We start from the raw sequence: 123,980 nt of genomic DNA, 5'->3' as shown, positions 1-123,980 counted from the left end.
TTTATGTATATAATTTATACACATTAGCAAAAAATGAGAAAATATGACAAATATTTAATAGTAGCTATTTCTCCAGCAGCAGGATTACAGATAATTTTTATTTTCATACATTTCTGTCTGACTTTTCCAAATGTGCTATTATGAGCACAAATTTTATAATTAAATACAAGTCAATAAGCATTTTAATGTGCCTATAACAGCCCATCAGCAAGTGAAGAGATGAGATAAAAATGTGTCTGCACTTGGTACACATATTGATTTTCTTTTACTTCCATTTCCAGATGATATTGACGAAGATATTGAAAAAATTTGATTGATATGCCTCAGCTCAGACTTGCTATGCAAGAGCAAAGTCTTATTGTTTTAAAGGAATTATTTGCTGATCAGCTATAGGGTGACTTGACCTCACATTCCTACCATGATAGTCCCACAGTGTAGGGATGGGGTGGTATGACTCCCAAGACTTGGAGTATGTTATTTTCTCAGGGCAATGAAGATTTGGACAAATTATAGCAAAGACAGAATTATTATCTCATCAAAGACATCCCTCAGCAGTGTCTGTGGGCTGTGCAGTGTTCTCAGTTCGATAAAGGATTAGGACACAATGCTTCTTTGGAGAACTGTGACTTGATACTGCATCAATATCTTTCTGAGAAATGTTTTTCATTTTCTTGCCTCTTTAACTTCTTAAGCCTTAGGAGAATTAGTTGAAAAGCCAAGTCTTTGGGGTAGATACTAACATTAAGTCTTCTACTCTGTCATTTGCAATCATAAATTCCAGAACACAGCTCCTAATTCCATTGTGTATTGTTTTCTAAGGGAATGATAGACAGATTCTTTATTTTTTAAATCCCTAAGCCTACCACACTTGCTGAGTTCCTCACTAGTCACTAAGAAAGTCCTGTCAATCAACGCATGGGTTTATGTCCATTGCTCAGCCCTTCTCCAATCAGACTCATTCCCCCAGCATCCCTGACACACCACTCTAAAATGCGGCTGCTGATGGTTCACCTTCCTCACTTTTGTCTACAAATGTCAATCCTGCTGATTCCACAAATCCTACATCAAGCAATATCATTTTATGAGCCTTTCCACAATCACCCCTTCAGGGGATTCTTCAATTTCCGTCACACAGAAAGTCTTCAGAGTATCACCCTCAGAGCCAGGCAAGAGGGACTCCTGGCTAGGGTTTCATGCTTTAGAGAGTCCAGCTCTGACTCCTTTTGGCCATAGGACTAATGTGATATGCCCACCTGGAGCCTGTGCCCTCCCTTCTAGGCCATGCCCTGGGACTCAGAATCCCTTACCCTAGATGGCCACACAATCATTTTCAGGTCCATCCTCTCTGGGCAGACATCACAAATGTGTGCACCCCAAGGCCCGAGGCCAAGAAGGCAGCTTTCTGGATGTAGGGGCTGAGGTGTTCACACACATTTGCATGGCCCCTCAATTCAAAGAACAAGGGGGGAAAGTAAGAAGAAAAGAAGTAGCTGGTGATCAGGACCAGCTCTCGCAACTCAGCCATGTTGGGTCTTTCTGATTACACCACTTAGCTCAAGTGCAATGCTCAAGACACTTAGCACATTCTCCAGCTGAATTTACCAGTGTTCATGGACTACCTGGGTTAGAAATATATTTCACTATAAAGTAACATACAAATGAGCAGAAAGGGAGTTAATAACATTAATAATAGAGTTAGTTTACATTATGAACTGAGTTTTGAGAAACAATTTCTTTCAACACTAATAACAACCTTGTGAGGGTTCATTGTCTCCCTTTAAAAATTAGGAAACCAAGGCTTTGCCATGGTCTCATAGGAGGGTCAGAATATCATTTTTGTGACCCCAGAGCATACTCCTCTCCACTCCACCTACCCATGTGTCCAACTCAGACGCCTTCTGGGATGTCCATGTCAACTATTATTTAAAGAGTAACCAACAGATGGATAGTTTTCTGTTTGTGAATCAATGGTAGGTGACTGAAAAATTGGTTCTGAGAGGTTGCTTTGCAAGGATTGATGGTCACAGGCTGAGAAGCAGATTTGAAAGACCTACCTGCTAGCAGCATGAAGAGCTGCTCTTCCTTATCTTGGCATTAACTAGTTAATTATTGGAGGTGGGTGCAGGGATGGATTATGTGTATTCTTAATTGTTGGAGAGTGGGTACTGGGAGTTACAAAGACCTTTGTGATTTTCGACCTTGCAGAGCTGAGCAATTTCCAGTTGCTTTACTTGCTGATAACACTGCTTCCCTTATCTACCATGGAACACATCTTAATGAAGAATTTGCATTCACAGCATCCGGTTAATGAATATGAAACTAAACAGTGTATATCCCTCTGATGGATGAGATTTCGGAGGCACAGGCATTATACACATATTTGATGATAAAGTACTAGAAGTGCAGGGAATTGAGGTCAAGCTTCCTCCTAAGGGTGCTGAATCCCAGAGAGAGCAGGTGACTTAGTAATGAGAAGGGGAGCTGTCTGTTCAACCAGGATGCTCCTCCTATGGCACAAAATTCAGTTTTAAAAATATATTAAATTCAAATCAAATGTGTTAAGTGTGAGTTCTATCCCTACAGGTGTGAGGCAGAGGTGGAGTACTTTGTATACAATAGAGAAATAAATATAAATATTAGGTCTTCCATGACATAGGATTCACTGACCCTCTCATGGGCATTCCTCTGAAGCATTTTGAGATTTATTGCTATAGAAGAGCCTCCCAAACATAATCTCACTTAGAAAAGGTAATCATACTAATATGATTTTGTTCACAGGAGAGAATCTAAGTGCACACCACTGCTTAAAGTTATTTCTTTGTTCCTAGGTTTAAGGGGAACTAGTAAATAAGAACATTCCACTTTGTCTGCATCAACAAAGATGAAAGAAGATGACTTAGGAGGTAGGAATTGGAGTGGGAAACATTTTTCTATGTTCCCAATATTCTGAAACACATATGACTTCATTCAATCATAAGGGAAACAGAGTATGTAATTTACCAGAAAAAAGTAATGAGGCTGGTGGTGCTAGGTTTTCATACTCCAGCTATTAATGAATTAAAGAGAGTAACACTCCTGAAAAGATACCGTTTTCTCAAGAAAGCTGGAAAAGAATGTGTGGCATTTAAAACATACCAAACTCTGTGGCCATAATGCTCTTAAAATTCATCTGTCTAAAGAAATTAGAAGTGAATCATATTAAATAAGGTTTAGATATATCCACTTTATCTTCCTGAAAATATAATTTCATTACAATCGAATTTATCAAATTTTATCTGATTTGACTTGCTATTTAAAATACTTTATAATTTACTTGCATATTTGGAATTACAATGTTCTTAATATACTTCTTGATTTTAACAAAACCTAGGACAAATGTTAATCAAATCAAACTGTTCAAAGTTACTTTATAACACATTCCTATGAACACACCATACACACAGCAATATCTAGCAAGGGTGTCCATTTTTCTTTATTTTTAAAATCAGATCATTTAAAGAAGTTATTTACTACAAATGACTCTACACACACACGCACACACACACGCAAACCTTTTTAAAGAAACGCTAGAACCCAACCCCCTTTAGGCCAGAGGAAAACATTACAGCTGTACACGCACTTGTGCCTGTTGCCGTGGAGTAATACGGTAGCAGCAGGATATTACGGTACTAGCTGGGCTACTGCCTGTGTTACGTCAGCGAGAGCTGCAAAGTTCCTTGCTATTCTTTTCTGGTGTCGGGGAGCTGAATATTAAAAGGGTGATTGTGGAGTTATCGGTTATCTGTATTTTTTTTTTTTCTTTTCCTATTTTGACTCTTTTAAAAAATGCAGGTAAAGTGACAGCGGGCCAGGAGCTTAAAGACATCGCTGGTGGAGGGGTGAGTCAGCGGGTGCAAAAGGACAAGGATTTGGTTCCTCGGAGAGACGGTCCCCTCTCCGCCTCCAGAGAAGAGCAGGCAGGCAGCTCCCGGGACCCAAGCCGGGTCCGCCTCCCACGCTCGCTAGCTGGTGGCTCAGCAGCGGCGCTTCAGGTGAGTGCGCCGGGGCAGGCGTCCCGCAGGGCCGAGTGGGTGAGGGCAGACATCCCCCGCCGTCTGGTGAGACCGAACCCCCACTTTTCCCAGCGCCTCCCGTTTTTTCCGCCAGGTTTTATACCGGCCCCTCTACCCCACCCCCGATTCCCTTACATCTTCTGCGAAGTTGCCTTCTACTTAACAAGTGTCTTTTTAACCCTGTGTTTATCACCCTCGAGGTAGGAGGGAAAGGGTTTCTGCAGTGGCACGATTTTAATACCACCTGTGAGGTCTTAAACTTGGGATTTTAACAACAGTCTTTGCCCGAGGTCTCCTCTCAGGGCCCAACCCAAGAAGGCAAGGTGGGCACTTCCTCACGCCCCGCGGTCCTGCCGAGTCCCTGCGGTCGGTTCGCAGTTGTGGAAACCCAGGTTTCTTACGCAGGTGGTGGCCCCCAGCCCAGAAAATCGAAGGAGGCCCCTGCCCGCTGGCATGCCGGCTTCATGTTTACGCCTGCAAAATCCGCAGTGACTGTCACTTGCAAAGCTGCCTCTGCAGAGGGACGTCCTCCCCACTCCGTGCCCCCGCAGTCCCGCTACGGCTGGCAGCTGGAGCCCCTCGGGTGGCCAACAGTGAGGCTTGGAGAGGCGTCGTGGACAGACCTGGGTCGCTTTCAGCCCTCGGGTCCCTCCCGGCTTCGCTCGGGACCTGGCTCTCAAGTCAGCTTGGCTGGTGGACAGACCGGCGCGCTCTGCGCACCCGAGTGCGAATTCCACCGGCGTGAGCGTGAGCGTGCGCGTGGTCCTGGCCCTGCGGTCCCTGGGTCGCAGCGGTTCCCTCTCCCAGGCCGCCCCCTCCAGGTGACTGCGAAGCAACCTGTTCTAATGGAAACCGAGTACATCCTCCAGAATTCCCCGGCTAGGATCGGTGCGACACACTCGCCAGCCGCGATCGCCCTTCCCGGGCTTCGAGGATTTTAATTTCTCGGTACCGGCGCTTGAAATCCAGCCTTTGAGCGCTGGAGCCTGGGGTTAGGGGGATTTGTTTTTTTTGTTTGTTTGTTTTTCGCTTCGAATCCTGAACTCGGGCAGAGGTGACTCAGTAGAGCGCGCGAGGCAGGTTCCCAGTGGTGGGGACGCGAGATGCGCTCCACAGTCGCCTCCGCCGCAGCCGGGCGAAGCAGCTTCTGGACCGCAGAACCAGCCCGGCTCCTAGCTGGCGTCCCGCAGCCCGTCGAGCTCAGCACAGCCTCTCTCCTTGGGACGCGTAGCTCACAGCCCGCCTTTCTCTTTGCGCTCTTTCAGGTGGACGCGGTCAAACGATGCCCGGCAGCCGCCTGTGTCTCAACACATATTTCACACCCACGTCCCCTGGCCTGTGCTCCTAGAAGCTGGAGACAGCAGGAACCTTCGGTGGGGCAGCTCAAAATGTAGGTAACTGCGGGCCAGGAGCAGCGCCCAGATGCCATCGGTCCCTGCCTTTGAGCATCGACGGCTGATCCTTTGGTTTGTGGGGGAGACTGGCGCTGGAATTTTGAATTCCGAATCATGTGCAGAATGCTGAATCTTCCCCGAGCCAGGACGAATCACACAACGCGGAAAAGCAGACTCTCGTAATTTTGGAATTGCATGTTGCAAGGAGTCTCCTGGATCTTCACGCCCACCCTCGGGTAGGGAGGGAGTTGGGGTCCGGGCTAGGCCAGCCCAGCAGGTGGAGAGGGTCCCGGGCAGCCCCGCCCGCCCCTGGCCATGTCGCCTTTAATGCCCTGCCCCTTCGTGTGGCCTTCTGAGGGTTCCCAGGGCTGGCCAGGGTTGTTTCCCACCCGCGCGCGCGCTCTCACTCCCAGCCAAACCCAGCTGGCAGGGCTCCCTCCAGCCGAGACCTTTTGATTCCCGGCTCCCGCGCTCCCGCCTCCGCGCCAGCCCGCGGGGTGGCCCTGGAGAGCCGGACCTCGCCCGGCCCCGGCTGGGACCATGGTGTTTCTCTCCGGAAATGCTTCCGACAGCTCCAACTGCACCCAACCGCCGGCACCGGTGAACATTTCCAAGGCCATTCTGCTCGGGGTGATCTTGGGGGGCCTCATTCTTTTCGGGGTGCTGGGGAACATCCTAGTGATCCTCTCCGTAGCCTGTCACCGACACCTGCACTCAGTCACACACTACTACATCGTCAATCTGGCGGTGGCCGACCTCCTGCTCACCTCCACGGTGCTGCCCTTCTCCGCCATCTTCGAGGTCCTAGGCTACTGGGCCTTTGGCAGGGTCTTCTGCAACATCTGGGCGGCAGTGGATGTCCTGTGCTGCACCGCGTCCATCATGGGCCTCTGCATCATCTCCATCGACCGCTACATCGGCGTGAGCTACCCGCTGCGCTACCCAACCATCGTCACCCAGAGGAGGGGTCTCATGGCTCTGCTCTGCGTCTGGGCACTCTCCCTGGTCATCTCCATCGGACCCCTGTTCGGTTGGAGGCAGCCGGCCCCCGAGGACGAGACCATCTGCCAGATCAACGAGGAGCCGGGCTACGTGCTCTTCTCAGCGCTGGGCTCCTTCTACCTGCCGCTGGCCATCATCTTGGTCATGTACTGCCGCGTCTACGTGGTGGCCAAGAGGGAGAGCCGGGGCCTCAAGTCTGGCCTCAAGACCGACAAGTCGGACTCGGAGCAAGTGACGCTCCGCATCCATCGGAAAAACGCCCCGGCAGGAGGCAGCGGGGTGGCCAGCACCAAGACCAAGACGCACTTCTCGGTGAGGCTCCTCAAGTTCTCCCGGGAGAAGAAAGCGGCCAAAACGCTGGGCATCGTGGTGGGCTGCTTCGTCCTCTGCTGGCTGCCTTTTTTCTTAGTGATGCCCATTGGTAAGTCTTGACCACCCCTCACTTTAGCATTTGGGGATCTTCACCCTTCTTGGCTTCTGTTACCCCAGACTCCCAGTCCTGGATGGGAGAGGATGGATTAGCATTTCAAACAGCACAGCTCTAGGGCAATTAGAAAAGGCTCCCGTGTAGAAAAGTGAATTTTCATTCTCTTTCTACTCCAGTCTCATTTATATTAGGTCCTAGAACACTTTTTCAACTGTAAAGTGGCTTCCAACTGATGCAGATTAATTGTTCTCTGTAATAAGAATGTCAACTTTTCTTAATGCCTATAAGCACGTGTTTAATTTAAATGCATCTGCTCTCTCTAGTCTCAGAGTCTCCACCAAGTGTTTAGGCTGACTGTGGAATGTCATTTTCACTCTGCTACAGAACGCAAATTCTCTTGGCCTGAGAATAAGTACCACGCTTATTCTGGACAAATGTGCGATTTTATTATTGCATTAGGTTATTCATAAGGGTTTGTTTTAATGGTCTGTTTATGTTCTATATCTGTGCTAATTTTATTTTCTGGATTCAGTATGGAAGGAATTACGGTGAGCCACTAAGAAAAAAAAAATGATTCTATGTCCAAACCAATTTTAGCCTTAAATAATTAATCATAATGTTTCCAATAAGTAAATACTTATTTTTTTACTTTAATAGTAAGTATTAAAACAAACACTTCTCTTACCCAAAATCATCCAGAAAGTTGCAGATGACGCTGTTTGAAAATAATACAGTACACGTAATGTTACAAATCCAATTTTTGCAGATGCTAAATTAGCTGTTGTCAAAATTAATTAGCTCCTTATAAGTATCAGCAAGCTGATCCACTTGGAATAGTCATCTATCTCCTTCAGTGAGATCCCAGAATGGTTGTATGCTATTTTTAGTTTGGAAGCTCAAATATAGACCCAAACATCGATTATCCACCAACTCTAAAAAACAAAACATCATGGTTAACATTAGTAAAAGTCCATTTCAAGTGCTTTACAGCCTAATTTAAATGGCATGTACTTAAAGTACTTTAATTTGCAACTCTGTGCAATAATAGCAACTATTATTTTTTTGTGCCATTTATGTTCCAGACATTTTCCCAAGTTTTTATTTCATTAGTCCTCTCGACAACTCGGTGAGTTATACACAATTATCCGGCAATCACAAGTCATGGGAAGGGATTCTTCAGGTCCTAATACCATAGCCACAAGCCATGGATAGCTATTTAAATGTTAATTGAAATTAAATTAAATTAATATTCGGTTCCTCAATTTCTCAGTCCCACTGACCACATCTTAAGTGCCCAATAGTCACACGTGGCTAGTAACTACTGTTTTAGACAGCAGAGATATAGGTCATTTCTATCATTGCAGAAATGTCTGTCCTGTAGGGCTGCCAGAGAGGCCCTCTTTAGTCCAACACCTGGCCTTCCATTGTGCCTGCCCATCATTATTACTTACTCTGCTCCTGGAAGTACATCACAGCTTTGAAATTATAGAAATTACACTCTTTACCTGAGTCCCTTTGCACATTTATTCATGCATCTGCTTGCTCAACAAGTATTTATGGACCATCTGTTCTAGGCACTTTGGATGAACAGGGCAGAAAAGTCCTTGCCAATGAGATGTTTGCATTTGGAAAGGATAGGCTTAAGCAAATGAATGAATCCCAAAAAGTCAAGATTAACATGCACTATCAAAAAATCAACAGGATGAGAGGCTAGAAAATGACAAAGACAATGAGGGTCTGCTTTAGTGGGTAGTGGGGAAAATTCTGTCTAAAGAAGTGATATTTGAGCAGAGTCCTGACTGGACTGAAGAGCAAAGCTTGCAAGATCTGGGAAGAAGAGCTTCCTGGGCAGAGGGAGCAGTGAGTACAGAGATGGGAAAGAGCCTGACCTGTTCAATGAAGATCATGGAGGCCAGTATGACTCAGCTACAGACAGGGAGGGAGCAGTCAAGTTCAAGAAGAAATTGGACAGATAGACAACACCAAAGTCATGTGGGGTCTTTTAGACCAAAGTAAAATTTCCGTATTATTCTAACTGTGGTGGGAAGTCATTCAAGGGTGTTTAGCAGGTGAGTGGCCAGTTTCATTTATATTTTTGAAGGATCATTCTGGTTGTTGGGGGGAAAATTGGCTGTTTGGGGGCAAGAGCAGAAGCAGAGACTAGTTAAAAGGCTATTAGAAGTCAAGGGGATAGAGGTCATGACATCTTGAACTCAGGTGGGACAGGTAGAGGTGGTAAGAAGTGATCACATTTACCACTTATTTTAAAGGTAAAGCTGATGAGTTTGGACAAAGGTGTGAGAAAAAGGGAGGTTTAGGGCCTGAACAGCTGAGTAAATAATAATGCTTTTTACTAAGACTAGCAAAACCAGAGAGTTACATGGTTGCAAGGGGCTGCAGGGAGTGAGAAGTAGGAGCCTTTCTTTTGTGTACACTGTGTTGAGAAACATTCATTAGACATCGAAGTAGAGATGGCAAGTAGGGAGTTAGATACTGTACATAGATTTGGAGCTTAGAGAGGAGGCGGGATACAGATATAAACTTGGGATATGTCAACATCTTTAAAGCTATAGGAATAAAGAGGTTGACAAAAGAGAAGGTAAAGAGAGAAAAGAGACAAGAACAGAGCCTCCACACCTGTAGTTCCAGCTACTCGGGAGGCTGAGGCAGGAGAATTGCTTGAACCCAGGAGGCGGAGGTTGCAGTGAGCTGAGATCATGCCACTGCATTCCAGCCTGGGCTCAGAGCGAGACTCCATCTCAAAAAAAAAAAAAAAAGAACAAAACCTCCAGGGAATTCTGATACTTGGGGGTCAGGTCAGAAAAAAAGAGGAGAAACAGCCAGCAAACAAGATTGCAAAGGACTAGCCAGGGAGAGGAAAAATCAGGAGAATGTGATATCCTGGAAGCCTAATGAAAATGTTTCAAGAAGGCAGGAATAATCAACTGTGTCACATGCAGCTGAGAGGTCAGGTTAGAGGAGGACTGGGAGCCAACATTGGATTTGGCAGTAAGGAGGTTCTTAGTGATAGGAGGAAGACACGTGAGGCTCACAGCTCCGGGGGAGTGATGGAACCAAAAGCCTGATTGTGTACTTTCTAGAAAGAACAAAGGATGAAAAAAGTGGGAACAGGGAAAATAGACAACTCTTGTGAAAGGTTTTGCTATACAGTGGAGCTAGGAGATGTGGTGTAGCTGGAGGGTTCTAGAGAAGGCTTTCAATGGTGGGAGGTGGGTATATGACATGATATTTACATTCTGATGGGAACGATGGGATAGAGAGAGGCACTGATGGGATAAGCAAGAGATGAGACAGGATTCAGTGCCCAAGGAGAGCACTGGAAAATGACAAGGAAAGTAAAGTGTGTGAGTCCTGAGGTAAGCAGAGATGGAGGGAGAGACATATTGATCCCTTTAGGATATGTTTATGTCCTCAGTGAAATATGAAGCAAGATAATCAGCTAAGAGTGAGTCAGGAATGGGGAACGATGGCAGTTTGAGCAGCAGAGAAGGTGTGAAAGATTCATCTTTGAGAGTGGAAGAGTAAACATTTTATGGAAGTTTAGTAGAGTCACTGGATAGTCCTGAAGGCCTATTTGAGATTTACGGTCATAACATTAAAGTAGAGCAGTCAGGAGGGTTGTGTGAGAGCTAAGCAGCTGAGGGATACAGGAGGCATTGCTGAGGACCAACTGTGAGTCCCAGAGAGTGTGTTTGTGAAGAGACACAGACTCAGTCAGGTTAGAGAGCATCCACAGCCAGGTGGTAGAAGGAGCCCGGGTGACGATGGGTGGCCTGAGAGTTTGGAGCTTGTGGTGGTGGCTGAGCTATGCATAGAGATGAGAAACAATGGCCTGGGTCCTGCAGTCGTCTAGGGGAGGTGGACGCTCTGTCTAATCATAGCTCACTCTTGGATTTGCTCTCCCAGGGAGTCAGCAGTGTGGAGGAGAAGATGTTGTGGTGGAGGGAAGTGGTGGTAGACAGGAGCCCTCGGAATCAGTGGACTTTAAATCCCAGAAAGGTGCTGGGCGCGGTGGCTCATGCCTGTAATCCCAGCACTTTGGGAGACTGAGCAGGCGGATCACTTGAGGTTAGGAGCTCAAGACGAGCCTGGCCAACATGGTGAAACCCCATCTCTACTTAAAACACAAAAATCAGCTGGGCATGGTGGTGCACACCTGTAATCCTAGCTACCTGGTAGACTGAGGCTGGAGAATTGCTTGCACCCAGGAGACAGAGGTTGCAGTGAGCTGAGTCACACCACTGTACTCCAGCCTGGGCAACAGAGTGAGATTCTGTCTTAAAAAAAAAAAGGGAAAAGATTATATGACAGGAGGGAAGTAGGGAACATACAGTTCACAAGGTCTGAGTAGCTGCTCAGTAGTGCAAAGCATTCCTGAACCTGCCAATCTGTGGTCCCCAGTTTCCTCCTGACACCAGTTGAGTAAGAGATGATTTCCTCCAAGAATGTACTGGCTATGTAATAAGCACCAGGCTCTGGGCTACACAGAATAAAAAAGATGAATAAAGCACAGTGCCCTCAAGGGCCTCACAGTCTAGTTAAGGAGACAAATTGTCAACAATTATTGCAAGACTGTGAGACTGGTGCTCAGAGTGGTATTATTACATGGTGCTCAGGATGGTGCTCAGAATGACATTATTACCCAGTGCTAAGGTACATAGCTGTTAACTGTGTCTGGAGGTCACTGAGAAGCTTCTATATGCATAGCCATTGACAGAGCAGAGACTTAAAGAAGATGGCACTACTTCCGCTGGGTCATCAACTAGATGTTATATGACTTTTTATTAACTGTCTTAAGTGTGTTTTTCATGCAAAATGTGAACAGAAGAATAAATATGCTATCATATTATTATATGCAAAGGATATTCATTCTTAAATATGACATGTGCTGTTTTGGAAAAAACAGCTGTCGATCTGCACTAGACTGCAGGAGAGGAAAGAGATTAAAAACTAAAACCAGGGCAGGGATGAGTGTGCTATCCACAGCTAAGAAGTGAAACACCCATGTTTAATAGGGATTGACCCAGAAAAATCAGGTGAGTAGGCTATTTGACTGCAAAGGTCCTTCCTGTATATTATGAGAAGTCTCACGTTCCCTTTTTCCCAAGCTTCTCCCCACTAAGGCTGGGTTGCTTGCTGCATTCAATAGAATGACTGTTGGGAGGAATCTGACTTGCCTGCTTCCAAGTCTAAATCTTGCTAGTCTTGTTCTGTTTCTGCATCCTAAATGTTTGGTTGAAATTCAGAATGCCTTCAAGGGAGGGGGCTGCATTGTGAGGTTGTTAACAGTCATTTATACTTTGGAGCAAATGCTTTCAAAAAGCAAATTTTGGTCATGGAGATGAGTAGAGAGACTATGACGTTGTTAGCCTTCAAACTACGAAAGAAAAGGAAGGATAAGGACTCTGCTTCTCAGGAAGCTCCAGCATCTAAAACCTGTGAATCATCTTTGTTGATTTCATCCCATCGTCTAGAGCCCACTAGTTCCAGAGGCAGTGTGCTGCTGAGTGGAGAAACTGTTGGCCTGAGATTTAAACCTAGGCTTTCTTTTTCATATGACAGGGGATGTTGTATAGGTCAGCTGCCCAGCATAGTGCCTAACACAGAGTAAATGTCAATAAAGGTCCATCTTACCAGAATTCAAAGGATTCACAGACTATTACTGATGTCTGTCAACATGCGGATGTTGCATGTTGAGGGTTGATGTCCTTGGCATTCTGAGAAATAGAAAGCATTGGAAAGAAGATGAAAAGGTAACATTCACTGAAAATATAGTTAGGTGTCTGAATTCTGGACATGTTATCTGATTTAAACACAAAACTCAGTGTTATTATAGGACCTAAGCCATTGATTGCTATTGCCACTGCATCAAAGGAGGCAGTGTTGGGCTGAGATGTGGCTTACATAGACGTAGCATTTTTGAGGATTATGTTTATAAAAGAACAGAAGGCAGCACATTGATAGAGCAGGAGAATGTTTTAAGATTGGATGTTTGAGGAGGGCATAGCTGGCAGGGGATTGGTCAGGTGGAGGCAGCGAGGCAGAGAATGATTCATTCATTCATTCAGCAGAATTTCGTTGAACATCTACTGTTTGCCAGGAAGCTATAGAATCACTGGAGATAAAGACAAATACATCCCTGCCCTAAAGGAGCAGAACATCTGAACAATTAGATACCTAGTAAAAGTATATGAAAAATGACAAGGAAAAAGGACAAGTACATACAATGCTATATGATAACCCCAAACCCTCTGTGGATGCCCAAGATAACCAGAGGCTGAGGGTTGCTTCACTGCAGGTACAAAGGGGAGCAGTCCCCTGGTTCTCATGGAAAAAGTTCACCTCTTAGAGATAATGGTGTGAGGAGAAACTAATGCCATTAGGATTTATTTTATTTTGTTTATTTATTTAACAACAGGATCTCATTCTTTCACCCAGGCTGGAGTTCAGTGGTAATCATAGTTCACTGCAACCTCTGACTCAAGTGGTTCTCCCACCTCAGCTTTCTGAGTAGCTGGGGCTACAGGCATGCACCACCATGCCTGGCTAATTTTTATATTTCATTTTTATAGAGATGGGGTCTTGCTATGTTGTCCAGGCTGGTCTTGAGCTCCTGGGCTCAAGCAATCCTTTTTCTTTAGCCTCCCAAAGCATTGAGATTATAGGCATGAGCCATCACACCTGGCTAGAATTTATTTTAAGATAAGAAGTCAGTGTTTCAGGTACTCTTACTACACCACAAACCATACCAAAAGGTAGTGGCTTAAAGCAACAGCCATCTATGTCTCATGATTCTATGGGCAGAAGTACGTCAGCACCCAGCTTGCCTGGCAGTTGAAGCTGGTTGTGAGTCTTGGTGGCCTCTCTTCCCTCCATGGTCTAAACTGCCTTCTCATAGCATGGCAGTTCTCCCCCAAGAAAGCCAAGGCAGAAACTGTGAGGCCTTTGAAGAACTGGGCTCACACCTGGTCCAGCATCACTGCTGTTTCATTCTGCAGTCACAGCAAGTCAGAAGACCAGCCTCGGTTCAAGGAGAAGTGAGACAGACTCATCTCTTGATGGGAGAGCAGCAGGTGCATACAGGGAGGGGCGGATCATCGTAGTCCTCTTGCAGATCACCGACCTCACAAGTGTGCCAAATTACATTTCTCTCTCATCCGTCAGTTATATTGAGAACCCTGTATGCCAGGCTTCGTGCAATGCACAGAGTAAAACCAACTGGGGTCTCTGCCTCCCTGCAGCCTTCTAATCTCCAGGAGACAGACATTAATCGGATAGCCACATTAAGTTATCGAAAACCGTGTACAGAGCAATGAAGGGAACATAAACGGTGCCTTAAAAATATGTCCTGTGGCTAAGGGTGGTCCTGGACTGGGAGGGTAGAAAGGTCTTTCTGGGAAGGAGGGCTTGACTATTAAGTCCAGATCTATTGAAGGAGTAGGTGTTTAGTGGCAAAAATGGGGAGGGAGGGAAGAGAACATGCAAAGACTCTAGTGGGGCCGGCTTAATGCCCATAATGACTTTCTAGAAGGCCACTGTGGCCAGAAACAAGAGGCCAAGAGATAACTGGTGTCCAGTGAAGCTGGAAAGAGAAGAACCAGACTAAATAAGGCTTTATAGCCATTATACAAGTTTGTGTTTTTATCCAAAGACGGGCAGGAATGACATGATTGAGTTTATACAGCATTTCAAGATATCGAAGGCTTAGTGAAAACAAGATTGTGGATAGACCAGTTGGGAGACCTTTATGCAGGACAGGGGGAGCTGTATCCTGACAAGTGCAATCCTTCTACCATGCCATTTAAGAAACTTATTTCTGTGAGCTGCCACATCATTCTGGAATGCCTCTTTTGTCACTGCCTTCAGAGCTTAGATTTATGAGAAAACCTTTCTCGTGATCAGAAACAGTATAACCAGACTAGGCTTTGAATTAATTTTGGCTCTTTCCACAAGACAAATCTGTCAATGAAGATTTACCATCATTTTCAAAAGAACGTGCTGCAGGCTCAGAAGATGTCAACAATGAGCTCTAACAATGCTGTGAACAATAGCTGACTCTCAAGTCAGGCTATAGACAGGTGAGTTATTACTTGGGTGGAGTAATAATCCTTAGTCACTTAGTAACAAAGTCATTGCTGTGTTCTGTCACCTCACGGTTTCATGGTGGATGTGAGGACAGTTTTCTAACGCATTTTCTTTGTCTAACAAGTTTACTGTATTTTAGCCCTGCTATTTGGTTTGCCAGTTTGACACTTGCCTAGTGGCTTCTCATTTTTACGTTATATATTTCTTTGCTATTTAAACATTTCTTTTCTTCTTCTACTTTTTCTTTTTTTTTTTTCTTTAAGTTCTGGGATACATATGCAGAATGTGCAGGTTTGTTACATAGGTACGCATCTGCCATTGTGGTTTGCTGTACCTATCAACCCATTATCTAGGTTTTAAGCCTGGCATGCATTAGGTATTTGTCCTAATGCTCTCCCTCCCCTTGCCCCCCAACCCCCAACAGGCTCCGATGTGTGATGTTCCCCTCCTTGTGTCCATGTGTTCTCATTTGAACATTTCTTTTTATATTTTTATCTGTCACTTATATTTCTCCTCTTGTGAAATTTCCTATCTGTGTTTTTTTGGTCACTTTTTCTACAGCTGTTTTTCTGTCTTTTTTTATCAGTAAGCTCATTTTATACATTGAAGATAAATAATTACTTGTTTATCATAAATCCTGGGTTACCAGTCTTCTCACACTATATGCAAATGTGCCAAGAAAATGTAGCTTATTTTCCAAAAACAGATGTGATCTTTTCTACAAACTTCCATGGAAATACACATACGCATGTACTGACATGCACACACACACACGCATACATGCACACACACTTTTAGATACATTTAATAAACTTATTCAAATCCAATAGTTTATGCATCACCTTTGTATATTCAGTCTCTTTTGGATGGCTTGGTGTCTTAGTCCATTCAGGCTGCTATAATAAAATGCCATAGACCGGGTGGCTTATAAACAACAGGAATTTATTTTTCACAATCCTCAAGACTGGAAGTCTGAGCTGAAGGTACCAACAGATTTAGTGTCTGAAGAGGGCCTACCTTCTTTTTCATGGATCGTACCTTCTGGCTGTGTGCTCACTTGGTGGAAGGAGTGAGGCAGCTCCCTAGGGCCTCTTTCTGCATCACCTCCCAAAGGCCCCATCTCCTAATATCATCACACTGGGGGCCAGGATTCCAATACAGGAATTTCGGGGGTGAGGCACAGACCACAGCACAGGGCCTTTCAGATCTGCCCTCTAAGGTACTGGCCGGGCCTAGGTGCTTACGAACCTCATAGTAGTCAGAGAGGGTTTGACTATGACTTCATTGGTTCCTGGCTCTGTTGACATTGGCTCTGTTGCTGTTGGCCAGGGAGTTACTTTGTCCCTGCAGCCCTGTGAACAACTTTGACAACCTCCTGCACCAAATTCTCAACAATGTTTCCATCCCAGTCTCAGGGCACAGAAAGCCCTGTGGGTTCCTTCCACACCACATTCTCTGCCCCAACACACTGGCTGCCACATTAACAGGTATGGTGGCTCTCATATAAAGGACTGACGACACCCAGAATGGAGAATGGGAGAAAGCACCTCTGTTCCCACCTTTAACTTCAGGCTTTTTTTTTGGTTACACACAGGGTCTTGCTGTGTCACCCAGGCTGGGGTGCAGTGGCACAGTCATGGCTCACTGCAGCCTAGAACCTCTGGGTTCAAGTGATCCTCTCTTCTCAGCCTCCTGAGTAGGTGGAACTACAGACATGCACCACCACGCCCAGCCAATCTTCAGGCATTCCTACCATTGTTGTTGAGAGAGAGAAATCAGAACAAATGCCAACTGCCTCTTTCCACTACCACCTTCTCTGCCTTTCTCACAGTCCCTTGGGGAAGACAGCGAAGTCTTTCCTTTTCCTTGTTCTGGCTAAAGGGGATACTCCTCCTGCTTTCCAGAGTGGCATCCACCTTGTATGGAATAGCAAAGCCATACAATGGACAGCAGAGAGACAGATTTGCTAAGAGAAGAATAAAGATGAGGAGTATTTTAAAATATCATAATCCTTATACATATTTAAAACTATCTTTTCCGCTTGGTTATTTGCATTTTGTTGTTTTATGGTTTTTTACAAATATTTGGACACTTAAAATATTTATATAGTCAAATATTTTCATCTGTTTTTTCATGGAATGTGCCTTCTCAGGGATGCTCAGAGAGAGCTTCCACAGCGTAAGTCTATTTCCTCCTCATTCTTTTAGAGCATCATTTGTAATCTACCTGGAATTCGTGTTTGTATTTTGGTAGATGATGCCTTACTGTATTTATTTTGAAATGGTTAGCCAGATAGTCTCAAAAGACTTATCAAATAATCCATCATTTCCTTTCTTATTTGGAAAACCACATTTGTTATATTAAAAAGAATTTTGGATCTATTTTGGAACACACTCGCTTCTTTTCCATTTATCTGTCTCTCTGCTCTAGTATTGCTGTCACATTACTTTAATGGCTGTGGTTGCATAATACATTTTAATATTCTCCAGTTTAAGGCCTGGATGAATATTCTTTTTCAAAATTATTTTGTCTATTCTTGTACATTCATTCTGCCAAGAAAACTCTGGATTCATTTTGTCACTCCATTTACTTCCCAAACTACTTTTGAACTATTGTTTACACTTTACTTTTAAGCACACCTGCTAACATCTCCTGGAAAACTGATTATAACAACGAAGTTGGGAAATGCTGCTTTGATATTTTGACAGATATGACACTGACCATTGGTTTTAGATTGATATACTCGATCATATCCAAAAAATATCTTTCTAGAGTTCACAAAACTATACTGATCTAGATTTAAAATGCATTTTAATTTGTTTGCATTTTTAATATAATTCAATCAAAAATGAATTTTTAATTTTGTTAAACATTTGCTTTATTGATATCAATCAATATAATCTTTTTTCATTGCCATTGATTTGATAAAAATTTATTTCATATTATTAACCTATCCATGTATTCTTGGATTAAATTCTACTCAATCAGGTGACATTACCCTTATTCATGTTGCTATATCACAGGAAATATTTCACTTCTCATTTGCATATATATTTCTGTGTGAAATGAGTCTATTGTTTTACTTTAATGCACTGTCTTTGTTGCATTTGGTAGCAGGTTTATGTTAATTTCATAAAGCAAATTGTGACACTTTTCATTTTTTTTCTATGAACTGTAACAGCTTAAATAGCATAAGAATTATGTGTTCCTTGAAGGTTTGAAAAACTTGCCCATAAAACATTCGGGCCCAGCTCCTTTTATGGATGCAATTCTTTGAGACTGGTTTCTATTTCTTCCAAGGACAGTGGTCTGTTCTGATTGTCAGATTTGATAATTTTTATTTTCATATTTTCCATTTGCCTTCTCATTGAGGTTCAAGTTTTCAGCATACACTTCTACATGAAATTCTGTAACTTTTTATTTCTTTGCTGTCTTTCTTCTTTCTTTCCGCCTTCACTTTCTGAGAGCCTGTATATTTTATTAGTTTTTTTCAAAGAATCCAAGTCCTGAATTTATTAGTTATTTTAATCTCCTTTCTAGTGCATTAATGTAATCTCTAGAGATTTCTCTCTTTTATTTTCTGGTTATATTTTGCTTTTCAATATTAGCTTACCCAGAATGTTTAGTTCATGTATTTTAATTCTTTCTTGTCTAAGATTAAAAACAATACAAGCTGTACATTTGCTTCTAAGCAAAGTTCACTTTCTTCCCTTATGTTTGAGTAGGGAGTGCCCTCATCCAATCAGTCTGTCTTTCTTCGTTTAATATTTCCCTCGTCCTGTGCAGACAGGAAGGGGTTCATTGTGTTGTTGTTGTTGTTTGTTCATTTGAAAATAATTGGCAATTTTATCTCCCACTTTCTCAAATTTAATTTCCAATTCAATGCATTGTGGTCAGAGAGTGTGAGCTCAGTAATTTTTAGCTATGGGACTTATTGAGATTTTCTTAATGGCTTAATATGTAATAAATAATTAACACACTTAATAGATTTAATCTTTAGTGCATATATTAACTAAACATTAATAGTGGTGTTTTCCAGATCCTGTTTATCCATTCATCTTTATTTATCTTACCACTATTATATACTTTACTTGCCAAATAACGAGAGAGGTATGATAAAGTTTCCCTTTGCTACAGGGTTTCTTCCCATTATTTCTTAAATTTTTAACAAGTTTTGCTTTATATATGTTTATGCTTTTGCTTCGTGCATAGAAGATCAAGTCAATAATATCTTCATTTAAAGATAGACTTTTTATTCTATTTAATTATTTTTCCTGGATATGCACATTTAAAAAAATAATATTTCAATCTCTAATCTACTTTTGTTCACATTTGTTCATCATTTTATTTATCAGCTTGTGTATTTCACATCAAATGGATTTCTCATAATCCATGTCTCTAATCTGGGTATTTGTCCTTACTAAGTATTTAACTAATTTTCATTTATCGTGACAGATTATTTGGTGTGATTTTTGCCAACTTACCATATACTTTCTGGTTCTATGCTTCCTTCATTTTCACTATTTTCAGTCTTTCATAAAACAGGTAATTTTTTTCTTTGCTTTTTAATTCTGTGGTGGTTTGGAAAGCTTGTCTCCTGTGTTTAATTTTACTAGACATAACTTTCGAGCTTTTCAAAATCATGTTTAAACCTTCAGTTCTCTCTTACTGTTACTCCACCACCCACCTTTGCCCATGGAAGGTGAGAAGTTTAGCATACTCTTCTTTTCTCTTCTCCTTAAAACCTCTATCTTTTAGTTAATAAAATAGTGCTTTTTAAATCTAGATTATTTTCATTAAATTTTGTACTGCCTCTCCTGTCTTTTGTAACTTTCCATAGTTTAGTTTATCAATTGTCCTCCTGTTATATATTATGACTTACTCACTCCTGTGCTCTGGATTTTTCTTAACCTCCCAGATGGAGCAGAGGTCAGCAAACCATGGCCTGCTTTTGGGAGTAAAGTTCTTCCAGCTGGGTTGGCCATGCCCTGTAATTGACATATTGTCTGTGGTGCTTCCATGCAACAGTGGTGGACTTGGGTAGATGCTACAGAGACTGTGTGGCCCACAAAGTTTAAAATATTTATTATTATATTAGAGAAGACTGTAGCACCAAACAAAATTTTACCAATAAAGATATAAGCAAGGGCCATGTGCAGTGACTTACGCCTGTAATCCCAGCAATTCGGGAGGCCGAGGTGGGTGGATCACTTGAGGCCAGGAGTTTGAGACAAGCCTAGACAATAAGGCGAAACTCCGTCTCTATTAAAAGTACAAAAACTAGGCATGGTGGCACACACCTGTAATTCTAGCTATTCAGCAGCCTGAGGCACAAGAATCACTTGAACTCAGGAGGCGGATGTTGCAGTGAGCCAAGATTTCCACACCGCACTGCAGCCTGGGCAACAGAGCAACACTTTGTCTCTGACAACAACAGCAACAACAAAAGATACAAGCAAAACACATTTTCTCAGCCCTTCTAGGCCTGAGCCTTAATACATGAAAGACAACTTATGTGAAGACAACTTAGAATTCAAGTGAGTTGTTTTTTTTTTTTTCATTTCAAAATACTCTTGTTGCTTCTTTGTTTCTTGGCATTTAATACTTCATAAAAGACACGAGGTCCCCTTGATTATTGTTTTTTTGTCAAGTATTCTCTTTGTTTATGTAATTATTTTTCAACTAAGATGCTTATAAAAAATTTTTTTCTTTATTAAATTAAAAAATATATATCCTGGGGACTTCTGTTTGGGGTAACTTTTCATTGCTATTGCCTGAAACCCGGTGCACCTTTTGCTCTGAAGCCAAAGGCAGCCTCCTTTAATGATGATGTCCTCTGCTCTGCTCTTTCTCTTGGAATTTCAATTCCTATACCTACCCTCTTTTTCTTTTGCATTTCTCTCTCTTTAGTCGCTTTTTTACTATTTTTTTTATTTCCATTTGAATTTCTCAAGTTCATGTTCCACTTGACTTACTTGGTTTTTGTAATACACAATCTCCATACTCCCTCCATCCCACTCCATTTGGTGGGCACACTGTCCGTCTTCGTCACCTCCTACACTTGTTTTGTGAGCGTAATAGCTGCTTAAGTCTTGTTTGAATACAATTCAGAGATCGTCTTCCGCATCACCATTTTAAAGATGTACACTTGCTCTGATTCCTCAGATCAATCTCCTCTATTGAATAGCTGCAGCTTTTCATAGGAACAGTACTTTTTCTCTTTTTGTTCAGCCCCATAGAGGGTGATCTGGTATTAAAATTTGAAATGGGCTTTGTTTGAAACTGGGTAGGTTCCTCTTCAAATCTTTCAGATCCAGATTAAGGGGAGAAGGAAATGGATTGTCTTTGTTGTGGTTTGAATCCGCGAGAGTACAGATCTCTTTGTCCATCAGGAGATAGAAGTAATGCGTTTTAATTTTGCACAGCAAAGCCTCTTTCTCTTGTCTGCTTGATGCAGGGGGTGTGGTGCCCTCTCCTCTGGGTGGCATGACTGACTGCCTGGGCAGCTGTTGTAGAGAACCTCCCTCGTCTGCTGACCTTGCCTGGGAAAGCCCAGGGTCCTTCCCATCCTGCCTGGATGTGAGCATTGAGATTTGCCTTTGACAAGCTGGCCCTGATCCTGTGTGTGTGTGTCGCAGTTTCTATTATCTCAAGCCCTCGGGGCTACTCCTGAGAAGCAACTGGAGCCCATCTTTCCCATCTTTCATTGATGTGAACCGAGGACTCATCAGTTCTTTATTCGGGCTGGTTCTAACCAAACTGTAGTTTCAAGAAACTTCTCAGAGATTCTGGCTTATGAATATTGGCTTTCCCTAAGGTTTTTATCAGCGAGGTAAAACTTCACCTGTAAGTGTATTCTTTTAGACAGAGAATTTAGAAAGAGGACCTGAGAGTTCAGCTCCGTCTAGAATTCACTGCCTGCGTTCAGGCTCCTTTTCATGGGGATATAAGAGTGGGAAGCAGAAGTGAGTCACCTGCAGTGTGGTTCTCTCCTTTAGTCCTTCAGAAGTTTGTGGTTCAAGACAAAGTAGACCCATTCTCCTACAGCCTTTGATTCTCAACAGTTAGAGGAAGACAACTGTGGGGTCAGACAGTAGCAGTGTCCCTACACAGTTCAGTAAGCTAAGCTTTCCCTTGTGGCTGTGATCACAAGAGGATTATGTGAAACATGTGTAGAGTTTAATGACTCTTTTCCTAGGAAAAAGGAAGTGAAACCATTCACACACCTGAGGATGTGTGTGATGTCAAGCAGTAGCCTTGTCAACTCAGGCTGCCATAATGGAATACCTGGGCAGGTATAGACTGGGCAGTTTAGGCAGCTGACATTGATTTATCAGAGCTCTGGAGGCTGGAAGTCTGAGATCAGGGTGCCAGCATTGTCAGGCTCTTGGTGAGGGTTCTCCTCCTGGGTCACAGATGGTTGCCTTCTCCCTGCATCCTCACCTGATGAAAAGAGAGAGAGAGAGAGCTCTCTGATCCTTTACTCCTTGTATAAGGGCAGTAATCTCATTATGGGGGTTCACCCTCATGACATCATCTAGTCCTAATCACCTCCCAAAGGCCCCACCTCCTAACACCATCACCCTGGTGGTTAGAGTTTCAACATGTGGATTTGGGGAGGACACAAACTTTCAGTCCATATTAGTGGTACTTGCGTGGCACTTAATACGTCTAACTTACATCCCAGAAGTAGCCAGGAAGATGGAGGTTGCTATGCTCATGTAGAGATAAGGAAACTGAGACCACAAGGGATTAGTGACATCTTGCAGCAGCTGCCTGGCTGCCTTCCCTGGAACAGAGGAAAGGGGCCTGGCTACAGTTAAAAGCCCTGGGATCACACCTGGTCCTGCCCTTCCCTCTGCACTCTGGTGTCCTCATCTGTAGGAGAGGGGCTTGGGTCAAGCCAGTGGCTTTCAGACTTCTCAGCTTCAGAACTCTTTGTGCAAAATAAATCCCACTCAGAAACCCAAGACATAAAATGGATAAAGGCAGCGCTGCACTGGTGAAGCAGCCAGGGAACCCTGTGTCCTGAACACTCAGCCCTCCCTTCCTGCTGGCAGCGGCTGCTGAGGGGGGATCCGGAGCACAGGTTGCTCTCTGTGCTAACAGTGTCTGATCCCAGACTCATTAAATGGTATCAGAAGAAGTTCGGGAAGAAGTGTGGTTTGCATTTTCAAAGGAGAAGGAGGCAAGGTTGACAAAGGGCGCATGAGCTGTCATTATACTGGAATGCTGGCAGAGCAGCCGTCTTTGCCCAAAAAGGGTTTGAAAAGGGAACATTGCACACTCACTTTTTTAGTGTGCTATCCACATTTAGCTTATTGCCAGGGCATTCGTTGCCAGTGAGAAACCTGCTGTCTACTAGTGGACCACGTAGTTTTAGTTCCTCTTAATGCAAAAGGTTTTTGACATTTACCTGGAATTTTCATGTTTGTTTCATGACTTTGCTGTCATTTGGAAATTACTAAAGAACAATCTCAGAAATGGGTTTTTAAAAAGAAACTTTAGGGAGGGTAAAATCCCAAGATAATAAACTATTCCTAAAGAGGTCACATCAGTAGTTCTCAATCAGGGGTGATTTTGACCTCCAGAAGGCACTTGGCAAGGTCTGGAGATGTTTTTCTTTTTGTGTTTTTGTTTTTGTTAGTATTTTTGTTTTGTTTTGTTTCTTTTCTTGAGACGATGTCTCACTCTGTTGCCGAGGCTACAGTGCAATGGTGTGATCTCGGCTCACTGCAACCTCTGCCTCCTGGGTTCAAGCGATTCTCCTGCCTTGGCCTCCCGAGTGGGTGGGATTACAGGCACCTGCCACCATGCCTAGCTAATTTTTTGTATGTTTTTAGTAGAGATCAGGTTTCTCCATGTTGGCCAGTCTGGTCTCGATCTCCTGACCTCAAGTGATCCACCCACCTGGGCCTCCCAAAGTGCTAGGATTACAGGCATGAGCCACTGCGCCTGGCCCAAGACCTCTTTTTGCCACGGTGTCACAATTGGGGTGGGAAATGCTGCTGGCATTGTGTGGGTTAGACCAGGGATGCTGCTGAATGTTCCACAACCACAGGACAGCCCCTACAACAGAGAATTAACCAGCCCAAAATGGCAATAGTGCCAAGATTAACAAACTCTGGTTTATGCTACAGAAATCCCTGAAATTTACCAAAATACATTAGAAACAGCACATTTAAAGCGGACATCAATTATTATTGTTCAGATTTTGTTTACTCTGTTGCCAATATCTTAGCTAGTGATTCAAAACAAAACAAAACAAAACACATGAACCAAACCCTGAGGTCTCCAGATGCCTTGAGTTCTCCAGAGGCAATAGTTGTCTACTTACTATTTTTTTTATTGTAATTAAATTCACATAACATAAAATTCACAGTTTTAACCATTTTAAATTGTAAAATTCAGTAGCGTTTAATAATACATTAACAATGTTATCCAACCATCACCACTACCTAGTTCCAAAGCACTTCATGACCTCAGAATGAAATCTGGGTCCCATTAGCAATCACTCTACATTCCCCACTCCCCAAGTTCCTGGCAGCCATCAAACTGTATGGATGTGCTGATTACTGACACTGCATATGAACAGGATCATATGTGTGACCTTTTGTGTATACCTCTTCATTTTGTGTAATGTTATCAAGCTTCATCCATGTTATGACATGTTTCAGTACTTCATTCCTTTTGTATGACTGAATACTATTTATTTGTATGAATATACTGTGTTTTATTTACCCATTCCTCCATTGAGGGACATTTAAGTTACTTCCGCCTTGTGACCACTGTGAATAGCATTCCAATGAACATTTGTGTACAAGTTTTTGTTTGAGTACCAGTTTTCAGTTCTTTCACATATACCCCTAGGAGTTGAATTCCTCGGTCACATGGAACTTCTACATTTAGCTAATTAAGGAACTGCCGAATTGTTTTTCACAGCAAATTCCCCAGTTTACATAACCATCAGCAATGTTTGAGGGTTCTAGTATCTCTACATCCTCACTATTACTTGTCATTTTTTGAAATGATGCCCATCCAAGTGGGTGTGAAATTGTATCTCTAGTGATGTTGCTTTGCATTTCCCTAATGACTAATAATGCTGAGCGTCTTTTCATGTGCATGTTTGGTCATTCATATAACTTCTCTGGAGTTATATCTATTCACATCCTTTGCCCATTTTTTAATTGGGTTATTTGTCTCTTTGCTGTTGAGTTATTTATCTATTCTGGATGCCAGACCCTGGTCAGATATTTGATTTGCAATTATTTTCATCCGTGGGTTGCCCTTTCACATTCTTGATAGTATCCTTTGGTGCACAGCTGTCTTTAATTTTTATGACATCCAATTTATCTACTTTTTCTTTTGTTGCCTGTGCTCTTGGTGTCATGTCTAAGGAATCGTTGTCTAATTCAAGCTTGTCCAACCCATGGCCAGGACTGCTTTGAATGCAGCCCAACAAAAATTCATAAACTTTCTTAAAACATTATGATTCTTCCCAATTTTTTAGCTCATCAGGTATTGTTAGTTTTAGTGTATTTTATATGTGTCCCAAGACAACTCTTCTTCTTCCACTGTGGTCCAGGGAAGCCAAAAGATTGGCCACCCCTGACAAAGTTGCAAAAATTTATCCTTAGGTTTTCTCCTAAGAGTTATAGTTTCTCCTAAGAGTTATAGTTACACTTAGGTCCTTGATCCATTTTGAGTTAATTTTTATACATGATAGGAGTTAAGCTTCCAATTTCATTCTTTTGCATGTAGAAATCCAGTTGTCCAAGCATCATCTATTGAAGAAACTATTCTTTCTCCTACAGAGTGGTCTTGGCACCCTTGTCAAAATTCAATTGACCATAGATGTATGGGTTCAGTTTTGGAGTCTAAATTATATTCCATCAAATGGAATTGTATTCCACATTTTATATGTCTTTTATCCTTATGACAGTACCACATTGTTTTGATTACTTTAGCTTTGTAGTAAGTTCTGTAATTACTACCCACTACTTTTTACATTTCTAAAAGTTTAATAGAAATTTTCAAAAAGACTACCTCTTTTTAAAGAAAATGATGTAGAATAACACGGGTACACAATGTCTGTATTCCTAAATTCAGAGGCTCTGAAAATCAAAAGTTCTCCATTAATAATTTGGGGCCAAAGTCTGACCTTATCAGAACTAATTTGTCAGTGAACTCAATCTTAACTCAGGTGAGTCCATTTGTAGATTTTATATTTTACACGTTGTGTTGCAGAAATATTTATGTGTTTGATTGTAGGGTACTGAACCATATCCCACTGGTAGTAGTATACAATATACAACATATGATCCAGATGACCTTTATAAAATCTGAAAAATCCTGATTTCCAAAACACATCTAATACCAAAGGTTTTGGAAAAGAAATGGTGGACCTGTATCACAACACTGGTTATCTCATGATGCTCAAAACTCCCATGATTTTTAAATCTTTGATTAGAAAAACACAAAAGGAAACAAATAATCATAATTTGCTTTATGCACCTAACATTTATGGCACAACACATGTTCACCAATTTATTAAGCACTTTACCACTCTGTCTCTGCAGCCATTGTGGTCCGTTTGTGAATTCCTTCAGATGTTTAAACCATGTAAAATATTACACTTTAATCAGTTCCTTTGTTTTAAACTTTGCCCTTCTGGATCATCTTTTGAGATGAAACTGCCCAGCTTTTCCATGAGGCAGTTGCACTGTGATTCTGGTACATCCAATCCTATATTCTTAGCCCATTACTCATTATTCACTTAATTCCACAGTTCTTGTATATGATGATGAGGAGGTATTTTTATCCTCATTTTATCTGACAAAAAAAAAGTTGTCTAGATAGTTTTAACTGCCTCATAGAGCCATGTTGATCATATGGCAAACAAGGTATTCGCCATGGCCATCAATTCCAAGAGAAAATAAACAATCCTGTGGTCTTTACTCCAACCCTGATTAGCTCATGTGGTTTACTGGACAAAGGGAAAAAGTGGACAAATGAGAGGAATTGAAGCTGGAAAGGGCCAGGAGAAATAGAGGGAAGAGCAGAAAACTAGGGGCAAAGGGAGTAAATTATTAACAAGGTGAGTCTAATGTTCACTGAGTTCTCAGATGTTGTCACATCCAGTTCTTATCCTGCACTTGCTGATTAATCAAGACATATTCACAAAGCACTGAGCATCTGCTGCAGGCTCAGTTCTGAGCTAAGTCTTCTGGAGGTCAGGAACAAGAAGAGCCACTTTCTTCAAGTCTAATCTGGGGAAAAGGATAACACACATGAAACAATAGTCATCAGGACAAGATAACACTCATTATAAATGGTCTAGGAATCCAGAGGGGAGATATGCCAGGCAGGTCTTAATTAGGGAATTTTCCATAGAGGGAAGGAGTCTTCAACTGGGTCTTGAAAGGTAGCATTTGAAAAGACAATAGAGGATTTGAAAAGCCAGTAGAAGCTCCAAGACAGGAGTGAACACAGCACATTCATGAGCTCGTGAGATGATCCTCAAGTGGTGTGTGTGTGTGTGTGTGTGTGTGTGTGTGTGTGTTAGAGAGAGAGAGAGAGGGAGAGAGGGAGTCATGGAAAACAACATTGATCAGAGTTGGTGGGACAATATTATTCTGGGTGTCTTTTTGAAAACCAGACAAAGGTTTTTGCCAAGAAATCAGAAGAAGTGGGGGAGCCACTGGGGGTCTGAGGCAGGGAAGCAACATTGCAGAGCAGTATTAGAATAAGATCCCATCTGCATGGATGGCAATGTGTGTTGAAGTGACAGAATCAGGCTGGCTGTTTAGGTTTGAATGAGGACCTGCCCAGGGGTGTGGCAGTAAGATACAGAAGGTCGGGGAGAGAATAGGGATATTTCAAGGCAGGTCAATGGGAATCAGAGACTGCATCTGAGGAATCAGAGTGGAATTAATAAAAGAGGCTTTTGAGCTTTGTGTGCAGTAGGGAGTAGTTGTCCACAGACAGAGATGCTGGGATAGGAGTTGGTTCCAGAAAACCTTTAGTATTGACCGTATTTTGCCTGAAATGATGGTGTTTAACTTAAACTATCTGGAACTATGCTGTCCAATATGGTAGCCTCTAGCCACATGTAATAAATTAAATTGAAATTGAAATTAGATAAAATTAAAAATTCAGTTTTGCAGTCAGGCTAACTGCATTTCAAGTGCTCCATAGCTTCATATGGCTAATGGCCACTGCATTCGACAGCCCAGGCATAGAACATTTCCATCCCCTCAGAATGTTCTGTTGGACAGGGTTGACCTAGAGATCAGTAGAAATATTGGCATTTGGTGAAGGAGAGCTCTTGAGATGAGAGTCATAGGAATAGAAAATAGCAAAGCTAAGGGAATGGGTCATCTCCTAAGGAGGGCTGCATTTTAGAATATGTTGGCATGCGTAGGCAGAAGAAAAACAAGCAGAAATTGCACGATGTTTTGGAAAAGTGGGAGACTCACCACAGCATAAAATCCTGGCAACAAAAAGAAGAGAGAATTTGAGTGAGAAGAAAGTGGCACCAATGTCAAATGCAGCAGAGAAGTCAAGGAGAAGGAAAATGAGAAAAAAAAAGAAGTAGTATTTAGTAATATGAGGTCATTTGTGACCTATCAAAGCTGATGCAGAGTCGGGAAGAGATGTCACTAAATAGGAATGCCACCAGCTTTCTCTTGTGCTGGGGTAGGAGTTTGGGATCTAGGAACAGTTTCAGCAGAATGTTAGGGATGGGAGGCTTGCCATGGAGACGTGGAAGTGAAAATGGAGGTGAGGAGACGTGGAAGTGAAAATGGAGGTGAGGAACAGAGTCAGGAGCTGAGAGGACAAAGCAAAGGGATGAAAGATTGTGCTGTCACCATCAAGGGCTCCACCAAGAGTCCAACACTGTTTTTGTTTTTTTCCAAGAAAAGAAAGATGAGTACAGAAGGGAGAATCTGCGGGTGGTGATTGAGAGGATTCGAATGAAAAGAGTATCTGGGAGAGCCTGATGCCTTCACAGTTGGAATGGAGTAAGAAAGGAGGCGCAAGAGTGGGGTAGGCTTTGGTGGCTCAGGCAGTGGGAGGTAAAGAGAGCTGTAGGTGACCTTGGGACTGTCGTCCTCTGAAACTGGAACAGTTGCTTGAAGCCAACGTGTCAGCCTGATCCGCCTGCTACTCCTCACTTCCCTTCCACTGGATTCTTTTTGTGATTGCTTTCCATCTGGATTTCAGTTTGTGCTTTATGTGCTTTATTTCATTGAATCCCTGGGAACATTTGGGGGCAATTGGGTATTTTGATTCTCATTTCCAACTTGAGGAAACTGTGGTAGAGGGTGGTTAAGTAACTGGCCCAGGATCATGCAGCAAGTAAGTGACGGAGTGGAAATTGAACCTGTTCTTTCTGATGCCCTTAACATCCTCTGTATTCTTCACCCAGTGCACTCACGCAACCCGCCTATTCCTGCTATCGTGACTGGCTTGCTACAACTCTGATCATGCCCACATAAGGCTGTGTTTGCTCTCTATAGCCATAATTCTCCTGTCGTTACTGAGAGGTGGAAAAATGGTTGAGGGGAAATAACACAAATAACACCTCCTGGTGTCAACCCAGCCTCCATAGGGGACAAAAATGCTTAGCAACTCTTTCAAAGTATCCAAGACAAAACTTGACCTTTAAGCGGTTTCTCCATTTAGAGTTAAATTTGTCTTTAGCAAATATGGTTTGAATAAATCAAGACTTCCTGTTTTAGCTATTTAACGGGGAAGGTAATATTTCCAATCTGATTTTAAATATTTCTTTTGCCAAATTCCACAGGGCAAGAAAAAAAAAAGAACGCTAAAGTTCAGGATAAAAAAGAAACTTCCCAAGAAGTGCATTGGTACAAACCACTGCTGTGGTCATCGTAAATGTCTTTTACTTTTACTTTCCAAACCAAAGCCTAGGGTTTCCATGGTAACCGCTTTGACCACAGCTGGTTTGCATCATGTTGTTTGTATAGAAGCCAGTGGAGCAAGGCTCAACTGTGTCACAAAGTTCAGGTGTCAATATGGATCTCCCGGGACAAATACCAGAAAGAAAAATATTGCATGCAACACCCTCTCCAACCCAACCGCTACCTTCCCAAACCCTAGCACTCTGCTACTGTGCTGACCAAATGCCCAGGGATTTCCAGTCTCCCACCCTCTCAAAGTCAAACCTCCAGCTGCAACCAACTGTGACTTCTGTATATGCCTAACTGTGTCCACTGGAAGGGAATTAAAGCAGCAGGCTTTTAATTTACAAATGTTGTATCCATTCGAATGTTCTTGGGCAACAGTGTTTCATAAGGGTTACAACATAGATCCCACAACCCCAGCCAAGTAAAAACTTGAGAAATTGCAGATTGCCTTCCTGTGATTCACCCAGGATTCCAGATGGAAATTATTTCCCAAGGACAGTGCAAAGCTCCGTACAAAGGTGTCTCCTACAGAGAACATGTGGTGTGAGGCTGGGCCAAGGGTCAAGGCTTCCATTCCTGTTTGCTCCTTGACCTTGGCAGAGTTAGCCTGCCTCCGAGAGCTTCTCTCTAGCCATGGGGGAATCACACAAACAGTTTGCGCCTTTCTTCCCCCGACACCCTTCCCACCACCCCACCCCAAGACCTGCTCCTATTTTCTAGGCTTGATGAGGGCACTAAGGAAGAAATATGCCTCCTTCCGCCAAATTACTTCCATTTCTTAAAATAAATCCCAGCTTTTCTCTTCTGGGAAGCCACCCCAGAGTGGACTAAGATCTCAAAATATCTTTTATTTACTTTATTCAAGAAACATTGAGAGTCTACTGGGCGCCAGACAGGAACAGACCCTGACTTCAAGATGGAGACTAGCATGGAATCGAGCCCAATGAAGGACCAAAATCATTGTACAGGGACAGTCAGAGGAGGCTGGTTTTCCAATTTGAAGTTCAGGAAGTCCAAAAAATTATTCAGGCCGGGCGTGGTGGCTCACGCATGTAATCGCAGCACTTTAGGAGGCTGAGGCAGGTGGATCACAAGGTCAGGAGATCAAGATCATCCTGGCTAACATGGTGAAACCCCGTCTCTACTAAAAATACAAAAAAAAAAAATGAGCTGGGCGTGGTGGCAGAAGCCCGTAGTCCCCGCTACTCAGGAGGCTGAGGCAGGAGAATCACTTGAACCCAGGAGGCGGAGGTTGCAGTGAGCCAAGATCGTGCCACTGAACTCCAGCCTGGGCACAGAACAAGGCTCCATCTCAAAAAAAAAAAATTATTCATAGAGAAGTGAAGCACCACTTAACTAGCATCCTCATTATCTTCTATAATTACTATAATTAGCATGCATAGTCCATCATTATATCATATACTTTAAATACACAAGTTTGCATGCAAGTCTGTCTTGAGATCTATTGAAATAACAAAAATATCGAATGTAAAGACCTGGTTTTCATTATACTGAGTTTAATATCTCACTTGTCCAGGATAGAGCTAGTCACATGGTGAGGGTCAGGTGGCCTTAACTCTGGTTCCAGAGCTGAGGGGACACATTAGAGGACACACAGGTGGTTTACCTGAGGGGGTGGCCCTATGCAGACATTAAGAAGGGAGGCCTTTCCTCTGTGTCCAGGTGAGGAATGGATCCACATCTAAGCCCAAAGCTATAGAATAGGGACTTGCGCACAGTACTTTTCTCTTCTACCACTTCTTTGATAGTAATGGCATCTACATTTTTACCATTTCAAATTTTTGAATGACGCTGGTTCTCCTTTGCTTTGTGCCCGTGAGAAGCTTCCTTCTCTCCAGGCCTCAGTTCTTCATCAGCTGAATGATGGAAGTGGCTTAGGTGATCATCTTTTAAGCTCTAAATTGGATTCCATAGGCCTAACCTGAATCAGTCCTTATCAGCTTGGAATCCTCAGGGCCTAAGCACAGTAGTAAGTCCTGAATAAATATTTGTTCAATTAAATTGAAGAGACTCCAAGTCCAGTCCTACATTATTGGAGAGTGTAGAGATTCCAGTTATTGTCCTCTATTTCATATGAACAGCCAGGTGAAGGGTCTGGATTTTCTACCCATCGCTAAGCCTCGGAAGGTGGCATCAGTGACTTGGATCTGTAAGCTGCTCCAACTTGGCTTCTTCAGATATAGATTCATACAAAGCCTGGACCTGTGCCTTGCTTTGTTAAATATCTGAATGTAAAAAGGAAAAATACATCAATTGTCCAAAGTACTTAAATGTGGTCTTATAAACTAAAGAAAGTAACCACGCAGCTTTTTGGTGCCTGAAAAAAAAAGAAAACACGGTGTAGAACATCTGTATCATTAAACATTGTCCTGGTTTGTACTCAACTACTTGGCTTAACTTTGCACAGTCCTGAGAAATACAAGTCTCGTGATTGGTATAGACAGCCAACTGGAGCAACTGAAGCCAGAAAAACAACAGAATTGTCCTGGTTGTACATTGCACTGCATATAATCACTGAAAGACAATTCTAATTCTGTCTTCTGTGTTACTTTGGTAGAGACTAAAGTAATGTATTGAGATAGGAATCAAAGCCAGTAAAAGTGGGAACATTCTGAGCATACATGAGAGGTACTGAGCTTCTACTCATTGAGCCTTCTCCAAACATGTCAGCTCACTCAGGTGAGTGTCAGAATAGCCCTTGCAAAATTGTCTCATAAAGCAAAGATTTTTTCCCTGTGCTATAACACATTCCCCCTGTAGGCACTGGTCAGGCCTCAGGCTATCTAGCCCAATGGCTACTGTAGAATTTTTTTTTTTTTATACAGAGTCTCTCTCTGTCACCCAGGCTGGAGTGCAGTGGTGCCATCTCGGCTCACTGCAACTTCCACCTCCCAGGCTCAAGAGATTCTTGTGCCTCAGCCTCCCAAGTAGTTAGGATTGCAAGCATGCACCACCATACCTGGCTAATTTTTGTGTTTTTAATAGAGATGGGGTTTCACCATGTTGACTAGGCTGGTCTCAAACTCCTGGCCTCAAGTGATCTGCCCTCCTTAGCCTCCCAAAGTGCTGGGATTACAGGTGTAGGCTGCCATGCCTATCCTGGCTATTGTAGACTTTAATAGGACTCTTAATTTGACTTTAATGTGACTACTTCTCTTCTTAACTGTGTTTCTTCATAGAGATTTTGCACCGCACCTGGAGATATTTTTATTCCACATAATCGATGTCAGGCAAAAATAAATTTAAAAATCTTTTTTAAACAACCTGAAGAGGTCCAGGCACATGCCTAGTAGAGGAAGGTGAATTCCGTATGCTTTTTATTCTATTGACAAGGACAAATATCTCTCAGCACTTATATACTAGCCATTGTATATCTACCTTTGTTTAGTAACCACAGTTCTATTAGGCACAGTGAGGTGAGGGCCCATTACCCAGTTAGGAAGTGGCAAAGCTGGGATTCAAACCAAAACCCTTGGATTCTGGAACCACGGGCTTTCCATTGTACAATGATGCCTCCTTGGGCTGGTCGTTTGCCCTTCTCTCAGCTCTTTGGAACTGCATTTACTGGCACACAGTCTGAGGGGACCTAAGCACTCCTCTTCACTTGCCACCCAGTCCAAATACCACTGCTGGCCCCTCCTGCAGAGCACAGAGAAGAGCATCTCCTTCTGAACAATGAGCAGAGATTTTGCTTAAAATTTCTCACATTTCTTTGTAGTTTATTTTTGCAAACTTGGTCTATAAGACACTACTTATTTGCTCTTACATGTGTTACCTACTGTTTTAAAAAAGAGCTATCAAAGCAACAATTGGTTTGTGTAGCCTAAATAACTCACTACACTTCTCTTCTTAAAGTGTTTAATGAGAGTTTTTAGTGAATTTTGCTACTGTTTTGTAGAAATATTCATACTAGGTGATGAATTATTTGAAATTTTCTTCCTAATGCAGTGATGCTGTGTAAGAACATCATTTTTGTTCAGTTTGGTGGGTTTTTTCTTCAAGGTGTAGAGAATGGTAGAAGGGACTTTTGCAGGATTAGCATTTACACTGCTATGTCAGTCAGGGCCATGGGATTAGACTCACTGAGTCAGTGATCAGTAGCTCCACTCACTGAGTCGTAAAAGATTCATTAAAGAGTGGAACAAGGTCCAACCTTGATGTCTTTGCTGAGGGTCACACTGAACTACCAGCTGCATCATGAGCATCTTTAGAAGTCAGCACCTTGGCAAAAGACATGAAGACCAAAATCAAGAACTATAAGACTGCCCCTTTTGACAGATGCTTCCTCAAGCAGACTAGGAACTGCTGGCAGAACTTCCTGGACTTCCACCTCTGTGAGAAGACAACCACTGAAGGGGGTGATGTCTCTATGTGTGAGTGATACCAGTGTGTGTACAAGTTCTTCTGCCCTGCTCCTGGGTTTCAGCCTAGGATGACAGCTGGGCTAAAGGCACATTTCCTGGAAAAATCTGAACTGGCTGCATCTCACTCCTCTTATGTCCTCCATCTTTCTCCCAGGCAAAGGGAAACGTTGGTACATGGTGATTCTCACCCTGGAGCCCTTAATCATAACTTAACTATGAATAAAAATGCATTGGAAAAGCAGGGGGAAAGGAGTGGAAATAACACAAAATAATGAATCAGGGAGGGCATTCCAGGGTGCATTCCAGCTTTGTCAGTAACCCCTTTGACCATGTCACTGAATATCTCTGTGAGGAACTGCATTTCCTACCTGACGTAGTTTGAGTATATCCCCACCCAAGTCTCATCTTGAATTGTAGTTCCCATAATCCCCATGTGTCGTGGGAGGGACAAGTGGAAGTTAATTGAATCAGAGGAGCAGTTTCTGCCATGCTATTCTCGTAATAGTAAGTTCTCACGAGATCTGATGGTTTTATAAGGGGCTTCTCTCTTCACTTGGCTCTCATTCTTCTCTCTCCTGCCGCCTTGTGAAGAAGGATGTGTTTGCTTCCCCTTTCAGCATAACTGTAAGTTTCCTGAGGCCTCTCCATCTCTGCAGAACTATGAGTCAATTAAATCTCTTTCCTTTATAAATTATCCAGTCTTGGGTACATCCTTCTAGCAGTTTGAGAACAGGCTAATACACTACTTGAGAAATTGGCTTCGTGAAAAGCTGCCCCAATTACCTCAGAACAGTGTTGTTGGAGAGGAAAAAAATTCGCATACTACAAAAAGTTAAGTGTTATAAAAATGTAAGATTGTGCTACATGGATCACAAAGCATAAAGAATCGCTAGCTAAAGTAGTAGCCAGTCCACCTGTGATGAGTTATATAATAGTGCAGTCAGTTGATAAGGCCCAGGTCACCAAAGAAAATAAATGTTTAAGGACATATACAGCAACATGACAGAGTAACTTGATTTCTATGAAATGTAGTAATAAAAATGGGGGCTTGTATTTGCTTGACGTTGGCTTTCTTTTCAATTTCATTATTTATGATTTATTTTTCATACATTTGAAAAACATCATGGTGCACAATGGATTTGAGAAAAACTGGCTCTTACACAGATGATTTGAAAAGCTCTAGCGTGTGTGACATCAAAAATCCCAGGAAACAAGTGAAGATTTAAAATAGAAGTCTGCATGTTTTACTTATTCAGGAAAACGTGGAAGTGGAAAAAGTCCAGAGTTCCAACTGGATGGGTCAGTTCTCTGCCAGATGTTGGTGTCCTGTAGACCCAGCCAGAGGACATGCTCTGTCCTTGGAGACGCACTCAGTATTGTCAGAGGAATACAGGTCCAAAGGGAAGAGCTATCTGACCGCAGAGGCTGACGGCTCTTCTGGGCTGGTGGGATCAAGGTGGAGATTGCTATGCTCTACAAGGCTAAATAACACTCATGAGAATCTATGGTCAACTGAGGAAAGAGAGAATGTTAATTTCCATGTCTGAAAACATCAGAAATGGCTGAATAATCAGCAGATGGCCTGATTTGTAGTTTGGTCTTCCTATCTGTAAATGAATGCAACTTAAAAACACATCCAAATATCAAATAGGAAAAGCTTCCCGCTTCCACCCATCTCATTTTAGTTTTTCACCTATAATTATTCTTCCAGGTAAAATTTAGAATTATTTTGTCTAGTTATAAGTAAACTCTTTGTTGGAATGCTGTTAATTTATAAATCAGAATGGATAAAACTGATATCTTCACAACCTAAAGATTTCAATCCCAGAATGTATTACTTCTTTCAAGTCAGTTCATTTTTGTCCCTTTCTCTATTGTTTATTGTATACATTGCTTATTAAATGTATCTCTTGGTATTTTACAGTTTTGTTGCTACTGTGAGTAGAATATTTACATTCTACTTACAATTAATGCTGGCATATAAGAAAGCTATAGATTTTAATGTATTTAATATTTACCCAGCTACCTTCCTACTTTCTTATTATATCCTACTAATAACTTTTTCCAGCTAATAACTTTTGGGTTATCCAGACATACAAAAATTATCAATATTTACTAACTCTGCTCCTCCTTCTCAATACATATAATCACCTTTTCCTTGGCTCATTGCATTAACTGTTATTTCCAGAACAATGCTGAATACATGAAGATATCCTATTGAAATATAACAGGCTTTCTTTTCATATCAACAGAAATAAGTTATTTTGAAACCATATGCCAGCCTCCTCTTCCTCTCCATAGTTTCTCAAACACTTGCTGATAAAAACAAAATCTCATTCAGAGAAGTATGAAAGACAGTCTTGAGGAAAATAGGCAAGCCAAATGAATTGTCTCTGCTTTGCCTTAGCAATATGGTGCTAGGAGAAGGTGGGATTTAGGGACTGATTGTATGTCTATTTATCAGATTCCTACATGTTTTCTAGCATCTTAATTGCTCTCGAGAGGAGTGACTGAGTCATCGCTGGGCTTCTTAGTTTGGGCTGGGTCAGAGCAGTTGCCTGAATTTTCCAGCACCCTATGCAAAGTTGTGCCATGGAGATAGCTGGGTGTCCTTCTGAGGTGTTTACTTTGAATTTCATTTTTGGTTCCAATTTGAACCCATATTCAAGGCACCCATCCCTGACAAGCAAAAGGGAGACAAAATTTATCCCTTGGTTCTATTTCCAACCCATTCAAAAATAGAAAGCAGTCAAAGTTCTCAGGAGCTAAGACGATGGGGGGCTGGGTGCCTGGCTTCCATGTGGCGAAGTCAAGGGAAATCACCCGGCCAGTGTCACTTCTGAAACTACCCAGGCTGAGAGTCTCGTCTGTTTCCCATTGGAATGGAGTCCAGTGAGGCTTCAGACTCACCAGTGTTAGAAATAAATCTTACACTCTGAGAATCAGAGGCCCTCTTTTCTTCTGCCTACTCTCATCCTTTATTGATTTCCACACACACATATATCTATAACTTTACTAATATACATACATGTGACCATGCACCCGTGCGATGGGCGCTACAGTGTGCCCTCTGTGTCCCTTCCCTATGGTGCTGGGAGGGCCAATGCCTGGCAGCTCCCAGCTGTGTCTCACTCCTGGTGGCTGCTCTCTGCAAATGAGAGTCTCCTTCTTCCTGGGGGCAGCCCACATCTAATGACTGGGCAGCTGTTCAGAGCAATGCCAGCTTCCCTGGGATGGGCTGAAGCTTTTGTCCTGACTGCATGGCAGCCCGACTTCTCCCTCCATCCCATCCTGCTTGCCTCCCTCCCCCACAGATGTAACATGGAGGTCACATCCTCCTGCAGGCAAATCTCCATCTCAGAGTCTACTTCCCAGAGCCTGTTCTCAGTCTACTTCCCTGCCTTAGACAATCTGCTTGAATTGTTAAAGTGTCGTCATTTTTCTTGGGTTTTTTTTTTTCTTTTTTGTTTGCTGGGAGCGGCCAACCCCTCTTCATCTCTTGCGCCATACATCAACTTCAGCTTCGTTAATTTCTCCCAAGAAAACACGTGTCCACAACCTGATTTGTATCTGCCAGGGTTTTCATTAAGTTTTCTCTGAACGGTGTCTGTAGTCTGTTGTATTCCTCCTTTCCTCTATCAGGGATACTTATCTAGTTTACAGACTTTTGCCTCCACAAAGAGTGCACATTGTTTACAGAGGTCCCTTTGTACCTAGATGCTTTTACTTCTGTGGGAGAGACTCCTAAGAGGCGGATTTCTGGTTTAAAAGGAATGTGTGCTTGCAATTTTAATGACGTTGCCAGGTCACTTTCTCAGGGGTCTGGGACACAGTTTCACCAGCAAGGCAGGAGAGCAGCCTGCTGCTTGTTCTCACCGTGAGCATCCGACCTGGAGATCCCACCTGAAGATGAAAGGGCTAATCCACTCCAGAGACTTCGTTCACAACTTTAACATATCTCGCTGCAAACCCAATCCCCTCCCTTCCCTTGTGAAAGGAAGGGGAGATTGGGAGGGGGGAGAGAAGCCTGGTGTGCCTCAGGAGCATCCCTGGATTCTCAGGTGGCTCCTTCCTCTAAATGGATGAGAAATGTGGGGTGAGACCAGCAGGACTCTTTCCCCACTCTAGCCTCAAACCACACGGCCAGGCCGTGTGAGAGGAGGGAGCAAGCCTGGAGCACAGGACTCCACAGGGCAGGGAGCCCACAGCGCAAGGGCAGTGGCTGCTGACAGCCCCAGAGACCACGACAAGGAGCACTAGACAGCAAAGAAGATGCAAGGATGGAAAGGAAGCTGCATGCAGCGTATTCCCCCCAAGGCCCAAAGGGTCCTTCGTTCCCTGCAAGTGAAACTATGTTCTTCTTGTCCTGGAAAGAAAGCAGGAAGACAATTGGCATGTGGCTGATCTACCCAGGCTGGAAAGAAGAAAGATTGAAGTGACTATTCTTAAATTTAGGAAAATCTATTTAGGATATTTGGACACAGATGCACCTCCTCCAGTGTCTAGGACATTGGATGTGACCTGGCACTTCCATGACCTCTACACCCTTTCCAAACTGGCCATGATCAGTGGTGGGGTGTGGGCAGGGGGTTGGTACTGGGCAGTCCCAGCAGAGCTCAGTATCAGCCTGCCCACTTGAGCACTGGGCACGGCATAGCTCTCTCTCTCTCTCTCTCTCTCTGCCTCATCATCATTAGCATCTCCTCTCCCCTTACTGGTGTGAGAAATTAAGCTGACCCTATATGCTGTTTTTGTGACACAGAATCATTATCCATAATAAGCATTTCATAACTCAATCTGTTTCTGCCAATTGTTTTAAATCTCTCTTATTAGCTATGTTAGGCACGCTATTATCTTAATCTTCTTAACATCCATGTGAGAGTTTGACAAGTCAGCAGGGGATCTTGCCTTTGCTGCCAAGGATATGTGATTAGGTTACAGCTCCAGAGACTGTGATGGCAGAGCCCCAACCAGATCCATCTCCCAAGTATATTTCTTTAACTATAAAAGACCTGAGTCCTCCAAAGTCCAGGAAGTAACAGTGCATCCATGAGAACAAAGACACTTCTGCAGACCAGTATCTTGGGCTTTCATCCAGTCATTTAACTTTGTGTATATAAGATAAAGAGAAAAAAGGTGAGAGAAAGACTCCCTCCCACCCACAATGACCCTAACCTCATCTGGGAGGCTACTGCAACAGCCCAGCTCTATTCTGGCAGGCTACAGAAACAATTTTAATATTCCAAGGGAGTTAACACAAGCCCAGAGGGAGTAGTTGACACTCTGGTAGAACTTGAATCATGCTTTCCCCTAGGATCATCTCAGGGTAAGAAAATAATTTGACTTTTGGCAGCTGTGATGACTGTGGGCAGAACAGCTTATTTCTTGGTTAATTCCTTAAATAAACCTTCATCTTTGCAAACTCTTGTTATAGCCACAACTGATGAGAAGGTTCAACTATGCTGTCTCTAGCCAAACTGTCTTTGGTTTAATCCTCTGTTAACTCTTCCCCTTTCTATGTTAGGAGAATATTGTCTGGCTTCAGGGTGTCATCTTTCCACGGCCATTTATTTCCCTGTGGTCCAGTCATGTGTTATCCTAGCACAAACAAGGAAGTCTTGATTAGTACATTGGGGGTTCTGGAGATGGCAGAAGAAAACAAGCCTCCAAGCCAGCTTTTAGAGCGCAAGATCTTAGGGAGCATCATAATATCACAGCCAAATTCCTCCCCTTTCTTTGAAATAAGGATTTCAAGAGCTGCCTTCAAGCTTTGAGGGCAGGTTGCAAAAGAAATAAACCATGAAGCATCTCTTCTAATACCAGTCCTGTGTGTCTACCCATGCTTTGGCTTTCTCTGCAGGGGACCTGCCCGGAAGCAATCTGAGAAGCAGGGTCGGCTCTGAGTGGGAGGTGATAAATTAACTCTTTGGGGCTAGGCTGGGTTCTTGACAGTTCTGAGACAGATCTCAGAATGGAGTCCATTAGAGGCTCAGGACAGTGGTCACTCTCATATGCACTTAGTACTGTCTTCAAACATATGACATTCCTTCTCCCTGAAACACCACAATCCTTCCCCACCCACCCCCACCCCCCAGACACACACCGTTGACATTTAGGAGTGTGGAGCCACTATTTCCCAAATGCTTCGACCTCTACTTGGCTTGTTTGTACCTTAGCTAAGGATTTTCGTGTTCTTCTGCAAAAACTTACTGGGTGGGGTGGGGCGGGGCGGGGCGTGGGGCTATCTATAAGTGATGTGTTATGGAATTGCTGATTTTTTTCCAGGTTTTAATTTTCTACTAGGTTGTTCTTCTGAATTCCATTGCAGCCTTTCTGCCTATCTTTATAATAAACTCCAAAATACAGGGAATGCACCTTGTTTCCAGATGTGGAATCCAGGATTATGTAACTTATAGCTGTATTTCTTTGAGAGGTGATTAAGCATATTATCATATTATCATATTACTGACTGCTCACTCGTTATTTTTCCTTTTTTCATTCATTCAATCATCCTTCTTTTTCCCACCTATATTTTTTTCTATGGGTAAAATTTATAATGTAATTTTAAGTACCAAGGAAAATTCTATTAGAATGACATATTTATTAAAAACATGAGATGGATTGGGATCTTTGCTGTATCTTTGCTTTAAGGAGCACACATAGCTCATTGTTTCCTCACTTTTGAGAAAGTTCCCCAGGCACCATCTTGTTTTTTGGTTGTTCCTTTCCCAGGGCAGTTCCGTTTTATACACACCACTAGTAGCCACTTGAATTTGCCTTGCTTTTTGTCAACCCTATATTTCTCTCTCTCTTTATATAGTCTTGTATCAAGCAGGATTTATCCAGACTCTGGCTTTGGCATTAGGTGAGTCTCCCGAGCATTGTGAGTGGTGGTTCAGTGTCTGCTCAGGTGACAGCTGGAAGGCACCACTGCTTCTAGTGTGTTTCCCAGTTCCCAGCAGTCATGTATGTCATGTGGCTCTGTTGTACTGGGATGTGACGCTTTTGCAAAATTATCACACACCAACCACTATACACTTGATGTGCACCATCTCATGCATAAAACTTTATAAGGTAGGTGATGTTATTTTTAAAATTATAAAAGAAGAAACAAAAGAATCCTAAGATTAAGTGATTTGGCTCACAGAGCAGGTATTTGGGAAAGGCAGGGTCCTCATTCCTTTCCAGGAATGAGGTCCTGGGTTCTTACCCAGAATTCCTGCATGTGGTTATCACATGTCCCAAGCAAATAACCATAGGCATGATGATTGTTTTCAGCATTCAGGTCACTTGAATACTAGATCACTGACCACAAAGACTTGAAATAATTGAAATATTCACCCAGTGACTTCATCTAATCAAGAAGAGTTCGACAGAGAATGTGATCCTCCAAAATCCAGAAAATGTCATATTATGCGAATGCTAGTATCACAGAAAAATAAAATTAACAGAAACAAAATCAGTTCTCGGCATCAGAGACCTGTGCCTCTGGCCCTGCATACTTAAACCCTCCCTTCTTTCCCCAGCTGATAGAGCTTGCTCTCGGGAGACAAGAAGCACATTTAGGTTAAGGTATTAATGACTGAGGAAGGACTCATGTGTTATCCTTCGAGTGTGTAGTGTTTTTTATTTTAATAGGGATAGGGAAAAGGGAAGGGCGCTAGCATTCTTGAGCCTAACACCAAAGCTTGTCTCTAATGAGGACTTGAAGCTTTGGTAACCATGGATGAGTAGGAGGTATTTGTTTAGACAATCGACAAAAGAAAAAAAGAAAAGGCAGCCTCGTGTCAAGCATGCCAAGAACAGTTTCTTAATACTTGTGAAGTAAGTGGTATTATTATCTGATTTTACAAATAAGAAGACAGAGGCCAGGTGCAGTGGCTCATACCTGTAATCTTAGCAGCCTGGGAGGCCCAGGTAGGTAGATCGCTTGAGCTCACGAGTTTGAGACCAGCCTGGGCAGCATGGTGAAACTCTGTCTCTACAAAAAATATAAAAATTATCTGGGCATGGTGGCACATGCCTGTGGTCCCAGCTGCTCAGGAGGTTGAGGTAGGAGGGTTGCTGGAGTCCAGGAAGTTGAGGCTGCAGTGAGCCATGATCATGGCACTGCACCCCAGCCTGGGTGAAAGAGAGAGACCCTATCTCAAAAAAAATAATAATAAAATAAAGTAAAATAAAAACAAGTAAGAAGACAGAATCTCAGTGCTGTGGTCCGAATGTTTGTGTCCCCCCTCCCAAAATTCCTATGTTGAAACCTAATCATCGCTGTAATAGTATTAGGAAGTGAGATCTTTGGAAGGTGAGTAGGTCATGAGGGCAGAGCACTGATGTTTGGGATTCGTGTCCTTATGGAAAAAGCCCAAGACTGGGCATTCCTGCAGCTAAGAAAAAATAAATAGAGCATTCTTGTTGCTAAAAAGACAAAAAAAAAAATGAAAAAAAGAAAAGAAAAACCCCAGAGAGCTGCCTTGCCCCTTCCACTTTGTGAGGACACAGATAGAAGGAGCCTTCTGCGAACCAGAAAGTGGACCTCACCAGACACCCTGGCACCTGGATCTTGGACTTCCTGGCATCCAGAACTATAAGAAATAGATTTCTGTTTTTTATGTGCCAGCTAGTTTAGGGAATCTTGTTATAGCAGCCCAAACAGACTAAGACATTCAGAGAAATTCGGTAGGTATCACATGTCACTAAGCTGGCAAGTGGCAAAGCTGGGATTTAAATCCACATCTGTCTTTAACATTTCCATTCAATCTCAACATTTCCCATAAACAAGTTTTGGCTGCAATGAGACATTACAATTATAGCTATGGTATCACCCTGTGGCAGTTTTTAGGAAAACACACGTATCTCATAAATAAGAATCTTTGTTGTATTGTCATAATAATAAAAAGGTTAACCTTTATTTAGTGCTTACCATGTGCCAGATGCCATTTTAAGCACTGCACGAATCATCTAATTTCTTCCTCACGCAGTGCCATGAGGGAGATTCAGTTCTTGCACTCCATTTTACAGATGAGGAAACTGAGAGTTAGTGAGTTGCAGAACAGGCGCAACCATGCAGAGCTGTGTCGTCAATACCTATAAATTTGTGGCTTCCCTCAGACTGTGTAACCCTAAGCTTTTTTCATTTTTCCTAAGATAGTGAAATGAAGAATGCTACAGTAATTGACTAAGGTCTTATGAGATGATCTCTTGAATCTATTTCCAGCTGGTAACTGGGTGTTTCTGGTTGGCAGATAGCTGTCCTACTGGTCATATTCAGGGTTTAGACTGGGAGACCCTCGCCCTAGGCAAGGCGTGGTGTAATGTGCTGGGCAGCTAAGCCCTAAGATCTTGCTGTCTGTCTGGGGAGGCTGACAGGAACATATTAAGAAGGCAAAGCAAGGTGGCACATGCTGGAGCCAAGGGCATAAGACCAATGAGCACCGCAGGGGTCAGACTGGGAGGTAAGCACAGACAAAGATGAGCACAGGTCCACAAGAGTTTTAAGGCCTCATGGAAATGTTTCTAGTTCTTTAAAATCAAAACAACAAAATAGACTTTTTGGCCAAATAAAATATATTTATATACAATATAGTCATCTTTATGCCAACAAAGTTATAGAATATAATTAATACTTTGCACGAAAGAAGGAGCCCATGAAGGCAAGAGTCATTGGAGCCATAAAAGTCATAATGTGACCCTGCCATTGCCCTCTGGATGCAGGTCACTCCAAGGCCTTTGCAGGTGGCAGAGCCACAAGTAGAAGGAGCCTGGGTCCCTGAATTTGGTCTGCAGGAGAACTGCTTGACAATCAGAAACACCCAACTACCCACTGGAAATAGATGCAAGAGATCACTCATGAGACTTTCGTTAATTGCTGTAGCGTTCTTCCTTTCATTGTCTTAGGGAAAAAAATGAAGAAACTTAAGGTTGCATGGCCTGAGGAAGGCCACAGAAGGAAACTCAGTTTGAGCTGAGCTTTGAGGGGCAAGAAGTACTAGCTCAGCTGGAATGCACCCTCTGTTCATGACCTCCACGACGAGAATGAAGTCAGTGTGTAAGTGAGCCGGCCATCTCCTCAGGAAGAAGAGGTCAGCACTCTCCGGACAGATGTGTTTTTGGCATGGACAGTGCCCAGTTCAGCACTTGGGACATTGTAGGAATTCAAGGAACGGGGTTCATGTCCTCACACAAACACCAGTGTGCAGAACTTGGAAGTGGATTTTCTGTTTTAAGCAGGTATCAAACAGGCAATCAACCCTGTGCTTAGTATCGAACCAGAACGCCCACAGGATACCAGTGAGACTGTTCTCTTAAGGATTGTTAAATCAGGAGGGAGAGTATAAATTAGCGTGCTTGTACAATTTATATATCATTACAAGCTAAAATTTGATTTTTCCTAAAGAATGACTGTTGCTCTGTGAAGGCTGACATAGTTAAAAAAGACTTTTTGGAGGAAGTTAAGATTGACCTGGGATTAGTGAATAAGTGGGATACAAGTGTCAAAATTAGGAAATTTTGACAAGAATAGCTGACAACTAGAAGTTGGGGTAATATGGCCTTTAGGGAATGAGAAGTTCCAGGATGACCAGTGAAAAGTGCTCACGGTCACTTTATAGGAAATGAAGTAGGGCAGAGTTAGAAAGCAAAGGAACTCCATCTTCCTCCCTACCCACCCTCCCCGTTTTTTGTCAAACAACCAAACTCTCCCACTTGAGTGTTTAATGGAAGAATGGTTAAAGGCAGGAAGAAGAGAGGAGAAAAGAAAAGGAGCTACAGTCAGAAAGAAGAAAACAAGCTAAAGAGTGAAGACATCTTTATAACCCCCATTTCCTAAAGAAGGAACTGTCTCCTCTCTCCCAACACAGATGTGGGGACCGAGGCCCTGGAAGGCCTGGCAAGCTCAGGGTGGGATATGTGGGGGCTGGGGGTCTCTCTGGAGCATGCAGGCATTGTTTTATGCCATGCTTGAATTCTGAACCATCAAACGCTGTCAGAAGGAAGCTGACATGTTGCTCCACTGGTAACTCCTTCCGTGCTGCAGGTCTGCCGGCTAGTTCAAGAAGAACTACGATGCCATCAAAATCCAATGTTCAATCAGAGAAGGAAGCCGCCTTCTCTTTCTGCAGATGATTAAGAGGCAGACGTACTCAGGCATCGGAGAGCTTTGCTGTCTTTTCTTCCAGGAATAAAGATGGGCTCATTTAACATGATTTCTACCTGTTCTCCTGCAATTAGTGTTTAAGTGACTGTCTCTGGGTATTTGTCACTCTGAAGAAATGAAATGATGCTATGGTAATTGGCCATGTGTGTGTTTTTTTCTTTTCTTTTCACTTCCCTAGGGATTTCACTTGGCTCAGAAAGCATTTTTTAACATAGGCCCTGTCTGCACTCTTTATTTAGCTAATTAGAGAGCTTAAGGGAGCATGCTGGCATTGAGCAAAAAGGGAGGAAGCAGGGAGGGGCAGCGTGTGATACTGGGAAGAGCACTTGATTGAACAGGAATATCTGGGTTCTAGCCCAAACTCATCAATTTTCTGTTCTATTAAGCTCTTAGATTTTGGTCAGCTGTGTTACAGACATTACCTTGTTTGATCCTCACAATAACCCTACAATGTTGGTATCATGGCCTCCTTTACAGAGATGAGAAACAAAGTTTGGAGGAGGCTGCCTTGACCGTGGCTTCCCGGCAGGCATGCAACAGGGCTGACACGGAGACTCTAGTTGGCCTTAATTCCTAGGCTTTGCCATCCTTTATTAGCTTTTTCTTACTAAATAGACCCCTGTTACCCAGGATGAGTCACTTCACCTCTCTGTCCTTGATTGCTTTAACTGTTCATGATTCTGTAAAAATACTCGCTCTTCTGAAGCTCTAAGTGCCTTTCTTTCTGGACAGACAGAAAACTACTATACATCCTTTCTATTACCTTTCTAATATCTTTCTCTTTTCTTGCCCTCTACCTATTTTGTTCTGCTTTTCTTCTCTCTCCTACTACATCCAGACAAAGGCCAGTATAGCCGGTGTTGGGGCTGAGAAAGAAGAGGCAGGGGAAGGAGAGAGGAGCAGCTCTATTCACTGGGCACTCCATTTTCCAGCCTGGGGCAATACTTTCTTCTAAATGAGCCCAGAGTAACATAGTATGGAACAAAGACCCAAAGAAAGGCTTGGAGTATGAAGATTTCATTTCCAGTTCTGCCACCATCCTATGATATTGTGGGGTTTTGACCAAGCCATAGTCTTATGGTATCCCTTGTTCCTCACCTTGACAACTATAATTATAACACACATCAGAGAGTGGTTTTGCCCTTGAAGTTGCAAAAATATGCAGGTGTCAAGTATAAATGATGAAATGATGGTCCTGGTAGGGGTCCTAGGCCACCTAGTCCTGATCCTGTGTCTTATAGGGAAAAGGGAGGTGGGCTTCCTGGTGCCACTTAGATAGGTGGTGACACAAATATATTGATAGCCCAAGCAGCCTGATCCCTAGCCCAGCGCTCCCCGAGCCAGTGCGTTTGTGCCAACTTCCAAGATGGAGGAAAGGTTTTGTTCTTCATAGAATTCAGAGATTTCATGAGACAACAATAATTACCTGTCAATGAAACACCTCCACTTTCTCTAGCTAACGTTTTAGAAGGTATCAGAGATGGGGCTCACCAGGGACAAAGATATTACACTGGCGTGTATTCCCATTCATGACCTATCTCCATGATGAATTCTGTGAGGCTGTGCTCCATGAGGAAGCAGCTGGAAGTCACCGTCCATGCCCAGCCCCCAGCACGTGACAAGAGTGTGTAAGGCAGACACTATACCATGTGGCCATAGGAGCGTGTGTCACAGACAGGAGCACAGTTTGCAGAAAGGCTAGCCACATATTTTGCTTCATGACACTGCCCTCCCCCATTTTTTATTCATTTCTTGCTGGTGTTTGTTCTTCTGTTAATACCTATAACAAAAAATTAGAGTTCACAGTTGGAAAGGAGAGAAAATCTTTCTTGGCCTGTGATATGGTTTGGATCTGTGTCCCCATCCAAATCTCATGTCAAATTGTAATCCCTAATGCTGGAAGTGGGACCTGGTGGGAGGTGACTGACTCATTGGGGTGGTTTCTCATAGTTTAACACCGTCTTTCCTTTGTGCTGTCATCATGATAGTGAGTTCTCATGAGATTTGTTTATTAAAAAGTGTGTGGCACCTCCTCCCACCACTTTCTTGCTTCTGCTCCAGCTATGTGCCTCCTCCCCCACCATGATTGTAAGTTTCTTGAGATCTCCCCAGAAGAAGTCACCGTGGTTCCTGCATAGCCTGCAGAACCACAAGCCAATTAAACTTCTTTTCTTGATAAATTACCCAGTCTCAGGCATTCCTTTACAGCAATGTGAGAACGGACTAATACAGCCTGTATCTAAACCGTCCTTGAGTGAGTTATTGTCTATAAATAGCACCTTAGGTTGTATACTACAGTGTCTTCAATGCAGTTTTCTTTTGCATTTTTTCATTCTGTATCAACCTATTGTAATCTTCGCTTTATAACAACATAAACCTGTGCTGTCTGATAGAGTAGCCACTGGCCACATGTGGCTATTTTAATTTAAGTGATTTAAAATTGAGTAAATGAAAAGCTTCACTTCCTCAGTGATCCTGGCCACATTTCAAGTTCTGAGTAGTTGCATGCTAAGTACTTGTTTGTATAATCCCTTTTAACCCTCAGACAATTTAATGAAACATTTTATGAAGTAGGCATAGCTTTATAGACAAAGAAACTGAGTCTTGGAGAGATTTGCTCTCATATCAAGACACATACAACTGAAAAGCGGTGGATGTGGGTTGGTCTGGCTCCATAATTTTCTCTCTCAACCATGATACCATACTTTGGAAAAACTTTCACAATTTCTTAAAAATCTTAACATGCAATTACCATTCAACCCAGGAGTTGTTCTCCTGGCCACATATTCTAGAGAGATGAAAATTTATGGTTACACAAAAACTTGTACAGGAATTTTTACAACAGTTTTATTTGTTAATAGCCTCAAACTGGAAACAATCCAGATATTCATCAGTGAATGAAGGGTTAAGCGAATGGTAATACACCCCTACTTAGCAATAAAAAAGAGTGAGCTATTGATACATGCAACATTCTCTAGATGAAGTACCAGAGAATTATGCTAAGTGGAAAAAGCCAATCCCAAAATGATTGCAAACTGTATTACTCTATTTACATAACATTCTTGAAATGACAAAATTATAGAAATAGAGAACAGATTAGTGATTGCCAGGAGTGAAGACAGGAGTGGGGCAGAAGGGATGTGGGTATGGCTATAAAAGGGCTATCTGAGAGCTCCTTGCCAGGATGGAACTATTCTGTATCTCGACTGTATCGTTGTCAATATTCTGGTTGTGTTATTATACTGAAGTTTTTCCAGATGTTGCCATTGAATGAAACCTGGTAATGTGGTTTGAATGTTTGTCCCCTCCAAGTCTCATGTTGAAATGTGATTCCCAATGTTGGAGGTGGGACCTGGTGGGAAGTGATTGGATCAGGGGTTTGGCTTCCTCATGAATGGTTTAGCACCATCTCCGTGGTGAAAAGTGAGTTCTCAGTTCACTTGAGATCTGCTTGTTTAAAAGTCTGAGACCTTCCCACTCCCTTACTCTCTCTTGCTCCCACTCTCACCATGTGATATTGCCTGCTCTCCCTTAGCCTTCCATCATGACTGTATGATTCCTGAGGCCCTCACCAGAAGCAAATGCTAGAGCCATGTTTGTGCAGCCTGCAGCAACACGAGCCAGTTAAACCTCTTTATTTATAACACATCCAGCCTCAGGTATTTCTTCATAGCAACACTAAAATGGCCTAATGTGGCCGGACGCGGTGGCTCATGCCTATAATCCCAGCACTTTGGGAGGCCAAGGTGGGTGGATCACCTGAGATCAGGAGTTCGAGACCAGCCTGGCTAACATGGCAAAACCCCATCTCTACTAAAAATACAAAAATTAGCCAGGCGTGGTGGCACCCGCCTGTAATCCCAGTTACTCAGGAGGCTGAGGCAGAAGAATTGCTTGAACCCAGGAGGCAGAGGTTGCAGTGAGCTAAGATGGCACCAGTGCACTCCGGCCTGGGTGACAGAGCAAGACTCTGTCTCAACAACAACAGCAACAAAATGGCCTAATGCATCTGGTAAAGGTTACACTAAATCTGTCTGTATTATTTCTTACAACCATATATGAATCTACAATTAACTCAAAATAAATTCTTTTTTAATGTGACTAGATATATATGCTCATTACCTATAGAAGCTGCATTTTCCCAGAATCTCAGTGTCATCAAGCCAATTCTTTCTAACAATGCTCGCATATTAGCATATGCATATGGGCATATGGTGCATGTGCCCACACATGCGTGGATTTGTAAGATAAGAAGGTGTAAGGTGCAAAGAGCCAGAAAATGCTCAGTCTATGCCATGGGGAAGGTGGTGAAAAGTCTACACTGAGAAGGGAATGGCTATACTATCCAGCCAGAAACAAAGTAAATCTGTGGTGATCAATGATGTTTAGTCAAGAAAGTATCCCTGGGGCTAAGATTTAGATTTAAACTTTTTTTCCAGCACTATTGAGGTAATAATTGACAATAATTGTAGTCAAAAAACGACTTGATATGATTTCAGTTTTCTTAAATTTGTTCAGACTTGTTCGTGGTCCAATATATGATCTATCCTGGAGAATGTTCCACCTACAATTGAGAAAAACATATATTATGCTGCTGTTGGATGAAATATTCTCTATGTCTGTTAGCCTTTGGTCTGTAGTATAATTCAAGTCTGGTATTTCTTTATTGATTTTTCATCTGTACAATCTACCCATTATTGAAAGTGGGGTACTGAAGTTTGCTACTATTATTGTATTGCTGTCTATTTCTCTTTTCAGTTTTGGTAATATTTGCTTTATATACTTGGGTGCTCTAGTGTTGGGTGCACTTACAATTATTCTTCATGGCTAATTGACCCCTTTATCATTATATAATGACCTTTTTTGTCTGTTGTCACAGATTTTTACCTCAAATCTATTTTGTCTGGTGTAAGTATAGCTACCCCTGCTCTCTTTTGGTTACCACTTACATGCAATATCTTTTCTCCATCACTTCACTTTCAGTTGTGTCTTTAAATCTAAAGTTAGTCTTTTGTAGCCAGCATATTTTGGGATCCTGTTTTTCAAACCCATTCAGCTGCTCTGTGTCTTTTTATTGAAGAATTTAATCCATTTATATTTAAAGTAATTATTGATAGATAGCAACTTACTATTGCCAATTTATTATTTTTATGACTGTTGTGTAGTTCCTTTTTTCCTATATTACCATCTTTCTTTATGATATTTTGTAGTAGTATGCTTTGATTCCTTTCTTTATCTTCTGTGTATCTACTAAAGGTTTTTGCTTTGTGATTACCATGAAGCTTACATCAAACGTCTTATAGTTGTAACAATCTATTTTATGCTGATAACAATTTAAATTCAATTGCATACAAAAACTCTACCCCTAACTTGTCTCCTCCAACACACATTTTTTATTGATATCACAATTTACATCTTTTGTATTGTTTATTAATTATTGTAGCTATAGTTATTTTAATACTTTTGTCTTTTAACTTTTATACCAGAGTAAAAGTGAGTTTTATACTTTCCTATGATTTTAAATTACTTATTAGTATCCCTTTATTTCAACTTGAATAACTCCCTTTGTTATTTCTTATAAGGCAGTTTCATGGTGATGAATTCCCACAGCTTTTGTTTCTCTGGGAAAGTCTTCTCTCTCCTTCAATTCTGGAGGGCAGCTTTCCAAGTATGATATTCTTGGTTGGTGGTCTTTTTCTTTCAGCATTTTTAATATATCACTCCCCTCCGGGCCAGCAAGGTTTCTCCTGAGAAATCCACTGATAGCCTCATGGAATTTTCCTGCTTTTGCCTTGCTGCCTTTGGAATCCTCTGTCTTTGACTTTTAATAATTTGATTATAATGTGTCTCTGCGTAATTATCTTTCAGTTGATCCTTTTGGTGGAACTCTGAGCATCAAAAGTCTGGATGTCCACATCCTTTCTAAGTTTTGGAAAGTTTTCCAACATTATTTCTTTAAACAAGCTTTCTGCCCCTTTCTCTCTCTCTCTTTTCCTCTTAAATTCTTCATTATGCATATATTATTTTACCAGATGACATTTCATAAATCCTGGAGTCTTTCTTCACATTTTTTATTTTAATTTTTTTTACTTCTTCTTCTCTGGATAACTTCAAATTACTGGCCTTTTTGTTCACAGATTCTTTCTTCTCCTTGATCAAGTCTGCTGTTGATGCTGTCTACCTCATTTCCAGAGGTATTACTGTATTATCCGGCTCCAGAATTTCCCTTTGCTTCTTTTTTAATGTATTATTCAGCTCCAGAATTTCTCTTTGGTTCTTTTTATTTATAGTCATATAAAATGAACTAGGAAATTTTCCCCCTTTTCGTATATATTATACTTTGAGATAGTTAACCCATCAATTCCTTGAATGTTTTGTGAAACTCATTTTTAAAGTTTTCTGGGTCTATTGTTCATGTGTAGGAAGCAGCAAGTGCAGTTTTTAAAAAAATGATCTCAGAAAATTTTAAAAACAAAAAAATGTTAATAAAGTTGTCTTTGGATAGTGAGATACCATGGAATTCTTTTTGACTTAATATTATTTCATTTTTAACATTAAGATTTAATTTATATAGAGTAAAATTTACCTTTGTAGTATCCAGTTCTGTGAGTCAAATTTCTGCAGTCACATGGCATGACCATAAAAAAGACAGAAAAGTTCTATTACCCACAGAAATTTTCTCATGTCTGTTTATAGTCAAACCGTCTGTCCACCTCTATCCTTGGCAACCACTGACTTTTCTGTCTGTATAGTGTTGTCTTTGTAAAAATGTCATATAAATGGAGGCATACAGTTTGTAGTCTTTGGAGTCAGGCATCTTTTACTCAGTGTAATGCATTTGAGATTCATCGATGTGTTCTTGGGATGTTCCTTCCTGTTGCTGAGTAGCATTCCATTATATGGATGTATCACAGTGTATTCGTTAGTCCCCAACTGAGGGATGTATGTCTGTGTTGATTCTAGATTTTGGCTCTTATAACTAAAGCCACTATAAACATTCACATACAGGTTTTAAATGAACAAGTTTTCATTTAACTTGGTTTAACATCAGCAAATGAATCTCTGGGTGGTAGGATAAGCCTATTTTGTTTTTGTTTTTGTTTACTTGAGATAAGGTCTCACTCTGCCACCCAGGCTGGAGTGCAAGGACACAATCACAGCTCACTGCAGCCTCAACCTCCCAGGCTCAATCAATCCTCCAATGTCAGCCTCCCTGGTGGTTGGGTCTGCAGGCATCGGCCACCATGCCCAACTAATTTTTGTATTTTTTGTAGAGACAGGGTTTTGTGTGTTTCCCAGGCTGGTCTCAAACTCCTGGACTCAAAGGATCCACCTGCCTCGGCCTCCCAAAATGGTGGGATTACAGGCATGAGCCACTGTGCCCAGCTCATATATTTAACTTTATGAGAGACCACCAAGCTGTTTTCCAAAGTGGTTGTATCATTTTGCATTCTTTTAAGCAATATATGAACAATCCAGTATACAAAATTGTCAGGATGCTCTTGTTTTCGTTTTGGTTTTAGCCATTCTAATACATGTAAAGTGGTACCTCATTGTTGCTTTAATTTTCATTTTCCTAAAGACTAATAATGTTGAGCATCTTTTTATTCCCTTATTTGACATTTGCATATCTTTTTGGTGAAGTGTGTGTTCAAATATGTCACTTCTATTTTTATTGAATTGTCTGTTTTCTTATTACTTCGTTTGATGGTTTTGTATATTCTGAATACAAGTCATTTATCAGATACATGATTTGTAAATATTTCTATCCTAGTATATGGCTTACTTTTCATTCTGTCAGCACAGACTTCTTAAATAACAGTTTTTCATCTCGATAAAGCCCAATTTATCTTTTTCTTTTATGGGTCATGCTTTTGGAATTGTAGCTAAGAAATCTTTAACCCCAGAATCCTTGACTAACTCCAGATCACAAAGATTTTTCGACTACATTTTCTTCTAGATGTTTTACAGTTTGGGGTTTTACATTTGAGTCTATGATATGTTTGAGTTAGTTTGTTGCAAAGAGTGAGGGGGTGTTCAAACCCCTGTAGGATGGGGGCTGGCATGCCAGGGGCTTTCATAGTGTCTTCTCCATCTTCTGTTTTAGGTCTTCCCTTTGCGCTACAAGAAGCATGTGTGGACAAGCTGCTGAGCAGCTGGTGGGCGCTGAGGTGCCACATGGAGGCGTGAGTGAGCCAATGTCCACTCAAGTGTTTGTGTGACCGCATAGGCGCTCTGGTCTGGGTGCCATGCAGGCTGCCTCCGTGTGTTAGGCATGTGCACATGAGTGTGTGCATACAATGTGGATGCACACGCACGCACACACACACACCATGAGCACCTCTCTTGTTGTTTTTGCCCTTCTCCCAACCATAGACCACTGTTACTTGTTGCTCAATGTGTGCTACACTGGTTCCAGGGGCAGCACATGGGTGTACTCTGATGCTCTGGTTAAGTCTCTGTCCTTGGCAGGCACTGCATCCTTGGGTCTCAGGAGAGGAGTCCCTCAGTGATCTGCCTTGATCCCAATCAATAGGTCTGAACCCAGCAAGTTTGCCCCACCTTCAAGGAATACGGTTTTTCCCATGCCCTTCCCCAGTTTTAGTGGATTTTCTCCAATGCCTTAAAGGTGACAGGCTTTGTGTCCTTCCCACACCACTTTAAGGCTTTTGTTTCAAAAGAAATAGAGGAAAGACAGATCCAGGTGGAATTTTACACCTATCCTGAAGGCTGCTCTTCCCCACCCCCTCAGGTCTACACTAAGAGGGACCCCTCGGGATGCTGCTGTGAAGCACTGTTTCTGTGTCTTGCCTTTCTGGAGGTCCTGAAGAGTGGCCAAATGGGTACAGCTGCCAGGGAACCAGCGAGGTCTTTTCAAGGCTCATGATAAAGAAACCAGCAGCACCTGGACATGCCCCCCCCCCCCCCCCTCGCTTCTCATCTTGTCCTGTCTCATTTCCCTTTCCTCTCATTCCTTCTGCCCTGGAACCTCCCCAATGAAGGATTAGCACTTAATCACTGCCTTACTCTTTGTTTTATAGGGAACAGAGACAGCTACTTTGCTTATTAATTTTCAGCCTTGTTCTTCTCTAGTAGAAATATTTGAGGCTGCACATTTCCGATTATTGCTTTGGCTGCATTCTACAGGTTTTGATATGCTTTATTTTTATTCTTGTTCAGTACTCAACAGAGACCTTTCTCTCCCACAAACAGTATCCAGGCTGAGACTGATCAGGTTCCTAGTTGTCTGCCTTTCACTAAAGACCTAGCCCTGTGAGGGTTCAAGTTTGCATGTAGGGATCTCAGTGTATGTTCCTTCCAATTTTACGTAAGCCCAAGGCCTCATCTTCTGTCCTAATGTGGTTTATGCAACCCATATCACTTGATTGTCAAGACCAACAAATCCCATAAGGTAGCTTGAAGTCAGTGTTACATTAATACTTAGGTTTTCAGCTACCTCTTGTTTTAGTGCTTTGGAGAATTTTTTGCTGCCTTGGAAAAATTTTACTATCTTGCAAACCTAACCATGCATGTAAAAGAAAGCTTATCAAATTTTCCACTCTGTCTAGGTGTTCTCTGGCAAAATATTTTTCAGTATTCTAGAATGCCCTATTTCCAGAAAAGGAAATCTGCATGCGATTTCAAGTATCTGTTTAAGATATTTTACCAGAAGCTTTAACCCAGTATGTCTTGGTGAGGATTTGGTAGTGGAAAGTTTTGATACTTTGGCCCATGCATCTAAATTATATTGACCAACAAAAGAAATAAAACACGTTTTACTAAATTACTAAAGTGAGTTAAACACATAAGGATTGGTATCAGAGGAGAAGGCTGTCTAATAAGGAAGCTCAAATTTTCAAATTTTTCTTGTTACCTGAAAAATGGCATTCACCATTAATTTAGATTTCACTTAATCACATCCATTAAAGGTCCAGTTCAAGAGGTAAAAGAAGAGAGACATATTTTAATTTTAAAGGACTTCTTAAGTGACAAGGACTAATGTTATATAAAAATGAAATATGTTAAGTACTAAAAATTCAGCATAGCAAAATACAAAATAGAAAGTTAAAGGCCATCTAAAATTCCACCATCCTAAAGTAACCACCATTATCATTTGGCCAACACAAATCTAGACAGCTCTCTAAATGGAAGGGTAGATGGATGAGTAAATAGATGGAGAGAAAGAAAATTATAAAACAGATGATATTTCTTTATTTGAAAGAAGTGTTAAATTTTAATTATTTAACAGAAGTAAAATTAAAGCTAAATGAAAGGAATCACTTGGCCAGGTGCAGTGGCACATATCTGTAATCCTTGGCCTTTGGGAGGCCAAGGTGAGAGGATTCTTTGAGGCCAGGAGTTTAAGACCAGCCTGGGCAATGTAGCAAGACCCTATCTCTACAAATAATTTTTAAAATTAGGCAGGTGTGGTGGCTCACACCTGAAGTCTCAGCTATTCTGCAGTCCCAGCTACCCAGGAGGCTGAGGTGAAAAGATTGCTTAAACTCAGGAGTTTCAAGCTAGAGTAATCTATGATCACATCACTGCACTCCAGCCTGGGCAACAGAGCAAGACCCTGTCTCTAAAAACATAAATAAATTAAAAAATTTAAAAAGGAATCACTTAATTCTAGGAAGTGTGTTTTTTTTTTTCACCATAGGAGATAGCAATCACTAAAACCACTCCTGTAAAGCTAAGAAAAAACCTTTATAAAAATAAATAAGCACCCTCTTTTTGTTAGGATCAACCAGACTCAAATTTTATGTGAAACAGTCTAATTTTAAAACTTGGCAACTAACTCATTATGTTAAAAATATTGTGCTAGCCAAGCAAACCGCATCTGTGGGCCCCAAGTTACAAAGCTTGGCCTGACCTGAGGATCACTGGTTTGGCTTGGCAGGTCCATGTCACTTGTAGAGAAATCTTTCACCTGCTCCAAGTCAGATAGAAAAATGTTAGCTGCCAACATCATCCTTCACTGTGTCCAGGTTTTTGAGCCTAGTCTAAAAAGACATTTACATATGAAATTGCTTTTTGTTTTTAATATTCTATTTTCCCAGTGTTTAAAAAAAAAGTTTAAAAAATGGGAACTAAAATAATGAGAAAAAAATGCCATCTTATCAAAACTACCTATTGATTACCTTCTAATTAGGCAACTTTGTTACCTTGTCAGAACTGAGCTGGCTGCTTGGCTTGTATGAATCCCGTATCACTGGAAACACTCAAGCATAGGATGGATGTCCACAGTGTAATCTACTGGCCTGGGATCCAAGCCAAGCATCTGAGGGATGGTTGGCTGGATTAATAGATGGGTGGGTGGATGGATGGATGGATGGATGGATGGATGGATGGATGGATGGATGCAAGGGGAATTAAGATGCCTTTTAATCACAGATTTTCTTGCAAGTAGGGTCTTAATTAATTCACTTATTTGTAAGAAGGAAGCTCAATGAGACAGAAAGTTAGATGAGTGGGTTAGGAAAGAAAAAAACAAAAGGATGCCTTATAGTTGTTTTACCTTCTCAATCTTGCTTTAAAAAATCTTCTCAATCTTGCTTTAAAAAGCCTAGCCCCGCAATGTCACTGAAAATAATTTTAACTGCTTCTTTGGTGACTTAGGTTAGGTTGCCTGCTGTGTTTATAATAGAAGGAAGCAAATATTTAATTTCCACTTTTTCACAGCAACTGAACAACTTTCTGAAACTCTAACTGAAAAACTTTTCCCTAGTATGTTTTACTATTAATGCAAATGTAGTCTTTTATTACCTGTCCCTTAGCTTGCAATTGATGAGAAGGGTATGACTACAATTAACAATGGAAAATTGTAGTTAGATGATAGCACAACTCTGAGAATTATAGATCAAACTAGAGGTCTTTATCAGCATTTTTAAAAAATTAAATTATTATAAAAAGGCAACTCCCTTTTTTGGATGTATTAAGAACTGGATTCAGAAGAAAGATGTTTATTTTATGATTTTCTGGTACTAAAAATCACTTTTACCCACTCAAAAACTATCTCCTGAACTTTACTGACTTCTAAAATTTCTCCACAGAGATGGATCCCTGTTTCCTTTAAATGAGCACATATCATTAGGAAAGTAGTCATTACTATTTAAACCTATTAGTTATTTGATTATTAGGAGAGTAGTGTAACTATTATTTTAACCTAAGCATCAGTTATTTGATTATAAGTTTTCTGAGTGGTTATCAGTTGACAGAATATGGAGATAGTCTGAGAAACATCTCAGAAGAAAAATGGGTGAGCAGGAGTTACCACTGCTAAGAGTGGGAGCAGAGAAGGAGGGAGAAAGAGGCATGTGAATGTCAAAGATGGAAAAAACACAGTTTTCTCACAGGTTACCTCTGCATGCATCTAATCAGGTCCGGTTTTCTCAGCCTCTCATTTCATTAGATTTCATTGTCTTCATCTTCCAAGGTAGAAAACATATAATTTATTAAATTAGAAATTTTGATTTCTTTAGAAAAGACATATCGGCCCAAAGATATTTATAAGAATGTTTTTGGCTGCTTTATTTGTAATAGCCCAACAGCAGGAAACGGCACCAATGTCCCTCACCTGTGGAATAGGTAAATAAATAGTGTTATATTCCTACTATACAATGAAAGGGAACAAAGCACTGATGCATATAACAATGTGGGTGAATCACGCAGAGGTACTGTTGAGTAAACAAAGTCAAACACAAATAGTACATTCCACATGACCTCATTTATATCAAGTTCAAAAGCAAATCGAACTAAGCTGTAGTGTTAGAGGCTGGAATAGTTGTTACCTTTATAGGGAGGGAGCATGAGGGAGCCTTCTGAGGTGCTGGAAATGTTCTATATCTGAAGATTTGGAATGTTACAAATCTTAAGTTATATCCATCTAAAAAATAGAAGAAATCTGAGAATGATCTCAAAATCTCAAATTTTATGCTCCCATCAGTTGAGAAAGACTCTGTGAGTGGGCTCTAGTGGACTGGAGTTTAGTGGCAGTGACAAGGAGAGATTGGTGTAAATACCGGTTTGTCTTTAGAAAGCTAGACAGTGAGACCCAAATGGACAGAAACCAGCCTTCATTTCTGTTTCTCACCCTAGAGCCTCACACAAAATGATGATGAATAAATGCACCCAGAGTTCGTCTATGTTTGCTAGTGAACTAAGTGTTTGATAAACCATGTCTTGTATGGATTCAAAGCAGTTCCTTCATCTTTTTCTATTAATTTACTTCCAAAGCTGGTTGAACACAGGAGCACAAATGGGGGAAATGATGAAAGACTAAAAGTTCATGCCAAGTGAATCTTGGATTTTTTTTTTCAGATAATTGATTTTTCAACTAATTGATTAGTCATAGTTGAAATTAGGGCAATTCTCTTTATTTTACTTCCAAACTATTTAGGGTCACTTGAGTAGGAAGCATGGTCATTAAGAGTAACTGCAAAACATGCCATCCAAGGAACAAAGATGTGTGGGTCATATATGATTCTATGGGAGTGGGAATGCTGAGGTTGAAAGTGGGACCTGAAAAATGAGTCCAGGTCTTCTCTAAAGTCCTGTACTCCAGTGAACTAGCTAATTTTTTATAATCAAATCACTGGCCATATTTTAAGTTGGACCATGCCAGAACTGCCTCACTAGTGTGACACAGCAGTGGGATATTGTTACTTAAAGCTGGCTTTCTTATTTGAATTGTTTTAGATCATCCCATAAATACTGTTACCTTCAACTGAGATCCTTGAACAATTCTCCGTTTCATTCTCCTTTATTGCACTGCTGGAAGATTCTAGTAGATGGTTTCATTCAGGGTACACATGCAATCTCTCTCCCCAGTGAAACAGAGTGACTGTTTTAGGCTTGTTGCCTGTCATCAAGTCTTAGGATGGATCAAGGGAAAAAAAACCCATAATCATGATGACATTCTGTAGAAATGCTTTGGGAATTCAGAAATGCAGCATGAAATTAACCCAAAGTGGAATTTGCCCTGAATTACTAGAAATTGAATGGCAGACCTTTTATAAAAATTCACTTTGGTACTTGTGATGACCACAGTTGGTCAAAAATTTTGGCTTTATTGATTCGACCTCTGAGTTTATTAAAGCATTCATGGTTAACAAAAATTATGTGTCTGAGCCAGTGGAGCTCACTTAAAAGAAAGACAGGAAGTAATAAGAGCAGCCGGTTTTCAAGGGCAGATCTCCATCTTAGAACCAGAGTTCCTCTGCTGGGAAAAAAATTGCAAACTGAGACACAGAACAGGGTATAATAATCTAAGAAGAAAGTTCCATGAACAACCTAGGAAGTCTAAGGACAAAATTGTTCAAGGGACTTTGCCAAAATTATATAGCGAGCTATTTAGAGAGGTAAGCCATGTCCATGATTGTAACTCTTTTATCTTCGTGTGAGTAGATGACATCCTTCTGCATTTATTGAGGCTAAATCAATAGCTTCAGTAAGGCTACAGCTTTCTCTTTCTCAGCCCTTTGTGGGAAGAAACCTTTCCATTTGTAGCATATTGCTCAGTGTATAGTAGAGGTAGGAGCTTAATACATGTTTATTTAATTGAATAGAAATGACTATATACTTCACTACAGTTTATAAGATTTTTTGCTTTTATAAATGATTACTAATTCCATCATTCCATGGAATCCTCCCTATTATCCAATACGGTTGTAAGACAAGTATCATTCTAGCCTCCAAGGCAGGATGTCATGGCTTACTGGGAAATAGAATGTGTAGTTCTGGATCTTAGAGTCTCTACTCTTTCTAGGCTCATGAGTGCTGAGAAACCAGGGTTCTGGGCCCATTTCCTCTACTGAGAAAGTTGCTTTCTTTTGGGCCTCAGTGTTTTCAGGGTAGTCAGATAGCACTTCTCAGAGGTGCTGGGCCTTGGAAACTGTTGGCTTTTCAGTACCTGAACAGAGTAGCACATAGAGACAGAGTGAAGATTATGCTAGGCAGAGAGAATGGCATAATACGAGTCATGAAAGTTAAATAGTATATCTGGACAGCAGTTCAAATTAGCTTTGGCAATAAAGTTCATTTAGGGGAATAATGGGAGGTAAGATTGGAAATGCCCTTTGAAATTATATTGCAGAGACAAATTCAACAATTATTTACTGAACACATACCTTAAGACCAGCATCATGGTAGGTGGTAAGGGTATTGTAGTAAATAAGGCAGGTGTCTACTCTTAAAGAGCTCACCCGTCAATAAAGAGAAAGCAAGTTTCTCATTACAAACAGCAATGTACACTTTCTTCATTAGGCATTGGGATACCTCTAACGGCAGAAAAATGATCCCACCAAAGTTGTGAGACGTTTCCTACCAAAGCTGTCTAGATTATTGCAGAGGACATGTAAGAGAGAAGTGGAAAAATCAGTTATTTATGACAATAAGAATAAACAGAAAGGACATGTGTCCAAAATATTATGCAAGAAAACAATGTGTTTGTTGCACCCAATGGATGCAGAGTTCAAAGCAGGGAAGAAGTCACAGGCAACTGAAGTTTCTTATCTTAGTGAGTAGGAGAGAGAATGTGACATCTAAATGTATACTTTTCATTAAGAAAACCTCCTAAGCGGAGGAGCGTGGGAGGAGAAAATGAGGTCAAGTTTAGAGTTGCTGTTGAGATGTTTGTGAGATAATACATTGTAATAGATCAGGAAGGCAGCTAGAAGCAGGAGAGGGGATGCACACCGCAAGGGGGCTTTGTCATCAGCATAGAAGTGATCTATGGAGTCCTAAGAATTGCCGGGATCACCAAAGAAGAAAAAAACGCATCAACAATCAGGTAGAAGGCTAAGTTGAAAAACTGTTCAAAATTATTATTCATTTCCACAGTGCATATAATGAAAAAAAAATCCAGCACTAGAAGATTAGTTGAATCAACTATGCTAAATACATACAATGGAATACTACACAGCTATAAAAAAGGATGAAGATCTTTACACATTGATAGGGAAAAGAGGACCAGGGTGTATTAAGTGGAAAAAGCAATATGTAGAAGTATATGTAGTATGCAATCTTTTGTGTAGGAAACATAAGTAAATAATATATAGACATACTTCTTATATTTTCATAAAACACTGGAAGAATAAAAAAGACACTAATTAAAAGGATTATGATGTAGGGATTGAAGGGGGATAGGGGAGATAAAGTCAAGGGTATAATACCTTAGAGTATAATTTGTTATATTGTTCTAATTTTTGAGCCACATAAATGTATTACCCTATTCAAAGTATGAACTTAGAAAAATAAGTGCAGAATGCATAGCCCTGTGTCTAGTATAAAGAGCTTGGGAACTGTGGCTCCGTTTCCAAAGAGGAGCAGGATGTGATGGTGGAGAGAGGGAGCCATATTGTGAGGCTTGGACCTTGCAAAGGAGGAGGGGAGCAGAATGTATAGGTGAGGAGATAAGGTGGTGGGTCCTGGCCTCTTTATTGTGTCTCTTGCTCAGTACTCCCCAATTCCTGTTTTCCACCCATGCCACCCTCTCCTGTTTTTTCCTGGACATTCTACGTAACTTCATAGTTTTCATCATGCTACATTCCCACCAAAAGAAACACCCTTCCCAATGTTTTCCATTATTCCAAATCTTCACTCATTCTTTTATTCAATAAACATCCAAGCACCTTTATGCACTAGATGCTATAATGAGACCTGAACGTGCCATGGTCCTCCCCACTTTGAAGGTTCACTGTCTATTAAGAGAGACAGACACTGAAATTAACAACGCAACATGATCTTCGAGAGCACTTAGACTCTCTGAGAGGTGACATTTACTCCAAATAATAAAAATTGACCAGTGGAGGGGTTCCTTCCAGTTCTCATACATTCTTTCTAACTTAATGGTGCCAATCATTTGTATTGCTTTGATTTCTTCAGTTAATATTTTTAGCCACCCATGTGCTTGTCACCCTTCTTGATTCTTGTACCTTCTTATTATTTAATTGCCAAAAGAAGCAGTCATGTGAAAATTGGTATGATCACCCTCATGACATTGATAAAGAAGGGGAGACTAGCAGAGCTCAGTGGCTTGCCCAGGGCCCAAAGCTAATTCCTTTTAGGAGGCTAAGCTTAATGGAAAGGGGTTAAATTTGTGATTCTTATGAAGGGTAATAATCACTTGCTGTGAAAAGTATTACAAGGCTTCTTTTTGTGTTGATTCTGCCTGATACAAGAAACTTGACAAGCCAAGAGTCACTGGAATTTTAGTAAGCCCGTTCAGTGAACACGTTTATTTTTATAGCACTTCCCCCCCGACATAAGTTTGACATTATTAACAGAGCCAAAGCCAAGCTACGCTGGCCCTTGGTAAAGACACAGCTTATCAGAGTTTGGGCCCAGCTCCCTCTAGGCAACTTCTCTCATTATCACATATGCCGGCCCCCTCCCCACCCACTCTGGGAAGCTGAGGGTTGTGGCTGGTTCTCCTTTTCTAGGATGTTCCATGAGGCCACTTCTAGCAGCGGCCACTGCGCTTGCTCTTCCTATTTCCTCCTTCCAGACATGTGGCAGCTTTATGTAATGACCAAACTCTTGATTGAGCCAGAGTAAAGAGACTTAGGGAGCAACCTGGGACTCTCTGGCGATACGAGAGGTTCCACTCTAACGAGAGGTTCCACTCTAAGCTATAGGCCATTTCATTTACTCCCCAGTGTGAGGGATGACATCTCCCCACTAATTAATGGCAACTCTCCTTAGTGATGAGTTACTATCTGGATTCCCACACCATCTGGAGAGGAGTCTGGACACTGGAGAGTTTCTATTTTTACCAGGCTCTGGCATTGCACTTACATTCCATTACAACTGAGCCAGAGGCCACAGAAAACTTGAATCATGCTTTCTTTTTTTCTTACCTAAGGCCACTATTAACAGGATAAAGGGCTTTTTGCACCCTGCTATCTGTTATACAATAAGAGAAGAGCAAAACAGAAGGCAGCTTTCAAAACAAAACAAAACAAACAAACAAACAAAAACTTTGGTGTAAACACCCAGCTTCTGGGGCCAGTTCCACCTTGTCTGAAGGAAGGCTGTAGGGAAGTGATTTTTCAGTTAGGAAGCTGCATGAATTGCAACCCAGTTAAAAAACAGGGCAGTGCTAATTCCCCATAATGGGTCATTCTTGGAGTAAGGGGAAAAGAGAGGCAGGACAGAATGGGAACGACCATTCGGGAGTTCAGTCATTACGTAAAGCTGCCACATTGGCCGCTGCTAGAAGTGGCTTCAGGGAGCCTCCTAGAAAGGGAGAACCAGCCACAACCCTCAGCTTTCCAGAGTGGGTGTAGAGGGGGCCAGCATCTGCAACAGAGAGAGAAGATGCTTAGGGGAAGGGGGGCCCAGGCTCTGATAAGCTATGTCTTTACCAAAGGCCAACATAGCTTGGCTTTGGCTCTGTTAATAATGTCAAACCTATGTCGGGGGGAAATGGTTAAAAATAAATGCGTTCAAGTAATGAGCTTACTAAAGTTCCAGTAACTCTTGGCTCATCAAGATTCTTGTACCAGGTAGAAGCAACACAAAAAAGAGAGCCTCGTAATACTTTTCACAGCAAGTAATTATTACCCACCAGTTCTGGAGCTGGGGTACCAGAGTTCAAATCCAGTCCCATCTCTTACTTGTTACATGGCCATGGGCAAGTTACTTAGCCTCTCATGCATGTTTCCTAATCTGTAATAACACTAATGTATTGGTATCCTCCTAGCATTTTTGGAAAATTAAATGAGCTAATAGATGGAAAGCGTTTCAAAAGCACTAGGCATAGGGTGGACATGCAGTAAGTATTCAGTCTTGTATTACCCAGAGTCTTGGTCTCTCTTCTCTAAGACAATGTGGCAGCGTAGTAGGCAAGCGATTTGCCTCATCTTTAAAGTAGGAATAATTCCCACCTTGTAGATCTAAACCAGGAAATATTAATTCAATGTTAATTTACTGTCTAGCTCAAAACACTCAAAATGTAAGAAATTACAATTAATAACCATAGTGAGGCAATAGGCGTAAATTGAGAGTGGACAAATAAGGAAGGTGACTTCAAGTGAAGAGCCAGGTAGGCAGAGGTGAGAGCCCCACTTTTGGTGGTCACAGTGGGACACAATCTAACCGACCTTTTAGGATTTGATTCCTAGCCTAGAATTAGCATGCAAATAATCAACAGCATTAGAAACAAAATTCGGAGCCATACGCTTTATCTCCAGAAATAATGTCTATGAAACCTGAGTGGTGTATGTTTGTGTGTGTGCATGCATAAGTGCATGTGTGTATGTGTGTGTGTATGTGAGAGAGAGAGAGACTGACTCCAAACCTTATTTTGATGCAAATTCTTCGTTACCCTGACTGATGAGCTATGAAATTATAATTTCAGGCTTATCTCTAACTTAAATTTGTGATTCTTATGAAAGGTAATAATCACTTGCTGTGAAAAGTATTACAAGGCTTCTTTTCGTGTTGATTCTACCTGATACAAGAAACTTGACAAGCCAAGAGTCACTAGAATTTTAGTAAGCCCGTTCAGTGAACACGTTTATTTTTATAGCACTTTCCCCCCGACATACGTTCGACATTATTAACAGAGCCAAAGCCAAGCTACGCTGGCCCTTGGTAAAGACACAGTTTATCAGAGTTTGTTATTAATAACAAACAATAAGAATAAATTAAATTTCTATCAGATATTATAATTACCATTATTTTTCACATACCATCTCATTTGATCTCTGACATAACCATCCTTGAAGCATCATATGTTCTTCCAATGAGACGCACAGAGGTTACTGGTGTTATTCTGGAATTAGACCCCAAACTTTTAGTTTAGAGTTTGATTTTTCACTTTATATGACCATTTGTTCATCAAATAGTGATATATGTCAGACAAGTCAGAGCACAACTCTGACACCCATGGAATCCATGGAGTTACAGATTCTGTCCCCAGGCAATTACTGATCTGTTTACCAGCACTGTAGATTACCTTGCAATTTCTAGATTCCTACATGAAGAAAAATCATGCAGTATGAATCTTTTTGGCTTCTTTCCTTTCACTCATGATAATGATTTTGAGATGCATGTCACATGTATCAATAGTCTATTCTTTTTTATTCTAGAGCAATAGGTATACTTTTTTATACTTTCACAAAGCAAACTGTTTCCGCTTTGTGGCTATTACAAATAAAGCCTCTTTGAACACTCATAGACAAGCCTGCCTGTGGATGTGTTTTCATGTCTCCTGGGTAAGCATTAAGGGGAGTAATGGGTCCTAAGATAGATACATGTTTAACTTTTCAAGAAACTCACGGCTTATTCTTGTAACCCCAACACTTCGGGAGGCCAAGGCAGGAGGATCACTTGACCCTTGAGTTCGAGACCAGCGTGGACAACATAGCAAGACCCCGACTCTCCAAAAACTTTAAAAATTAACCAAGTGTGGTGGCACACACCCGTAGTCTCAGCTACTTCGGATGCTGCAGTGGAAGGATCTCTTGAGCTATGATCTTGCCACTGCACTCCAACCTAAGCAACAGAGTGAAATCGTCTAAAACAAAAACGAAACTTCCAGAATATTCTTTTGCAGAGTGATTGTAGTAGGTATGTGGTAGTATCTCCTTATGCTTTTAATTTGCATGTCCCTGATGACTGATGATGCTGAGCCTCCTTTCCTGTGCTCATCAGCTATTTGTATATCTTTTTATGTCAAGTGTCTATTCTCATCTTTTATCTATTTTTAATTGGATTTTTAAAATTATTGAGTTTAGCATCTCTGCATATATTCTAGATACAAGTACTTTGTTAGATATTTATATTGTCTGTATTGTCTCGTAGGCTGTGTTTTGTCTATTTTCTTAATGCTATCTTTCGATGAGCAGAAGTTTGCATTTTTATCAAGCTTATTTATCTGCTTTTACATTTATCACTTTCCAAGTCTTATCCAGGAAATATTGCACTACTCTAGGATCACAAAGGTATTGTTCAATGTTTTCTTCTTAAAGCTTTATAGGTTTAGCTTTTTTTTTTTTTTTTTTTTTTTTTAGCCGGAATCTCGCTCTGTCTCCCAGGCTGGAGTGCAGTGGCGTGATCTCGGCTCACTGCAAGCTCTACCTCCCAGGTTCACGCCATTCTCCTGCCTCAGCCTCCTGAGTAGCTGGGACTACAGGTGCCCGCCACCATGCCTGGCTAATTTATTTTTGTATTTTTAGTAGAGACGGAGTTTCACTGTGTTAGCCAGGATGGTCTCGATCTTCTGACCTCATGATCCGCCTGCCTCGGCCTCCCAAAGTGCTGGGATTACAGGCGTGAGAAACTGTGCCCGGCCAGGTTTAGCTTTTATGTTTATGTTCAGACTCCATACAAACTAATTTTTGTGCATAGTATAGGTATAATTTGAAAGTCATCTTTTCTCATTTTTAATTTTTATGGATACCTAGTAGGATATATTTATGGAGTACATTACATATTTTGATACAGTCATATACTGTGTAATAATCATATCAGAATAAATGGGGTTTTCTTCACCTCAATCATTCATCATTTCTTGTTTTACAAACATTCCAATTGTACTCCCTCAGTTATTCCATAATATACAACAAATTATTGCTTACTGTAGTCACTCTGTTATGCTATCAAATACTAGATAATATTCTTCATATCTAACTATATTTTTAGATTAACCATCCCCATTCCCCACCTTCGCCCTCCCACTACCCTTCCCAGTCACTGGTAACCATCATTCTACTCTGTCTCCACAGGTCCAATTGTTTTAATTTTGTGCTTCCCAAAATAAGTGAGAACATGTGAAGTTTGTCTTTCCTTGCCTGGCTTATTTCACTTAACAAAATGTCCTCCAGTTCCATCCATGTTGTTGCAAATGGCAGGACCTCATTCTTTCTTATGGCTGAATAGTACCCCATTGTGTATATTTACCACATTTGTATTATTTATTCAGCTGTTGATGGATACTTAGGTTGCTTTCAAATCTTGGCTATTGTGAATAGTGTTGCCAAAAACATGGGAATGCAGATGTCTCCTCAATATATTGATTTCCTTTCTTTTAGGTATATACCTAGCAGTAGGATTGCTAGATCACATGGTAGCTGTATTTTTCGTTTTTTGAGGAGCCCCCATTCTGTTCTCCATAGTGGTTGTAGTAATTCACACTCCCACCAACAGTGTATGAGGGTGCCCTTTTCTCCACATCCTCATCAGCATTTGTCATTGCCTGTCTTTTGAATAAAAGCCATTTTTACTGGGGTGAGACATCTCATTGAAGTTTTGATTTGCATTTCTCTGATGATGAATAATGTTGATCACATTTTCATATGCCTGTTTACCATTTGTATGTCTTCTTTTGAGAAATGTCTATTCATATCTTTCATCCATTTTTAATCAGATTATTGTATGTTTTCTTAATGAGTTGTTTGAGCTCCTTATATACTTTGGTTATTAGTTTCTTTTTAGATGGATAATTTGCACATATTTTCTCGCATTCTGTGGATTGTCTCTTCACTTTGTAGATTGTTTCCTTTGCTGTGCAAAAGCTTGTTAACTTGATGTGATCCCATTTGTCCGTTTCTGCTTTGGTTGCCTGTGCTTTGGGATATTACTCAATAAATGTATGCCAGTCCAGTATCCTGAAGAGTTTCTCCGATGCTTTGTTTTAGTAGTTTCATAGTTTCCGGTCTTAGATTTCAGTCTTTAATCAATTTTGATTTGATTTTTGTATATTGCGAGAGATAGGGGTCTGGTTTCATTCTTCTGCATATGGATATCTGGTTTTCCCAGCACCATTCACTGAAGAGACTGTTCTTTCCCCAGTGTATATTCATGGCACCTTTGTCAAAAATGAGTTCACTGTAGATGTATGAATTTATTTCTGGGTTCTTTATTCAGTTATATTTGTCTGTATGTCTGTTTTTATGCCAGTACCATGTTATTATGGTTACCATAGCTCTGAAGTATAATTTGAAGTCAGGTAGTGTGATTCCTCCAGTTTTGATCTTTTTGCTCTGGATACCTTTGGCTATTCTGGGACTTTTCTGGTTCCATATAAATTTAAGATTATTTATTTTATTTCTATGAAGAACTTCATTGTTATTTTGATAGGGATTGCACTGAATCTGTAGATTGCTTTGTGTTGTATGAACATTTTAATAGTATTGATTCTTCCAATCTATGAACATACAATATCTCCATTTTTTGTATGTCTTCTTCAATTTCTTTCATCAGTATTTTATAGTTTTCATTGTAGAAATCTTTCACTTCTTTGGTTAAGTTTATTCCTAGGTATTTTATTTTATTTGTAGCTATTATAAATAGAATTACTTTTGAAATATCTTTTTCAAACTGTTTGCTGTTGGCATTTAGAAATGCTGCTGATTTTTGTATCCTGCAATTTTACTGAATTTTTTAATCAGTACTTTTAACTTTTCAGTGTAGTCTTTAGATTTTTTCAAACATAAGATTATATCATCTGCAAACAACGATAATTTGACTTCTTCCTTTCCAAGTTGGATTCCTTTACTTTCTTTCTCTTGTCTAATTGCTCTAGTTAGGACTCCCAGTACCATGTTAACTAACAGCAGTGAAAGTGAACATCATTGTCTTGTTCTAGAACTTAGAGGAAAGGCTTTCACTTTTTCCAATTCAGTATAATATTAGCTGTGGGTCTGTCATAGATGGCTTTTGTTGTGTTGGAATATTTCTATACCCAATTTTTTGAGGCTTTTTATCACGAAGGGATGTTAATTTTATCAAATGCTTTTTCAAAAACAATTGAAATGATCATACAGTTTTTGTACTTCATTCTATTGATATGCTGTATCACACTGATTGATATGCATATGTTGAACCATCCTTGCATCCCTAGAATGAATCTCACTTGGTCATGATGAATAATCTTTTTAATATGTTGTTGAATTTGCTTTACAAGTGTTTTGTTGAGGATTTTTGCATCAATGTTCGTCAGAGATACTATCCCGTAATTTTGTTTTGGGGTTTTTTATGTCTCTTTTTTGATGATTTTTCATGTGTTTTGGTGGCAAGGTAATACTGGCCACATATAATGAGTATTTGGAAGTATTCCCTCTTCTTCTATTTGTTGAAATAGATTGAATAGGATAGGTATTAGTTCTTCTTTGAATATTTGGTAGAATTCAGCAATAAAACCATTAATTGGGTTCCAGGATTTTCTTTGCTAGGAAACTTTTTATTATGGCTTTAATATTATTACTTGTCTTTGGTCTATTCAGATTTTGGATTTCTTCTTGATTCAGTCTCGGTAGGTTGTACGTGTCTAGGAATATATTCATTTCTTCTAGGTTCAAGGATGATCTTTTTTGCATATAGACATTCAGTTACTCTTACACCATTTGTTGAAAAGACTTTCCGCCACTGAGCTACTTTCTTCCATTGAACTACTTTTATACCGTTTTTGAAAAATCATTCTTCATGTCTTGGCCTGTTCCTAGAGTTTCTGTTCTCTTCTATTCATCTATTGGTCTGTCCTTACGCTAATGTAATATTGTTTTGATGATGATCATTTTTTCTCTTGTTTTTTCAGACAGAGTCTCACTCTGTAACCCAGGCTGGGGTGCAGTGGCATGATCTCAGCTCACTGCAACCTCTGCCTCCTAGGTGCAAGCGATTCTCATGCCTCAGCCTCCCAAGTAGCTGGAATTACAGGCATGTGCCACCATGCCTGGCAATTTTTGTATTTTTAGTAGAGACAGGGTTTCACCATGATGACCAGGTTGGTCTCGAACTCCTGACCTCAAGTGATCCACCCTCCTTGGCCTCCCACAGTGCTCGGATTACAGGCATGAGTTACCATGCCCAGCAGATGATAATCTTTTTATTACATCATGAAGTCAAGTAACATAACTCCTCCAACTTTATTTTTCTCCACACTGAATTGGCAATTCTAGATTATTTGCATTTCCATGTAAATTGATTTATTCAAATGTTCTTTCTTCTTAAATCACTTTTGAAAATTTGTGTACTTCAAGGAATTTCTTCAATTCATTTAGTTTGTTTAATTTATTGGCATACAGTCTAAAATATTCACTTATTGTCCCTGAGAGCTGGAAACTCAACAGAGACTCCAGAGGTCACACATGACACATTGAAGGTGAAACAAGCTACAGTAGAGAGCTTGTTCTGTAATCTGGGCTCAGCTGGACCCCAGAAAAGTATATCTTAGAGCAGCATTGCTCTAGCCTTAAAAGTAATGGCAAAGCTTAAGGCCATGCCTCAAAGAACCAAACGAACCCACCTACTGGTGTTGTTGCAGGCAATTACTCTATGCTTGCACTGGGTATATTTGACCATAGATTCAAATGTTTGGCCGTAGTTTCACTGAGACCCAGCACATAGATTCACTGGAAGTCACTGCACAGCTCTCTCCTCTGTGGCACCCTGCCTTGCAAATTTCACCCATCTCAGTTTCCCTGGGCGACAACCTCTGTTTTCTCCACCCAGAGATCAGTTTCATTAGGCCCAACTTCTCTGTGCCACAATTTAGAAAATGCCCTGAAGGAGAAAGACAGAGTAACATTGAGCTCATCTCATGTGTTCACTTCTCCAGAGGATCAAAATCCTAAATGCTTAAAAACAAGGACTTCATATATTGTAATCAATTATATCTCTTTTTTTTTTTTACAGCAGAAGAGTATATCATACCCATTACTGTGTCATAACTGGACACCACTAGTGAAATTTTGAACAACTACATACATTAAATAAACAAATGCAATCTTGACAACATCCAGGGCTTTCTTTAGCTTCTTAAATTCAACATCCATTATTGAAACTTGCCAGATAGAATGCACCATGTAAGGGATTGTTGGAAATCAAATGGGAATAAAGCAAACTACCTGTTCTGCAAGATCTCCCTGGGCAGAGAGAGAAAAAAGAAAGAAATGTAACAAACTGTCATATACCAGAGGTGTTGGTAATACTATAGGAGGAAAATTGCAGTACTCGTGGGAGCACAAGGAGAGTGTTTAATTTTGGCATGGGGATGGTGATAGGTGAGTGGTGTTTTAAACTGTTTCTTATAGAAATAATCTTATTTGGGTATTTAATAATGGTAACCTACGTAACTCCCAAAATCCTCTTTTTGTGAACTTTAGTATATTCGCTAAACTTTGTGTCTTTTTTACAGGCAGTTACCATTCTAATTCTGTTTTTCATTAGACTCCAGATAGTCAAATGACTTGGCTTCCCATGCACATGCATTAAATGAACATCAAGATACTGAATTATTACCTCTGTCTGGAGAAATAATTTGGGAATAAAAATATGTCCTTTGAACAAAAGTAAATGAGAATAAGCAGGAAGTAGGTGAGAGCTGACAGAGTTTATGACTCGTGTAAGCAAAGGAATAAGTATATTCAGATCTGCTTAACATATTGAGTCCTTTTGAGAAAGCATTCTTTCTTTGTGGGTTAAAAAAGCCATGCTTTTCTGAGTGAGATTTAGAACCTCGCCCATCTAATTCTCTGAAAGAGCAAATCACTTGGAACATCACTAGAAGTTATCAAGACTAGTCAGGTGCAATGGCTTACACTTGTAATCCCAGCACTTTGGCAGGCTGAGGTGGTAGGATCACTTGAGGTCAGGAGTTCAAGATCAGCCTTGCCAACATGGTGAAACCCTGTCTCTACTAAAAATACAAAAAGTAGCCAGGTGTGGTGGCAAGCACCTGTAATCCCAGCTATGCAGGAGGCTGAGGCAGGAGAATCAATTGAGCCTGGAAGGCAGAGGTTGCAGTGAGCAGAGATGGTGCCACTGAACTTCAGCCTGGGCAACAAGTGAAATTCCATCTCAAAAAAAAAAAAAAAAAGAAAAGAAAAAAAAGACTAACTTATTTGTCGATGCAGATGACAATTTGTATCTGAATCAAACCGATCTCTACCTTGACCACCTGAAGACACCTTGTGTCCTACTTCATGTTTAGGACCTTGGACATTGGGAGTGCTTAACGATTATTTATTGATGTAAACACCATGTCATGATCACTTTTCCTTTGAAATTCCTCTTGAATCCCTCTTCTCCATAGCCTCAATAAACACTCAAATGTAGTAATTCCCAGACCTGTTGGTCTCAGGATCCCTCTACACTCTTAAAATTATGTAGGACTTTAAAGAGTTTTTGTGTATGTTGACTTCGTTGATATTTACCAAATTCAACATTAAAACTGAGAAATGTAAAAAATATTTATTAATTTCTTTAAAATAACAATAATAGGTCAGGCATGATGGCTCACACCTGTAATCTCAGCACTTTGGGAAGCCAAGGCTGGCGGATCACTTGAGCTCAGAAGTTTGTGCCCAGCCTGGGCAACAATGAGACCCTATCTTCACAAAAAAAATCAAAAAATTAGCCAGTCATGATGGCTTATGACTGTAGTCCCAGCTATTCAGGAGGCTAAGGCAGGAGGACTGCTTGGGCCCAGGAGTTGAAGGCTGCAGTGAGCTGTGATCGCACCACTGCACTCCAGCCTGGGCGACAGAGCAAGACCCTGTTTCAAAAATAAATAAAATAAAATAAAAATAACAAACCCATTACATATTAACATAACTAACATACTTTTGTGAAAACAAACTGCATTTTCCAAATTTTAAAAAGTCAGAGGGATGATATTGTTTTACATTTTTGCAAGTGTCTTTGATTTCTGGCTATTAATGATAGCTAGATCCTCATATCTGCCCTTCATTTAATCTGTTACAATAACACACATCATTTCATCTCTGGAACATTTCACTCCACTTTCATAACAGAATGATAATGGCAAAGGCAAATACTGCCTTAGTATCGTTGTGAACATATTGTTCACTTTGCAGACCCTTTGGAGGAGAACATTGAGAGAACTGATGCTCTAATATGAATCCCTTCATTTCACTCTCGTTTCTAGTCTCATCTCTATAAAAATTTGCTCAGTGAGGGAATAAACCTCTCCAATATGTCCTGAACATATCTGCCTTTTAAAATGAAGCCATGTGCAAGAGCTTCCTGTGATCACACATTACAGAGGTTGCCTGATAATCCTGGTATCAAATCTACCTGCCTGTGCCCGATTTCAGGGGCATCCCTTCATCTTGTACCCGCCTTTCGAAATTAATCATCTCTCTATCCACATTCACTCTGACCCTCCTTTAGCATCATTCCCCTTCATTTAAAATACCCTCCGCTTCAGTGTCTCACATGTCCCCATGGTGTCTGTTTTCTGTGGCCACGTGTAGGATACATTTGTCCTTGAATCTTTGCTCCGTGTCTTCGCACATTGTAGGCTGTGAATTACTGTAGGATTTCTACCAGTCTTGGTTCATAATGAATCCAGAAGGTTGGGAACAAAATCCCACCTCTTTGCGTCCTTCACAGCCCTGAATGCATTTGGCTTTCAAGCAGGATGAATTACAAAGCAAACTTATTTAAGAAAGCTATTAAAAACCAGCTTGGAAATGCAGATGAAGGTAACAAAATATTGTAGGTAATCAGTGAGTTATTTTTGAGTTATGTGCTTTTATTCTTCTTTAATATTTTAAGTATTTATTATAGATATTATCAAATGTGTACAAAAGTGGAGAAAATCACATAATGAAACTGATGTACTTATCACCCAATTTTAATAATTGTAAACTAATTCATAGGCAGTTTTATTTTATTCAGATTTCTCACTCTACTCAGGTTCTTTGGAAGCAAATTCTAGACAGCATGTCATTTCACCTGCAAATATTTTACTATTTACCTCTAAATATTACTCTTTTTTTGAAAAGTATAACAATAATACTATTATATCTAAACAAAAGCTGACAATAATTTTATATTATCAAATATCTTCAATTTTCTTAGTACACTTTTAGAACTTTTTTATTTGAATTGAGATCCAAATCAGGTCCATATAGTATGAATAGTTTATATGTCTAAATTTGTTTCCTGTACAAGTTCTCCCTTATCTTTTCTTTTTCTTGGAATTCCGATTTAGTTTTCCTTTGAATAAACAATTTTCCATAGTCTGAATTTTGCTGACTTCATCACAGTGGTGTCATTTAATATATTCTCCTCCTTATAGTTCCTAGAAGTTGGTTATTGGACTTAGAAGGATTTATCACTTTGTCTGTTTATTTGTGGTAAAACTAATGCTTGGATGGTATACACTTCCATCAGGAGGTACGTCATGTTTTATTGTTTTTTCAAAATATTACTAATTATAGTAATTGCCTATATTTTATTAATTTATTTTATTTATTAGGGTTTCAAAATGGTGACATTCTATCATTCCACGTTAATTTATTAGTTGGAAAACACATAGAAAGAGCAACTTCCGCTCATCAACCATTTGATTAACTGAGGTATAGATTTTACAAGAAAGGTGGGATATACGCCTGTTTCTTTACTTATCAATTTTCAAAATAATAAGGCAGTTATTAGTTTCCTTCAAAGGTAATAAAAGAAGGTTTATTTTCCCCCAGCATCACTGAGAGCTTACTAATTGAAACACATTATTAATCCTTGCAGAAATTTTTAATCCTTTGTGAATCCTTATCGAGTCTCACATTGTCTCATCATTGGCCAACGGTTGTTTATTTAAGTTAGTCGAGTTCTTTTGACACGATGCTGCAGTCTCTTGTGGCTACCTGACCTGTAGCAGTAAGTCTGTTCTTGTATATTTCCTGCCCAGACTTGGAATCAGCCGTTTCTCCAGGAAGTCTTGGTCTTTTTAGTAGGAGATGGTGTTTGAAGGACACAATCTAATGGAATATTCATTGCAACTGCACTGATCATTGCTTCTAGGTTTTTTTAGAATTCAAAGTTAGGAAAAAAGATTTTTTAAAATACACCATTTGTTTTCCAGGTAACAAATTATTATAGTACACAGGATACAAATCTTAATAAGTTGCCTTTTCCATTATTTATATCTTCTTTCTTTTCTTCTCTCGTTACATTGACTTACTCCTCTAGAACATCGTTCATGAATTATAATTTTAAACATCTATTTCTTGTTCATAATAATATTCTTAATAATCAAAGGACAGAAGAAACACTTTTGTTCTTAATTCCCTTTAAAGTAAGAGATAAATTCTACCTTAGATGTTAGCTAACTAGAGCTCATAGGTCAAATCCAACCTGCCTCCTTTTTTTGGTATGGCCACATGAATTAAATACAATTTTTTCATTTTTAAATAATTTTTAACAATCAAACAAAGAATTTATTTTGTGACACAGGAAAATTATATGAAATTCAAATTTTAGTGTTCACAAATAAAGTTTTGTTAAAACACAGTCACACACATTCATTTACCTAATGACTATTGTTGCATTCAAGCTACAATGGCAGAGCTGAATAATAGAAACAGAGACCATACAGCTAGCAAAGCCTAAAATATTTACTATCTGGCCCTGTATCCCAAAATTCATGCAAGATTCATGAACCACAATTCTGAGGCCAGAAGAACCACACAGACTATCTATTACCAGATAGCAGGCTTCTTTCCTTCTAAATTTCACTTTTTCTCTTAATTCATTCTAACAACAATGAAGAGACAGATAAAGTTGCATGAAGATGATGCAGAATCTACTGGTATATCACTGAATAGAAAAAGAGCCACCTCAGGTAACAACTTTAATCCTTGAAATGAAAGTGTTCCCTTCCTGTTAATTATTCCATTATTCCCTAATGTTTTTAATAATAAAACTCCAAAAGTTTGCCAGTTCCTGTCCTACTTGATCATGGTTTGTTTTTACTTCATAGACTGGTAGATATAATTGACAACTTTTACTGTATTTCAACTTCATTTCTAAATGATACAGGTCTGTGGAATTGTTTGTTTTGTGGTGACAGTGGGTTGTTCATATTTATTTTTTATTTGTTTTCTTTTGATTTGGCTCTGTTTCTCAGTTTTGAGATCAAGATTATGCTAGCTTTGAAAGTGAAATTAGGAAGCATTTTTACAGACTTAAAGACTGTGAAAATACTTACATAGCATGAATATAAACTATTTGGATCCAACAGTTTCTAAGGAGAAGTTTTGTCAGTTTTTGTGTCCTCTATAATGATTATAGTTTTCATATATTATCTCTCCTTGAATAAAATTTGACAAATATCTTCAAATTTATCAAAATTCTTCATATTATCTGCATACGGTTTTTTACTTGAACTGCTTTCACTTTTTTCAGCTTCTGAAAATAAATTATTTCTCATTACTGATGGACAACTATGCTTTTCCTCTTACTTTCTGGTCAGGAGGATTGCCAGAGGCGTTTCCAGTTTAAAGTCTTTTCAATGAATCAGCTTAAATGTACTAATTAATTCTAAAGATTTTCTGTTTTTTAATTCATTAATTTTTGCTTCCTTTGTTTTAATTTGTAGTTCTTTTCCAACTTATTTACTCTAATGCCCCAATGAAGCTATTTGTGTCTTTTTTGTTTAAATATAACCATCTAAGACTTCACAGAGGAGAATAACTTTGGCTTCTTGCACGAAGCTCTCATTTTCAGTATTTTCTAAGTTGTCATTCTAGTTTTGATTTACTCTTGAACTGAAAACTTGATATATATTTTGTTGTCTGTATCTTAGTCATCTACTTCAAGCAAAATTCTATCAATTTTTAAGCATTTTAAAAACATACATACATACACCTTCATATTTGCTATCTCTTGGTACATAAAATTTAATAGATATGGCTCTATTGGTAAGCATGACTTTTATCAACCTAAAATAATCCTGTCTATTCCATGAAATGCTTTATGTTATGGAGTCTGCTTTGTTTAATGCTAATATTACTGTCTCCGTTTTTTTTTTTAACCTAGGTTTAGTATATATTTCCAAGCCATGTTATTTTTGTAACCATGTCTTTTATGTCTGTCATAAACAGTATATATTCCATTTTTTTCTTAACTCAGTGTGAGAGGCTTTAATTTTTAATACAGTGCTTTAATCCATTTACATTTATTTTTATAATTCACATATTGGAACATGTTCATACTTTAGTCATGAAAGGGTGAGCATGGATGTACTAAAAATATAAGCAAGAGTTAATGATTGGTTACAAACTCATTATTTTAATTGTGTATGTTATATAGTGGTAATAACAATAATCACCAATGTATATGACCTTACTATGTGCCAGACACTGATCTATATATTCCTCTCTATATTAATTCATTTGATGCTTACAAAGTAAACATTTACTACATAAAGAACCTAAGGCAAAGGGGGAGTGAGAAAGTACTGAGTTAAATGTCTATCTTTTTAGTAGCTCTTTGTGAAATATTGTGATGGAACTTACAGGTCTTCTTTGTGCTACTAAGAGAGTGTCCTTCCAGTCTATATGCATTTAAATGATTTTATCCAGAATTGGTGATGAATTCTACTTAACGTCTTTGTCCATCTATCAAATTAATCATGTATTCTTCTTTTCTACCTGTTTTCTTACTTGGCAAGGATATATTTAAAAGTCTAATACAAATATTGATAAATACAAAAAATGAGAAAAGATGATTAACCAATGAAAAAAATGGACAGAGGTAATTAACAAAAGCAGAAATACAAATAACTAATAAAACATAAAAATATATCATATTTTACCTATCAAACTGGCAAAGAGCAAATAAATACATACTACTGCTGAAGGTGGAATAGGAGACATCCTCTGTACATTGCAATGATTAAAGCAAGATTCAAAAGCACACTTGGGTTCCAATCCTGATGGCTGTTTTTTAGCTGTCCTTTCATGTGGGCATTTATTCATTAGCCAGCAAGCATGTATTGTGTTCCTACTGTTTACCAGGCCCTGTTCTAGTGCTCCTTGTCCTTAGGGAAATTACTTTTCGTAAGTGAAACAGACAGTTTTTAAATGTTTCAGAAAAAGACAAGAGCCATTAAAGAAATACAGTGGGCTGATGTGATAGGGAGGCTGGTGTTAGGGATATTGGGAAGTAGGGACAGAAGTATCCTTTAGATTACATGTTTAGAAAATGCATTTTTGTGGCACCCAGCCTCACTGAACAGCCTCTGAGCTGTGACATAAAAGAGAAAGGTCTAGACCTGCAAACCCAAGGGAAGAACATCTCAGGAAGAGGGAACATGAATGAATACAAAAGCTTTGTTAGGAAAATCTGGGCAGTTTAAGAAGTAAAAAGCATTTTGGCATGACTGTTAAATGTTTTCTTACAAAATGGCAGAGGCCAGGTCAGGCAGACCCTTTTAGTCTTTGGCAAGGTTATCTTTCTTAGCACCTATGCAGATAAAACCTGCCTGTATAAAACAGGCTTCGTGGCACCCAACCTCACTGAACACATGGGAAAATTAGATTAACTGCTGCATGTGAAGCTCTAGGAGTTTAGCACCTAGTGGGCACTCATAATTTACTGCCATCATCATCACCATACTGTCATTACTTTTCAATGCTGGACAAGTATAAGTAGGTATATTCTCTCCAGAGAGCAATTTGGCAATATGGATCAAAAACCTTACAAAATTTGTATTATATGACCCAGAATTCTTTCTCTAGAAATGTAACTTAAGAAAATACTCCAAATCTATCCACACAAATATTTATTTCATAGTTATTTATAATAGAGGAAACTGGAAAGAACCAAAATATTCAAATTAGCAGAAGTAGATAAATTTTGTTATATTCACGCGATGAAACACTAAGATGCCATGAAAAATTGTGTTCTGTAATGAAAATAAAATAGCAAAATGTTCATGACATATTACATAAATGCTGGTCACAAAAGCATGTGCTCTAAATACAATCATAGTTGTTTAAAATCTGTTCTTATTTCTAGATTGTAGCATCATGGTTGAGTTTTGTATATTGTGTGTGTGTACACGTGCACCTATATGTGCATGGGAGGCATACCAATTGTGGATATCACAGATTTTACAAATTTGGCATATATTAATTTTGTATCTTAAAAAGCACAATAATTTTTAAACATAGTTGCTATGACCTTCTTCAAACTGTTTTGGTGCCTGAATATAAATCAAACTTATTCCAAAAAGAAAGTCACTATAATTTCTATGTTAGGAAGTTTTTAACAATTTATTTTTATTTTATTTCTTTAATTGACACAAAATAACCATACATACTATGTTTATGGGGCACACAGTGATGTTTTGATATATACAATGTATAGTGGTCAAATTAGAGTGATTAACATATCCATCAGTTCAAACATTTATAAGATAATTTCTTTGTGTTGGGAACATTCAAACTCCTCTCTTCTAGCCATAAATATATCATAACTTTTTAACTATAGTCATCTTATAGTGCTATAGAACACTAGAACTTATTCCTCCTATCTGGCTGTAATTTTGTATCCTTTACCCAATCTCTACCTATCCCCCTTCCACGATTCTTCCCAGCCTTCAGTAGCCACTATTCTAATCTCTGCTTCTATGAGATCAACCTTTTTTAGCTTCTACATATGAGTGAGAACATGTGGTATTTATCTTTCTGTTCCTGGCTTATTTCACTTAACACAGTATCCTCCAGGCTCATCCATCTTGCCACAAATGAGAGAATTTCATTCTTTTTAAGGGTTGAGTAGTATTCTATTGTGTATATATACCACTCTTCTGTTATCCATTCATCTGTTAATAAATACTTAGGTTGATTCCATATCTTGGCTATCTTGAATAACATTGCAATAAACACAGAAGTACAGAGATCCCTTAAAGATACTGATTTCCTTTCCTTTGGCTATATACCCAATAGCTGGATTGCTGGATTGTGGTAGTTCTACTTGTATTTGGTTTTTTGAGGAACCACCATACTGTTCTTTATAATGGCTGTACTAGTTTACATTCCCACCAACAGTGTATAATAGTTCCCTTTTCTTCACATCCTCACCAGCATTTGTCATGTTTTTTGTTTTTGACAGTAAACATTCTTACTGGGGTAAGAAGATATCTCATTGTGGTTTGGATTTGCATATAGCTGATGATTTGTGATATTTTTATGTATTTGTTAGCCATTTGTATGTCTTCTTTTGAGAAATATCTGTTCAGATTATTTGTCCTTTTTAAGTGGATTATCACATTTTTCACCATTTAATAGTTTAAGTTCCTTTTATATTCTGGATATTAATCCCTTGTCAGACGCATAGTTTATTTCCTTTGCTGTGCATAAGGTTTTTAGTTTGATATAATCCCATTGACCTATTTTTGCTTTTGTGGCCTGTGCTTTTGAGGTCTTGTTTATTAAATTTCTCCCAGACCGATGTCCTGATGCATTTCCCTTACATTTTCTTCTAGTATATTTATAGTTTTGGGTCTTACATTTAAGTTTTTAAACCACTTTGGTGAATTTTTGTATAAGGTGAGAAATAACAGTTTAGTTTCATTCTTCTGCATATGGATATCCAATTTTCCCAACACCATGTATCAAAAAGACTATCCCTGCCCCACTGTATGTACTTGGTACTTTTGTTGAAAATCAGTTAGCTGCAAATGCATGGATTGATTTCTGGATTCTGTATCCTATTCCATTGGTCTATGTGTCTATTTTTATATCAGTATCGTGCTGTTTTGATTACTATAGCTTCACAATATATTTTGAAGCCATGTAGTGTGGTGCCTCTAGCTTTGTACTTTTCATTCAGGATTGCTTTGGCTATTTGGGGTCTTTTGTGGTTCCATAGAAATTTTACCCTTTTTAAAAACAATTTAGGGGAACATCACACCTGGGGGCCTGTCAGGGGTGGGGGAAAGGGGAAGGGGGACATTAAGACATATGTCTAATACATGTGGGGCTTGGAACCTGGATGATGTGTTGGTGCATGCAGCAGGCCACCATGGCACATGTATACCTATGTAACAAACGTGCATGTTCAGCATATGCATCCCAGAACTTAAAGTAAAATTTAAAAAATAAATATTTTAACCATCACAAAAACAATTTCTTAATAATCAATTCAAATTGCTTTGTTTTGTTGTCTAAATCAGGATCCTAGTTTGCCAGTGAAAATTTAGCAATAAGCACATAGCACTACACAGCAGTAGAGAAACCAGGCATTGGGTTGTAGCACGTTCAGTGTTAGGGGGTACAGGACTGGGTCTGGAGCCAGGCAAGCATGTGTTTGAACCCAGCTTCACTCTTACTGGCTGATTGTTTTATGGCAAGTTGTTAAACTCCCCAAGTCTCATTTTCCTCGTTTGTAAAATGGGGATAAACAATGCATACCTTACAGGGTTGAGATGAGGTGATGAGGTGGTGCATGAAAAGTACTTAGCACATTGCTGGACAGTTGAAATTACTGATAAATTACATCTACTGCTATAGTTAACATTACTAGTGCCACCATCATCAACCTCATGGTGCTCGGAAGAACTCTCCACATGGGTTATGAGATCATGAAACTTAAAAACTTCTCAAACTCTTTTTCAAAAATTATGCCTAATTTCTAGGAGGCTTTTTCTTTAAAAGTGACAAAATAAGAAACAAAGTGCCAGATGTGATAGAAAGCCCAGGTGTTAATGAGGAAGAAATTCCAGCAAGAAATCCAATGTAATAACCATGGGGCCTTAGCTCTAGAGTAGACTCAGCGTAACTTGTAGAAACACACCTATTATTTACCTAATTAGATTCAACTTAGTCTTGAAAAACATCCCAAATAAATAAAATTATAGCTTACCTTTCTGTAGCCACAATTAGGTAGTACCAGACAACAGGCTGTGCAAGAAATGCGAGCACAGTGTTTCTCCCCAAAACTCTGAATTAGAGAAATTCTCTGGAAATACTTGGGGATTCTCAGAGCAGCTGACAGGTGTGACATCTCGGTAACCATTGGGTAAACCAGAACCACACATCCAGGGGCATCTCTGCAGGAAGATGCTCTCAATGTCCGGTTTCTGATCTTGGAAATTATTCCCAAGTGTTAGAAAAAAATAGACAAGATGAGCACTAATGACTGAGCAGATACCCTGAAAGTAGATGCAGAGCTGCTACATGCAGAGGAAGGAAACTGATGATAGCTCTGGGATAGCAAATGAGCAAATGCTTACAGCCAGACACTGCACTTATGTGTGCCAGGAAACTGAGGCACAGAAAAGGGAACAATCTTGCCCTCATCCCTGAACTATCAAGTGAGCTATCAGGATTTCCTCCCTGGGGAATAAGTACTAAGCACTAAGAAGTCCGTGTCAGGCATTGATATTTTTATACAGCACACGAGATGGTAACTACTTCTGTCATCATCTCTCCTTCACTCTTCCCTTCTCTCCATATCCAAGAACTACAGATGACAGTTCTTTTAGTCCTATACTTTCACTCCGATTTTGTCATAAATAACAGATCATACTTTCTGACCAGTCTTACCTGATTGTTTTTTAGGCATACTTTATTAGTTGCATTTTGTCAAAGGCTTTTTAGACAGAATATAGTATGTGTGTTTTTTTTTCCATGTCCAAACATGTCTATTCTGAATAAACCTAATTATTAACATTTGAGAATTTTGTTTTTGTGTTAATAATTTGAATTACACATGTCTCTGCTTTCTGAAAAAAATAGGACATGGAATGTGTGATTAATTTTCTTGGCTATTCTGATGATTGTCTTTGTTTTGAACTTCAAGTACTATGACTCTATGCACTATTTTCACTATAAAGACCACAAAGCAGTGACAGACTCGCAGATAGCATCGTCTAGAAATTTAAAACATGAGTTTGGGCATCAAGCCTGGATTTGAATCTGAGGTCAGCCATTTTCCTTAGTTGCAAATTAAACTCCTTAAGCCTCAGTTTCCTCATCTGTAAGATGAGGTTGGTAATACAGTCACATCGTGTTCTTGGGAGAATTAAATGCGATAATGTTTGTGTAATATTTTGCATGATGTCTGGCACATAATGAGTGCTCTATAAATATTTTATTCATGAACAAATACTTATTTAACAACTACGATGTACCAGGCACAAATACTATCTTTATGAAATTTATATAGGGAGATATGTTGAACAAATCATCACCCACAAAATCAAGTAAGAACATTTGCTTGAGCTATGAAGAAAAAGTTTAGGATGCTTTGATAACATTTAATGAGACCCCCCAACCCAGCATGGAGTCTGAGGTACGTGGATGGGTGGAAGGGGATCTAAGATCTTTTCCCTGAGGAAGGGGGACTTAAGCTAAGATATAAATGGTGAATGGAGGGGACAGAGGTAGAGAGGACACTCCATGCGAGGAGAAGAGCAGAAGTGAAGGACCTGGTGCAGAGAAGTATTCCACAGATCAAGAGATCAGGGTGTGTAATCCCAGCACTTTGGGAGGCTGAGGCTGAGGCAGGTGGATCATTTGGGGTCAGGAGACGTACTCAATGGAGTATTTCAATTTTTGTATTTCTAAAAATACAAAAATTAGCTGGGGTATAGTAGTGTGCACCTGTAATCCCAGCTACTCGGGAGGCTAAGCCAGGAGAATCGCTTGAGCCTGGGAGGCGGAGGTTGCAATGAGCCAAGATTGCACCACTACACTCCAGTCTGGGTGACAGAGTGAGACCTTATCTCAAAAAAAAAAAAAATTTTTTTAAATAAAAATAAAAAAGAAATCAGGGTGGCCAGAGCAGGGGATAGGGAAGAGAGTGAAAGGCAGGCCAGGAGAGGAAGGCAAGAGCAGATTGTACAGCCCTATGGCCCATGCTATGGACATTGTGCTTCATCTAAGAGTACTTCTAAGAGTAATTCCTATCTTGAGATAGAAACCCCTCTAATTCTCCAAAATCAAATCTGAATAAACGACAATAGTGAGTCTCATTATTTTCATTTCGACAAACTATGCCCACTTTCTTGTCTTCTCATGAACATTTTTCTGTGAGTGAGAGAGAGAGAAATTGATAACTACAGTTGGGTAAAAGTTCCACTGCTTCCACACCCACCTGGGGAATTAGTACATCTGTGCTGAGATTGTTGATGAACACTATTGTTCCCTAACAGCATATCCAGAAACTATTATTGGTGGCAATCTGATATGTTCCGAATTAATCACCTAATTGGAGCAGATATTGGGTGAGCATTTCAGAGGGGAATCCCGACAGTGGGAAACGACTTTTTTCTTAGAAACATGGCTGGTTTGGGGTCACAGAAAATCACAACGGGTACCAGGGATTAGTTCTTCTGAGACAGCCTCAGATGCACTTGTTTCTGCGTTTGATTATTTTTCTTCAACTTTTATTGTAAGTTCCGGGGTACCTGTTGCAGGATGTGCAGATTTGTTACATAGGTAAACTTGTGCCACGGTGGTTTGCTACACAGATCAACCTATCACTTAAGCATTAAGCCCAGCATCCATGAGCTATTCTTCTTCCTGAAGCTCTCGTTCACCACACCCCCCAAACAGGCCCCAGTGTGTGTTGTTCCCCCCATGTGTCCATGTGTTCATTCAGCTCGCACTTACAAGTGAGAACACGTGGTGTTTAGTTTTCTGTTCCTGCGTTAGTTTGCTGACGATAACAGGTTCCAACTCCATCCATGTCCCTGCAAAGGACATGATCTCATTCCTTTTTATAGCTGCATAGTATTCTATGGTGTATATGCACCACATTTTCTTTATCCAGTCTATCATTGATGGGCATTTGGGTTGATTCCATGTCTTTGCCATTGTGAATAGTGCTGCAGTGAACATACACATGCATGTATCTTTAAAATAGAATGATTTATATTCCTTTGGATATACACCCAGTAATGGGATTGTTGGGTCAAATGGTATTTTTACCACTTCTCTTGTTGATCCTTCAGGTATTTTTATGCCTGTCTTGGGTCTTCCAGGTTTTACAAAACTTTCTGAATCATTGTCACCACTATCTCTGGAACAGTTGGAAATTCATTCTTAATATTCTTTGGCCTTGGGAAGAGTTTTTTGGTGGATGCACTGCCTTATAGAAGATGTATATTTATTTCTTAAAATTAAATTCTATATGTCTCAACCACTATTACGCTAGCCTACATCCTAGTGAACAAAAGATTCCACATTGCTCAGCTAACAGTTATGCAAATGATCACATCCTGGCGGATGTAATTCTCTGCTCTTCTATGACACTGACTAGAGTCTCTGGGTGGGCACTTGGATTACTATGCTCTACTACCTGCTTAACCAGTCAAGTGAATTTTCAGTCTCCCAGGCCTAATAAATTTTCATGTAGAACTCATACTTAATCTTTAATTCAGCGAAGAATCATTGAAAGGATTTACTCAAGGGAGGGATAGTGTCATGCTTGCTTTCTCAGAATCTCGCTGGCAAGAGTGTGAGAAATGGGTTGGAAGCAGATAAGACCAGAAGCAGGAAGCCTAGTTAGAAAACTGATATGAGGTTCTAGCTAGACATGGTGGTGGCCAGACCAGTTAGAAAACTGATATGAGGTTCTAGCTAGACGTGGTGGTGGCCAGAACTGGAATGGACAATAGCAAGTGAACATAGGTTTCGTAGTCAGGGCTGGGTGATTGGATGTTGTGGAAGAGGTTGAAGAGTGGAAGGTTGAGGATGACAGTGGATTTCTGGCTTGGACAACTGAGAGGAAGGCTGCCAAAAGTGAAGCAGAGGAGCAAGAGTCAGTTTTGTGGGAGATGGGGAGTTCAGCTTGATGATGAGTTCAGCTTGATGATGTTAAGGATGAGATAGTTTGGAAACATCAGGAGGGATGTCTGGTAAAAGTTGTGTGTGCAGGACAGGAGCTCAGGAGGCAGAGATGGTCTAGGCATAGAGATTTGCAAGTCATCAGGGAAAAGAAAGAAACTAAAGGTATGAAATGAATGAGCTGCCCTGACCTTGCTCTTCCCCCTGAAAGTACCAGCCAGTTCTCAGATGAGAATGCAGAAGGCTTCGTTAAGTTTGAAAAGAGCAAGGATGTGTCTTGCAAGCAAAGCTGAGCTTTCTAAATGTGGCATTTATATGAAAGAAGGAGGCATGGCCAATTCCTATTTGCAAAAATGTCTATAATCAAAACAGTACCATACTCTATTGCCTTTTAAAATTAAAGAGGAAATTGCCCCAATCCCTTTCTGCATTTTAAAATTGGTCTGCCCAGCTATACTTAGAAGCTATATTATAGCTTCCAAAAAGACATCTTTCATGTTTTAAATGAGCTATTAAAATTCTTATATATATATGTATTATGTCCATTTGAATACAGGACCCATGATTGATGGAGGTCAGGCCCTGGTCAGGTGATCTAGTCCAGATGTATAAAATCTAAGCTGTATAAAATCTTATGCAGCTTTATAACAGCAGAGACCTACAGCCAATCTTCATCCCTAGCTTAATTCAGGCAGGGGAGGGAGCTGTGCAGGAGCTGGGAGTGAAGAGCAAGGGTTTATTCATATTCCTACTTTGCACAGAGCTAGAAGATGCTGTTGGAAGATGCAAGGGCCATGCCTCTGGGTGAGCCAGTGGCCTGGGAGAGGACCCGGTATGTCCTCTGCAAGTACGGAACTGTCCAGAGCACTGAGATTAAGCATCTTTGCAGCAGTCCAGAACCAAAAACCCATTTTTCTGCTCCCTTGTTCACCTGTGACTACTCAAGCATCAGCCAACTCACCTATGTCCTTGCTGGCAAGGATCAGGACCTGAACCTGCTTTAGCCTTTAAGCTGAATACTAAGGGACACAGTCCTGAGAAAGCCTCACACTTCCTCCTTGGGAGATCAGTTTTGGTTGTTTGCATCACTGCTTCAGACGTGTGGTGTTTGGCCTTGGACTTGAATCCCACAAATATGAGAGGAGATGATGACTATCACATCTGAATTATAGGCTTCAACCCTTTCTCCAGGACCGCATAAAATGTTTTTATAAGTACTGGAAGTAATCATTTTATGAAGTGCCTGCAACTTAGCTGTATAAAATTATTTGGAGAATGGTTTTGTTTTCATGTAAATAAATGTGAGTGTCTTGAAGATCTGAAAGACCTCCCTGGAATGTAAGTTAAGACAGGCTCCGTTTCTGCATTTGAGAATCTATCTCCAGCTGTGAGTAATTGAAGCAGGAGTTGTATTCAAAATGTTGTTTTCTTCCATCAACCAATGTCATCCATTGGTTCAATAAGCATTCATTGAGAATCATGTTGATCACTTAGAGAGATACGAATGAAGGATAAGAAGGACGGTGTATCTTTAAGGAGACTAAAACCACGAGGACTGAATGTGTCATTCATTCAGCAACATTGTTGGGAGCCTACTAAATGCTGTACACCGTTATGGGTGTTGAGGATACAGCAGTAAATTTAAAAGACAAGAATCTCTTCCTTCAAGGGAGTTTATAGTCAAGAAAAGCAACCAAAAATAGAAATAAGTAAAGCACAGAAAATGGTGATAAGGGCTATAGAGCAGTGGTCCCCAATCTTTTTGGCACAAGGGACTGGTTTCATGGCAGACAACTTTTTTATGGACCTGGAGATGGGAGGATGGTTTCAGGATGATTCAAGTGTATTACATTTACTGTGCACTTTATTTCTATGCTTATTACATTGTAATATATAATGAAATAATTATACAACTCACCATAATGTAGAATCAGTGGGAGCCCTGAGCTTGCTTTCCTGCAACTAGGCAGTCCCATCTGGGGGTGATGGGAAACAGTGACAGATCATCAGGCATTAGATTCTCATAAGGAGCACACAACATAGATCCCTGGTGTGTGCAGTTCGTGATAGGGTTGTTGCTCCTATTAGAATCTAATGCCACTGCTGATCTGACAGGTAATGTGAGCAATGGAGAGAGGCTGTAAATTGTAAATACAGATGAAGCTTTGCTGGCCCACCACATACGTCCTGCCGTACAGCCCAGTTTCTAAAAGGCCACAGACTGGTATGGTCTGTGGCCCGGGGGTTTCCCCTGCTATAGAGAAAAGTAACTGGTGCTAAATCCATAGGGGAAATGGCAATTTCTTGCAAGTTATACTGCAACAAAGAAGGGCCTGTGGATGAGTGGGATTTTGAACACAGCCTTGAAGACAGAGAGAATTGGACAGATTCCAGTTTGAGTAGATACAGGGGAGAGGGACAGGTCACTGAGTGAAGAGCAGAAGAGTGCAGCAGAGAACCACAACCACAGGAGCTTGAGGTCACAGTCACCTCGCGAACTAACAAAGTTAGAGTGAAAAGTCTACTGTGGCAGGAAGAAAGCGTTGGTATTGGAAACTCATAATTCATTTGTTGGAGCAACAAATGCCTCCAACTTAGGCATTTGTTGGAGATACTCATAGAAGGTAAACACCTTTGCATGTTCCTGACTGTTCTACCTCCAGTATCTATGGAAGTGCCTGGCCTGAGCAGGTGCTAAGTAAATTATGTGTTAAGTGAATGAGGAATGGAGAAGATTGTGTAGGACTGGTGGAACCAAATGATGAAGGGCCTTGAATGACAGAGTGAGAAGCTTGAACTTGATCTTATCAGCAACAAAAAGATAATGCATAACACATGTCTTGGCAGATACCCCATTATGAGGTTCCTTTAGCTACAATACTGAGCCCCTTGATAAGCCTCCCCTCCCTTTAGTTATTTCTGGGAATTTTCCCCCATGGTTTCTACCCTTTCCATCCCATCTCCTTGGAAAGGACCAGATGAGCACAGCCTTAGCCTCCCAGGCCTCAGATGTGGAGGTCTGCGGCTCATGTATTATTAAAGAGCACATGAGTTCTGACGCAACCAGAAGCCCAAACTGTGCTATGCTTCAAGCAGGAACAGAGCTAATTCCATTCCCGCTTGGTGCAATCACAGTTGCCTGGGTCCCTATGCAGGTGCACTCCATGACAGCAACCTTTGGATTCTCTTCCCATCCCTCCTTTCTGTGATCTCAGAGTAAATCTCTAGGATAGACATCAGGATGTCCTCCCAAAGCCCTCCCCCAAACCTCAGGTTTCCCTCTTCCTTCCAAAGCCTGCCCTCTTCCCTTCTGGCCATCTCTCCACCATGCTTCTTCATCATCTTGCTTGTCATGGGCCTGTTTTCCCCTTTTGACTGTTTCCATTTGCCTAGAAGCATCTGTTCTTACAGATAGGAAGGGGTAGTATCAATTACTGTTCTAAGTCTTTAATTTTACAGATGAGGAAACTGAGGCCCAAGAGGGAAAAATGACTCACCCAGCTTTAAATAACCAGTTCACCATTCAGGGGTGCTGGGGATGGAGGTGATGGAGAAGGCAAATTTGGAAGGTGTTTCAAGGAAAGACACCTGTGGGGTTTGGTGACCAGTTGGAATGTAAGAAGCAAAAAAAGGGGAGAAGGAACTCGATACACATTCTTCTGGCAGGAACTGTTAATTGGGTTCCTGCCCCCACCTCACACTATAGTGAGAGAGATAACCTGGTCTCCTGCCATTGGAGAGCATATCATCTGTGCTCTGGAGGATGAGACAATCAAAGAAAACAAGTAAATAAGAAAACATAAAAACTGTGATATGTACCGTGAAATAAATAAGCCATTCAGCAGGTGTGAGTTTGAAGATTACTCGTCTTTAGACTGGGTGGTCTCAGGGAGAGCTTTTGTGCAGAGACAATTAAAAAATGTTTTAAATGGAAGACTCGTGAAACAATGGTGACCTTAGTGAAAGTGACAAGGCTTGGAAAACACACTGGCTTATGAAAGCAGATCTGCTTTTTAAAGGAAGCAGCCCATAAAAGCACATGATGACTTCCTCATCGCTAGCTTTTCCCTGAACAAATAATATTTTAAATAAAGGGGGTGGGGTAGAGAATCTTGCTATCTTTTGAGAGTGTTTCCAATCAAATTATTTATTCAATGCAAGGAGGTCTTCTAGGGAGAAATGCTTGCATGTGGGGTCCCCTGTTACTCTTTCCAGCGTTCCTATGGGCATTGGGGTCCAAATCATGCATTCGGGTGGACCTGCTCCTTTTTCCTAAAAGGAGAAATGCTGCTTAGGCTTTGTTAACTGGCAAGACAAACCATTTGACAAGTTTTAATTCAAGCAGTTCAGACTCATCCAGGATGAAATTCCTGATTCCGCAGAGCTCTCCTTGGCCAGCCAGACAGATCCTGTCAAGAGAGCTTTAGCTGCCACTTGCAGAAGTTTGAGGGATGAGAGGACATCTCCCCAAGTGACTTCTTTCCGTGCCTGGATTGGAAAGAGCAATGTTTTTTCACAGTAACCATAGACCAACATACCCCAGGTCCCTGGAAAAGTGGGCAGCACTTCCATCCCACACTGGGCAGGCCCCCAGGGTGCCCCGAGTCTGCCTCCTTTGGGACTGAGTACCCAGCACAGTGTGCCCGGTTCCCCTTACTCACTGCACCCTCCCATGCCATGTTCCCATGCTTTGCTCCATGCAGGAGGAGAGCTAATTCCATTCCTGCTCAGTGCCACCTTCTTCACTTTGCCAACCACTCATGCTTTCTGCCAGAAAGTTCAGAAAAGACTCCACATACCAACACTCTCAAGTGAGCATGCACATGACTTTACTCAGATACATGAGTGGAGAGCTGTACAATTTCAGGCCCCAGTTAAATCGGGGAAGAAAAGACTGGTGAAGTCCTTCCAAAGAGGCACTGAAGTCACATCTGCTTGCTCTGTTGGTAAGCTTGATTCTATCATTAGGACATATGGGTTAAGTGGGGTTCCCCAGCCAGGGTACAGCTTGTCCTCTCTACCTGGAATCCAGGCTGAACCATCTTTACTATCACCAGAGACCACTGCGAGAAGCTAATACAAGCCAAGGGCTCTTCCCAGGAAAATGTATCTCTGGGCATACACATTTAATGTCAATCATGGGAAGTTTGTCTGTGAACCTGAGGTTTCACACCTAAGGTTACAGTCCCTGGTTATTCTGGCCACCTTCTTAGACAGCCCTGGTCACCATCTAGGGTAGATAATCCAAAAACTTCTTGCTGACTGAGAGCTGCCCAAGTGGCCCCACATAAACCCCAGGAGGGCTCAGGCCAAAGTAGTTCAGCACAAAGGCATCTGGTAGAATATGGTCTGCCCTTAAACTTTGACTCTACAGCTTGTCTCTGGGGTTTAATTTGATGGGGCAGTTTTCTTCCTGGTAAGAAGGCGCCATCGAGTCTGGCCTGAATGTTACTGGCACTGGAGCTCCTTGGCCTGTTGGTGTGGCAGCCTGTCTCTCTCCTCTGCTCATTGGATGTGTACCAGGCACATTGGAGAGACCACTCGCTGGACAAGGAGAAACAATTAAGGGTTATTTTATCCGATGGTCACAGAACATTAGCTTCTTCTTTGGAGTCAACATTTTTTTAAATTGAGATCATTCAAACTCCATTTCTCAGAATGTGATGCCTTGCCGACAAACCCTTCTAAACAGCACACTCTGACTTTTAAAATAATGCAATTATTGAGGATACTACTCTCCTCTTTCTTCTTTCTCCATATCTCTGCAAAACCTGTTGTCATTCAGTGAAAGCTGGATATATTGCCATTAATACTTCCATGCCATCGTAGGGTTGCTAAATGGCACATAAAGATCAGGAGTGGAAATGGGTGAGGTGGAACCAACTTTGGGTCCAGTTGTGTGATTTTGGGGAACTACTCCCATCTTCAGCCTTACTGTCTTCACCTGTAAAGGCCAGGTTGACAGTGCTGATCTCAAAGTGCCTGCCAGTCTTCACATTTTAGCCTTCTGCGACTCCAGCTAAGTAGGGTTTACCATAGCCCAGTGTCTCTCAAAGTTGTCATTAAGATGTCAAGTTTTCCAGGGGGTAAAATGAAGCACAGGAGCTGGAGGCTGCAACCAAGAAGACTGACTCACAGCTTTCAGCTTCCACATCAAGTCACCCTCATTCTGAGAGAAACAGTTGAACTAAGGAGGAACCCCCTAATGACCAGTGCTGGATGGGAATTTGAGAACTCAGTTCCTACTCTCACTGACTTTTGAAGCTAACCGTAGCACTCACCAGTGTATCAAATTCATGAAGGAGACCAGCATGGGCAGGAAAAAAAATGGTTTTATCTTGTATTGGAGTCATTGAGGCAAACGTTGCTGTAATTTTATAGCTATAAAAGGTGACTCTAGTGGCCAAGCCTTTCCTGGGATGACTGCTAGTGCCCCCCTCCCCATAAGCCTATTAGATGAGCCCCAGTTCAAAAATGAAGTAAGATGTTCCCAATGGATATAGCATTCAGTGGGAAAACATAGAGGCAACATTTTAAATTATTCATTTCAATATCTTCTTGGCATCTAGAGGCCTTTACAGTGAAGTGAGGATTCTGAATCTCCATGAATGAGAATGTTGATGGTGTTTGGCCATAAACACCTGTTCTCTCCACCTCAGTCTGACCAGTAGTATGTTGGTCAGGGTGTCCGGAGGGTCAAGAAAGAGGCAGAAATTCTGCAGCAGAGCAAATGGTGGAAAGAAACTCAGTGAAAGGAATAGTCCTTAGGGTGTGGGGATTTTCCAAAGCCCAAGAATTAAACCAGGCAAATTCACATGCAAAGGATGGCTTGAGCTGCAGGGCAAGGTGTTTAGGGGATTAAGTCAGGAGCTGTTGGCTCCTCTTGAAGCAGAGATTGTTGAGGAGAAAAACCATAGCCATGGTGACCAAAAAAAAATAGGAGCTCCTATTCTCATGTGGGTGATTCGGAAGTCTGGCTCTTCCTATGAAGTATGATGAGAAAAACTAGAGGGTCTGATGCTAGATGACAGGGCAAGGAAAAAATGGTAGTAAAATAACATTGCAGAAAAAAACCAAATGACTGAACATAAATGGTGGGCCAAAAAAAAAGAATGAGACAGCAGAAGGAAGGCAGGGTTGGGAGAGAATATGAGGCGACAGCCATCAAGCAGAGAAGAAAACCAAGCCACATTGAGAAGAAGAACCATGACAAGAACACGGAGACACAGCTATTCATTCATTCATTCAGTCAGTCCATCCGTCAGTCAGGAGGTTGGCCATTCATGCAGCAAAACCTTGGAGAATGCCTTCAAGACTCTAGCATTGTACTGGATTCTGGAGCTCTGTGAGTGAGCAAAGCTGGCCGGATGGCTGCTCGAATGGACTTCCCCACCCAGTGACTGGATCAGAGGCACCCACCCCTAAACCAAGTTCAGCCCTGACACTTTAGGTCCTGATGGGTGGAGGCCAGGGACAAGCATTATCCAGCTGTCTTCCTACCCTAAAAAGCATTGCCAGTCCTCATGAAGAAAGAGATTTGGGAAGAATGGAGGCTGGGGATAGAACTAATGCAGAGTTCGGAGAAACGGGCACAGATGGCGAAGGTTTGGGCAGAGAAGGAGAGAGCAGGACGAGGGAACCCTGAATAGGACCAGGCAGCTGCTTTCCAAGCCCAGTTCCAGCCCCATCTCTCCTTCCTAGGAGAGGAAAAATGAAGGAAGAGATATGTAGATGGGAATAATGTCAATAAGGAGAGGAGCTGCCCTTCTGCTGTCCTTTTTTCTTTCTTTCTTTCTTTTTCTTTTTTTTTTTTTTTTGAGACAAGTTCACTTCCGTTGCCCAGGCTGGACTGCAGTGGTGCGCATTGGCTCACTATAACTTCCACCTCCTGGGCTCAAGCAATCCTCCTGCCTCAGCCTCCTGAGTAACTGAAACTACAGGTGCATGCCACCACACCCAGCTAATTTTTGTATTTTTAGTAGAGATGGGGTTTCACCATGTTGCCCAGGCTGGTCTCAAATTCCTGGTCTCAAGTGATCTGCCCACCTCAGCCTCCCAAAGTGCAGGAATTAGAGGTGTGAGCCACCGTGCCTACCCCTTTTGCTGTCTCTTCTCACTCTTTGGAAAGTTCCTGAAGGAAGCACAGCTATGAATCTCTCCTCTAACCCCAGCCAGTCAGCAGCTGCACAAAGAAAATCACGTGGCTCCCTGCACCTGCTCCCCATGGCAAGGGAAGAATACTCCAAGCATGAGAATGGATCCTGCAACCTGCCCCTGGTGGAACTGTCAGTTTGTGAGCATGCAAATTCGTGCTACACTTACACACATCTGGCTGCTGTCACACACTTGATGGGATAAACCAAACGTTGTCATTTACAGGAAGGTCTCTGGCCTGGAAGCATAAGCCAAAATCTAGAGATTTGCTTGGATTAAAAAGAAAATATTCCTGGGGTTAGGGCTAGAGATTATGCGCATTCAGATCTTAACCAACTCTCTTTCTCACCCTATACCTATACCTGAGCCACATTGAAGAAATGAGTGTTTTTAGTGGAGTACAGAGAGGGGGAGTCCAGGATTCACCTGTGAAGACAGGAACGCAGCAAGAGACTAGAGAGAGGGCCCAAGAGCTTGGCTCTGGGTCAGCCAGACCTGGAATTAAGAGCGGGGCCATGCAAAGAAAGAAGGGATGTAAAGGAAGTGACTAAAAGGAAATGTTGAGATTTATGAGTGCAAAACTGGGCTCTGTAAGCAGAATGAGCATCCTTGAGGGAATTATGGGAAGTTCCAAGACTCTCAAATCATATTTATTAGCATTCACATTCATAGTGCATTTTTTGTCCTTCTTAAAAATTGAAATTATTCAGATAAGGGAAAGATCCTCCCCTCCCTCGCTGATTTACAGAGTAGTGACATTCCCAGACAAGGTGAGTTTTTGGTGTGCTCAGCTCAGACATTCTTGTAGTCATTAAGCACAGGCCCAGGCAGGCCTTTGTGAAATGGGTTTCCTTAATCACATCACTGTCACTATTAGGAGGAAATATTGGACAATATATAGGTATCATAATGTAAGACAAATTTTTTTCTGGAACTGACCGCATTTGCACAAAACCATCAGTCATGTTGGCATTAGCCATTTTTTCCATCACAGATGAGGTTCAAGAAAGCGTTTTTCCAATTCAGCTTCCCCTAGCTGCACACTTTATCACTCCCCATCGGCCATCCTCCTAAGAGATGTATTATTCCAATATATTTGGAGATTCCATAAAGGAGCATGGGCCCTGAAATCACACTGCCCAATTTCAAACCTACCAGTAACTATGTGAGTGACCTCAGTTGAGCTATTCAAACTCATTAAGCCACAGTTTCTTCGTTTGTAAAACAGGGAAGAGTAACATAACTCTTCATGGTACTAATGATGATTAAATCATATGGAAAGTGTTCAGCACACTGCCTTGCCTGTTTCAAATCACGCATTCAAAGACTGTAAACTTTATTATAATTATAGGACAATGTGAAGAGCTTTAGAGCTAAAGAATAAAACTTTCTCACTTTACATGTTTTTTTTTTCCCAAATAAACACCCATTTTGTGTGTGTGTGTGTGTGTGTGTGTGTGTGAATTTGAGATACATGGAACTTAGCAGGGAGTGTTGCTTCAGAGATAATAAATGCTCCCATCAACAACCACAATATTTTGTCTTCTTTGGGATCTTCAGTATTTAAGTTTACTCTCTGTTTATATTGATGAACTTTTGGACTTAATTTCAGAGCACTGTTTGCCAGAGTAGATTTTAAGAGCACCAGCAATTTGTCATGACTCTGATAGGTCCACAGAGCAGAGAAGAAAAGAAAGACATAAAATCAAGACCTTAGGTTTGAAACAACGACGAAAAAAAATTGTTCAGGGCCATTAGGAATCATCCATTCAACCTACTCCTTTTTCAGATAAGAAAACTGGAGGCCCAAAGGGATCATGGGACTTTCCCAAAGCCATTCTGCCAACTGTACACAAAGCTGTGACTAAAAGCCTGTGGAGAAGGAAAACGAGCTTGGGAGTGGAGAAAGAAAAGAAAGGAGGTGGAAGGAAAGTCAGGATGTTATTTTGCAATTTCTCTGAAAGGAGTGAAGAGGGACATTTGGGATTTCATAATTCATAAAGCTCCTTTAGTAAAAGCCCATGGAAGTCTGAGAATCAGAGAATAAAGAACATTCGACTGGGAGTCCCATACCCTTTATCCATCACTCTTATCAGTATTATAGCTATGAGGTTTGTGACAGTCTCTTTAATAAGCATTTTTAAGAGTTCAGCTTTTTATTGAACATGCTATAAAATAGGCTTACTCAAAAAAAAAAAAAAAAAAAGCCCATGTTATCATCAGACTCCAGATTCTCCTTTCTTTGCTTCCACTTTCTTCTCCTCTACCTGGGCTGCAGTAATGGAAGGGCAGGACCTCCTGCAGATGCACCACCAGCTGCTGGAGCAGGTCGTCCCACCCCACCCCTCCACTGCAGAGGAGGCTCCTGATGTTGACAATGGCCAGGGCCCTGGCAGACAAGCCAGGCCAAAAGTCGTCATCATTTACCCCAGCTGCTTTAGAAAGGACATTGACCTTATCCTCTGTGATGATCCCCTCAGCGTTATGCAGAAGGAGGGCTGAGTCGGTGCAGGCGAGCTCTGAGATGGAGTCCGTGCTATGGACAAGTGCAAGGCTGGGCTGCCCGGAATAGTGCTAGTGCTGGATGCAGTGAGGGCCTCACCCCAAGGCGACCTCAGCTCAGAAGGGCGGAGTGTCTTGGCGGCAGCTGGGAAAAGGCTAAATACGCATTTTTTCATATTTGTAAATTGAGTAATTGGAGGAGATAATCCTTAAGATTGTTCCCCTTTAAGACTTCACAGTTTTGTTCTTCTGCTGCCAAATGCCCCGTGGCACTCTCCGTGCAGGTCATGACAGGTCCTGAGGCGGGGTTCCTGCTATGCACATCAACGGGTAGGGTTTGGGTAGGTAGAGAAGGTGGAAAAGGGCATCAAGGACACAGTGGCCCAACTTGAGAGGACAAAAAAAATTGACCAATGACCTGGAGAAAAAGTGTAGTGAGTCTGGCTAGAGAAAAAAACAACAACCAATCATATTAGAAAGCTGGTCAGACCAGGGGCTGTGGAGGACTCTGAATGTGAAGCAAATGACACACATTTGGGAGTCATCGAGGGATATTGACAAAGGGAACTCACGGTGATGTCAAAAGACATCATCTAGGAAAAGTGATTGAGAATCACTGGCCCAACATTGGCAAGGCCAATATTGTGTGAAGTTGAGATTCTCATCAAAATCCGTAATTCTAATATTCGAGAGGGGAAGAATTCATAAACACTGAAGCTGTGTCTGTTACCTAACACTGCATCAGAGAATAAAGGGCATGTTCAGGTAACTGAATTTTAATACGGATTATTTGCATGGATTCCAACTTACTTTTCAGTTTAGGCAAAACAATGTACATATGTGGGATCAGTCTGAGTTTCACATTTTCATTTGGTAAAACTTCACAGCAGGCATTGGTCACTGTGAGCCAATGCAACCCTATCCACTGGGCCTGCTCCTGTAATTAATGACACACATAAACCAAGTAGGAATGGTCTTTGAAGATACTGCAAAAGGGTGACAGTCACAGAAGTTAGTCAGTCAAATATGAGAAACTCAAATGTGTTTGGGATCATTTTAACCTTTTCAAAAACACAGAAAGATGTTTGTTTGTTTGTTTTCCTAGCCAATTGGCCTGCTGGCTTGCAAATAATATATATCAATCTGTGTGTTTTCTTCCAGGGTCTTTCTTCCCTGATATCAAGCCCTCTGAAACAGTTTTTAAAATAGTATTTTGGCTCGGATATCTAAACAGCTGCATCAACCCCATCATATACCCATGTTCCAGCCAAGAGTTCAAAAAGGCCTTTCAGAATGTCTTGAGAATCCAGTGTCTCCGCAGAAAGCAGTCTTCCAAACATGCCCTGGGCTACACCCTGCACCCGCCCAGTCAGGCCCTGGAAGGGCAGCACAAGGACACGGTGCGCATCCCCGTGGGATCAGGAGAGACCTTCTACAGGATCTCCAAGACGGATGGTGTTTGTGAATGGAAATTTTTCTCTTCCATGCCCCGTGGATCTGCCAGGATTACAGTGTCCAAAGACCAATCCTCCTGCACCACAGCCCGGGTGAGAAGTAAAAGCTTTTTGCAGGTCTGCTGCTGTGTAGGGCCCTCAACCCCCAGCCTTGACAAGAACCATCAAGTTCCAACCATTAAGGTCCACACCATCTCCCTCAGTGAAAACGGGGAGGAAGTCTAGGACAGGAAAGATGCAGAGGAAAGGGGAATAAGCTTAGGTACCCACCCCACTTCCTTCTCAGAAGGCCAGCTCTTCTTGGAGGACAAGACAGGACCAATCAAAGAGGGGACCTTCTGGGAATGGGGTGGGGGGTAAACCCAACTCATTAGGCAGTGGATAGGGCACAGGGAAGAGGGAGGGTTTCTCACAACCAACCAGTTCAGAACGATACGGAACAGCATTTCCCTGCAGCTAATGCTTTCTCGGTCACTCTGTGCCCGCTTCAACGAAAACCACCATGGGAAACAGAATTTCATGCACAATCCAAAAGACTATAAATACAGGATTATGATTTCATCATGAATATTTTGAGCACACACTCTAAGTTTGGAGCTATTTCTTGATGGAAGTGAGGGGATTTTATTTTCAGGCTAAACCTACTGACAGCCACATTTGACATTTATGGGGAGAGGGCTTAGAGAGGAAGAGCATTAAGATGGTGGCCGAGATCCAGACACATTATTTTTAGAGCAAGTTCTGAAACTCCACCCTTTCTGACACATCCAATTTCTCAGCTTGAGGGAAACTTGACAGTGAAGTTTACCTTTGGCTGCACTTTGAATGGATGCTGCTCCTCATTTCCCAAAGATGAGAGTGAGAGGCACTCATGATGTCTCAGAATGTAGCATTCTCTATCCTGGGGTCAGGAGAGCGTTGAAAGAACCAACCAGGGCGGTATGGCTTTTCCCAAGAGAAGACAGTAGACCTGAGCATCATTCTTTCAATTTAACTACTAGAGAGAAAACCCATTAAACAGTTCCAAGATCAGATGATGATAGGCTTTCTCGCTAATATCTTTAAACATCAAGAGCTTGGGGTGGCTGTTAATTTCTTGCAAAGACAGAGGCTGTTCACTTACTGCACAGCCATTTCAACATGGCTTACAAAAGGCTTTCTTGACAAATCACTTACCTGTTCCAGAACTCTGTTATGAAAATCCAGGGCTTATAATATTTTGAAAGGCAAAAGATTGTCTCCCATTACTTCTCATCTGCTTCACTATTGCATAATGAATGAGCTTCACCTGTGTGGCATGTTGGAATGAGCCTTATGATCCAAATACATTCTTCTCGAACTTTGAAATATACTAATGCTTAGCTTCAGAGAGATACTGATGGATCACCAAAGAACTGTCTAAAGCAGGAGTTTGCAAACATTTTTTGATAGAAGCCCATTTGTTCTGGAAAAAGATCCAGTAGTCAACTCAACTTCATCTATTCCTACTTTTCTGCAAGAACTTGGGGAACATGCTATATTTTGCTTTATGTGTACCAAATTTTGGTAAACCATAATAACTCAGTACAGAACTTGCATATCTCTTTCCTGAAATGCTTGGAACCAGAAGTGTTTCAGATTACAGATTTTTTCAAATTTTGAAATACTTGCATATACATAATCAAATATCTCTGGGATGGGACCCAAGTCTAAACACAAAATTTATTTATGTTTCATATACACCGCATATGCATAGCCTGAGGGTAATTTTTTACAATATTTTTAATTGACTGTTTTGGACTACAACCCATAGACATGAGGTCAGGTGTGGAATTTCCCACCTGTGGCGTCATGTCGGTGCTCAAACAATCTCGGATCTTAGAGCATTTTGGATTTCAGATTTTCGGATTAGGGCTGCTCAAGCTATAGTTTACTAATGAGGAAGATGGTAACTATATGCAAAAATTATATATGGCTGCCGTTCCACAACAAGGATTTAAAATAGGATTTATGTTTTTGGAATAATTCTTGACAACAATCAGTGGTCTAAAACTAAAGACCATTTGCCTAGCCTCTTTCCTCTATTAGGGTAATTCCTCCAAGAAATTCAAAGCAGCTCTAACCTTCACAGCAAGAGTAGTGGCCTCAACATCCTTTTCTTCTTCCCTTGCAGCAAAATGATAATTTCCTTAAATCCTTCTAAAAAAACAAATCTCTTTCCACGTTGCAATGGAGGGTATGTTTGTATGTTTATTTGAGTTTTGTTATAGGTTGTGCTGAGACCTGGAGCGTGACTGTTTTTTCAGCCTTTTTCTGAAGAGTGTCTTCTTACTGGCCAGATACATATTCAGCTTTGTGTTCTGAACTTGAATTCTGGCACTGAGATGTTGGCTGGATTTTTAGACTCTTCTGTTCTCTCTGTGTGTCCCATAAGAGCTCTGCCAGATGTGGATGTCCTATTATAGAGGCAGGCATCTAGGAAGAACTTGAATATGCAAACCCTCGCTTCTCTTTGGCCTTGATAGGAAAGATCAGTTTCATTGCTGACAAGAGTTTGGTCCAGAATCTGAATAAGAAAATCACTTGCCCCACTCCTCCTTACAGAAAGAGCGTCCCCACGGGAAGAATGACTATCATTTTTCTTCAGCGAATTATGATTCCATGTTAGAGATGATCCTTTAAACACCTTTACAGACACATTTAAATTTTAGATATGGGAAAGCTTAGAAACACAGAAAATCTGGCACTAATGCCACATCTAATCTAAATAAACAACTAGAGGATCTTTCGCTCATCAGATTAAAACCATGACAATTGTATCCATGTAAAACTATCCATAAATAATTGTCTGCTACACTCTTCTCCAGCTCCCTCTCTCCAGGGAGGTAAACTTTTAACATTTTTTTCCTTTCCCATAGCATGATACACCAATTTTACAAGAAATTGATAACGTCAACCAAAACTTAGTCAAAGTGGGGTAAACAATATATGAGTTGAATTACTTTTTGCTCATTCCCCCTAAATCTCTGTACCTTTAGGCATGCCAAAAAATATCTAAAATTGTTGCAGTTTAGCAAGTGATTGTCATATTTATACTCACATGTTTACTGCTTCTATTTGGAGTTTGAGGAATTTACCCAGAGTAACGATGTCTTCTCTAATGTGTTATAAAAAGTACTTGCTTTGGGATTGTCTAAATATCACAAAAATCAACATGACATTATGGGATAGGGAAAATTTGAGTTTATTCTGACATTATGGGATAGGGAAATTTTGAGTTTATTCTGCAACTCAAACTGCATGCATTAAGAGAGACCCTGAATCTCCTTCTTCAAAAATTTCCCCAGACTACGTCAAGGATTTCAGAAAAGCATTTTGCTCGTCAGTTTTCTTTCATTTGCCTCTCTCATGTCTTATCCAAGAGGACTTCTGCTTGTAGTCACATAGCATGTCTAACACTCTCCAAAATATTCAAAAATAAATATTCCATGGTAGATAGTAGTGTTTGGGTAAATAAATATTCTCTTAAGATTTTTCTGTTAGCTCATACTGTGTGCCAGGCATCTGCAGGAAATTTTGTACCCATTGCCTCTAAACTCCCTGGAAACTCTGCCACCCCTATTTTACAGATAAAAATCCCATCATTGTGAGAGGTTAAGGACTTGCCCAAGGCCAAGGGGGAACCATGATTTAAACCTAGGTCTCCCTATTCTCAACCTGCACATTTTTCATATCCCTCCTTCCTCAAGAGAATGGGGGTAAAAGTTTTCCCATTTGGATTGGGTATGCTGAGAATGCCAAGCCATATCCAAACTTTTTAATGTTCTGTTTCCTTGGGATTTGCCTCCAAATTAACCATGGCAAACATGCTGCCAAATCTCCAGCCCAGTCAAACCCAAGAGCAGGGCATCTGTGGAAGGGTTTGGTGTCTGCACTTCTAACTATCAGACTGCACCACATTTTTAGGAGTTAATGGCCTGGAATGTGATTAAGGCCTTGCAAGGAGGACATACTAATGGCACGTTGGGGGAAGATGAGCATAGAAGAGAATGCAGAAGGGGCCGCATTGGCCAAGAACAGTAAAATGCAGTTGCAGACAGGACACATATCGGGTGTTGTATTGAAGTTATTGATGACCAACCACAGTTCATAGAAACACTTTCGGGGAGTACATCCGTTTTAAAAATAAATGAAAACAAATACAACATAAGTCACTCTCACTCACCTGTATTCCAACTACGTTTTTAGTTGGACAGAGGGGAATGGATTTTTTTTAGTTGGACAGAGGGGAATAGATATTTCACCAAGAATTGCAGAGAACATATCAAGCATGTGAATTTTATAATGCCACCATGGGGAAAGGGTTCAGAATGTTGATCTCCAGGTAGCTGGAGACTTAGGCAGTCTGAAAATTAGGAGCCAGTTGGAAGTTATGGCTATGTATTACGTGACATCGCTTGTTCCTAATTTCTTTTCACAAGTGAACACTGGATAGCCTGACCTTCTGGCCCAGTAGGTTTCATGGTTAAGACCTGGGATGAGAACATTTTAGGAACTATTTGCTTGGGCAGGTAATTGTTCACTCTTTGATCACGGCTACTCAATCAGAGCTTGACAGACTTTTTCAATTGCTTCTGGGGCTGGTCTGCTCAGGTCCTTTAGCCAAAAACGATGCTGCCTGTGTGTATGAATACTTGTTGACTTAATTAAAGAAAGAGTTCTGCTCATCAGCAAAGGGCACCCAAGCAGATGGGAGGTAAACTCTCCAAGGTAAACTCTGCAAGGAAAAACCAAGTGAAAAGAAAGCAGAGGAGGCAAATACGGAGACATCAGAGGTATGCTTACCAGTTACTCTGATTTTTTTTACACTACTAGGACTTTTAACCATGAAACCACCTGCGCACAGCTCCAGTGGAGCCCAGTTGGAACACTGTTTGCACCGCTCCGTGTCTGCAGACTGTGCTGGGGAGCTGGGCTGAGCCAGGCTGCTGTGGTGCCCACCATCTTCAGAAAGCAATGGCAGCTGTGGCCTCCTGGCCCTCCAGAACCCCTGGGAGTGGAGTGAGTGGAGATGACCGTTGTGGGGCTGGGCTGACAAAAGCAAGTTAGGATTTCAGCGGAGGACACCAGCCCTGCTCCCATCAACATTAGCTCATTCGTGCTCCCCAGACCCAAATGTCGTGAAGGAGGGGTTGAGAATGGGCTGTATCTACTCTATGCAGGAAATTGTCTTTCTGCTTTGCTGCTGAAACATGCATTACTGGTTCTCCCACCTAAAAGGAAGGTTGTGGGGTTTGGGGGTGGAGGGGTTTAGGAGCAGGAAGATTTACCATAGACATCGCTCAAAGCAGGATGGTTGAGTCATGCCTTGCTGCAACTGATAAGCAAGGAACTGCCCTAAAGATTATGGCTTATTCATTTCAAAAGACAAAATAATTGCCTTTCCTTTTTGTGTGGCTCAGGAGTTATTACTTTACTTTTTCTCCATATCATATTCAGTGGAGCCACGTTATAAGCTGAAAATGACTATCACTAAACTATAAAAACTACAGACTTAATTAGGCAGAAAATTTAAGAGCAAATGTACACTGTATTTGGAGAAAAAACATGAAGGCACTGGCTTCTTCAAAAGCCTGGGTCCCACAGGTGCATTCAAATGCAGTAGAGAGAAAGCTAAGACAGAAAATCCCAACTTGAGTTTACTATTTCTGTCCATTTATATAGCACTTTATATTTGTCAAAGTAATTGTGCCTATCTTAAGTCATCCCTGTGCAGTAGAAGGAGAAGAAATAGATTATTACCTACACTTTAGCATATAAAGAAAAGAGGAGGTGGGAGATTTAAGGGTTTATTTGAATATCCCCAAAGCCAGCCTCCGACTCCTTTTTCCATGACACCTCAATGTTTCCCAAGTCCACTGTATTTCTCGACACTCTGACTTTCATATCTCACTCATTTGTCCCTGACCTATAATCCCAGCTCTATTGGCACTTCCTCTCCCACCTTATCTCTGCCATGGCTGGGCGGCATGCCACTGTTCTAGGGACCAAGGGCATATTTGTCTATGCTTCTGTCATTGACTGACAGACAAGCACAGGTGATTCTGTTCTTTCTCCCTAGATGGCAGCAGCGGAGCCAAGGAAATATGCAGGGCAGGAGGCTCTTGGTTTGCTCCACAGGGTGACATGTAAGGCAGTGATTGTTACCTTAATGTCCTCAGGAATGCAGAGGTCCCAAAGGGAGTTTGGGGAATAATTATTTCCCCGGTCAGCCTGTGGGTCATTGCACACCCACTGGTTATCAGCAGCAGCAAACGACCTCTCCTGCACCCCGCCCTGCACTTGGCATGAAAAAGAGGCACAGAGAGTCCCCAGCTTACAAGCTGGATGGAGTCCAGGTTCATCTATTTCAAAGTCAAGAAAGCGTTTTTCCAAGAGGCATTGTTATAAATGGGGGAGGGGGAGGATGTTCCCAGATGAACCAAAAAATAAAAATCTATTTAATGTACCTTAGGAGTTTGCAAACCTTTTCTGTATGTGACTAGATAGTAAATATTTTAGGCATCGTGGGGTCATACAGTCTCTATCACACATTCTTATTTGTTTAGCCTTTTTGGGGGGAGGGGGAACAACCCTCTAAAATGTAAAAACCCTTCTTCTCTCAAACAAAACAAACAAACAAAACCTGGTTAGGCTGCAGGTCGGAGTGAGCTCATTGGCCATAATTTGCCGTCATGATCTATGCCATTACTAGCTAACAGTGTAGCACAGATGATGCTAAACAATGGGTTTCGGTGTTCAACATACAAATATTTTTTCATATGCCATTGACACAATTCCACTTGGCTAAATTCAAGTTCTCAGCCTGCATGAGTCGTTGGATAAAGTGACAAGTCCATATTCAGAGTGGCCCCACTCCATGAATTGTTGTGACCTTCCAAGCAGGCATCAGGATACGAGATGGGCCTCTGCCACCCCCACTGCTGTTGTCTGTAGAGCAGGAAGGTACACTGGAGCCCAGGGAGCCTCAACATCATTCAGCTCCTCACCTCATCAGGGAAACCCCCACAGCACAATCTGGCTGACCCTAAGAGTAGCAATAATAAATACACACCTCTTGAGCAAGGCCAACCTGAAATTCCTCCCAGACCCTTGGGACCTGCCAAAGTGGAGGTCCCCAGAGGCCCTCAAGAGAATTTCAGGGCCACACTTGGCTCCTTGAGTCCTGGACATGGTACCCCACACCAGGGCATTTGAGGGCCTGCCTGGAGCTCACCAAGAAGAGTCAGGGGGTTCAGAAAGCATGCTGGGTATGACAGGCATTTCCAAACGACAGATAGGATGCAGAATTTCTCTCCTCCTTTTTCTCTTCCTCTTCCTCCTCCTTCTCTTCCTTCTCCACTTCATCTTTTCTTATTTTTCCTTTCTCTTTGACTAACTGGAATAGAAATGATATTACTATGGGGAAGCATATTTGTCCCTCCCCTGGGAATACCAGATTCATGTTTCCCTGAGTTGACACACTTTGTTGGAGGGACCTCTTGTTCCTTCCTCTCTCCAGTCCTGATGGGCAACAAGGAAGAGAAAGACTTTCCCAATCAGAAATAAGGTGCAGTTCCTGCAGCCAAAGGCACAGTGTTCACAGTGTTGAGAGAGGAGACTCCACAGCAGGGCTCTGGGGTGGGGCATGGATGGTGGTGGGTGCAGAACTGATATGGAAGAACCTGGAAATACTGAGGCCATTCAGTAATAACACCACTGCCACCTTGGGCTGATGACACATGACAGCTTCCCCTCCCTTCCCTTTCTTGTCCCCTGTTTGGCCTTGGTCCTGTGCCCTTTCATCTTTCCCATCTCCTTTCCTGATCCCATCCTCTCCATAATTCCACTGTCCCCTTCTTGCTAAAGTTACAAACAGTGAAAGAAGCTGGGGTGGGTGCCCTTCCTCCAGAGGGTGCCATTTCCCATGGAATCCATGCTCCATGCATAGCTCTGGGTGATGAGATGGGGCTGCCCTCAGCAGCTCCATCCTCTTCCCAGGTCAGCCTGATTCTGTGAGCTCCAGGCCCACATCCTCCAGAGAGCCCAGGGCAGGAGATGGTGCCAGGAGGGTGAGGACATTCTGAAGGCCTCCATGGACTTTTACCCTCTGCTTGCAGTGCTGCCTTTCTGTTCTTATACAATTGCTTCCAAGTACAAACACAACGTGCAGCCGCATATTAGAAAAGAGTTGGTGGTCAGAGTGGGTGGCTGCAGTATTTCTATCAGCCTCTGTGGTGTACACCTCTTACCACTCTCTGATGGTTCAAAAGTCTCTACTGAGCCCAGCAAAGTCACCTTCTCTTTCTCTTCTTCTGCATCTTCTGTCTCTTGCCCTTATTGTTCCTTTCCTGTTGACTTTCCCTCTTAAGAGCGCCTGAGGGCCTTCCAGGCCTTGATTAATCCCATAAAGTAAAGCTGGTTTTATGATAGCATTGAGCAATGCTTAACCCATCGGAATGTATACCCTAAGCAAAACTGTCAACCAGGCAAAGGGTGTTCTTTTTCTTCTGGTGCGCTGCTCTTTGTCCCTGTCCCCAGCAGCCCATCTGCTGCTGGAACTTGTTCACGGAGTCCTTCTGCCAACTCATCATATTCTTGTTCCAGGAACTTTTCTGCTTTAAGTAAAGGATCTTCTCCCAACCAGTATGCTCCTGCTTTTGCAGATACAGCACAGCTCCATGCATTTCCAGCTCCATCATATTAGTGTCCTAGCCAATCATAACAAACAAATGGGGTGGCTTCAACAACAGAAATATATTGCATCACCATTCTGGAGGTTGAAAAGTCCAAGATTAAGGCGTTGGCTGGTTGTTTCCTGTGAGGCATCTCTCCTTGACTTATAGATAGATATCTTCTCGCTGTGTCTTCGCATGGTCTTTCCTCTGTGCATTTCTCTGTCCCAATTTCTTCTTCTTATAAGGACACCTGTTTTATTGGATTAGGGTCAACCCTCATCACCTCATTTAACCACACCATGCCTTAAAAGGCACTATCACTGAATACAGTCACATTCTGAGGTCTTGGGGACTTCAACATAGGAATCTGTGGGAGACTCATTTGAGCCCATAAGGACTCTCTCCTCACTCTCTCATTTCTGCCCATACAAAATGTATCCATAATTCTTTTCCCAGATTAGAAGTTTAAATTCGGCCCTTTCTGATCATTCCAATTTCTCTCCAAGTTCTTACAGCAATTGTCTGTAGAATCTATTTGGCAACTAATTCTGTAGTCTATTGTAATTTTTCTGTTGTCTTTAAAAGTCTGTATCTATTTAAAGTATTTTAAAGGGTACCTTGTATACACTGTACTTATATAAGTCCTGTCTTCTCAACTAGAGGAGAACTCCTGGATGGCAGCAATGGTCTGTCACTTAGCATGCCCATGACAGTACTCCAGCCCCTAAGCAAACATGGAGAGAGGGGTGCACAGCAGAACAAGTAATAAGATCCAACCACTAGTTACAGATAGCAGCTGGGAAGCCAGTCCCCAGGGACCTGGAAACATCAGAAGATCCACCCAGAAAGGCTCAAGTTGATGACCCTGAGGATTCTTAGGGACAGTAAGATCCAGTTAGGGGTGCAGAGCACAGCAGTGGGGAACCCCAGGTCAGCAGTGGGGAATCCCAGTCATCTTGAGTCAAGTGGGCATATGCTTACCCAGAGACATCTGCACCTGAGGAAGCAGAGCCCCGTCATTAAATAGGATAGACCCTAGACTCCGAGAGGAGGGTGAGACCGAACAAGATGGGATAAGAACCAACAGCAGAGCCCAATCTTGGGAACTGGGCCATTGAGGACCACATGAGAGCCCTGTGATCATGCTGGGGCCCCCATGCCAGTGATAGGTGGGTTAAGGGTATATCAGTGCTGTCTACCCTGTATCACACAACTGGCTTAAAAAATGGGTGCCAAAGAGCTTCATGTAATTTTCCTCTACTCTTCTCATAGCCTAAAACTGACAGAAAAGAGGAAAGGAAGCTGCATTGTTTGGATTTGATATGAGGATGTAGACAGCTAGGCCCTGCTAAAAGCTGTCTTAATTTCGACCTTCTGAAGACCACCTCCCACTCTTAAAGCCTAAGCCTTCGTGAGCGCAATAAGACGGTCCTGCTGCCCTGCTGCCCACTCTGCCTGGTCTCAGGGCATCCTGGCCTGCACACCTCGTGCCTCTTGAAAAATTCCATGCCATTTCCACTTAATCACCCAACCCAAGAGCCTTGTATTGCCTCACAGTGTTTCCCTGACAGCCACAGAGTGATATATTCTCTTCTGTCCTGGTTCCTGCTAAGAAGCAACGAGCATTTATCCTCATTTGGAAGAATCAGGACTGTTCTAACTGCATTGCACCTGCTGTTGTGTTTTCTGGGCAAGACACCATGCCGCTGTGGCCTCCTATCCCCCTCCTTCCTCCCTGGGCACTCTCAGGTTGCAGGTGTTTCTGCTTCCACAATATCAATCACATCAGAACACCTTTGCTGTCTAGAGTCACGTGATGCACAAACTTTAGTCCAATCTGGAAATGACGGGGGGAAAATCACATCAAAAGGAAAAGCCTACAAAAGTATTCAGTCTATTCAAGCCCAAAAGCCATCCAAAACCAGGTTCGAATAAGTGTAGCAATGGCTTATTGATTTATCTTTAAACATTGCATTTCTTCCACTCCCTTGTCTTCATTCCTGTTGCTAAATGCAGCCTTATCTTTCATAATGAAAAGAGTTTGACTAATTGAAGTTGCAAGAGATAGGAAGGCTGTGGCCCATTAATCAAAAGCTGAGCATCGGGTAAAGTACTTCGTGCCCCACAGTGCCTCCCCTAGTCAGTCCTGGAGTCATAGCAGAGGTGACAGTGGTTGTAAAGAGCAGAGAAGGAGGGGATCTTGATGAATGTGGTGGGGAATGAGCAGCTTGAATCTACAAATAAGGATGTCCAAAGTCAATCTGACAAGTAGGAAGGCTATTAAACAGTACTTCTGTGAAGTATTTTTAAGATCAAAGCAAGCATTACAAATATTTAAATAACAATCTATTGCTAGTTTTCTACATACTTTAAACAAAAAGAGTCAAACTTTTATTAGGAAATAATTGAATAAAAACTGAGGTCCGTTGCTTGCTCTCATCTCCATTCCCAGCAGCTTGTCTGGCCCCAACTTCTTCTTCTGAACATCATACACAACCCTGATACTTAAACTTCAACAAGTGAGAGCTGACATTTGTGCAACAGAAATTCTGCCTCAGCATTTAAAGCTGAATCAAAAACACATGCTTTCTTCATCAGATGTGAGGGAAAACAAACTATTTTTATCTCTGGGTATAACAAGTCACAAGCAATTCACTCTCCAGTATTAACACAGAAACTTAACCCAATATTGCCAACAACGAAATCATTTTGCTCCCTATAATGCATCCATGATGATTTATACAAAGATAAAGTTTAAATAGTAAAAATGGTATTTTCAGAGTATCCACTACATGCCAAGTTTTTGCACATGGTATGGTAAGGTATGAGATTTCATAGTCACATTACAAAAGAAATATTTTCCCAGAGAATAAATACATTATGGGTATGAGACGAGGAAAGTAAGTCAAGTCTGCAGGGAGTTTTGAAAAAGAGAAAGACTGGAAAGAACTGTGTTCTCTTCTATGTTCTCCTGGTGTTCTCCTGTGCTCACCGCTTAGCTTGCTAAACGTGACCTTCCCAACTCCACTCCAAGGCCCATGCTAGGCAGGGCACTGGAAGGATCTGGAAAATGGTGTTGAGAGAAGACCAATGATGGACTAGGAGTCACAGGCCTGGGCTTCATTGCAGTCCCCATCTCTGTACCTATTTAAGAGGCCCTAAACAAGTCATGTGACCTCTCTTGAGCCATTTTCCTCACCTGTGAAATGGGATTAGCAGATAAAATTGTGTACATGAAATGCCTTATGAGCTGATAAAGCTATAAAATCATAGTAGGCCCCCTATAAATGCTAGCACTCTTTCCCCGTCTTCATTTCCCCTCTCAAATGCCATCTAAATAAGACGCAACTATAAATTAGATGACCTTTAAAGTATCTTCAAGCACTGAAAGTGCCATGTGCAGGAAGAGAGAAAATAAGTCCTTCACTTTCCTTTGCTCTTTATCTCACTTCAGGTTTACATTTCCAGGAGTTGGTCATGCCCACCCGAAGACATTCATTTCTCTGTAATTAGAAAGCAGGTCACAAAGCACCTGCTGCACCGTGGGTCAGGTCCTGTCATTCCTGCATTCAATGTGCTAGGCACCAAATCCCAGCTCTCAGTTATTCCCCACACCACGCTACTTTCTTTGGGTTGGAAATATCTCCACCTGGAAAATTTGTCTTAGCTTTTAAAAATCAGGCGAACTGCACGACTTTGAAGATTTCCACCAAGCTCTCTGAATTGCAGACAGGCCAGAACAAGAGTATCCAAGGCTGGTGTTTGTCATCTTCCTCACATTGGCTACTTGCTTAGTAATAGAAAGTATTTTAAGTTATCATAGTTGTCCTATGAAAGACACTACATAAAATGCAGTCATTATAGAAAAGGTGTGTGTGTTTGCCTTTGTGTGTGTGCGTGCGTGTGCTTATATAAATGATGTTATGGGAAAGAGAAGTAGTTTTGACCACTGGAAGGCAGTACAGCATTTGAAGCAAAACTAAGATGTAACATCATCTAAGGAAATATGGGATGAGCACCTCTGGGCTTGGGCAACTATTGGAAGTAAATGTTTACAAGCCAAAACCGCAAATTCCCAATCATGAACAGAGGTCGTTTTGATTTCACTGCAAGTTGAAGATCACTATAATACCCCCAAAGGCTGGCTTTCACATCATCCAAGGGTCACGACTCATGCTACATTGAAGCGTATGAGTGTCTGCTTGTGTCACAAACCTGACAGAGCAGAGGTGGGGGGTGGGGGAAATGGAAGCAAAAGGGACAGACTTGACGCTGCACTTCCAGACTCGCATGGAAGCTCCAGGTCACAATCTTAGTTCCAATTTCAGGTTTTGCCCGTCAAGTCTAGACATTTCTGGGGTGCCCTTTAAGTGGTCTCCAGCAGCCTTCTAGGCAGGTGGCTTTAGAGGGAGGTCCACACTGCAAGCTCAGCTCACCACAACTCAGGCTGATGGGGGAGTCAGCCATGCTCGGAGGCTGAATTTGGCAGGGACTTGCTGCCATCTCCCTGCCAAATGGTCTCTCGTGACTCAGAATCTCAAAATTGTTTTAAAGAGAGGAAAAAAGTCACTTTCGGGGATGAGGTTCTTGGCCCAACTCTGCTTTATGTAAACACAGTCTATGACTATTTCAGTCTTCTGGATTTTGAGAAGCAGCTGCAAGGATGAACGGATTGGTGTTGGCCCAAATTAAAAAGAAGAGTGTTCAGTTCTTTCAGTGTTTGGAGAAAGAAGACCAAAAGCATCATCTCACAGGGAGCAGAATGTGAGCAGCCTGGCTAATGAGAAAATTAGAGGGATCCTCAATTTGAGAAGAACCCGCTCTACCGGAGTCTGAACTTGTGAAAATGGACACATTGGGTCTGGAGTAAGAATTCTTACTCTACAAAAGGGTAAAATTGTGATCACATTGATGCATGATGCCTAGGATATTAAAAATGCATGATTAATTAAAGGTTAGTCTACCTAGTGTTTTAAAGGGACACACACCCATAACATGAAGCCAGCTTCCTGTCCACGACTGTTGTCCTTACTGCCCAAGGAAGGGGAGCATTTGAAGCAAATGCACGAGTGAAGCAAACCCACCACTCATCCTGTGAACCACTGTCTTTGGAATCCACCCCAGGAGCCCAGGAGCCTTGCGTGTCACATGGATTTACTTCTTTATCAAGAATCCTTCTGACTAAGGTACAAATCCAATATATTACTGTTGCTGATGCAAGAAAAACGTAACTTAAGGAATGATCATGAATGCAAAGGGCAAGAGGAAAAGAGCCTTTGGAGACAAATAGCTCGATTTTTTGTAAATCAGTTTCGTACAACCTCCCTCCCCCATTTCATTCCTAAAAGTTCACTGAGAATGATCAGCCACGTGTAGGGTGTGAGGAATTCCATAAGGCACCCCAGTTTCTTCAATAAGTAAATGGCATTTTAAAAAGGGGAACTTTTATGGGTTAAAATATTCTTAAGAGATGTATTCATCAAGTATACTGTATAAGCGTTGTTCATTTAGTTCTTTATTAAAACAAAGTGTAAAAAGACATTTTTGAAGTAATTGGAGAAAATTAAGAATAGGCTGGGTCCTATTAGATGTTAGATAATTAGACTGTTACTTTAAATTTTATTGGATGTGATAATGGCATTGTCCTTAACTGGTAAGAGCATATCAAAGTATGTTTACAATTTGCTTTAAAGTTTTATTGCCAAAAGTGGAGAAGCAAGGGTGATAGATGAAATAAGAATGGCAGGCAAGGCCACAAGCAGTTCTTCCATGTTTGTTCATGTTTGAAATTTTTCAGAATAAAATATTTTTAAAAGGAAAAAAAGGCACATTTAACTTGTAAAAGTCAGTGTCCCTTGAATTCTGGAACATTCATAGACATGAAAATCATGCTGCAAAACAAAATCCCCTTTGTTCAAAGAGAGCTGCTGTTGCACTCTCTGCTCTCTCATTTCTTTATTCACTCTATAATATTCAGTGTAGGCTGACTGTGCTCCAGCGCCAAGTCCAAGGGGTGGAGAATAACAAGGGCAGAGACATAGTCCTTGCCCTCCAAGCATCTGTGATATTGACACAGTGCCATGGGAGCTTGGTGGAGGGCCTCAGTCGACTGCAGAGTTAGGCTTCTCAAAAGTGGTGATCTCTACGGTGAGTCTTGGAGGACACAATGGGGTGCGGAACAGAAACAGTTGTTCCAGGCAAAGAAGGGAGGAATCTGTGCAAAGGCCCAGGGGCTGGTAAACCTTGGGCGTGTGCTGGGGCTGCTGCCTCCTCCCAAATGTCGGGGCACAGGGCAGTCAGTCTCACTTATCATGGTGACCACTTGGCTCTACAAACCCCCACTGCCCAAGTCCCCACAGGCAAACCACACAACTGCTCTTCTTCTCACTCTTTTTTTAAGCCAAGAAAGAACTCACTGAAACAGCCAGTCGGTGGTGAGTCCAAGGCTTTCCTGACAGAGTGACCATGTTTGGCTTGGCTGAAAATCACAAAGCCTTGGTTTCCCAGTTGTCTGATTCTCTTTGTTCTCAAGGCCTGGTGCAGCATTACAGTGGGATGGCTAAACAGATTAAAAAAAAAAAAAAAAAAAAAAAAAGAAAGGAGGTCTATTTCTCTCTCTTCACACAAATAAATATTTGCTCAAGAATGGAAGTGCCTAATTCTTAAGAATAACCAAATGCTTTGGACGTCTAAACAAGCAAATCATATACAAGGCAATTCAGTGTTCCTACTAATTGAGAAATTGTTTTTAGCAAGAAGATGTTCTGCAGCACGTTTTTAAAAAACAAGTTTTACAACAACAACAACAACAACAAAAAAGAAAATAACTAAATCACTATAATACACCCAAAGGTTGACTTTCACATCACCGAAGGGTCACATCTCACGCTACACTGAAGCGTATGAAAGAGTGTCTGCTTGTGTTAGAAACCTGATGGACTAGAGGTGGGGGGGCGCAGAAATGAACACAAAAGGGACAGACTTGAAGCTGCACTTTTGCAATCAACTAGCAGTTAGGAAGGACTTGACTTGCTGGGGCTAAGGAAAACAAATTTGGAGGTCCATTTTGCCTGTGAAATTAAAATTATACTTCAGTAAATAAAGCTGACGCCATTTAACAATGAACCCGGTGACATTTCCTGGCTTGCTGCAGCGTTTCTGCTCGTCTCCTTGTTACATTTGTTCAAAATACAAACACAGCATTTCCACGTTGCCGCAAAAGCAAATGTGGGCTGACTGGCTGGTTTTAGCTGCTATGGTTTTTCTGTAACCTTTAACAATTGTTGTGACAAATAAGATTCCATGTATGGTGCAATTTCTAACTGTGCAGTGTTTGTGAACCACGTCCACCTTCTCCAGGTTTGGTATTTGGTCGACTAAGTTGACGATGTCATTACCTTTCCTTCCATTTTACAAAAAAAAAAAAGTTAATCTGAATCATGCTGAGAGTTTGGTATGCACGCATTACTATTCAAGGGAGCATTCTCTCCTATGTCAGAATAATATATTTATGTGTGTGAATCAGTATACTTGAATTTGTGGCAACATTTTGTATTGATGCATATATATGACACCCAGGCTGACTACAATGGCTTAAAGCGTTTAATTTCTCTTAAATGGACTCAGTATCCTTGGAATGTGCTGTTTAAGTGTTTCTGAATTTTCTACACGCCATTTTTACAGGTCCATCTGTTTATGATGTGATGTGATAAACAATCACGTTGATTTTATGTTTCTTTTCAAAGAAAATGAATGTATATAGTACTAAGCAGATGAATAAATTATTGAAAATATACACTTCATGGATCATGCCCACTGATAAAAATGAATTTATTTTATTTGTTGAACAAAGTGACTGTTCAAATTATAAGAATTTATATTGTCCTTATTAATATGAATGCCATCTATTTAAGTGTTGTTCAATATTGATATGTGTTCTCTAATAAAATATTTTAAACCTCTTTCTTTAAACACATAACACCCTAGTTCTTCAATCATGGTGTGTTGTTAATGTCTCTTGAGAAATGGAGTGGGTAGTGCAGACAAAGAAAGTTGGTATCTTCAGCCAGCTGCATAAGGTAGATTGTAATAGTTTGCAAAGTGTCCTTTGCTTTTTGGAAGAATAGGTATTAAGATTTGTTTTAAGATTTGTCTTCATTTATCCATTTGTAAGTAGCATTTTTTTGTTATACAAATAACTCATTCATTATAGAAAATGTAGAAAATAAGTAAATAAGTATAGGAAGAGCACAATAGAAGGTGTCTTTAAGTTTACCTTCCAAAGATAACACTTTATTATTTTCTTCAAGAATCTCATTTTTATATCCTCACTTCAAAAAAAATAAAATAGAAAGTATACTGGAAAAAATAATAAAAAATAGGGTAGATCAGACATAGGGTATACAGGGACATAGGGTGTACAGGGACTGCATTCAAGATATGGGCAAGGACCAGAATACACCTGGATCATCAGGTTTAGAAGCAGGTAGTGGGGGAATGTGGTATTAGAAGTCAGACACATGGAAATGTTGGATGTGTTCAGGGCAGGACATATTAAATTACCCATAGTCAAGGCAATAGGTTATGAGGGCCAAGGTCAGAGAAGATCGCCGACAACACAGCTGTGTTTTGGTGGAGTGCTTTGATGGAGGTTCTTCTCTGGCCAAGGGCTCAGAACCTGGAAGCCTCAGGGCTACCCTTTCGGCCCCACTCCCTCAGTGGGACTCCTCAGCAGTATGGTTTCCTCCTTGGGGACATGAACTCTGGAGTCAGATTGTCTGGCAGCTGTTACAGGCTCCAAATTCCCTCAACCACTCACCACTTAGAAGATCTCAAGGCAATGCTTCAACATCTCCAAATCTTCACTTCCTCTTCTCAAAAATGAGAACAATGGCTACTGCGCATCATTAGAGGGCTTCTGGGCTAATGAAATAAAACCATGCAGGTAATGATTTAAGGAAATGCCTGACATAGAGTTAGCACTCAGCAATCACAGGTTGTTTTTCTTCTCATTGATCTTGCTGGGGGATTTTTGTAGCTGTCACTTTGACTATCCACAAAGGTGAGCATCTGCATCCCGATGAGGAGGGATCATTATTTTCCAGCCAAAGTCCTTGGCATATAAATCAAATGATAGTAATACAGGAGCTAAAAAGAAATGATTTAGGCAGTTAGGGTAAAAGAGTTCTCGGTGGAATTTCCTTTTAACAAAAAGCAGCCCCAAAATAATTTCTTTTCTAACAAAAAGCAGCCTGAAAAATCAAGCTGCAGGCATAGACAAGCAAGCTTGAAGCTTGCATAGGTAAATGCCAGCAGTTATACCAATAAAAAAGGGATATCTGGAAGCCAGTTATATTCAAAATGGAGGTTTTCCCTTCCCTTTTCTTTGTTGCCACATGCGCAGGTAACATGGCACAGGCCAGGTAAAGACCTCATTTACATAATAAAAGATTAGGGTGGGATGACCAGCCTCCTCTGGCACTATGTAAATGGCACACCTGGTCCAACCAATCCACTATGCCCCATGTAAATGAGACACCGCCTCCTCAAGCTCATCTATAAAACCAACCAAATAAAAGTGGCTCACACAATAAGAAAATTGTTAAAACCATTATCAATACTTCGGCCTGAAAACATGCATCTTTGCCAAGATGCTCTCCAGTCAAACCGCCTGGGTTTGAATCCTATCTAGTGATTTGTTAGAATGTTTGCCAATGAGCTCTCTGGAAAAAAAAAAAAAATGCCACATGATCTGTGGCATTTGGTCAATTTTTGTGGTGTAAATCATCCCATAATAGCCAAATTCAAGGTAGCAACATGATGTTGCTGAACACACTGTTGGGAAGAGGTGCGCACAGTCAGTTCTCAAGAGCCTGTACAAGTCAACTTCAACACTCCACTGATCCCACCCATGCCCCTTAGCAGCATGTGACCTAAGCCTACCTAGTGTTCATTTCCTTATCTGTAAAATGGGATAATAATAGAAGCTTCCTCATTGGACCGATACATGCAAAGAATGTCTGTGTAGTTCATAATAAACATTCAATGAGTCTTAGCTGTTGTTGTTGCAATTGCTGTTATTGTTAACACAATACTGATGCCTATTAGCACAGATCACAGATATCTCAGAACAGCAAAAGTGTCCATCCGCACACATTCCCTAGTAGATCAACTTTTCTGAAATATGTGTGGCAGCATTACAATCCTTCTTTTGGTCATCATGTAGCACCTACTCCTTACACTTACCCATACTGAATTTGTTGTCTCTGCTTCAGACTCCAAAGTTTTGGGGTTAACTCTGTCCCTTTACTTTTCAATTTTAACCAAAGTATTTAATGATTCTATGAACTAGTTTTCTTAGACAAAAGTCCTCTTAATGCTAAATCATCCTGCCAGCCTATTATTATTATTAATTCTCCTGTTTATAAATACAAATTGCCTTCAACAGAATTTATGAAAAACAACTATTTTATTATGTTGTGTAGGTGGAGGAAAAAATACTTTGTACTCACTCCTCACATGTTATTATGTTCTGATCCATATACTCATTTCAAAATTATATATGCACATGATAAACTAAACAAGTAAAAGCACGGCAGTATAATGAGGTTGGAATGAGCTCTGGGTTTCTGAATCCTATCACTGCAGCCTCGTTGCAGAAACTGTACATAGGAAGACAAGAACAAAATGGGAAACAACTTACAATTTTTGTTGTTGTTGTTGTTGTTGTTGTTGTTGTTGTTGTTGTTTTGAGACAGAGTTTTGCTTTTGCTGCCCAGGCTGGAGTGCAATGGCGTGATCTTGGCTCACCGCAACCTCCGCCTCCTGGGTTCAAGTGATTCTCCTGCCTCATCCTCCTGAGTAGCTGGATTACAGGCATGCACCACCACGCCCGGCTAATTTTGTATTTTTAGTAGAGATGGGGTTTCTCCATGTTGGTCAGACTGGTCTTGAACTCCCGACCTCAGGTGATCCACCCGCCTTGGCCTCCCAAAGTGCTGGGGCTACAGGCATGAGCCACTGCGCCCAGCCTACAACTTAGAATTTTTATTAATCACCAGGAGAGCTGTGTTCCCAAAATCAAAGCATCTCTGCTGAGCTATTCTGTCTCACTCAGGGTTTCCTATACCCAACTTGCTTGCATCTAAAATGTCCAGGTTTGAGGAATGCCACAGAAGGAATGTTTGTGTCCCTCCAAAATCCTTATGTTAAAATATCATTCCCATTGTAAAACTATTTGGAGTTGGGACCTTTGGGAAGTAATTAGGCAAAGCCTCCGGAAATGAAATTTTTGTCCTTACAGGAAGATACCCAGCTGGGTGTAGTGGCTCATGCCTGTAATTCCAGCACATTCGGAGGCCAAGGCCAGTGGATCACCTGAACTCAGGAGTTCGAGACCAGCCTGGGCAACATGGTGAAACCCTGTCTCTACTAAAAATACAAAAATTAGTTGGGCATGGTGGCACATGTCTGTAGTCCCAGCTACTTGGGAGACTGAGGCAGGGGAATCGCTTGAACCCAGGAAGCAGAGGTTGCAGTGAGCCGAGATCTTGCCACTGCACTCCAGCCTGGGCAACAGAGCGAGATTCGGTTTCAAAAAAACAAAAAAGAAAGAAAGAAAAAACAAACAAAGAAAAATAAGAGACCCCAGCCCAGATAGCTTCCTTGTCCCTTCTGCTATGTGAGGCTCCAGTGAAGAGATGGCCACCTATGAACCAGAAAACAGGCCTTTAGCAGATACCAAATCTGCCAGTGCCTTGCTTTGAACTTCCCAGCCTCCAGAGCTGAGAGAAATAAATGTATGTTGTGTATAAGCCACCTATTTATGTTATTTTGTTACAGCAGCCCAGATGAACTAAGACAAGGACAAATTTCAATGCTCACATGCCACTAGCCCTATGAACCAAACACTAATGAAAAAGCTGAAATTGAGAGTAGAGTCATGACCAGGACTTATTCTGGAAGGGAGGCCCTGATCATAAAACAATAGAGATAGGAAATGAGTGAAGAAGAGTGGAAACTTTCCCACTAAGAATACGTGGTCCAAGAACAACCAGCCAGATTGTGCATTCCTTTTTGGTTTGGGCTGCGCATGGAGGAGTCATAAGGCCAAAAGACAGCAGTGAAAGCAAAGGCAGAAATTTATTCCTCTCTGTGGGTAAAGGAGCAAATACAAAGAGAAAAGCAGACAGTCTTCCTGCCCTCTTCATATAAATGCCATATGTGGATATAAATTGAAAAGTAATAGTTTCACCAATCTCTAGTCCTACTCCCTAGAGGTAACCACCCTTACCATTTTCTTGTGAGTTTACTCATTCAATGCATAGCTATTAAAAATTTGCTACATGCTAGGCATCATCTTTGACCACATTAGTGAACAAAACAGAATAACATAAGGCTTACTCTGTGAAGCTAACATGCTAGAACAACTTCCAGAAATGCTCTATAAACGTGCAAATATGTGGATTGCATAAATATCCTTATAAAAACAGAATGAGCCAGATACTGATTGGTTATATTAGATGCATCTCTATAGATCAGTGATTGGGCCATCAGCCCCTGATTATCTTAGATCCCTGGGTTGTTGCCATAACAAACACACCACAAAGTTAAAGAAAAGTCCAGTCTCCTGTCCTTTGGAAAGTTATAGTTTGATATTATGAGTCCTACAAAACAACTTTGAGAGCTTATTTTAGAGCTTCTAGTATTTTTAGGGGCCATGAGTATATTTCAATCATGTTGTCACTGCCTAAAACATTTTTGAAACTGTTTTGAGACTGCCTTCAGAGTCAATTTATGTGTGGTACCTCCCCCAACAAATTCCTTATTTACTTATTATTGGAAATAATACTAACCTTGACCACAAAACATCTTTCTCCAATACAAAAGGTGAACCTCACCTGCTGAGGAGACAGTTTCAGAGGTCCTCTCTGGTTGGGTCCGTAGGTGACTGGTGCCAAGACGTTGGCCAGGTCATCCTGTTGGCCAAATGCAAGCTGGGAGGTATCAAACCACTATAAAAAGCCATGCTGAATAAACCTAGTGGAAAAAATTAGGTCAATGGTTTTTCAACTTTTTTTTTTTTTTTTTAGACGGAGTCTAACTCTTGTCACCAGTCTGGAGTGCAGTGGCACAATCTTGGCTCACTGCAACCTACGCCTCCCAGGTTGAAGCCATTCTGCCTCAGCCTCCCAAGCAGCTGGGACTACAGGCACGCGCCACCAGGCCCAGCTAATTTTTGTATTTTTAGTAGAAACGAGGTTTCACCATGTTGGCCAGGATGATCTCGATCTCTTGACCTTGTGATCCGCCCACCTCAGCCTCCCAAAGTGCTGGGATTACAGGCATGAGCCACTGCACCCAACGCAACTTTTTTTTTTCTTTTTTAACAGTGCAATCCTTTCTTTGGATGAAATCTTACTCAGAAGCTCAATATGCAAAAGAAAGAAAAACAGTAGTTCTGGACGGATGTTGGGAGTGGGATAAGACCCCAACCACTCAGAACCACTCCCCAACACACACACATGCACACTCTCCACAGTGACTACTGAGGGGCCTCTAGAGGGCACACAGGACGCTGTGGAGCATGATTTAAGCACCGCCGGACTACACATTCTTCTGGGGCAGTTATCTTACCTTCCCATAGACACCCAGCCCATAGCCATTGGTTAATAAAGGTTTTCCAAATGAGAAAGGGGATCAGGTAGTAAATGGCTGTTGAAGGAGTAGAAGGTGGGGGGCTCTCAAAAGAGCTCAACATTTAAAGGAAACTACTAAAGAGCAATGGAAGACCCACTGCTCTTGATCTACCAAAGATCATTACCAAACAGTGGTTCGTATCTGCAAGAACAATTTCCTATAGGTTGAAATCCAGAGCAGACAGACGTTTTCGAAGGCTGGGGGAAAAAAAACAGATGGGGCATCCTAGCACTCTTTGAATTCATGACATGAATGAGTAGGAGGTAGCCCATGGTCTGGGGGAATGGGGTGATGGTAACTGATGACAGAGGAGGAGACAAATGCTCCATTTTCATTTTGCTCCCTACTCCTCCAGCAGAGATAATAATCGATTTGAAACCTAGGGAAGTAACACAGGGATCAAGTGGACATACATGGGAACCATGACAAGGGCAGGTGCTGGGGTGTGGTCAGGAGGGCCCTGGCTCTGAAGCCACCCTTGAGGGTACCAGTAGAGAGGCAGGACCTGGGAATGGGTCTCTGAAGTGCCCAAGTGGTGCTCTTCTCCACCTTCCCTGGCAAGCCCCGAATACACTGATACGTACAGTTAGCCAACGTTCAGTTATGGTTTCCAGGGGCAGGCATTGTTCCAAATGTTGTACATATACTAACTCGTGTAATGCTCCCAACAGAACTATGAAGTAGTTTCTATTGTTTCCCTCCTTTTACAGAAGGAAAACTGAGGTTCAATGGGGTTTAGGGGTTTGAAAAATTTTCAAACACAAAATTCTCACTCCAAGTAAGTGGCAGAGATTGGATTTGAACCAAAGTACTTCAACTCCAGAGACCGATATCTTAACCAATATGCCCTCCTAGACACTAGACTCTCAGTTTTATTCCCAGTAAAGACTCAAGTTGAAGGACACAGCTGGTATCTGTGGGCAAATGAGCTTTGTGCGGGGCTGCCCTATGGGCAGTGCAAAACCAGGGTACCCATACCAGATGGGGTGTGGAGGAGCCTGCCCAAGGGGGACACAGCCTGGAAAAGCTAAAAGAAACTGCTGCTCCCTGGAGGCAGCTCATTCCAAAAGGATAAAAGGAGTCTTAGAACTGAGCCTGCCACTTTATTCATTCCAGATTCACCAATTGGATTAAGCTACTCCTTCAGGGGATGGGTGGAGGAAGAGTTGAGGAGTGGGCAGGACACACTCACCCTAACAAGGAGCACAGAGGGAGATAGGAAAGGTCAGGGCAATGGTGGGACCCAAAGTTGGGTAGGAAGCAAAATTCAGGACAGGACAAAGAGCTAGCAATAAAGCAAAGTGGAGAGACTAGATCTCTGCAAATGGTCTAAACCAGCAGATATCCTGAGATTGAAGAAACTATGAAAGGTGGACCCAAGAGCTGAGCAAAGGGTCAGCAACCAGGGCATGCGCTAGGTGGCTTCAAACACCTCCTTAGGATAGGCACTTTACACACACTGTCTAATCTATTCTTCACAGTCAGCTTTTAAAGTCCAGAGTCTGTTCCTTTTACAGATGAGGAAACTGAGGCATAGCACAATGAAGCACCTGCTCAGTTCCTGCTGTCCAGGGCCAGCATCATGTTCCTTCTCTCCGTATAGCAAACTGACTTCTTGCAAAGAAAAGAAACTTGCTACGATGCAAAGCATTCAAATGCTGCCCTAAATTAGAGCATGGCTTTTCAAATTCTCTACCTTGTATAATAAAGCTCCTAGTAACATGTTTAATATGGTTTTTCTCCAAAAACACATTCACTACCCACCTTTGATAATATTCTAACATCCTGAAATCGAAGCACACAGTTTTAGAAACATAACAGAATATCTAGACTAAGGGCATCCCTGAACATAGAGTTGTGGCCACTACACCAGCCTCCAGTTCCCGAAGCAAGCACTGTGACACCATAAGACAGCTGAGACAATCTGATATTTTTGCTTTTTGATGAGGAAGCCAATGAGAGATCCAGCACCTGTAAAACATGGACACCAGTATTGAAAGTTATTATTCCTTTTGCAGCTAATTCCAGCCTTGCTGCTTGGAAGGCTCTCTTAGGACTCAGAGTTGAAATTCTCCAAATAGTAAATATTGCTTCCAGAAAATTTCTTCCCAGAGTTCATCACGGTAACACATTTTTTAATTACTTATAAAATGAGCACCAGTTAATCCCCCTTGCTCCCTATTAGCCGGTGACTAGAGAGATGCTGATGTAATAGCTGCTTGCCACCCACATGAAAGGGAGATCCTACCACTCTATGACAAGGATTTCCTAAGGGAAGAAAAGGACTCTCCTCTCCAAGCTCAGTCCCATGTGGACCAGGAGGTTTGAGAGGTTTGAGAAGAATTGACACCCATTTTTAGAAGAGACATCCTCACATCGTCACAGTGTGCCTGCCACTGTAAATCTAAAGAGGACATGAGGACAAAGCCAGAAAGACAAGACCTTCATGCCTCAGGCACAAGGTCCCCAGGCACTGTTTTGGACTGCAATCACATGAGAAAGACTCTACAGAAAATGAAGAAAAACAACTCTGATGGACAAGCATCCTTTTCTAGTTTGCTACGGTTAGAAGCTGTCTGGATAGGCAGTAGAGTTCTCAGCCCAGGCAAGTAAAAGCATGGTACATTGACATTCAGGAATCTCACCTTGGATATGGCAAGAAATTCATGAGGCCAGAGAACCACCCCGGCTGCCCTTATAGATCATGTCCCAGGTATTCTAGGCCCAAAATTGCCTGCCCAGATGGTTCTGAGATTGCCTCCAGAACACACTGAAGGCCATGTAGATGACCACTAGTGCACTTGGAAATACTAAGAAAATCATCCCCATCTCCCTAGGTGCCCGTGTGTTCTGAATCTCCCATCTTCTCTTACCTCTTTCCTCACCCAGCCTGGAGCTCTTGCTTTAGACCTGGACCACAGGAGCCCTCAGTTTCCTGGTTCAGTCACCCTTTCCCTGCAAAGTGCAGCAAAACCAACGACCTGCCTCAAAAATAACCATTGCTGCCACTCGTGGAGTACTCCCTACGTACCACGCAATACTCTGCGAGATAATAAGAAATGTATTTGGTCTTTGTTCCCGGTTCCTAGCACAGAGCCCCTAAAATCTTTGGAATTTCTAGAGTGACAGGAGTGTCTTCGGTCACATCTGAGTTCATGCTAATGAGGTGACTTAAGGTGGAACCCCTAGAGAGCCTCAGGATGTGGCTGGTTGCCAGGAAGACCAGGTAGTAGAGGATGGAAACATTCAGCCCCACCAGTCAACCTCCAAAAAGAAGAGAGTGCTGGAGACTAAGCTCTATTGAAAACTCTTGAACAAGATATGATGTGTGAACACATCCAGGTGCTAGGGGCGTGCTGTAACCAGAGAGACTGTGGAAGCTCCATGCACATTGACCCATACCTGCCCTGTGCATTCTTTCTGTTCAGCTGTTCCTGAGGTGTATCCTTTATAAAAAACAGGTAAACATAAG

General features: G+C 41.3%; 1 protein-coding gene across 1 annotated transcript; it reads left to right on the top strand.

Moving 5' to 3' along the window:
- The first annotated feature begins 3,691 nt into the window (after nt 1-3,691).
- Nucleotides 3,692-98,783, top strand: ADRA1A (adrenoceptor alpha 1A). Its single transcript, XM_011983857.1, has 3 exons — nt 3,692-4,031; nt 5,318-6,869; nt 97,822-98,783. The coding sequence occupies exons 2-3, from the start codon at nt 5,987-5,989 to the stop codon at nt 98,337-98,339; spliced, it is 1,401 nt and encodes a 466-aa protein (XP_011839247.1). The 5' UTR covers nt 3,692-4,031; nt 5,318-5,986; the 3' UTR covers nt 98,340-98,783.
- The last annotated feature ends 25,197 nt before the right edge of the window (nt 98,784-123,980 follow it).

This window comes from Mandrillus leucophaeus, unplaced genomic scaffold (assembly GCF_000951045.1).
Source record: "Mandrillus leucophaeus isolate KB7577 unplaced genomic scaffold, Mleu.le_1.0 Scaffold256, whole genome shotgun sequence".
NCBI classification, from domain to species: Eukaryota; Metazoa; Chordata; class Mammalia; order Primates; family Cercopithecidae; genus Mandrillus; species Mandrillus leucophaeus.
This window is presented reverse-complemented; position numbering and strand designations above follow the sequence as displayed.

Coding starts and splice junctions, on each gene's coding strand:
- ADRA1A (XM_011983857.1), top strand. CDS start 5,987: ATGGTGTTTCTCTCCGGAAATGCTTCCGACAGCTCCAACTGCACCCAA. Junction 6,870..97,821: donor TTTCTTAGTGATGCCCATTG/GTAAGTCTTGAC, acceptor GTTTTCTTCCAG/GGTCTTTCTTCCCTGATATC.